Here is a 120222-nt window from a genome sequence, read left to right as displayed (position 1 = left end):
CAGGCAATGACTCGTTTGCTTCAGTCTTTTCCTTGTTTGACTGGTCTGAAGTGGAACATGAGGCCCTGACACAGCTGGTTCACAGCTGGATTAAACTGCAGCTCAGTGAAAGAGACGGACTCTGTTGATTCATGTTCAGCACCAGGTTTAATGTGGTGACACAAACTAATTCATTTAAAGGATCATTTAAAACAAGCAGCAGGTCGGGATCAGGTTTGTGCCAGATCAAATTCTTATTGAAAAAAAACACACACACACACACACACTGAATGTAAAATACTGTTTTATCTGACACTGGACACAAACTGCACTTTGCTGTATTTTACCTGAAAAAATCTACATGAGACACTTGAGGCTCATTGAGCAAATCAGGTGAGTCCAGTCCAGTCCAGTCCAACTCTTACAGCAGGAACACATAACTTTAAGCTGAAAACTTTCAGAGGTTTGGGGGTTTGAAGTGATTTGGTTTGGAGCTCAGACTCCACCAGGTTTAGAAAAGTTAGTTTCTGCACCAACAGTTTTGACCTGATCCACCTCAGACTCAAACCAGAACCAAGTCCTGGTCCCAAACTAAAACAGGTTTTCAGTTAAACCTCAGTTTGTGTACTCACCCTTCCGGTCTGACGGGCCAATCATACCTCTCCTGCTCATAAACTCACCTGCAGGCTTCCCCCTCCCCGATGACAGATTTCTGCTCCAGCCAATCAGGACGCGAGCTGAGCCAACCTGAAGGTTCCTGCTCACCTGCACCAATCAGAGCGCGAACTGAGGCAAAAATCACCTTTTATGGGCAACACGAGCGACCTCGCGAGCGCAAATAAAATCGGGGAACCGGTTCGTGACGGCGCAGTTCGCGGGCACAGCCGGGTCAGAGGAACACTTGCAAGACTTCAGCTACAGATTCACCTGAGACTCACCTGCACAGGTAGGAAGCGATGCTGCCGGCTCGGTGGTTTGACGTAATCTGGTTTTATAAAACCAATCGGGACCCAGGTTTATTGACCAGACTCGGACATTGACGCGCCCATGGGTGACAGGTAGCTGGTGCGCGCGCTTTCTAGTGTTTTAATAAGGTCAGAGTTACACTTTATGTTGGAAACACTAAAACAAACAATCGGGTTTGACTTCATCTAGTTTTTCTGTCTGTAGGAAATATTCAGTTTTCCGGTGGGTCTGGGTTTTTCAGAGCCGGTTAAAGTCTCTCTGAGGATTAATCATAAACAGGGACCGATCCCTTAGATCAGATTGATTCTAATCTGACGTGGGCTCAGTTCGTCCAGTAAAAACGTTTCTGTAGAAAAGATGTTGAGGTAAAAATCAACGTTTCCCAGCTGCTGCTCCAAAGTCTAAACTCTGAGGAGACAAATGTAAAAACCAAAAAAGGGAATTGAACTAAAGCTCAGATCGGGCCAGGCAGCAGGAGGTTCCAGCTGGTAAACGTCACCTGCATCTGGAGAAGCTGCGTGAAGTTTAATATATAAGGAAAGTTTTAGTCAAGTCATAAAATACTGAAGTTACTTTAGAGAGAAACGTTTGTAAAACATGTGGATTCAGGTTTTTATGTTGGGGCTGAGTCTTGGTCTCTCACACACGTCAGGCTACAGTCAAAGTCTGATTACTGAGACCTGATGCTGAGTGTGTTTCCAAACACCTGTGGCATCCTGACAGGCTGTACAAAGTCTGGTTCTGGTTCAGGAAGGACTGCAAACAAATGGGACATGTGTCAGACACGTCTGACATTTTCTTTAAACATCCTTTAACTGATACATTCAAAGTGTTTCTGGGAAAAGACTTTAAACTCCTCAGTTTCCTGTTGGCACCAAAGTCAAATGTTGTTTTTAACTGGTGTAACAGGAAGTGAAAAGGTTTTGTAAAGTAAACAGTAACAGACCAACAGGATGTGGGGAGAGATGATGACAATGTCTGTTCCTTTCAGAAATGGAGGACGACGTCGCTGCCCTCGTTGTTGACAATGGCTCTGGCATGTGCAAAGCCGGTTTCGCCGGAGACGACGCCCCTCGTGCCGTCTTCCCCTCCATCGTCGGCCGCCCCAGACACCAGGTACGCTCGGTTCCGCCCACCTGATGGGATTTTAGGTGTGTGGCAGGTGAATGCAGTGTGTGACCGTGCAGGTGTGTTTGTGTGCAGGGCGTGATGGTCGGGATGGGACAGAAGGACAGCTATGTGGGAGACGAGGCCCAGAGCAAGAGAGGCATCCTGACCCTGAAGTACCCCATTGAGCACGGCATCGTCACCAACTGGGACGACATGGAGAAGGTGAAGACTAAGTGTCCTGGGCAGATCAATAGTCTATAAAATCAAATGATCTGTAAAAGAAACTTCACAGCTGAAAATGTGCCTGTTGTTAAAGGCTGGAACAGGAAATGAGCTGGTGGTGCTGCAGTTGAAATATTGTGGACTCAGAGTTGCACCTGTAGGATCAGGAGCTTTAATAACATCTCTCCACTCCTGCAGATCTGGCATCACACCTTCTACAACGAACTGCGTGTGGCCCCTGAGGAGCACCCAGTCCTGCTGACTGAGGCGCCCCTCAACCCCAAGGCCAACAGGGAGAAGATGACACAGGTGTGTCTGAGACTTGGATCCTGCTGATCATTCTGCTGCTGAGTCTTGTCCTGCAGCTTCTTAAAAGCCTTTTGCTGCTAGTTTCCTTGAACTACATCCATGTGTATATATTTAAAAAAGAGTTGGGGGGGGGGGGGTTAGTGTCAGGGTTTGACATTGGTTGTGACACCTCATCTTTCTGTTTGGTCCAGATCATGTTCGAGACCTTCAACTGTCCTGCCATGTACGTGGCCATCCAGGCTGTCCTGTCGCTGTACGCCTCTGGTCGTACCACAGGTGAGAGCTCAGACAAACGTCCATCAAAGCTGCAAGATCCTGAAACACTGAATTTAGGCCCAGTAGTTCTCTTGGAGCACCATCTAGTGGCAACAAGAGGAAGTGCAGCTCATCCTACTTGTGCTGTGAAGGCCTCAATGTGCAGCATGTGGGTCAGTACCAGAAAAGTGTTTCTTCTGTAACTCTGTGCTGGTTGTGTGTCGCAGGTATCGTGATGGACTCTGGAGACGGTGTGAGCCACACTGTGCCGATCTACGAGGGCTACGCTCTGCCTCACGCCATCCTCCGTTTGGACTTGGCTGGCAGAGATCTGACCGACTACCTGATGAAGATCCTCACTGAGAGAGGCTACAGCTTCACCACCACTGGTACAACAGTTTTACCCTAGAACCAACGGTTTGGGTCTGATTTTAGTCCTCAGCAGGACATGCAGCTCCAAGTGTCTGTTCAGGATATTTGCGTCTTGTTTTTTCTAACACACATTTCATGTGAACTCCAGCTGAGCGTGAGATCGTGCGTGACATCAAGGAGAAGCTCTGCTACGTGGCTCTGGACTTCGAGCAGGAAATGCACACGGCAGCATCCTCTTCCTCCTTGGAGAAGAGCTACGAGCTTCCTGATGGACAGGTCATCACCATCGGCAACGAGAGGTTCCGCTGCCCTGAGGCTCTGTTCCAGCCTTCGTTCCTCGGTACGTAATGCTGATCAGCACTGACTGTGGGTCTGTTTCTGGTTTTAAAGTTGAACTGAACTAAAATAACTCTGGTTCCATCTGTGTTCAGGAATGGAGTCGGCCGGCGTGCACGAGACGACCTACAACAGCATCATGAAGTGCGACGTGGACATCCGTAAGGACCTGTATTCCAACACCGTGCTGTCCGGCGGCACCACCATGTACCCTGGCATTGCTGACCGCATGCAGAAAGAGATCACAGCCCTGGCCCCACCCACCATGAAAATCAAGGTAGAGTCTCATTTCCTGCAGATCAGGGACTCAAATGGCTCAGTCAGCTGATCTGTCAAACATAAAACATTAAGGATCATTTCAGTTTATGCTGCTTCATCAGTTACTTCAACTTTACACTAAGTCTTCAGTATTTAGTTTGCAAACTAAACGAGAGCTTAGACTGGACCGTTCCACATTATAGACCAAGAACAGTCTGCAGGGTTTGATCTACAGGCTTTTGAAATAGTTTGTTCATGAAACTGGGCAAATATTTATAAAATGCTGTTTCAAATGCAGAAATATTCACTTAAGGATTTTGTCCTTGTTGAATATGAGCATTAAAGTTCTTTCTCTCCTCACCTCCAGATCATCGCTCCCCCAGAGAGGAAGTACTCTGTCTGGATCGGCGGCTCCATCCTGGCCTCCCTCTCCACCTTCCAGCAGATGTGGATCAGCAAGCAGGAATATGACGAGTCCGGCCCCGCCATCGTCCACCGCAAGTGTTTCTAAAGGCTCCAGGTCACCCCCCCCCCCGCGTTCCACCTGTTCCCTCTCTGGTCGACCTCGTATGAACAGACTTGGAGATGAGCTGAGCGACATTTTAACATTTCAGCGGGGCAGACGCTCTGAAGCCGCTTATGAACTTTGAAAACGTTTCTGAACATGTTGGTCTAACTGCTTCCAGTGCTGGTGATAACCTACAGTTTTATCACTGCACAGCTCCTTCTACTCTTTCTGCCTATTCATCAGTCCGATGCTGCACATCGCTCTCCTGTTCTGTATCGATGCTCTTCAGGAGCGTTTGTACTTGTCAATAAAATGCCAACGTTTGTTTACAGCTTCTCTCATGTGGTCATTTGTTGTTCAGGCTCAGATCTTACTCTGCCTCAGGAGGCAGGAGACTGGGATTTAATCTGTGCTGGTTAGAAACATGACTGATCATTTATTGCTCTTCCTGTGGAAGCTGGTGAATGTTCCTGCAGCTGAAGGATCAGACAGAAATTCACTTTCATTTCAGAAAATGTTGAGGCCCATTAACTTACAGCTGTACAAACCATCTGAGGTGTGTTGGGACATTATCAACTAGTCCTACTACACTGATCTGACCTGACAAGAACTTTGTGTTCAGAAAGGATTTTAAGTCTCATTTGTAGAAATGAGACACTACAGCTGTCCAGTCTATGGTGGCCCCCTGGGGCCAAAGCACACTGATATGACACTGCAAATCTGAAAGTTGAATCGCAGCCCTTGATGGAAAGGAGGAACAGTTTGACCAACCCCAGCTCATCACACCCCCTAGTGTCCTGGATGACACCAAGTCATCTTTGGAGTGTTCCTGTTTTTGCATGTGCTTTTCTGGGTTTGTGTTGCAATGTGTTTTGTCCAAAGGGGCCACTGTACCAATCCCCCAAATAATTACAGTCGTTGTTCCTGTGTTCAGACTTTCACACACAACCTCTGGTTAAACAACACAAATTACAGGTGACTGTAAACATTTTATTTATAAGTGTTTTTTTTTTGTGCAAAACTGTAAAAGTGAAGAAAAAACAAGACTAAACATTTATCATGTTGAACAAACCTGAACCAACAAAAACCAGTGACCCAAAGACTAAACAGTTTTAAATGTGGGGAGGAAAATTATAAAAGTAATAAAACATTCACTTGCTGTGACCAATGCAGAAAGAGATCACGGCCCTGGCCCCACCCACCATGAAAACCAAGGTACAGTCTCATTGAAATATATTTGTACAGAAATATTACCCTCAACTTTCCTTTATCTTTGTATTTAACAGACCAAAGACAAAGATCTTTGTTAAAACATCTGCACAGCTTTTTAGTCACGTTTCCCTTTAGATCAGCTGCTTTGTTCCGTAACTCATACATTTACTAAACAAGTAAAATATTACTATTCAATATCCTGTGACTACACAGACTACCACAGTAAATAATAAACTAAAGGACTAAGCACTTTCTTACATACATACATTCACTTCTTATATATTAACTTTTATTTTAAATTCTTAGACATTTTCTGGTGACTGGTAATAATCAGGTGCCCTTTTGTACTGAGGTCCTCGAACACAACTCATTTCCAGCAGACAAAATAATCACACAGGTCGTCTCCTCCACCTGCTCCTAAACATCACAAACTCATTTTGTAGGTTTAACCAGCTCACTTTCATTTTGTTTGTTTCCTCACTGATTTTACTGTTTGATAAATGTCACTGCTGGATTCTGGTTGGAGTGGGGGGGTGGGGGTGCGTTCTGCAACCTCCCCACTAGAGGGCAGTAAATCATAAATGTACCAATAAACGCAAATATCTGTCACAGAGTGAAAAGTCTTACTGGAAGGACTCTGGTGTGAGTAGTTTCTATTTCTACACACTGTAGTTAGTAGTTACAGCCTTAGTCAATTTGGATTTCAGGTCCAGCCTTGTGGCTGTAAAGTCTATAAAGGCTGCAGCTGTTCAGGCTCCCTGGTTTAAACCCCTTCACAGTAGTTTAAGTGTTGTCTGTAGTTTGTTCGTATAGAGAACTCAGAAACGCATAACAAATTACCAACAGCAGCAATGACAGTGCAAACAAAGAGTAGGTCCATTTCCTTCTCTTATAGTGGTACTCCTGCTGCAGCTTCCTGTGGCTGGTTTTCTCCTCTTCCAGGTTCTGTTTCAGGTCCTGGTTCATCTGTTCCCACATGTCCTTCTTTTCTTTATCCCAACCCTCTCGCTCTCTCTTCATCTCTCTCCTGTACTGGTCCAGCTTCCTCTCAGCACTTTCCCTCTGCTCTCGTTCTGCCTGGACTCTTTTCTCCGAGTCGTCCAGTTTTCTTCTCGAGTCCTGACGCAGAACTTCTTCTCGTTTTTTACAAGCCCTTCTCTCTTCGTCTAGCTCTTTCTTTCTCACCTCTCGCTCCTTGTTGAAGCTTTCGTCTGTGTCCTTCAGCTGTTTTTCTCTCAGTTTTTTCTCTTTTTCAAGCTCCGCTGTCTGTTCCCTGATTCTCTTGTTCAGAGTTTTCAAATCTTCCTCATATTTTCTCCTGAGCTCTTCCTCCGTCTTCCTCATCTCCTCCCTAATCTCCTCCTCTTTGTCCTCATACATGTCAGAGTCATAGCAGCTGCCGCCATTGGCCGCCACCAGGGCCTCAATCTGGGTCCGCAGCTCACGGACCTGTGTGCGGTTTGTGTGGTCTTTGTTGTTGAAGACCTGGAATCTTCCTCCACAGTCCTTTATGAGTTGTTTGACAAAGTCATCACAAGTTTCAATATATTTCTCAAATGTCAGGTTTTCCAGTTCGTCTCCTCTGGTGAAGACAATCATGGTGAAATCACACGACTTCCTGCCAAAATGCTTCTTGATCAGTTCCACTGAGTCTTTTTCTTCTTGTGTAAAGCTGCCGATCTGCAGCACCAGTAAGATCACATGAGTTCCAGGACTCAACAAGTTCATGCATTTTTTGATCTCCCGCTGATACTCGTCCTCAGACAGATTCGTGTCAAACAAGCCGGGGGTTGTGACCACGACGGCAGGACGTCCATCAATCTCTCCTGTTGCTTTCTCGCAAGATTTGATCGGTGGCTTTGGGAGGATTCGGGGTTTAAAGAGCTTTTTGCCTAAAATGGTGTTTCCTGTTGAACTTTTCCCACTGCCAGTCTTCCCGACCAGGACCATCCTGAGGGCTTCAGCACCACCTCCCATCTGACTCTTCTGTTTCACATCCTGCAGCTCAGCTGTGAGTTTTGTGACCATCTCCATCTGAGCCTTGGTGAACATGTCCTTTGTGAAGCATCTGGATCCTTCAGGTCTCATTGTGTCCACAGTGTCCAACAGCTCAGAGACCTGCTGCGTGTCCCTGATGTTGAGAACAACAGATCTTCCTCCACAGCTCTGACAGAGCTCCTGGATGTCTCTGTTCCCTCTGACAAACTTAACAACAGCTGGAGCTCTAGGATCTGACTCCACAGTGAACAGGATCAGGGTGAAGTCATTGACTCGAGAGCTGAACATGATCTGGATGGTCTTTAACTCTCTCTTGTCTTCATCAGTGAGGGGACCCACAGGTAGGACCAGGATGAAGACATGGACGCCCTCAGGATCACAGAGGGAGATACACCTGAGTGATTCCTCCATCACTGCCTCCTGAGGTTTTCCATCCAAGGCAGGCAGCTCCACCAGGGAAACCCAACGTCCACACACCTCTGCCTGCTTTTTAACACACTCTGAGGAGTTGGACACTGGATGAAGCTCTGTCTGACCTAAGATGGTTTTGGCTGCTGAGGTCTTCACTACTCCTCTTCTCCCATACAGAACCAGGTTTAAAGCTGGTTTGTTGGATTCAGACATGGGTCTCATGGTTAAACCTGGATCCTCATTCTCAAACACATCACAGCTCAGATGTTCTCCTCTGTTCTCCTTCACAATCTGACCCAGTCGTGTTAACAGCTCTGGAAGCTCAAGATCCTTCTGCCACAAAAATCTGTATCTGCACATTCTGATCAGGTCTTTTAATGGTGGATGCTGCCTGTACTTTTCCATGGACCCTGAACTCTCCTCTCTGGGTGCTGATATCAGAATCAATGACTGATCAAATGATCGGTCACTGAAGAGTTTCAGGACTCTGCAGAGTCTCAGTCTGAGTTCCTCAGTGAAGTCTTCGGGCTGTAGAACCAGCAGGAACACATGAGGTCCAGGATCAGAGAGTCTCACACAGTTTCCTACATGTTGTTTCAGTTTGTCTTGGGATATTTCAGGATGCAGCAGATCTGGGGTGTTGATGAGAACTACTTCTTTCTCCTCCACCTGTCCTCTGACTATCTGACAGGTGTCTGGTTCTTCCTCAGGGTTGAACTGAGTCTGTCCCAGTATGAGGTTCCCCACTGAGCTCCTGTCAGACCAGCTGTTCCCCAGTAGAACCAGCCTCAGCTCTGACACTGGAATGAAAACACTCAATTAGAACAATGAACCAACATTGAACTAGATCAGTCAAACAGGATTATGAAGAAACCTGGACCTGGAACTTCCCTGTACAACAAGACCAGCCACAGCTGCTACACCTGACCCTTTTTACAGTGACACATTCTCTTTATAGGACTACAGACTTTCTGCATTTTGTATTTTATGTCTCTGTCCAGTTGGTCCGAGGTTTTTCACCTGATCACATGACACCTTCATGCCTGTCATATTGGAAAGTGTTGAAGTGCACTCTAGGCAGCAATATGTCCAATATGGCGGCCAAAACAAAGTGTCATGTGACTTAGTGATGTGGGTGACAAACCTCAATAAAAAGCAGGACTGAGCAGAATAACATCTACACGTTTACAACTTTGTAAATCAGGTTTGTTCAATGTGGGATCAGTTTTTTACTGTTACTGCTGAATGGAGCTGCCTGCTAGCTAGCAGGGCTATCAGCAGTTAGCATCATCCCATTACACCTGAGGTCAGAGGTCAGACAGCTGCCTCAGGTGTGACGGACATTTGAAGGCATGTTGTGGCTGGACACCACATTCCTACATTAATAGATAAACCAGTTCACCTCAATGTTAATTCTGGTTTTAATTCTTTCAGCCTCTTGTTTTTAGTCGTAATTTTCTCAAACAGTCTTCGGTGCGGAAATGAAAGTTGCTAAAGGTCTCTAGCTGCTATAAACATAACACAGACCTCAGTTATTTGGTTACAGTCAGGTTATGATGGGATGGCACTTTAAATAGACAGCTCCATGCTAACATTAGCCACTATAGCTCAACGCTAACTTTAGCCACTATAGCTCAATAGTAACATTAGCCACTATAGCTCAATGCTAACTTTAGCTAAGGTACATGTGAATGAGCTGATCCTCCTCCCTTCACTCTCTCATGGGAAACTAAAGAAAATCTCCTCACTCATCAGGCAGAATGTGTTCATGTGTTCTGGAGAAAAGCCAGAACCAAAACCCAGTTCAGAAGAACAGGTCAGCAAACACACAAACAGTCAGAGAAGGACTCACTGTGTGGGGGCAGGAAGGGGCAGCTGCTGTTCTGTCTCAGGGGCTTCACTTTCCCTGTTCCTGAAAAAAACAAATCATAAAATGAACATTTTAAAGATGCACCATTAAACCAAAGTCATGTCAAACAGAGTCTGGACACGCTGGCTGTCAGTTTAAAGGAAGAGTTCGACATTTTTATTGAACTACACTGGTCAGAGAGAAAAAAGTTTTTGATGATTAATATGTAATGAGTGATTTGTATCAGTGACACACACAGTCCTGACGATCACTGTAAACCACATTTCCAAGTTAAAGCTTCAGCAGGATCTGTGTGTTTTACAGAGTCAGACTACTCCTAGTCCGGTAGAGCCGGTGTGGGTCCTTCCTTCACTTGTGAGGAATCAAGGAGACCAGATATTTCCACAGGGTGAGGACTCATCACTTAAACTGAAACTGGTGTGAACTGGAGGGATTCTTACAGCTGAGGCATACTGCATGTTTTCATACAACATTACTGAAACACAGCCAGCATTCAGTACTAGGGATGGGAATCAACCCAGTTCCAGTTTAGGACTGGTTTGATGCCGACGTGTTGTTCTGACACTCCATCAGGTCTTTGCAACTCCACAGGGTGAAACTTGAAACAATAAGGGGGACAGGGCGGACTGGGACCAGTGGTCCAGAGCCAGGCGTCATTTCATGAGTAAATACATTAGCAGTGACTCTTCATGTAAAACAATCAAAGACCTGCACCATGTTGACAAATGTTCCATGGAACAGGTGCGTGAATGTCACTGTTTCCACCTGAACAGCTCGTCTGTTACTGTCCACAACATCAGAACCACAGCAGCCCAGTGTTTGACTAAAGCAGACAGATGTTACTACACACAGCTCTGACACTGTGGGTGGACACGTCCCTGTTCTGTGTCGGGTCGTACTTTCTACTAACTGAAAACACAACAGTCCACAATGAAACTGATAAACTATTGTCAAAATACACACTTTCAAAGCTCTGTGAGGTCAGGTGGGCTGAAACAGCCAATGACAGGCTGTGTTTTAAATGTGGGTTTCTCTATATTAGTGGAATACTAGGGAATACTGTAAAATACTGTGAAATACTGCGTTCAGATTAGAGGTAAGAGCTGCACTGATGCTAAAAACTTTTCTGTAATAAAAATACATAAAACTGATCAGGAATCGATAAAGAATCGAACCAATAAGCAGAATCAATAATATTATTGGTATCAGTTTAATCAATTCCCATTGATTCCTGTGATTCCAACCACCTGCGGTCAGGCCTAAAGGGTCTCCACCTGGTGGTCCGGGTCTGCTATTACAGCACCTGGATCCGGTTCCTCTGGACATTAAGGAGCAAAACGGGTCTGGATCAGGAGGTTCTGTTTGTTCACGGTCCAACATGTTTAAAACCGGACCAAGGCCTGAAACACGGTCGACAACTTTGGGTCTGGGTGAACAGTCCCAGTATAAACTGGTTTGAAACTGGTTTAGGACTCTGCCGGTGTTTAACGACCTGTCTACACTCACGACCTTCAATCGATCCGATCAATATCGATCACCGATGTATTTATTGACACACAGTGACCGGGTTCACCTGTTTTTTTTTTGACTCACCTGATTCCTGCTGCGCCATCGCGGTGAAAGTGAAAGTGCAGAGAAAAGTCCCGAGTTTCCGTCCAGAACCTGTTCAGGTACTTTGGAGGATTTAAAGGTGACGGACTGACTGTGTCACTTCATGAGCGCAGGAGAAACAAATCAAACGGATGTTTATAAATCTTCAAAACCCTGAATAGACTTTGGACTTTTTGATCATCTTCTTCCGCTTCTTCTTCTTCTTCGTCCTCTATTTGCAGCAGACTGTGCTGCCCCCTGCTGGTCTCTGTGGTTTCAGCTCCTTATTGATTATCAGTGTGAGGCCTGTAGCTCAGGTGTGTCTGTTAATAAAGTCCTGACAGTCTCTTCCTGTCCACATTTTCCACTGGGTGTTTTCATGCACAGTGACCCAGTGTCAGTGCAGGAACCACCTCACTGTGTCTCCTGTTCATGTTCCAGCCTGACCTGTGTTTCAGTGTTCAGCCTCATCTTTGTCATGTCTTCATGTGTTGTTGCTGCTGTGTCCATATAAAGTCCACATCAGCTCTATCTGCCTCAGCACCATCATTATTTCCCATGTCAAGTCTGGCCTGGCTCTACTTCTTAAAGCTGCAGTGGGATGGAAACATGGAAATTGACTTTTTTAACATAGGCCCCTTTTTCCAACATGAACGTTTGGACCAAGCGGCCGATCAGACTGTTAAAGGTTTCAAGTTAAAGGACTCCTGATACAGTACAACGACCCCAGGTAGAATTAAAAGGTAAAAGTACTTTATATGAAGTATTTCAGGTTTCATCTCACCAGTCAGAGTCAGAATCATCTTTATTGACAAACAATGGATTTGACTCTGGTTCGTTAAGATCTGTGTACAAACATTAACATGAAGCTTCAACTTTAGAAATAGAAAAATCAACCAGAATCAGAAGTGAATCATTTTATATTATGATCCAACCATCACTGCACTGGCTGCTCATGTCAGATTTCCTGCTCAGACCAACAGACCAACTCCCTCTTCTTCCTGTATAATGTTATTCAGTCCAACAACATCACAAACTGCAGCCTCCAAAATGATCATCCCTTTACTGAAAGACTCTGGGATCAGTTTGGGCTTTGAACAATAAACTGCTCAAAGAAAATATGTGGATATAGAAACAGGAATTAAATGAACCCAGAGCAGGAAGTTCACGGAAATTGTATAATAATCTAAAAATATACAATAATTGGACTGTTTGTAGATTTACATATACACAGTGTTATATTGAATAAGTGATTATTAAAGATTGTGGATTTAAACTGATCACATCATTCATTTATATACATGTAGTTTGTTTAATGAACAGCTCAACATCACACACGCACACACACTGACTGGTTGTCTATTTACAGTAATAAATTAATTTTCTCCCTATGTCTGTCTAATGATTTTCTTTTAAACTTTAGAGACAGAGGGATCTCCAACCAACACCCAGACCCACCATGTGTCCTGCTCATGGCTGAGACCAGATCATCTCCAACAATAATAATAATAACAAAGTGCTTCTGTCAGAGGACTGGCCAACTGGTTAAGCTAAATGGGTCATAACTTTCTCTTGTTAAATTTACTGGGTTGAACTAGTTGAAGCTTCATCATACACTTGAGTTTCAGCAGATCTGGGGTGTTGATGAGAACTACTTCTTTCTCCTCCACCTGTCCTCTGACTCTCTGACAGGTGTCTGGTTCTTCCAGGGTTGGACTGAGTCTGTCCCAGTATGAGGTTCCCCACTGAGCTCCTGTCAGACCAGCTGTTCCCCAGTAGAACCAGCCTCAGCCTCAGACTGGAATGAAAACACAGTTTAATGTAGAACTGATCCAAGCTGAAGTCAATCAACACATTAACAACCAGTAGCTCAGTGTGTTTAAGGTGGACTGAGGAGAATCTGTCATCTATTATCAACCTGACATGGAACCAGTGAGCTGACAAACATGAAAATGAAATAAAACATGAGTTTGTACCTAAAACATGTTGTAATGTCAATGCAGACAAGAACATTTCTGACTCAGTTCAGTTTCACTTACTGTTTGGTGGATCGTCTTTAGAACTGCTGCTTTGAGCTGAATCTTCCACTGCAGAGACAGAGAAAATATGAACATCCATTCATTCCCATATGATCAGCCTCATATGTCAAATGTCCCATGACTGTTGGTGTCACCAACCTGCATTAACATTTCACAGCCTTTCCAAGTCTTATCTAGTCTGTCTGAACCAATATGATTCTCCTTGGATCAGTACCAACATGTGCAGAGCAACCTCAGCACCTGGGATGTCTCAGCTCAGTCAAAGTGACTTTAAGGGAATTTCATTCATTAAAACATCAAACTAACAAATGAACAACTGAGCTTCCAAATATTTAAAAGGAAGAAAATCTAAGAAGGTGAAGAACAGTTTTGATTAAGTTCTATGATATGATCATATTTTTACTGTAACAACCATCATACTTACAACGTTCTCCTCTGTTCTCCTTCACAATCTGACCCAGTCGTGTTAACAGCTCTGGAAGCTCAAGATCCTTCAGCCACAAAAATCTGTATCTGCACTTTCTGATCAGGTCTTTTAATGGTGGATGCTGCCTGTACTGTTCCATGGACCCTGGAATCTCCTCTCTGGGTGTTGATATCAGAACCAATGACTGATCAAATGATCGATCACTGAACAGTTCCAGGACTCTGCAGAGTCTCAGTCTGAGCTCCTCAGTGAAGTCTTCAGACTGTAGAACCAGCAGGAACACATGAGGTCCAGGATCAGAGAGTCTCACACAGTTTTCTACATGTTGTGTCAGTTTGTGTTGGGAGATGTGAGGATGCAGCAGATCTGGGGTGTTGATGAGAACTACTTCTTTCTCCTCCACCTGTCCTCTGACTCTCTGACAGGTGTCTGGTTCTTCCTCAGGGTTGAACTGAGTCTGTCCCAGTATGAGGTTCCCCACTGAGCTCCTGTCAGACCAGCTGTTCCCCAGTAGAACCAGCCTCAGCTCTGACACTGGAATGAAAACACAGTTTAATGTAGAACTGATCCAAGCTGAAGTCAATCAACACATTAACAACCAGTAGCTCAGTGTGTTTAAGGTGGACTGAGGAGAATCTGTCATCTATTATCAACCTGACATGGAACCAGTGAGCTGACAAACATGAAAATGAAATAAAACATGAGTTTGTACCTAAAACATGTTGTAATGTCAATGCAGACAAGAACATTTCTGATTCAGTTCAGTTTCACTTACTGCTTGGTGGCAGGATTTCATAACTTCTGCTGAGCCTCATGGGAGCTGGAGCTGCAGAGACAGAGAAAATGTGGACATCCATTCATTCCCATATGATCAGCCTCATATGTCAAATGTCCCATGACTGTTGGTGTCACCAACCTGCATTAACATTTCACAGCCTTTCCAAGTCTTATCTAGTCTGTCTGAACCAATATGATTCTCCTTGGATCAGTACCAACATGTGCAGAGCAACCTCAGCACCTGGGATGTCTCAGCTCAGTGAGGAAATACAACCAGAGAAGAAGAAAAACCTGCCTCCTCCACAGTAAAGCTGTGATTGTGTTTAGTTGATCAGTTACTGTGTTGGTAGATTGTGTGTGTGTGTTATAACCAGTGAGGTGGCAAATATGTGTAATAATGTGTAAGTCTGTGTGTGTCAACAACTGTAGAAATAATATGTGTCTGTAACTTACTGAGACTGGGCCCTGGGCCCTCCATCCTCCTTGAATGTGGTGGAATCATCACATAAGCTGCCATTGACCCTGCAGGGACAAAGAAAATGCAAATCTTTAATCTTTCATGTGTGTAATCAGTAATAAGGCTGATTTAAACATTGACCCTTCTAATAATTGACTTTTCCTGCTCCTCCTGAATGTCCCCTGTTCTGCTGCAGAGACAGAAAATGTGGACATTCAATCATCAGAATCAGTTTTATTGCCAGGTACAGCAGGTAGATTGTGTCTTTGTGTTATAACCAGTGAGGTGGCAAATATGTGTAAAAATGTGTAAGTCTGTGTGTATCAACAACTGTAGAAATAATATGTGTCTATAACTTACTGGGTCTGAGCACTTTGTCTTTATGTGATAGTTTTAGGAGCAAAACTGAAAAAGGAAACAGAATCAAACCTCCAGCAAAGTGAAGACGTCTGAATATCCTCCGAGGTCCAAGCAAACATTTGTCCTAAATCTCAGGTATAAAGACATTTGGAAAGCCCAGGCTGCAGGTCATATATAGTTAACCCTGACCCTAAATGTTCTTAACAACTACATGGACCGGGACATCACAACATGGCGACACACGAACCAGCGGTCGGTTATAAAAACAGAACAAATATCAAAATCAGCGGTAGATGATCAGTGATTTTCAGTTCATATGCAGTTAAACAGACAAGTAACAATATTGTTCTATCATCACTTTAATTATTAGGGTTTGATCTAGTTTTAGTCCAAACAGACAAACGTTACCTGCTGGATTTGTTGCTGCGTCAAAACGTTCAGAGTGAAACTTTTCCACAAAAAGAAGAAGAAGGAGGGTCCTGATTTTTCCTGATGTTCCTGTTTGTTCCAGGAGGAGTCTCCTGTATTTCACATCTGCATCTCTCGCTCTTCACATTCCTCCTTTTTGGTTTATGTCGCCTGGCAAACAGCTTCCGTTTCAGTATTTCAAGATTAAAACAGTAAAAAACTGTGAAAAAGGACGTTTTATTCCCCAAAACTCTCGAGCTGAAAAATCCTACAACACCCAGGATGCATTGCGCCCAGTGTACCCCGCCCATTGCAGGCTGATTTAATGCTAAACTTCCTGTTGACGAGACGAGCTTTGGACTCTCTGCTGATCATTGAGGAAGGTTTTAGTAGTGACGGTGAAACCGAAGCTCCATGAGCCGCTTTGAGACAAGTGGCCTGAAAACACAAACTGCTTCGAAGCCTTTGACACAGTCAGACAGCGACACCTGCTGGTTGTCTTTGAGAACTGCATCTGAGCGGATGTCCTGACTGAGCCTCGTTGCTTCAGGCTGTAATGGATCTTATATTGTGTCTTTGTCTGAGGCTTTAATCAAAGTTCTTTAGTCAAAGGTGTGTCATTGTGTTTGTCTTTGCATCATCCAGTATTTAAAGATGTTTGTCCAACAGGCAGCCTTGATGAGGCAAAGATGTGGAATAGTCTAACTGGATTGGTGTGTTTTGATGCTGGGGCTTATGCACCTTTGGTTTTTCTATTAGAAATGGGGGATTTCAGGGACTTTGGCATTTGTGTGGGTTCAAAGGTTTTTCTTTAGAAAAAGAATCATCTCTACAGTCTTGGCTTTAATCTGCTCCTCTTGGGGCTCACTACCTCTCCAGCTCTGGAGAAGACCTGCTCACATGGCACTGATGGAGCTGCCATGTGAAGGTAGATCTTGGCCATCCCAAAAACATGGGGGTACATAGCTGCAGGTGTAGCCCAGTAACCGAGCGGGTCTTCTCCTCCGGAGGGGTCGGACTCAGACGGGTATCTCTGGATTTCCACAGTTGCATCTGCTGTTGCACTGTGTGATTTTTGAGCGGCACCTAAAACAAAAAGCAAGTCAGTCGTTTGTTTTGCATAACGAAATGATCCTTATGTTAATAACACTAACCAACTCAGCTGTCCAGAAGATCCCACAGGTTGTCCTGAACTCCTGCCTCAGGCCCAGGTTCTTCCTCTGGTGCTGACTGATGAAGTGTATTACATTCATTCATTGTCTAGACCTGCTTATTATTTGAAGTTGATTCCATTCAAATATAATTTGTGTGTCCAGCTGTGGAAAAGACAATGATAATAGTCTCCACCAGCAGCAGCAGCAGCTACTGCTCCTGGATTAGGTCTCTGGGTGTTTGGACCACAGGTGTCGCAGCATCGAGGACGTGTTGCTGCCACATGTCAGCTCCTGAGCACAAATCAGGCTCTGGACCTTTTTGGGGGTAATCAGGTCAAAGTGCTCCCAGACATATGATCCAGACCTTTTTGGCTCTGGTTCTTCCTCCATGTCCCTTCATCACTCAGTCACTCACCTTTCACACACAACTTTCAGTCCCTCAACTCACTGTCTGACTCTCCTGTCTATTACAGACCTGCTGTTTCTATGTGTGTCTGCTGTGCCCACGACTGCCCCCCCCACCCAGTCAAGCAGTTCCATCATGAAGTTTGCCGATGACACCACAGGAACCCAAGTCCAGAACAACCTAAAAGAAATGTGGACACTCTGACTTTGCTTGTCAAGTCACGCTCCTCATGACCGTAATAAAACCCGACTTCCTCCGCAGGACAAAATCCAAAGTGCTAAAAAAGGAAAACGGTACACATCCAAGCAAAGGGGACGACAGCCAAGTCCAAGATGATTCCGGACTAGTCATGTCCAAGCTGAGCAGGAAAAAGAATCGTGAAGTCTGCAGACGACAACAGTGGTCGGGCTCATCACAGGAGGAGATGAGACTGCACACAGGGATGAGGTGGATAAACTGGCTTTATGGTGCAGTGACAACAACCTGGTCCTCAACACCACAGAACGACCTGATTGTCTGGACCTATCTGAGTCCTGTTCAGGAGGACATATACAAACAGTTCATTTCACTGGACCACATCAAGGAACTGTTGTTGACCACCAGACCACCTCTGGCTTCAGCTCTGCTAAGGTTAGAGCTGAATGAGGCTCAGAGGAAAGTCTGAATGAACATTTCTCTGACTGAAAGTAATAAACAGCTGATTCTCCCTCAGACTGTGACACTGGCTGGAACTTCTGACTGTTCCTGGAAGGAAATGTGTCTTCAGATATACTTATGAATATATGGTTTGGAATATATGGATTATGAATGTCATAAACCGTCTTGATCATTTCTGGGCACCAGATCCTTTGATCGTGGATCAACCAGTCAATTAATGAGCAATACAGGACATCAGTCTACAGTCTGAGTGAGAGTTCCTTGATTCAGTGACGTATTTACTGTGTGAAATAACATCAGTGATGCCGGTCACAGATGTCTTTTAAAGATTTATTCAACTGTTTACATGGCACATATTTAGCAATCAAAGCAGAAATATAGCAACTGCCAGACCTGAGACTCAAACCTGCAATTTTCAGGCTACTAGTCTGACTCCCTATCCATTAGGCCAAGACTTTTAGTCTTTAGTCTAACAGAGCTTAAAGCGTCAGTGGTGGGGATGCTGGTGAAGAGGGATGTAATATCAAAGGATACCATCGTTTCATCTCTATCCAGGTTTAGATGTCTGATTTGGAGGCAAGTTCCTCTGGATTCTGGACATGGTGGTCTGTGTGACCTACCAGTGCTGCTCAGATAGTGGCAAAGTGTTTGGCAATGATACATGTTACTGTGTTTATGCTGCTGACAAACAATATGGGGGACATGAAATATAATATAGCATAAGCAATAATAAAATCCTTAAAAAATCATGAATGTTGGTCAAAGCTGAACAGTTGACATATGACCACAGTTATGGTTGTAGTGTGTTAAATAGCAGTCCCTTGATGTGTGACATGAATTTGACGTCACTGCAGTGCACATTTCTGGAGTTAATGAATATTTTCCGCTGTGGTATTGACATTTATTGGCCGTCCCTAAGCTGTCACCTCAGCTCCGGCAGCTCATTTAAGGACATGTTATGTGTGGTGCCCAAAATATTTTGATAAAAATGCAGTTACAGTAGGTCGTCTGTGTGAGGGGAATCACGTCACAGTGGTTTGTGTGTTTCCATATTGTTTCTTTTAAGATTAATTGAAGCTGGAAGTTTGAATCTGTGAATATCGGACTGATTTTACCGAGCTTGAATTTCTTACTGCACCACCAGTCATCCTGAAGTGAGAGTGAAAAGAAAAAAGAGATCAGGCTCAATTCATGCCACTGTATTTCAAGAGGTGCCACACTGTTATTGTCATCCTCTTTGAAACCAAAGGGAAAATGCAAAGGCACATTTCACTGTCTAACATTAATGGAGCTCTGTTTACGGAGTCTATGTCCAGTCGTGGGCCTATTGCTGTTAAGGTGGCACTTTCACATCTAGACTGTCTCAGTCTGCAAAGGCATATTAATCTACAGCAGCTGTAATGTTGGTGAGCTTTGCTTTATTCTGGGACAGGTCGTGCTTGCTGGGCTGTTCTCTTCAACATTTAAACGACACTACACTGAAAGTGCTGCTGCAGAATTAGACAAGTGTAAATGATAGATTTCTTAACCAGTAGGTGGCGCTGAGTACCAAAGTATGGCAATGAGTGGGATGGTTAAATGTGATATGTTTATGTTTCTTCCTGAGTGTTTTCCTTATGAAAGTATTTCATCATCATTTATTATGATCTTCAAACGTTGTCTAGCATTTAGTTTCTGTTGACTTTGTGTTATACCTGTGTAAATGTCATATCCAAAAAAAATACTACTCAAGTAAAGTACAAATTCTCAAAAACTATACTAAAGTACAGTACTGCAGTAAATTTACTTCATTACTCTCCAGCTCTGACCTATATACTGTATGCATTCATCACAGTGGTATTTAACTTTACTGAGCAAACTCAGGCTTCAAATAAGACGTTTTTGTTGTGGTCTGCAAGTGTGGACAGTGAAGGACACACACAACTGGGGTTGTTTTGGCTGTGAAACAGCCTGTAAGCTCAGTAAATGTCACTGCTTCAGACTAGTGTTTTGTTTGTTCTGTTGTGTTAAACTGTACTTGATCTTCCTCTATTTGCGGCAGACTGTGCTGCCCCCTGCTGGTCTCTGTGGTTTCAGCTCCTTATTGATTATCAGTGTGAGGCCTGTAGCTCAGGTGTGTCTGTTAATAAAGTCCTGACAGTCTCTTCCTGTCCACATTTTCCACTGGGTGTTTTCATGCACAGTGACCCAGTGTCAGTGCAGGAACCACCTCACTGTGTCTCCTGTTCATGTTCCAGCCTGACCTGTGTTTCAGTGTTCAGCCTCATCTTTGTCATGTCTTCATGTGTTGTTGCTGCTGTGTCCATATAAAGTCCACATCAGCTCTATCTGCCTCAGCACAGTCATTATTTCCCATGTCAATTCTGGCCTGGCTCTACTTCTTAAAGCTGCAGTGGGATGGAAACATGGGAATGGACTTTTTTAACATAGGCCCCTTTTTCCAACATGAACGTTTGGACCAAGCGGCCGATCAGACTGTTAAAGGTTTCAAGTTAAAGGACTCCTGATACAGTACAACGACCCCAGGTAGAATTAAAAGGTAAAAATACTTTATATGAAGTATTTCAGGTTTCATCTCACCAGTCAGAGTCAGAATCATCTTTATTGACAAACAATGGATTTGACTCTGGTTCGTTAAGATCTGTGTACAAACATTAACATGAAGCTTCAACTTTAGAAATAGAAAAATAAACCAGAATCAGAAGTGAATCATTTTATATTATGATCCAACCATCACTGCACTGGCTGCTCATGTCAGCTGTTCCCCAGTCTGAGAGTCTTCAGCTCAGCTATTTCCTGTCAGATTTCTAGATCAGACCAACAGACCAACTCCCTCTTCTTCCTGTATAATGTTATTCAGTCCAACAACATCACAAACTGCAGCCTCCAAAATGATCATCCCTTTACTGAAAGACTCTGGGATCAGTTTGGGCTTTGAACAATAAACTGCTCAAAGAAAATATATGGATATAGAAACAGGAATGAAATGAACCCAGAGCAGGAAGTTCACAGAAATTGTATAATAATCTCAAAATATAAATATAATTGGACTGTGTAGATTTACATATACACAGTGTTATATTGGATTAGACCCACCATGTGTCCTGCTCATGGCTGAGATGAGATAATCTCCAATAATAATAATAATGTGTTGCTGTCAGAGGACACAATAATAACAGCCAACTGGTAAAGCTAAATGCTTTAATTAAACCTAACCTTTAATTAAAGGATCGACCTGATGTTAATGTTGATGTTGATGTTGATGTAATGATCTTCAGAAGAGAAGGAAAGCACCAGGACCAGATGGGGTTTCACCATCATGCCTCAGAACCTGTGCTGACCAGCTGGCTCCCATCTTCTCTCTGATCTTCAACAGATCACTGGAGCTGTGTGAAGTCCCTGCATGCTTCAAACGCTCCACCATCATTCCCATCCCCAAGAAGCCAAAAATCACGGGACTCAATGACTACAGACCAGTGGCTCTGACATCTGTGGTCATGAAGTCCTTTGAGAGACTGACATTGGCCCACCTGAAGAACGTCACTGGACCCTTACTGGACCCCCTACAGTTTGCCTACCGATCCAATCGGTCCGTGGATGATGCAGTCAATATGGGGCTGCACTACATCCTGCAACATCTGGACAAACCAGGGACTTATGTAAGGCTTCTGTTTGTGGACTTCAGCTCGGCATTCAACACCATCATCCCATCACTCCTCCAGAATAAACTCTCCCAGCTCTCCATTCCTGACTCTACCTGTCAGTGGATTATAAGCTTCCTGACGGATAGACAACAGCTAGTGAGGATGGGGAAATTTACTTCTGGCTCCCGCATCACCAGCACCGGCGCCCCCCAGGGGTGTGTTCTCTCCCCACTGCTCTTCTCCCTCTACACAAACGACTGCACCTCCCGTGACTCCTCTGTGAAACTCCTGAAGTTTGCAGATGACACCACTGTCATTGGTCTCATCCAGGATGGTGAAGAGTCTGCATACAGACAGGAGGTGGAGCAGCTGGCTTGCTGGTGCAGTCACAACAACTTGGAGCTAAACACGCTCAAAACAGTGGAGATGGTTGTGGACTTCAGGAGAAATGCCCCCACCCACCCCCCTCTCACCATCATGAACAGCACTGTGGCACTAGTGGAGTCATTCAGGTTCCTGGGCACCACCATCTCTCAGGACCTGAAGTGGAACTTCCATATCGATTCCATCATGAAGAAGGCCCAGCACTTCCTGCGCCAGCTGAAGAAGTTCAACCTTCCACAGACGCTGCTGACCCAGTTCTACTCAGCAGTCATCAAGTCTGTCCTGTGCTCCTCCATCACTGTCTGGTTTAGTTCCGCCTCTAAATCAGACATCCGAAGACTTCAGAGAACAGTTCGGACTGCTGAGGAGATCATTGGTGTTCCCCTACCCACCCTCCAAGACCTGTTCACCTCCAGAGTGAGAAAAAGAGCTCAGAAAATCACTCTGGATGCCACCCACCCGAGCCACCACCTCTTCCAGCTCTTACCCTCTGGACGGCGCTTCAGAGCTCCAAACATCAAGACAGCCTGGCACAAAGGAAGCTTCTTCCCTCAGGCCATCCAACTCTTAAACTCGTAGCTCTCCACCATTCCCTTCCACCACCTGCACTATGACACTGGCACCTTTTGCTCTTTGCACACCACCTAGTTCCCCTTACATTCTGTCTTCAGGTTATCTGTGCATTTTTCTTTAGTTTTTTTATAGCATTTGTTTCTGTAGCATTTATGTTTACTGTTTTTACCCCTTGTAGCATTTGTATCTATGTCTGTTTGCACTGGAGTACCCCCCCCCCCCCCCGTTCCTAAAGAAATTCCTTGTGTGTGTGTGCTCACACACTTGGCAATAAAGCTCATTCTGATTCTGATTCTGATTCTGATGAAGAGGCACCTCTAAACTGCACTAATGCAGCAGCAACTGGCATTTTTGTTCCAGATGTTGAGTAAAATAACACAAATGTGATGTTTTCTGTTGTTACAGGATCAGAATGCTGATTTTACAGATGTGTAATTGTCCAGTTTAATAATCAGAGCTCAACAGATGAGCAGCAGCTTTTTGATTCTGTTCAACCTTTATAAACCTCAGCACAGAAATATGGATAACATCCTGTACACTTCATAATAATGGATTAGTTTTATGATATATGATACTTTTATGATTATGATTTAGTTTAGTTTCAGGTCCAAAAAATAAAAAAATGAAAAGAAATACAAAAAACAGACCATTGATATTAAAAAGACTGAAAAATAAACATCAGAAAAAAGATTATGAGTAAAACTAATTATACATATTACTAATCATGAACATGATCACAGAGTATTAATTATAGAAAATCTAAAACATTTTCAGTCATGCATTACATTAGGGGTGACCGTTGACATACATAATGTGTCCTACAGGGACCATAATATCTCTATATGCTTCTACTGGTATAATTTTAACCACATGCTATTACACTGAGAGCGACTCTGCTTTGCTTCTAACCCACGCTTTTATTTTGAAAACACTAGGTCAGTGGTTCTGAAGGGCCACTGTCCTGCTTGTTTTGCAGCTGTCCCTGCCCTACCCACTGTTGATTACCTGGGTCAGGTGTGTGTTTCAGCCAATCAGAAGTGGGAATGGCAGCAATAGGTGGGAAACAAGCAGGGCAGCATCCTTCAAGGACTAAGTTAGGACCTCACTGGTCTAGACAATTTTATACCTGATTTTGGGCTCAATTTGCCCCCTCCAGTGATTGTGGGGGTCTGGCCCAACTCAAGGCTCATCATAGTCAATTATTTGTCCAACCAATCCTCAAATGCTTTTTTAATTAGGGAGGCTCTGATGAAATACTCACAAAAGCCCATTAGAGTGAGCAGCTCAGGAAACTTCACCAGCTATGAAATTTTACACTTCACAAACATTGCACGACATCACAACAGAGCCTGAACCTAATGGAGCACTGAAAGACAGGACTGTCTCTAAATTATTGTTCAAGACACACCACAATAGGGGCGAAAATCTAAAGGTGTAGGTAACGGCGTCACTTTTGATCATGTGAGTTTCTGTGGAAGTCTTCACAGAGGTCTGCTACAGATTTATTGGAAATGTTTGTCATTGGACACTTCAGTCCACTGATCATAGGAAACATGTTTCCTAGCTCCTCTGTCCTTGCTTCCTTTCCTTACGTGGGCTGGACGAAGACGCCGTGTCTTTACACACAAATCACATCATGAAATACAGCAAGAAGATTGTTCTTTCAGAAGTTCCTCCAACAAGTCACTAATTTCTTGCTCTTGGATTTTCTGCAGGTTTTCTTTTTCCTCCTCATTTTCCACCTTCTTCATTTGGTTTTCATGTTTTGTCAATAGCTCCTGGATTTTTTTCATGTTTTCTGTCTTTCTGTTCACACATTTCACCAACTCATAGATTTCTCCTCTGTGTTTCTCCCTCCATTGTTTTTCTTTGTGAGCTGAAAGTGCCTGTAACAGGTCAAACTTCTCATCTTTGTCTTTCACTAGTTTCTCATGTTCTTCCCTCTGAGCTGCTAATTCATTTCTCATTTTCTCTTTGAATCCATTGAACTCTTCAGCTTTCTGTCGGGCCTCCTCCTCATACGTCGTCTTTAAATTCTCTAGTTGTTTCTGATGATTCTTCTCCAACTCTTTTCTCTCTTTCTCCTCTTGTTCTCTTCTGATTTGATCTTCTTCTCTTTTCTTTTCATATTTCTCTCTTTCCTTCTCATATTCTTCCTGGAGCTCTTTAAGTCTTTCTCGTTCCTCCTGTCGTCTCTGTTCTTCTTCTTGGTATCGTCTGTCCCACCACTCTTTTCTTTCCATCTCCCAGTTCTCTCGTTCTTTTCTCATCTCTTCTCTGTTCTGCTCCAGTTTTCTGTCAATAGTTTCTTTTTCCTCTGATTCTGATTTGATCTTTTTTTTCAAAGCTTCAAGTTTCTGTTTCCACTCCTGTCGCTCTGTTTCTTCCTGCTGTTTCCTCTTCCTGTCTTCTTCTTCTCTCTTTTCCTTTTCTTTCTTTCTCTCCTCATGTTCCTTCTTGGTGTTTTCCTCCTTTTCTTTAAGTTGTTTTTCTCTCAGTTTTCTCTCCTTTTCAGTTTCCTCCCTCTGTTCTTCCATTCTTCTTTTCATTTCTCCCTCATGTTTTCTCTCTAGTTCCTCCCTCTCTCTCCTCATCTCTTCTTCCTTCTCCTTCAGGATTCTCTCCATTTCTTTCTTTATCGCTGCTTCAGCCTCTTGCAGCATCTCGTTGGTGTAGCAGCTGCCTCCATTTTCCTTCACCATGGTGTCGATCTTGTTGATCAGTTCACTGACTTGTGTCTGATTTTGTTGATCACGGTTATTAAACACATGGTATCTTCCTCCACAGTCTCTGATCAGTTTCTTAAGTGAATCATCACATCCTGTTTCTATATATTCTTCAATGGACAGTTTGTCATGTTCCAGGTCGTCTCCCCTGGTGAACAGAATGATGGTGAATTTTTCTGAATTCTTCCCAAAACCTTCCTTGATGAGTTTGAACGTCTCCTTCTCCTCTGGTGTGAGTCGGCCGATCTGTAACACCAGCAGGAAGACATGTGGACCTGGAGCCAGAAGACTGAAGCATTTCACCATCTCCTCATTAACTTCTTCATGGGACAAAGTGTTGTCAAACAGACCAGGAGTATCGACCACAACCACAGGACGACCGTTCACTTCACTTTCTGCTTTCTGACAATATCTGGTGACTGATTTTTGACTTAATTCAGATTCAAACTCTTCCCTTCCTAGAATAGTGTTTCCTGAAGAGCTCTTTCCAGTTCCAGTCTTCCCCATTAGAACAATCCTGAGACAGTCTGGACTCTGCTTCTCTTCTTTACTCTGCAGCTTGTTGATATATTTCTCCTGCTGTATGACTTTATCAATTTGGACCTGTGCAAATGTTCCCACTGTATAGCAGCCTGGTTTGTCCTTGTTCAGTCTCATTGTGTCCACAGTGTCCAACAGCTCAGAGACTTGCTGCTTGTCCCTGATGTTGAGAACAACAGATCTTCCTCCACAGCTCTGACAGAGCTCCTGGATGTCTCTGTTCTCTCTGACAAAGTTAACAACAGCTGGAGCTGTAGGATCTGACTCCACAGTGAACAGGATCATGGTGAAGTCATTGACTCGAGAGCTGAACGTGTTCTGGATGGTCTTTAACTCTCCCTTGTCTTCATCAGTGAGGGGATCCACAGGTAGGACCAGGATGAAGGCATGGACGCCCTCAGGATCACAGAGGGAGATACACCTGAGTGATTCCTCCATCACTGCCTCCTGAGGTTTTCCATCCAAGGCAGGCAGCTCCACCAGGGAAACCCAACGTCCACACACCTCTGCCTGCTTTTTAACACACTCTGAGGAGTTGGACACTGGATGAAGCTCTGTCTGACCTAAGATGGCTTTGGCTGCTGAGGTCTTCCCCACTCCAAATGGTCCAAACAGAACCAGGTTCATAGAGGGTTTAGACCAGTTCATCACTGTCATGGGATCAGTGGCTTCAGTTAAAGTTAGACACCGTCCTCTGTTGTCTGTCACTATATTTTCTATTTTTTGCATTAACTCTTGTAGGTCACTGTCTGAAAAATGCTTTTTGTCCAGTTTGACTCTGTGCAGCCTTTGTTTGCAGTCCTGGATGAGGTTTTTCACTGAGGAACTCTGTCCCTCTTCATTTTGCATCATGACGACCAGTGAGTGTTTCAAAGCATCTGGACCAAACAGACTCAGGATGAACTTCAGTGAGTTTCTGTTCTCCTCAGTGAAATCAGAAGGTTTCACCAACAGCAGCAGAACATTTGGACCAGGTGAACAAAGAGTCACACATCTCTTCACTTCTCTTCTCTGGTTCTCCTCAGTCAGACTGAAAACATCTGGAGCTTTCACCACAGTTACTGGTTTTCCTCTCCACTCTCCACAGGAAGCCACACTTTGTTTGTTTGGTTTGATTTTGTAGAACTTGGTTTTGCTCCCAATGATGAAGTTGCCAAGTTTTGCCTTTTTGTCTTCACTTTTTCCAAACATCACAATCCTGAGTTCAGCTGCTGTGAAATAATAAAAATAAGTCATTAGGACTAGAGTGAGGACATCATCACTCATCACATTTACTGTAATCCAACATTAAAGTAATGAAGATCACATCTTATCGTGTCAAAATCCACGAGTCTCTTAAATAGTTTGACTGTGATCATTGTTTCATCAAATTGACCAATCGCTTTTCTCGTAGATTAGTGTTATTTATTACTGTATCTACATTGTCTCGATGAAGTGATTTACTTACATTGATACGGGTTATATTCACTGGGGTCTTTGCCTTCTGTAAAAGACACAGTAATATCAGCATTCGGTTCCACGTTTGTGGTGTTTATGAAGTTCTGGTTAACATGTCACTTACCAAGAGCATCTGTAGGATCATGTTTAAAGCTGACTCCTTCCTCTTGTTTCGCTCTTTTCTGAACACCAGTCAAATCTGGTGATGCATCCTCGAACACATCACAGCTCAGATGTTCTCCACTGTTCTCCTTCACAATCTGACCCAGTCGTGTTAACAGCTCTGGAAGCTCAAGATCCTTCAGCCACAAAAATCTGTATCTGCACATTCTTATCAGGTCTTTTAATGGTGGATGCTGCCTGTACTTTTCCATGAACCCTGAACTCTCCTCTCTGGGTGTTGATATCAGAATCAATGAATGATCAAATGGGCGATCACTGAAGAGTTTCAGGACTCTGCAGAGTCTCAGTCTGAGTTCCTCAGTGAAGTCTTCAGGCTGTAGAACCAGCAGGAACACATGAGGTCCAGGATCAGAGAGTCTCACACAGTTTCCTACATGTTGTGCCAGTTTGTGTTGGGATATTTCAGGATGCAGCAGATCTGGGGTGTTGATGAGAACTACTTCTTTCTCCTCCACCTGTCCTCTGACACTCTGACAGGTGTCTGGTTCTTCCTCAGGGTTGGACTGAGTCTGTCCCAGTATGAGGTTCCCCACTGAGCTCCTGTCAGACCAGCTGTTCCCCAGTAGAACCAGCCTCAGCTCTGACACTGGAATGACAGTAATTAGTGGAAACAAAGCAAAGCTGAACCTTTGAAAAGACATATTTACTTTCTAATTCAGAACTAGAGAATTTATGAATTAAAGTTTTTAAACTCTACATATAATGACACACTGTTTTACAAAACTCACAGTGAGGTGGCAGGAATCCGAAGCTGCTGCTGCGTCTCAGAGGAAACTGATGATCTGTAAGGATGAAGAAAATATAATTAAACCAACTCATGTGGTTTTTATTAATGTTGTGAACAACAGAACATCAAATGAAATAAATCCAGTCAGAAGCTGTTTTACAGTATTTGTTGGAGCAGTTTTAAAGATGATGTTTGTTTCTCTGATTTAATAAAATCCTCCCTGATTATCCAGAAGAAAATGAGGTTTGAACATTTTGTTGGTCACTGTTTACATCAGGAGTCTCCAATCCTGGTCCTCGAGGTCCACTGTCCATCTTGTTTACCAACTGTCTCTGTCCTTGTAGCTTCTGATTGGCTGAACACACCTGATCCAGGTAATCAGCTGTGGGCAGGGATAGTTGGGAAACAAGCAGGACAGTGGACCAGGACCAGGATTGGAGACTCCTGGTTTACATGATGTCACTTGAATCTGTTCAAAACAGCTAAAGATGGAGACCTGGACTGAAGTCATTGATTTGAGACTTAACCTGGACTCCAGGTTTAGGACTGAACTATTTTATTTTGTTTAATTTCATTTGATCATTTAGCATCACCTTAAAGGAACTGTCTGATGAGCTGAACGTCAATCCCAAATGTGATTTGACTGAAAACTGTCACATGATCAAACCAAAATTCATTAAGGTGCATCAGTTCCACAAACTATTTAAACTGAACTTCTTAGCATTAGGATTGAAGATCAAGAAAATAAGATATGAACTTTATTAACCCCTGAAATTCAGGATAAATAAATTGAAACCAGCCATCATCTAACAAACAACTGGTCACTGCTGTTACTGTATAGCTCCAAATCACAACACAATCATTTCAAGGTACTTTACAAAACCCAACAATTCCCTTATGAGCAGCACTTGGTGACAGTGGAGAGGAAAAACTCCTTTTAACGGAAGAAAAAACCTCCAGCAGAACCGGGCTCAGTTTGTCATCTGTTCCAGTTTTATCCTGTTTGATTTGACTGTTTAGATGAGACTGTCCAATCAGGTGTGAGGACATTGTTCTTATACGATGTGTCCAACATGTGACCAGCCTGAGAAAACAGCCTGGTCTCCAAACTAATCCAGTCTCAGTGAACTCACCTGGTGCTGCAGCTGCCATGATGTCTCTCTGCTGGAAACACTGATTCACCTGGAGGGAAGAATCAGAGCAACTCAGCTTCTTTTACAGCGAAGCCTCTTATTGACTCACCACAGAATTCATTCATCAATAGGTGTGATGGTCTGTGGAAACCAGTGAGTCCTGACCTGTGTCTGTGCTTCTGCACCGTGTCCTCTGATCTCAGCAACTGTCCTGGATCATCTGAGCATCATCATCCCAATAAGAACAAGAAGAAACTCATCAGGACACAGTCACAGTCCAGTTAGGGTCCAGTTGGCTAAACCAGGTGAGAACCTGCATGTTAAAAATAAAAACATACAAAGAAAAGTTGATTATTCAGTTTAACCACAGACTGAAACAGCTTCAAGCTACAAACAGTAAATCTTCAGTTTCCTGCTTTATCAAAGTCCTGAACATTGAAGTGTCGCTGTGTTTCAGTCGGTGTCAGGTGTTGATTCATAACAACCTGTTTCACCTGACACTCACTCACCTGATGACCAGGGGTCGATGAGGACCAAACACAATCAATAATCGATTTTCAGTCGTTCCTGCTTCTTTAACTTCAGATCGTTTCTGTTGGTTTTACTGACGTTAACGCAACAAGTAAAGACAAGTGAGACAAATAGAGACAACACCTGTGTCAGCCTGGGGCAGGTGAAAGTGAAAGAATGCAGGGTGTGTTCACATGCTTCAAAATGTGTGGGAAAAACCAACATTAATGGAAAAATGATTTTCATTCATTGTTAAGAGCCTGTTTCAAATGTGCTGCAGGAGCTTTATATATTTATTCTATACAATGAAGAGTCTCACACACACTTTAGTGTTTGAAACTCAACATATTTGATCATGTTTACTGACTTTCATTGTTAGACTCCCCTGATGTGCAGATTAAATATAAGATGACACTTTGTTAGTCCCATAATGAGAAAATTCAACAATACAACAGCAGCATTACTGTATTTACACACGTATATACAATATATGATACAATAAAAATACAATTAAATATATAATAAAACAGAAAATCTATGATAAATCACAGGAACTAAACAGAAACAGGATTTGGAGCAAACTGCTCAAATTCAGTGCAGCATGCTGGATTAATGGTTAGCCTTTCTATGTGGAGTCTGCATGTTCTCCCTGTGCTTGTGTGGGTTTTCTCCAGGTACTCTGGTTTCCTCCCACAGTCCAAAAACATGTATGTCAGGTTGATTGGTGACTCTAAATTGCCCATAGGAGTGAGTGTGAGTGTGTGAGGTTGTTGGTCTCTATGTGGCCCTGTGATGGACTGGGGACCTGTCCAGGGTGGACCCCTGCCTTTCACCCAGAGAGAGCTGGGATAGGCTCCAGCAGATCCCTGTGTAAAGACTCACCAACCAGACTGGAAGCACCAACTGCAAAACAGTTTTTCTGTCCATGACAAATTTCATGTTGTGATTTTTGTTACTGTGAATGACTGAGTGTTTGAAATGAGCCTATAAAACTGCACAGTGAGCAAAGAGTCGAGCAGCAGCACAAAGTGCAGCTCCAGATGGATCAGCAGCTCTGAAACACCTGGACCCTCAGAGTCCACAGTCTGCTCCCAATCAGCACATCGAACACTTTCCTCTGAGGAAACAGGCTGAACGGCTGATTAGACGACTGAACACAGCTGTGACACACGTCTGCCTGAAACATCACTAAAATCCACTTTCTCTGCTCTTCTAGGAGCCACCAGTCTCTTTGTTGATTCACTGTGAAGGTCCCAGCACCTTCAGCCTCTTGTGTCTACACAGCACAGAGTTTGTGCACTGTGGCATTTTAAGGTTTGGGCCTGATGTTCTTCTCTGTCAACAGACAGAAATGTCACCAGCCATTTGACTGACAGGTCACGTGGCTACAAGACTTTCTGTTTCACTTATGATCTGAGTTTTAAATCAACACTGATACTGAAGCAACATGAGACAAACTAAACACAAACAGTTTGTGGAAAAATCCTGAAAACCTGAAAAAAATTATTTCACATATGTTATGAATATTAATCTGGAACCTTTAAGTCGTTTTGTCACTTTACATTTCTCTGTTTTTGTTTTTTCTCAAAATGTCTTGAAGCAGCTTCTGAGAACAGCACAGACCTTTATTTGATATATGAACTTTCTGTCCTGGGTCCATGTAATAAAACACAAACAATAAAAACTAAATATTCCACAGGAGCAACAGTTACAGTCTGTTCACGTTCACTGGATACCAGACTTCAATGTTTGTCATTTTGTTGTATATAAGTGTTGGAATATGAATGTATGGAGAGGACAGAGGAGCTCAGTGCATGATGGGAAGTCCTCAGGCAGTCTAGGCCTATAGCAGCATAACTAAAGGAAGGTTCAGGGTCACCTAAGCCTTAATTATAAGCTTTATTTATTTATTTGATCATCACCAAACAGGAAATCCACGGACATGTTCTCATTTAAAAACTAGCCCAGTACAAGTAGAAATAACTTGGACATGTTTGGAAGCAGACTGGCCAGTCCCACTGCATTCCACAGGACGCTCCTCGACCTTAATGAGTCCAACCAGTTGTTTCTTTGTTATGTAAATTACTGATGACTTTCAGGTAAATTCTATTTAAGTAAAAAGTAGCTTGTGTTTCAAATTTACTCAGAGTAAAACCTCCTTACTTACTTTTTACCAACAGGGGTTTTGCTTGTAGCTGCAGATCCACCTCACGCATGTGATGGATGTTTAAAGTCTGGATTCTTCACAGTGCAGGACTCAGTCAGGAAAACCAGTCCAGCCAGACTCAGTCTGTATCACATAAGGCAAACGTGTACAAGCTTTAGCAAATTTTCTGCAGGACAGGTGTGGAATGTGTAGACAAGTATGGAAATGTCTTGGAAATGGCTTAATGTTTCTATCTTCCTTTTTTTTGAACAATTGTTTTTTTCTTTAGTGTGTTTTAACAAACTTTGTCAAGTTATCTGGAGAGTCATAGGTTTATCATCACCTCAGTACAGAAAGCTGGAGTCACAGGTTTTTCTGGATACCTGGAGATCACAGGTTTGCTCTGACACCAAGTTCAGTCAGCAAAGACAGAAAACAGAGACTTGACTGTGTTTCTTAGATCAAGCTAATGCCTTTGGCTCTGTACCCCATAGCTCACTGTGGGAACTACTGGATTTAATTATTCACTGATTTTGTTCTTTAACTGGTTTTGGTCGAGTTTACTCACCAGCTGTGGCAGTTTGTTTGCAGGAGCCTGTTGCTACTAAAGATCAACAGGACAGAGTTTCTGTTAATGAGCTAAAAACAGACTCAGTGTCTGATCCTACTACAAACTGCACAATCTCTTGTTTTGTTGTCACCGGCAACTTTACTCCTGCACTACTTCTTCCTCTCTGGTGTTTAAAGGACCAGTAGGAGCCTTAAAACATCTGTATGAAGTGACTTTTAATGTTTCTGCTGGAAGGTCAAACAACTAAAAAGAGACTCAAAACCACCACAAAGAGTCTCTGTCACTCAGTGGGTCTGGATCCTATGAGTTTGGACTCTTGTCTCATTATGTGTCTGGGCCATAAATGCAGAAACAGGCAGACTCAGTGGTTTGGACTTTAGTAACAGTGAACAGGACTGACTATAGTCCAGGTAAACATGGACCAGGCAAAGACGAGCAGGAGGCAAAGTCAGGGACTTTAACAGACAGACAGCTAATCTGAACAAACAGAAAGTCCAGAATCAGAGATAGAGTCCAGATTGTCAATGGACTGGACGGCTGTCAGTCAGTCTTATCAGCCAATTAGAGACGTTCACGGTGACCTATCAGGTGTCGAGGTGGGTGGGACTAAAGGGAGGGGGTGAGAGCGGGAAGAGGAGCAGAAAATGGAGGGAAAACAGAGAAAACATGTCCGGAGTGACGTTTGGTAAAGTGTGTTATGTTGTTGTTGACTAGTTTTGTTCACGTCGACACGTTTATGGACATTTGTTGGACTGAGAGAGATTTTAGGAGCAGCACGAGCTCTTTTCTGGCGGGAATTCCCCCTAACGGACAGGGCGAGCTGTTGCTAGCTAACGTTAGCTCGGCGTGTTAGCAGCAGCTCCTGAGCGAGTATGGCCGCTGACTTTGATACGGAGACTTTATGGACGTTTACAGGTTAGAGAGGTGCTTTTACTGTCTGGGAATGTTTCAGTAGTCTGCTTCGGATGCTGCCGCAGTGAAGCTCAGGACTTCCCGCCGCCAGAGGAGTCTGCTGGATGTCCGGGCCCGTGTTTCTCCAGCACACCTGGGGGGGCAGAGATGCGCCGCCTCCTTTATTGACTTTTTGCTGTTTTTTGGAGACAAGTCGTGAAACGAGCGGTTTTCCACTTCCTGCTCTTGTCTACGTAGACAAGAGGCGAGTCCCTCCTCTGGCTCTGCCCAAACTCCGCTGTCCGCCATTACTGGACCCTGGCTCCGGCACCGAGAGGATGAACCCAGAGGAGACGAGCTGAGCCCAGAAGCTGCTCTGGTGTCGACTGTAACAACAGGAGTCTGTTCTCATTGACAGCGGTGAGTTTCTATATATTTTATTTCTGTTTCCTTATAACATGGACGTGTTGACGTTAGCCACGTTAGCTGCATAGTTAGCGCTAATGCTGCCCGGCTAACGTCCTCTGGCTCCTCACAGCCTCGTGTTTACTCTGAAACAGGAAACAGGTTGGCTGTTTGCTTTACAGGACAATTGAAAGGATCAGAGATAGTTTGTGTGCTAATTCTGTCTGGTTTACTTGGTGACAAACGTTAGTTGGTTTGCTTAAATAAATAACTACGTTACAACATAGCAGGATGCAGAATAACTTGTTATGAAGAAAACTTTTACAACATGTATATTTTTCTTGTGTATTTATGTTTTTTCTTATTTTGGTGTAAATAAAGAACATTACAGCCTGAAAACTTTCTGAATGAATCAATTGCAGATTAATCATGTATATATGCAGGTAAGATACAGTATATTATTTGATGTATTTGTACTTAGTTTGTGAGACAGCCCATCATGTTCATTCAACTTTATGTCATCCATGAATTTGTAAAACATAAGTTTTAAACATATAGTTTCCAAAGTATTGGTAATAACAGCCTGACAGACTTATTGATTTAATCCTCTTAGACACAAGGAGTCATAGTCAGCCTGATACATTTTGAAAGTCTTCTGTGACACATTCAAACACATGTTCCAGCCCCAGGTGCTCACCATGATGGTAGGTCTGGAAACTGTTGAGCTGTCCTGTGACCTGGTTAGGAAAAGGTAAGTTTATTACCCAGACAATAACATTAGTAACCAGCAGCCAAACACACCTGGTCTGTCTCTGTAGCAACAGTTCAACAGTGTCTGACTTGGCACAGAGGAAGAAACGCTGTGATACAGTATAAAACATATTTACATGCTCTGACTTTAATATCAGTATAACACGTGACATTGACAATGAAAGAGCAGTGTCAAATATTCATCATGTTACACACTTTGAAATATATTATGAACAGTCTGTTGTTACTTAGCTAGTTACAAATTAGAAAGAGCAGCACGTTTTTAAACTAATAACAGACATGACATTTACCTAAGTTACTACTGTTGCACATACCATTGACTAATAGCAGTAACAGGTAATGTAGCTACTTACATTAACTAGCACTTGTCCTCCAGTATCTCTATTTTTTATCTCTTTACAACTGACAGATTAATAAATCAAAATATATCATTAAAAGACGTAAGTAGCACAACCAAATTGGAAAATCATCCATCTTCTGTGCAATGGGTCAGTGACGTGACGCCTAGATTTTTATTTCCATAAGCAACTGATTTTATATTTTTGAAGAAAAACGGCTTACTATTGTTTAAAAAGGTTAATTTAACATCATTTTCATGATCCCTACTCATACTTGTATGAAAAACACAAAATTGGCAAACTATTGTAGGACTAAAGTGGTAAAATGTCATTTAGTAAAACTGTCCTCACTTAAAGTTAATGAAGACAACTGCTGGTAAAATGATAAAACATTATTAAAAATCATTCGGTTTTCTGTTTGGCATATTTTTTAAAGACTCAAGATAAGCCTGTAAAAGTTTTTGCATGATAGACCTTTTAAAAGCATTTTTAGTATCTAAGGAACATTGTTCCACAAAGATCTATTTCCTTAAATGTCATTTGGCCAAACAAAGATAAGAGGCCATTTTGAGCTCTCATCTCATGGGTTTAGTTCAGTGACATGTGATGACTTCACTCAGAAGACCCCTGAAGACCAATGGGGTTGGAGGAAAGTTTCAAATTTTCTCCTCAATTTTAGTTAATTTCACCTTTTCCAAGTGTGGTACCATGTGTCACAGATTTGGGTGTCATTCGCTCAAACCTCAAAAAAGTGTCATTTAAATAAAACGATAATCGAGATACGTTTGTTGTTCTATTTTCATAGAGGCAAATGACTAATGCTACACACAAAACAACACTGTGGTCTTGTTCCCCCTCCCATTCTTTCTTCTCTGTCTTCATTATTCCTACGTTAAAGTCACAGCTCCACCTGCTGGACAGGACGCAGATCTCCAACACTGACTGAAACACATTTAATTAAAGGAACAACCTGTTGTTTAAATCTAATGAGGTGTCACCTCTAAACTGCACTAATGCAGCAGCAGGAGGCATTTTATTCCAAATGTTGACAAAAAATAAAACAAATTTCTGTTTTATTTTTTGTATATTTACTATATTTTTTTTTTCTGTTTTAATTTCTGTTTCTGCAAATCAAAATGATTATATCTTCACTTATGATCAGATCAAAAACACACGATGCTGATTTTCCAGGTCAGACTGTTAAAACATACGTTTATACACATACAACATGTGACTCATATGGTGACAGTTATACATATTACTGCATATACAGCTACACTGTTAAGTTACATTAGTTTATATTTATGATGTTCGTGTAGTTTGGTCCCAAACACAGACCAACTTTGGAAAACTGGAGTCAGAGGAACAAACATTTACACACATGATCCTAATTTCAGATGGTTTTTATTTTTAAAAATCATGTTAAATGTGTTTGTGTAACTGTGATACTGATAATATGAAGAAGTCCAGAAAACACTGGTGTGAGATCATGAAGCAAAATAATTAATTACAGGTAAAAGTCCTGAGTAAAAACAATTTACTTTATATGAAGTATTTTAGTTTTTCAGGTTAAACTAGTTTCCACCTCATATTATTAAGATTTAATTTCTAGTTGTATCATATTTACACACTGATCATTTGTTATGTATGTGAAACTGAATATGTAACATAAGTGGTAACAATAACTGTCTGATAAACGTGATGAAGTAATAATATTATAGTATAATGTAGGAAAAATACTATGACAAGTATCTCAAATGTCTTCAGCTCATTCAAATGTTCTATCCCTGATGATGGTCAGTACCTGTGACCTGCAGAATCATCCACTTTGCTGCATCAACCAAGGACCTGTTTGGATATTTTAGTTCAAATATCGACACAAAACACAAAACCTGGCACCGTGAGAGTCCGACTCTGATAAAACTCCAACCTCAGGAGCAACATCCACATTTAAACTGGCACATTTAGTCAGGACACACCAGGGGGTGGAGCCAAAAGAAAGGACTGGTCCCTGTTCAACACAGGAACCAAAACCATCCTGAGTCTCAGCAGGTTCTACAACACATATTCATTAACTGAGGAATAACTAGGATCTAACAGACAAATGAGTCAATGATCAAATTACTGTTTGAATACAAAGTCTGGATGAAGCTGATCTCACAGGCTGAAGTTCCTGCTTGTCTTGTTGTAATAAACTGGACTTAGTCTTTTCTGTGTCGGTGACGTTGGCTGGTTTTAGCCGAGGCTGCTCAGTGTCAGTTCAGATGACAACTGGGGTTTGCTCATGAGATGGAACAGAACGATTCTTCTGTGATCAGAAGTTTCTCCCTCAGTTCATTCATCTCTTTCTCATGTTTCTTCTGCAGCTCATCCAGATGTTCTCTGTCAGCGTCTGGGTCTTTGTTCTCATGTTTCTGTTTCAGCTTATTCATCTCTTCCTCATGTTTCTTCTGCAGCTCATCTAGTTTTTCTTTTTCATTTTTTGTGTTTTCTTCCAAAAGTTTCTGTTTGAGTTCATTCAGTTGTTGTTCATGATTTTGTAATTTAGCCAGTTGATCTTTATCATTTGGTTGCTTTTTTCTTATCTCCTCCATCTCTTTTTTCTGTTTTTCCTTCATTTTCTTTATTTTCTTCCTGTTTTCCTTCTTCTGGGTCAGAAGCAGAACTACGAGGTTGGACATCTCTCCTTTGTGTTTGTCCTGCAGTTCGTCCATTTCTTGCTTCAGATTTTTTTCTTTGTGTGCTGACAGATCTGTTAACCTCTGATATTCCTCCTTCTTCTCCTTTATTTCGTTCTCATGCTGTTCTCTCAGGTTCTTCACTTCCTCTAAGTGTTTTTCAATCAAAGATGCAAAATCATTTTCCTTCCTCTCTCTGAATTCATTAAACTCTTCAGCCTGTTTTCTGGCCTCGTCTTCGTATCTTTTCTCCATTTCTTCCATTTGTTTTTTATATTTCTCCTCTAACTCTCTCCGCTCCTTCTCTTCCTCTTCCCTTTTCTTTCTTTCTTCTTCTCTTTTCTTTTCTGATTTTTCTTTTTCCTTGTTATATTGTTCCTGGAGCTTCCTGACAGTTTCTTGTTTCTCTTTATCTTCTTGTTTCCACTTGTCCCACAATTCCTTTCTTTCCTTCTTCCAGGCCTTTTGTTGTTTTATCATCTGTTTTTTAGTTTCCTCCAGTTTTCTGTCAATAGTTTCCTTTGATTCTGATTCTGATTTCATTTTTTCTTTCAAATCTTCAAGTTTCTGTTCCCACTCCTGTTGCTGAATTTCTTCCTGCTGTTTCCTCTTCCTGTCTTCTTCTTCTCTCTTTTCCTTTTCTTTCTTTCTCTCCTCATGTTCCTTCTTGATGTTTTCCTCCTTTTCTTTAAGTTGTTTTTCTCTGTTTTCTCTCCTTTTCAGTTTCCTCCCTCTGTTCTTCCATTCTTCTTTTAATTTCTTCCATTTCCTCCTCATGTTTTCTCTCTAGTTCCTCCCTCTCTCTCCTCATCTCTTCTTCCTTCTCCTTCAGGATTCTCTCCATTTCTTTCTTTATCGCTGCTTCAGCCTCTTGCAGCATCTCGTTGGTGTAGCAGCTGCCTCCATTTTCCTTCACCATGGTGTCGATCTTGTTGATCAGTTCACTGACTTGTGTCTGATTTTGTTGATCACGGTTATTAAACACATGGTATCTTCCTCCACAGTCTCTGATCAGTTTCTTAAAGGAATCGTCACATTTTTTCTTTATATATTCTTCAATGGACAGTTTGTCATGTTCCAGGTCGTCTCCTCTGGTGAACAGAATGATGGTGAATTTTTCTGAATTCTTCCCAAAAACATCCTTGATGAGTTTTAGCGTCTCCTTCTCCTCTGGTGTGAGTCGGCCGATCTGTAACACCAGCAGGAAGACATGTGGACCTGGAGCCAGAAGACTGATGCATTTCACCATCTCCTCATTAACTTCTTCATGAGACAAACCTGTGTCAAACAGACCAGGAGTATCGACCACAACCACAGGACGACCGTTCACTTCACTTTCTGCTTTCTGACAATATTTGGTGACTGATGTTTGACTGGATTCAGCTCTAAACTCCTTCCTTCCTAGAATAGTGTTTCCTGAAGAGCTCTTTCCACAGCCAGTCTTCCCTATCAGAACAATCCTGAGACAGTCTGGACTCTGCTTCTCTTCTTTACTCTGCAGCTTGTTGATATATTTCTCCAGCTGTATGACTTTATCAATTTGGACCTGCATGAATGTTCCCACTGTATAGCAGCCTGGTTTGTCCTTGTTCAGTCTCATTGTGTCCACAGTGTCCAACAGCTCAGAGACCTGCTGCTTGTCCCTGATGTTGAGAACAACAGATCTTCCTCCACAGCTCTGACAGAGCTCCTGGATGTCTCTGTTCTCTCTGACAAAGTTAACAACAGCTGGAGCTGTAGGATCTGACTCCACAGTGAACAGGATCATGGTGAAGTCATTGACTCGAGAGCTGAACGTGTTCTGGATGGTCTTTAACTCTCCCTTGTCTTCATCAGTGAGGGGACCCACAGGTAGGACCAGGATGAAGACATGGACACCCTCTGGATCACAGAGGGAGATACACCTGAGTGATTCCTCCATCACTGCCTCCTGAGGTTTTCCATCCAAGGCAGGCAGCTCCACCAAACTCTTTTTTCTGAGTGATGAAGTTTCCAAGGGCTGTTTTCTTGTCCTCACTTCCAAACAACACAATCCTCAGATGATGTGCTGCAAAATAAATAAAGATAATAAACAAAACATGACCAAATGACATTTTGATCAAGTAAACAAATGTAACAGAACATTGTTAGCACATATTAGCACATGAGAACAATCATCAGAGGTCGCTCATTCAATTCTTTTGCAATTCAACACTATAACCTGCGTCATTACGCAGCCTCCAAAATGAGACGTGACTTATGTCACTACATGTGTCTCTCTCGCCTCTGTAAAAGTTCTTTGTTCATTGCACCCCTCAGTTCGGGGTCCCCCTATTGGCCTGGCGCACTTCCGTTGTGTTCTCTCTTTTGCAGCGTTTCTGTTTTGCAGCGTTTCTCTCTTGCAGCGTTTCTGTTTTGCAGCGTTTCTGTTTTGCAGCGTTTCTGTTTTGCAGCGTTTCTGTTTTGCAGCGTTTCTCTTTTGCAGCGCGTTTGCCCTTCTCGGCCACCGTAAGGTCCACCATCCTGCTTGTTTACCAACTGTCTCTGCCCTTGTAGCTTCTGATTGGCTGAACACACCCGATCCAGGTAATCAGCTGTGGGCAGGGATAGTTGGGAAACAAGCAGGACAGTGGACCAGGACCAGGACCAGAGACTCCTGGTTTAAGTAATGTCACATGAATCTGTTCAAAACAGCTAAAGATGGAGACTTGGACTGAAGTCATTGATTTGAGACTTAACCTGGACTCCAGGTTTAGGACTGAACTATTTTATTTTGTTTAATTTCATTTGATCTTTTAGCATCACCTTAAAGGAACTGTCTGATGAGCTGAACGTCAATCCCAAATGTGATTTGACTGAAAACTGTCACATGATCAAACCAAAATTCATTAAGGTGCATCAGTTCCACAAAATATTTAAAGTGAATGTCTTAGCATTAAGATTGAAGATGAAGAAAATATGAGAGGAGATGAACTTTATTAATCCCTGAAATTCAGGATAAATAAATTCATTTAAATTAATTCAGGATTTAAATAAATAAATGCAAAGACCTGGATTGAAGCCAGCCATCATCTAATAAACAACTGGTCACTGCTGATACTGTATAGCTCCACATCACAACACAATCATCTCAAGATACTTTACAAAAACCCAACAAATCCCTTATGAGCAGCACTTGGTGACAGTAGAGAGGAAAAACTCCCTTTAATGGAAGAAATGTCCAGGAGAACCAGACTCAGTTTGGATGGTCATCTGTTCCAGTTTTATCCTGTTTGATTTGACTGTTTAGATGAGACTGTCCAATCAGGTGTAGGGACACTGTTCCTGTACTCACCTGGTGCTGCAGCCGCCATGATGTCTCTCTGCTGGAAACACTGATTCACCTGGAGGGAAGAATCAGAGCAACTCAGCTTCTTTTACAGCGAAGCCTCTTATTGACTCACCACAGAATTCATGCATCAATAGGTGTGATGGTCTGTGGAAACCAGTGAGTCCTGACCTGTGTCTGTGCTTCTGCACCGTGTCCTCTGATCTCAGCAACTGTCCTGGATCATCTGAGCATCATCATCCCAACAAGAACAAGAAGAAACTCATCAGGACACAGTCACAGTCCAGTTAAGGTCCAGTTGGCTAAACCAGGTGAGAAACAGAACTGTGGACTGAGTCTGACCCCTTTCTGAAGACACTAACACCTGTTCAGGAACCTGTAACAGTCCAGTCTCTATTTGACCGAGTGAGGACAAGCAGAACTGTCATGACATGTTACAGCAGAGTGTAGCTGACAGTTTAATGTATTAAATTATGTTTGTGTTTTGTCCAAAAGTTCAGCTTCAGTTACTGCTGGTTTCTTTTCCATAGTCCATTTGTCCTCCAGGGATATCACAGGTCAAAATTATATTTCCTTCCATGACTTTTATAGACCAACACAAAACACCATGACATGGTCAAAAACCACAGGCTTCCAGTGTGCACCTGTGCTCTGATTACCACATGAATACACACCATGAACACAGACACTGCCACCTATGGGTGCAAACATGCAAAACAGGAAATGAACAATTTGGCTGCTACACTAATATAACTATGATTAGACAGTACACTTAAACTCATCCTGACTCCTGTAGCCTAACCCATAGTCTGTAGTCAGTAATGTCTCCTGTCACACTGAACAAACTGCCTGAGATCAGCTCAGAGAAACTTGGACTCTTCTTCCTGCTGCTGAGCCTCAAAAATGGTTGAATCATTTCCAGAGAAATAAAAGAGGAAACGTACAAAGAAAAGTTGATTATTCAGTTTAAACCTCCAGCAAAGTGAAGACGTCTGAATATCCTCCGAGGTCCAAGCAAACATTTGTCCTAAATCTCAGGTATAAAGACATTTGGAAAGCCCAGGCTGCAGGTCATATATAGTTAACCCTGACCCTAAATGTTCTTAACAACTACATGGACCGGGACATCACAACATGGCGACACACGAACCAGCGGTCGGTTATAAAAACAGAACAAATATCAAAATCAGCGGTAGATGATCAGTGATTTTCAGTTCATATGCAGTTAAACAGACAAGTAACAATATTGTTCTATCATCACTTTAATTATTAGGGTTTGATCTAGTTTTAGTCCAAACAGACAAACGTTACCTGCTGGATTTGTTGCTGCGTCAAAACGTTCAAAGTGAAACTGTTCCACCTGACAAAGGTGTGTCCGTACCTGACAACATTCCTGTTTGTTCTAGGAGGAGTCTCCTGTATTTCACATCTGTATCTCTCGCTCTTCACATTCCTCCTTTTTCTCTTATTTCTTCTTCTTTTGGTTCATGGAGGCTGGGAAACAACTTCTGTTTAAAAATTTGAATGTTACAATTGAAGAAAACAGAGGAAAACGCATCTTATTCCAAAAAGCTAATAAATCCTACAACACCCAGGATGCATTGCGTCCGTTGCCTCCCGATGTCACGTCTAACGTCAACTCACGCTGCCTTTTCTGGACATGAAATAATAACTGGGCAGCCTGTGTTGGTCTAAGTAACTCTGAGTATGGTCGGACTGGGCTGGAGTCCTGAGGTGGACTGGGAATAAAAAGAAGAACTGGGGCTGTGGATTATTTGTTTTGGGAAGGTTCGAACAGATTAAGGCAAATATTTGGAGGATTTGTTGATATTTGTTTGTCTAAGGAGGAAAAAGTTTGGTCTGGAGGAAAATAATGAAAGAACAACAAGAGAGACAGGATGATGGAAATAAGGGAAGGTGTTCATATAGGATCCAGAATAAGGTGGGACAGTAAGGAGACCAGTAATATTTAGCAGGATTAGAATCAGGATTAGATCAGTAGTGCACTTCATATTATAGGAAAACAACCTCCTGGGTATTGTGACTGGTGTCAAGAAGCAGAATCCATAAAACTCATCATTATGACGTGCAGGAAATACTCCAGAGGAAGAGTCAATGTGGTCTCACGACTCCAGGAGTTCCACCTGGCAAAGATCAGATTAGAAAGTGTAGTGAACTTTGGGAGCAGTGAGAGATAAAGGAAAGTGTTAGAACATTTACCTGAACAGGAAAAACAGCTGCGTTTAAGTCGGACACTTTGGAGCATCTTCAAGAGACGAGACCAGGAAGTCAGAGGTGTCCACCCTAGTCCCTGATCCCTCAGTCACTATATAGTGCAGCCTTTCTGCAGTCTCCCTGCTCACATTAAAACATCAGCTCCTTGCTCGTCTCTGAGTTTGATGGTAACTGTCTGTTTGTGCTGAGTTCTAGTTCTAAATGGATTAAACTGAACCTCATAGACCTACAGTCAGACTGTTCCCACAGCTGCTTTGACCTGAGCAGCCAGTAATGGGTTGATCCATAAACTGAGCCCAGCAAAGCTTCCTGGTCTGTGTGGATTCATAGACTATTAGGCCTGGATATCAGATCATGTATGAACAGAGAAAATGCTGCAGTTATCTAATAAATAATAAATGATCTATTGAGGATGTGTAAACGTTGTCTGGACTTATAGAATATATGAGGAACATCAATGTGAGACTGGTTCTTTGGAATCTATCAAGAATTATTGGTGGGATCATTAACACAGAGACCCAGACACATATTCCAACACAAGTTTCCACAGTTATATAAGAAAAATCAACCAGAATAAGAAGTGAATCATTTTATATTATGATCCAACCATCACTGCACTGGCTGCTCATGTCAGATTTCCTGCTCAGACCAACAGACCAACTCCCTCTGCCCTGGTTGCTGCTGTACACAGACCTCCAGACCACAGTGTGACATCATTCCTGTCTAACCTGGGAAGCCTTCTGGATGCACTGGAGATCATGGATTGTCACCCCATCATCGTCTGTGGTGATTTCAGTGAGAACCTTTTATCCGGTGCGAGCAAACCAACACTGGGTCTGTTCAAGTCCAGGGGATTTGCACAAGTCATCACTGCTGCAACCACAGAGAAGAACACACTGCTGGACCTCATGTTCCTCTCACAGCCACACCAGTGTCTGCACTGTGGGGTCACGAAAACCTATGACAGTTATCCCAGTCCTGTTTACTGTGTGCTGTCCTCCAACAGGTCATGAAGAGCTCAGGTGAGTTTTACATTGACTGCTGCATTGGGCCTGAGATCAAGGCCTTTTGTTGCTGAGAGAAAAACCTCTGGACCCCATCTTTTTTATGGAGCACAACAACGTCTGTCTTGGTACAAAATCTTAGATTTCATCTTCTGTTTTGGTTCAGGTAAACATTTTAAAAGTCACAGATTAGATCCATTTGCTGAGCATCAGCTGTATTTTTAGGTAACAGTAGTGTTGTTTAACATATAGTTGGTTTATTTAGGAACTGGAATGACATTTGCTTTGGTTATTATACTGTTATTATTATTTGGTTATTATATTTGCTGATTCTATGTTTTCAGCTCATTGGATCATTTTATGGGTCATAATATTTTCTGGTAACTATATTTTTATGGTTTTATATTTGATGGACTTTGGCCTGTGCATTTATCAGGTGGGTCTGGGTCAGGGTTGGTCAATGCACAGGCCAAACCATTTGAAGCAGCAGCTGCCAACACAGAAATACATCAGAAAGTATGGGTTCTATATAGAACTGTTCTATATAGAACCCATACTTTCAACTCTTCAGCTCTTCTCTCTGACTCTGACACACTGGATCACTTTAGACCAACCACAGCATCGTGCTGCTACAGCTGCACTGTCACACAACAGCAGACCCATCACTGCTGGACATGTGGTTCTCCTGCCAGGGTCCAGGTCTCCTCAGAAGAGACCATAAGGTTCTGTTTGTTTTTCTATTACAAACTCACAAATCTGTGCTAATTCATGTTTTCATGTGGTGTCACTTCCAGTCTGAGGACAGGCCTGTTGCTTTGCTCTTTTATTCTACAGGTAAATCTATATTTCAATGACAGTGTTTTCCATGAGCTTCTTCCTCCAGGAGCTTATTCACTGTGGTCTGTCCACTTCACAGTGAAGACCCTGAGGACTGCACAGCTCTGCAAAACCTCCATGTTTGAAATGGCAGTGGACACAAAAGGCCTTTCTGCCTTGCAGCAGTGTTCAAGCTCATTAGATTATTGTGGAAGATTTGACTTGGAATTTTGATTTGAGTCCCGTCATACAACAGCCATCCATTATCAACTGCTTATCCTTCTAGGGTGGCAGGGGGCCTGGAACCAATCCCAGCATGCAGTGTGTGAGAGGTGGGGTCTACCCCGGACCGATCAGCGGTCTATCACAGGGACATGTGTTTGGACTGTGGAAGGAGAAAACCCAAGCCAACTGAAAGATCCAATAATATTAACTGGAGGCAATGGTTCTACAGCAACCTGGGATGTCAAAGGTCACAGAACAGTTTACATCTTCAGTAACCTGCTTTCCAACAATGGACAGATCACTATTGGACAAAATGAAGAACAGGAAACCAATTGAAAAGTTCCATATTCAAACAGTTTGTTTATTTGGTTTTCTATGACGTGTTTCTTTCCTTTTTCCTTATTTTCATTGAACCATTTCATTCATTTTGATTTCATGCTTTTCTTTAAACACATGAAAAATCAGATCATTCAGTTGTTGATGATTAAAATGAATGAAGGTAAATGAATGAGCCCAGAGGAGAGGACAGATTTAAAATAGTCATTAGAGTGGGGTATCAGCTGGAAGGGAAGTGAAAGGTTTCCACATGTGTGGACTTAGCTCTGGGCTCATCTAAACCCAAAGACATGGTCAGCAGTCAGGCTGTGTATGTATCTCCAGTGTGTCACACTGTGAAGTCAGAGCTCAGGGTATTCAGAGCAGTCTTCAGAATACCCACAACACCACTGTAGCTCAGATGAGCCACAGCTAATGGTTTGACTGGGAGACAAATGTTCCCATGCTGGTCTTATCACGACTGTCAGTCCAGGACTACTGAAGCTTGGAGCCCTGGACAAATGGGGATATTAGCCTGAGGCTGACCATCATGTGACAAGCCTTTGTAGGTCGGACTGACCAATATTGTAACATATCCATTAAAAGTGTCATGTCTGAGTCACTGATGTCCAGTAAAGGACATTGTGATAGACACAGACAAGAAGTTTGTCCCTAGTGAAAGATGTTAAACAGGTGACAGGGTCACTCTTCAATCATCCCCTCATCTTAACACACATGTTAAAGTTCACTATTCAGCAGATATGAGTTACACAGCTGCTGACACACTTTGACTAACACACTGTTTTGTGCACTTTGGCAAAGAGCATCAACTGCAGCAATAAAAACAGTGTGAAGTTACAAAATATCAATATTTCTAGTAATGAATGAAAAATATAATCAGGAATTTTTATGTTTCTTTTCTTTCATTTGTTCTTTGGTGAAATCTGATAAAAACACACTGACAACTGAACTCTGCATTTGATGTTATTGATCATTTGATTCAGGTTTTATTTATTTGTTTGAGGTCAAATGGGTCCAACCTTTTCATTAACGTTTGTTTTGCGAGGACCATTTTTATGCTCCTTCTGTCGTCTTCTTTGCTTGATAAGTAGAGACTGATTAGAAACTGCACATTCCACTTTTATTTTAAAAGGGTCAAATCCATAGCTTGTGTTTTTTTTATTATTTTGTACATTTATTTTATTTATCTTTTCATTTATTTTGTGCATAGTTTTAAATAAAAAGCTGCTGACAATTAAAGTCAATGTTTTAATTGTAAATTTCCTTTTTTAAATGTATATGCATCCTGTCCTGTTTTGTGAGTAGTTCTGATATATTTTCCAGGTTACTTGTATATGTCTTTTATGTGTGTAATATCAATAATCATGAATAAACATGATTCAAATACATTAAAACAAATATTTAGCTTTCATTGCTGAAAAAGCTGAAGGCTGAAATTCAATGCTGACTATATCTGGAAGCTAAAATGTAAAGCTGAAGTTGGAAGCTTAACTTGTTCAGCTAAAAAAGTATTGAACATTGCTGTAAAGGGCTGAAAAAGAAAGATGCTCTGCTGAAGAAATACATAGAAAAAAAGTGGCTTTAAATTGAAAGAAGTAAGTGTTCTACTAATATACAAGAAGAAAGTGCAGTGAAGAGACAGAAGAGAAGAGGCAGAACTGAAAACATTCAATGAGTTAAAGTGAGGAAGAGGGCAGAATGATAACATGATAACCAAAGCTGAGATATTTGATGGAAGATGTTCTTATAGAGAAAGAAGGAAGGATTGAAGAAAGGGAAGAAATTAAGGAATGAATGCAGTATGAATGAAGAATAAAGTGATGTGCACAGCTGGAAATCCTGGAAGGGAAAGAACGTGCTGGAAAAGCAAGTAATAAAATGCTTTTATTTTGAAAAGGCAGTGTGCTGCAGGAGACTCATGTGACCAGGAGTTAAGATCTGAACTTTAATTTTTAATATTTACTATACTTTGGAACACTGCAGTAACTTCCTGTAAATAACTGTAGACTTTTATAGTGAAAGTACAAACATTTCTGGCTTGGAGAAGACAGTAAGGTTGACATTTAAAACGGCCTCAGTTGGTGCTTAAGTCTGTATCTCAATAGATAAAGTCAATTTTAAGCTCATATTAGTGTTTGTTGGCTTTTATTTTGAAATAATGATATAAAAGGCTTTTACTTTGAAAGGACAAAGTGCTGACTCAAGTGATCTTAGATTACAATCTTAACTTTATTTTGAATATTGATTATACTTTACAAAGACGTAATATCTTCCAACAAATAACTGACTTTTATTGTGAAAAAGAGAAAGGTCACAAAGGTCAGGGTATGTGTATGTGTGTGGTTCTGTAACAACAGAATATTAGTTACAGCTCACATGTACAAATGGGACAAATAAACACGAGGAATAACCCAAATATAATCCCAATAATAACTAAACAACAAGCGACACTCATAGATTAGCTATGAGCTAGGGATCGACCATCCCTCCCAGAGTTAGCTTAGCGTTAGCTGCTAATCATATCCATGCTACAGAACAGGAAGTAACCACATTCAATGAGGCCAACGTGAACCATAATCACACCGTAATCAGTATTACAGCGACAAACCAACGCACCTGTCTCATGGACGACCACTAGGTACACACACAGGAAGCACCGAACTTAACATCCCACTGCTATTTATGCATCAAACCTCATTTAACCCTGAAATCCCTAGTGTTGAAATATTCCAGCATCACTTTTAACAATTCTAAAAAATGACCTGCAATTTTTTTCTCAAGACCACATTTACATAGTTAATGGGTCCTATTGTTTGTCCTCACAATGCTATTGGGTAGAAGAAAGTGTTTATAGGTCCGGTCATCTGGCCATGAACGGACCTATAAACACTTTCTTCTTTAGTATGATAAGTGCAGAGCATAATAGTCCAGCCTGACACTATGAATTTTGCATTTGAATTGAAATGATAATACTTTGACCCACCACCCTGTCTATTCTTTCTGTTTATCTACTACAATATAAGACCCAAGATTATCACTCATGATATTTACTGTTGTGGGGCTAAGTAAGCAATCAACCCTGCAAGTGAATGTTTAAATGTTCTGTGTATCTGTTCAGACAAAGTGAGTACAAATACAGAAATTCTGCTCCCAACTAGGCCCAACGTGACAACGTGTCCTTAAAAACCTACTAAAATGTAAAAAAATGAAAAACCTTTCATTTCTACATCAGAGGCCTCCTAAAACAATATCTGAGAGGTCAAAATGTTTATTGCTCATTTTTTCTTAATTTGGGCGCTACAGGGTTAAAACTACTCAACACCCGGCAGCGCCCCTAGTGGCCGTTCTGGGCCATGCAGTCCTGCCTTCAGCACAAACAAACATAATGATGAGGATGATCTAAAATAAATGCAAAACAAACAACAGGATGCATTACGATGTTAACTGAACTGACAAAATGGCACCCACCTCTCCCACAGGAGAATTGTACAAAAGGGGAGAGAGGAAGTGAGCGCCCAGAATTTATAGGAGGGTACCACAGAAGAAGAAATGAATGAGGAGGAGCTTTGAACCCAAACGTTATGATTATAACTAAGGGAATATATGACCCGGTTACATTTATATAGCAATTAATTAGTTAGCAAATTAATTAGTAATTGAAAGTGATTTACAGAAATAAAAGACACGTTAAAAATATATAAGCAAGAATCAAAATAAGAAACAGAAAATAGTAAAAACAAAACAGCCATATGTACGAGCAGTGGACATTAGGCTGTCAATAGACTGCCAATGTCATATACATTTTCTGAAAGGTCTCATCATCACCATGTCATGGTGGGGGGTGGGTCAACGCTACACGCTGTGTAAAGGGTGGAGTCTGTCCCAGTATGAGGTTCCCCACTGAGCTCCTGTCAGACCAGCTGTTCCCCAGTAGAACCAGCCTCAGACTGGAATGAAAACACAGTTTAATGTAGAACTGATCCAAGCTGAAGTCAATCAACACATTAACAACCAGTAGCTCAGTGTGTTTAAGGTGGACTGAGGAGAATCTGTCATCTATTATCAACCTGACATGGAACCAGTGAGCTGACAAACATGAAAATGAAATAAATCATGAGTTTGTACCTAAAACATGTTGTGATGTCAATGCAGACAAGAACATTTCTGACTCAGTTCAGTTTCACTTACAGTCTGGTGGATGATCTATAGAACTGCTGCTTTGAGCTAAATCTGATGCTGCAGAGACACAGAAAATGTGGACATCCATTCATTCCCATATGATCAGATTCAATGAAAAACAATGTGTGGACCAACTACAAAACACTGTGATTCTACATGCTGATGGAGATGAGATTATTTCTGACTCTTCACTTTCACTTACATTGCTCTTCAAGTCTCCTCATCTCCTCTTCCCCTGCAGAGACAGAAAATGTGGACGTCCATTCATTCCCAGGTCATTGTGTCATTTGCCAACTGAGCATTTTGTTTCATGCTACATGTTTTATATCAGAGTCTGATGCTCAGAAAATGAGAAAACGCTCAGAAATTAAAAAATTCTATTAACTAAATTAACGTTTATTGTCATTTGTGTGAAAAACAAGACCTGGTGTCCACTACAAGGGACGTGTTCTTACTCAGGAATAAAATACAGTTTGAAAAATATTTTTACTGACATGTTTCTTAATCTAAAATACTTCAGTTCTATTAAAAAAATGAAAATAATAAAACATTTAGTCTTATAGGTGTCAAGAGGATGTTTCCGTCTGTGCGTATCACCAACTCTAGAAATAATATCTGTCCTAAACTTATGGGCTGTGGATAAATCCATACCCATAAAAACACTGATCTGTTCCTGACCAGCTGAAATGAAAGCAGTGATTGACTGAACGTTTCTGCTGTCGGTCGCCTGCTGAAGAACATTTTCATTCCACTGTTGTCTGAGCTCGTCAGGAGCTGACAGACAGAAGCTGAACAGAGGTCACGTCAAAAACACCTTAGTGGGAACTGGATGGAATTAGGCTTCAGTCAGCAAACATCATCTACTGATTCTCTAGATCACTTGTCCTGTTCAGGGTCTATTCCAGTTTATACTGGGACAGTGGCTCACCTTCCCAGTTACTTACATTCAAACAGGTCTATTGGTGTCAGAGGGTCAGGAATAGGGCTGACACCTGGGAGAAAAACAACAGTGTATTAAAAACACACATGTAGATTTAATCCATGTTGAATATAATATAATAAAACTGCATCAACAACCAATAAGGAGGACTCAGCTTTTTAAGGGGGATTTAAGGGAATCTGTCAGATTTCACAGATTCAGTAAAAGTCAAAACTTATTAATTCACAACTGAGCTTCAAGATGATTCAATGAAAAACAATGTGTGGACCAACTACAAAACACTGTGATTCTACATGTTGATGGAGATGAGATTATTTCTGACTCTGTTCACTTTCACTTACGTTGACGTTGTTCTTCACGTTTCTTCTTCTCCTCCTCTTCCCCTGCAGAGACACAGAAAATGTGGACATCTATTAATTCCCATATGATCAGCCTGTTAGAGCTATTGTTGTGTTTAACTCTATATTTATGTCGTGACAGAATAATGAGCAGTTTAACTTTGATAGCAGAGTGACGTCAGATCACTTTGATGAATCAGTTGTTTTATCACCTTGAAAAACAGGTGGTGCGGCTGGGTCTTTGGTTTTTCTTACTCAGCAAACAAAATGTGAAACAGGACGCTGATACGGTTTTTGACCTCCACTCACCCCAACCGTTCGAGGCAAATGGCCGCCCAAACTGAGCCTGGTTCTGTTAAAGGGAGTTTTTCCTCTCCACTGTCATCAAGTGTTGCTCATAAGGGATTTGATGGGGTTTTTTGCCTTGAGATGATTTGTATTGTGATTTGGTGCTATACAAATAAATTGAATTGAATTCAATTATTATGAAAAGGCATGTTTGGACGACTGTCGTGAATGAGAAAGGAAAACTTCTGCATCAGATCCTCAGATGCTTGAGGATCCTCAAGATAGCATCTCCAATATGTCCAAAAAAATCTAAACAATCAAATGTTCAAGAACCCTTTTAGGATGGGTGGTAAACGGACCACTCACTTCATCCTCAGCTGTGGATAAATTTGGTAGGCTTGTGGCATCAGTAAATTGTATCTCACTTGAGAAACTGGAAATCTTTCTTGTAAGCCCAGAGAAACAGTACGAAGAAAAACCCTAAATGTCAGTTGAAGACTGCAAATTCATGCAGCTTGTATTTGGTGCTTCGTAATAGAGATGTTAGTATGCCAAATACAAATTAGCTGAGTAGTGAGCACATTACCTTGCTAAGAAATAAAAAAAAATGCTGCCTATGCAGAAGAGTACAGCGTGTCCTGGGTTGTTCATCGGGGCCTCCTCCCAGTGGGGCATCCTGAACAGATGCCCGAGCCACCTCAGCTGGCTCCTCTTGATGTGGAGGAGCAGCGGCTCTACTCTGAGCTCCTTCTGGGTGACCGAGGTCCTCACCCTATCTCTAAGGGAAAGGTAGCGAGAGACGGCATCCATCCCACTTTGAATGGTGCAGCTCTCATCTCTAGAAATTTGGCCGAGTTTATTAGCCGACCTAAAGCCTGACAATCCAGGGTGGGGACCGGGATGCAGAGACTCAGTCTAAAACGCCTCTCTGCAGTTTCCTTAGAGCCGCCGCCCCCTTCAAACCACATAGAGACTGTGTCTGCCCCTCGAACATATAAATCAAATAAATCAGAAGTTAACAGAAGAGGAGTTATTCATAAAAACCTAATAAAAATTAAGACCACTCCTCTTATTGAACAGAAAAACAGAACTGTCAAATGTGGATTATTAAATATCAGGTCTCTTTCATCTAAATCTCTGTTAGTAAATGATTTGATAACTGATCACCAAATTGACCTACTTTATCTTACTGAAACCTGGTTACAGCAGGATGAATATGTCAGTCTGAATGAATCAACCCCCCTCAGTCATAAAAATTATCATGTTCCTCGAAGCACAGGTCGAGGTGGAGGAGTAGCTGCAATCTTCCACTCAAACTTATTATTAAACTTTCATCCTCAGAACAGTTATAACTCATTTGAGAGCCTCACTCTTAGTCTCTCACATCCAAACTGGAAAACACAAAAACCAGTTCTACTTGTCATTTTGTACCGTCCACCTGTCCCTTACTCAGAGTTTTTAACTGAATTCCCTGACTTCCTGTCTGATTTAGTGCTTAGATCAGATAAAGTCATTATAGTGGGAGATTTTAACATTCATATTTCTCCTATATTGGCTTCTCTTCATTGGCTCCCTGTAAAATACAGAATAGAATTTAAAATCCTTCTTCTCACATACAAATCCCTTCATGATCAAGCTCCTTCATACCTTAAAGACCTCATAGTACCATATTATCCCAATAGACCACTTCGCTCTCAGAGTGCAGGTCTACTTGTGGTTCCCAGAGTTCTCAAAAGCAGACTGGGAGGCAGAGCCTTTAGCTATCAAGCTCCTCTCCTGTGGAACCAGCTCCCAGTCTGGGTTCAGGAGGCAGACACTCTCTGTACTTTTAAGGCTAGACTTAAAACCTTCCTCTTTGACAAAGCATATATTTAGGGCTGGCTTCAGGCAACCCTGAACCATCCCTTAGTTAGTTATGCTGCTATAGGCCTAGACTGACCGAGGACCATCGGTGCACTGAGCTCCCCTACCCTACCCTACTGGTCCCTCCAACCTGCAGTATCTATTTGTTGTTTATTGTTGCTGTTCTTTTCTCTCTGCTCTATCCACTCACCCCAACCGGTCGAGGCAGATGGCCGCCCAAACTGAGCCCGGTTCTGCTGGAGGTTTTTTTTTCCGTTAAAGGGAGTTTTTTCCTCTCCACTGTCACCAAGTGCTGCTCATAAGGGATTTGTTGGGTTTTTTTGTTTTTTGTAAAGTGCCTTGAGATGATTTGTACTGTGATTTGGTGCTATACAAATAAAACTGAATTGAATTGAATTGAATATATCTATATATAGGAAAGTATCAAATGAGAGGCCTGAGCACAGGAGAGTATCAAAAGATTTTAGGAAGACAGGTGTGATTAATGTTCTGCATGTAAGACCATGTATGGAAGAAGATGAGACATTCCTAGAAGAGCCCTAGAGACTGTTATTTTATATGGTAAGGAGTGTCTGTTATCACTGTATGTACGTAAGAAATAAATAAAGAATTGGAAATGGAGGATGGGGGAATCTGGTCATGCCCCAGAGGAAGTTGGGTGGGTTGTGGTTCCCCCAGCATTTTTAAAATAGGAATTAAGAGAAGGCAATACAGCAATATATCCAAAAAAGGGAAATTAATAGTGGTAAACAGGCATAACTTTGAGATGAAAAGAGGTGGGTCAAGGGGTGTGAATCAACCCCCATACCACAGGTATGAAAGCAGGGAGCTTGAGGAACACTGTCAGTTTACTCTAGGGTTCTCTGCACACTCTGCACACATTTTATTTTTCATTCTTTGAACCTTACTGTTGTCCTGTAGCTGTGGTAACAATTGAACTTCCCCACTGTGGGATCAATAAAGAATTATCTTATCTCACCTTGTCTGTACTGTGTTTTTATAAATAAACACCTGTGCACTTGGATTCCTAATTGGATCTCTCTCCTGTTTGTGATCCTACTGAAGAGGATATCCAGCTACACTTAGTGAGTCAGATGCAGTTATAGTTTAGTCAGACTGGCAACTTCCCAAAAGTGACATCCAGACATGACAGACCTTGTGTCTAGAGAGAGCAGTATCGAATGAAGGTTCACCTGTTCGGGGCTATCTTCTCACCAAGCTGTGTGAATTTTGCTCTGCAAACTGACAGTTAACACTATTATCTCAAATCTTTATGTCGATGACTGTCTTAAGTCTGTGGCAACAGAAGAGCAAAACTCTTAACCTTGTTAAGAATCTCAGTGCGTTGTGTGCTAAAGGAGGTTTCAAGCTGACAAAATGGCTTAGCAATAAGTAGAGGTCGACCGATATATCGACCGAGCCGATTAATCGGCCGTTTCAATTAATCGGCATCGGCCCATTTCGCTGCACATGAGGCCGATTTATATCCAGGCACATCTGCGACCAGCTAAGTGTTAGAGACGGAGCAACACACACACTGTAGCCCTGTTTACATCTTACACACACACGGCTTCAGCTAATGATGGCAGGGGAAAACCTAATCACATCGTAGCGTATTAGAATTGACGCTGACCGTCATGTGTTCAACTAATGAGAAAGTAGAAAAGTGAAATTCAGACGAATGTTCTCGCTAAAACACGCAGGATAACGTTCCTCAATAAACGTGTCTGTGCGTCCGACACACACAACACGATGCTCCCACCTCAAATACACTTTTAATGAGGAAAGTTAATGTGCACGTTTTAGCCTGAAGTTTGGTCTGAACTGTTTCTACTTTCACATGCAAATGACTTGTTGCTCATATTGTTTACACATATTCTGAGACTGTGGCCCTTTGAATTACAGCAGGGGTCTGTCAACAAACATCAGGATTGTGACAGGTACCCTGCAATAAATCAGTCCCCAATAAATGTTTAATTTAAGCAATTAAATCACTTTTTATTCCTTGTGAGATAAAGGGGGAAAATTAAAATCGGCCAAAAGAATCAATATCATATATCGGCCGCCCTGATTCTAAATATCAGCCAGAGAAAATTAACTAAATCATCTGCTCTAAAAGGATAACAGTGCCCATATGTACGAGCAGTGGGCATTAGGCTACGACCCCCCCGTCATCACCGTCACGGTGGGGGGTGGGTCAACGCTAGACGATGCGTAAAGGTGCCCCCCCCGAATCAGCATTCACACTAATGAATGAACATGCCAAGTTTGGTGGCTGTGCAATGAAAAAATTTCAGTTGGCCTCGCATCGGAGTAATGTATTTTCATTTCTGTTGGGGGCGCTGAAGAGCCATTCTTTTGAGGTCGTTTATGAAAAGTATAAAATATAACGTTTTCATACGATTCTGTTTTCTGGGCAACTTTTGGTGAGTTTTCACTCATGGTCAGGGGGTCAGACCAGCTGTTCCCCAGTAGAACCAGCCTCAGCCTCAGACTGGAATGAAAACACAGTTTAATGTAGAACTGATCCAAGCTGAAGTCAATCAACACATTAACAACCAGTAGCTCAGTGTGTTTAAGGTGGACTGAGGAGAATCTGTCATCTATTATCAACCTGACATGGAACCAGTGAGCTGACAAACATGAAAATGAAATAAAACATGACTTTGTACCTAAAACATGTTGTGATGTCAATGCTGACAAGAACATTTCTGACTCAGTTCAGTTTCACTTACAGCTTGAAGGCAGGAATTCATAACTGCTGCTGCCCCTCATGGGAGCTGGAGCTGGTTCTGCACGTCGCCCTGGACAGAAAATGTGAACATCCATTCATTCCCATATGATCAGCCTCATATGTCAAATGTCCCCTGACTGTTGGTGTCACCAACCTGCATTAACATTTCACAGCCTTTCCAAGTCTTATCTAGTCTGTCTGAACCAATATGATTCTCCTTGGATCAGTACCAACATGTGCAGAGCAACCTCAGCACCTGGGATGTCTCAGCTCAGTGTATTGAAAACACACATGTAGATTTAATCCATGTTGAATATAATATAATAAAACTGCATTAACAACCAATAAGGAGGACTCAGCTTTTTAAGGGGGATTTAAGGGAATCTGTCAGATTTCACAGATTCAGTAAAAGTCCAAACTTATTAATTCACAACTGAGCTTCAAGATGATTCAATGAAAAACAATGTGTGGACCAACTACAAAACACTGTGATTCTACATGTTGATGGAGATGAGATTATTTCTGACTCTGTTCACTTTCACTTACGTTGACGTCGTTCTTCACGTTTCTTCTTCTCCTCCTCTTCCCCTGCAGAGACAGAGAAAATGTGGACATCCATTCATTCCCATATGATCAGCCTCATAGGTCAAATGTCCCATGACTGTTGGTGTCACCAACCTGCATTAACATTTCACAGCCTTTCCAAGTCTTATCTAGTCTGTCTGAACCAATATGATTCTCCTTGGATCAGTACCAACATGTGCAGAGCAACCTCAGCACCTGGGATGTCTCAGCTCAGTGAGGAAATACAACCAGAGAAGAAGAAAAACCTGCCTCCTCCACAGTAAATAAAATCAAACCAGAGAAGAAGCAGTGTTTCCCATACATAAGCTCTACCTGGGCGGCCCACCCAGGCTGTTTCATTCAGGACCTAATTCAGGTCAGTCATCTGGACTTTATTTTAATGAATCCAGACAGTTCATGAAAACGTGGTACTAAACAAAGATTGTTCCTCATAAACTCTTCCTGCTTTATTTTCTCTTCAGTGAGGAACTGTCAAGTAACGTTCTCAGTCTGAAAACAGGGTCAAACCATAACATGATAGACCAGAGGTGGGCCCAGCCAAAATACTGCTCCACCCAGAACGCTGTTTCAATCACGCCTGTCAGTTTGTCAGTCAATTTAAACTAATGCATCCAGAGTGTAGGCGTGTGTGTGTGTGTGTGTGTGTGTGTGAGAGAGTGTGTGTGTGTGTGTGAGAGAGAGTGTGTGTGTGTGTGTGTGAGAGAGTGTGTGTGTGTGTGTGAGTGAGAGTGTGTGTGTGTGTGTGAGAGAGTGTGTGTGTGTGTGTGTGTGTGTGAGTGTGTGTGTGTGTGTGTGTGTGTGTGTGTGTGTGTGTGTGAGGGTGTGTGTGTGTGTGTGTGTGTGTGAGCACCACAAGTAAACTCTCAGCCTGTGTGTTGTGATTGTGTTTAGTTGGTAGATTGTGTGTTGGATAAGATCATCTTCAGACTGAAGAAGCTACTTGGATGAGTAGGAAAAAGTTCTGACCCAAAAACTAGAAGTCCAGCTGTCCTGACTTCTGAACCACCTCTGTCGTCCAGTCGTGGTCAAACAATGAGCCGTGTCCTTCATACGTTACTTTCCAGGCCCAGGCCTTTTCCAGTACCACTTCTTTCTTTCCTCTACACTACAAGGGGCGTGTTCTTACTCAGGAATAAAACACAGTTTGAAAAATATTTTTACTGACATGTTTCTTAATCTAAAATACTTCAGTTCTATTAAAAAAATGAAAATAATAAAACATTTAGTCTTATAGGTGTCAAGAGGATGTTTCCGTCTGTGCGTATCACCAACTCTAGAAATAATATCTGTCCTAAACTTATGGGCTGTGGATAAATCCATACCCATAAAAACACTGATCTGTTCCTGACCAGCTGAAATGAAAGCAGTGATTGACTGAACGTTTCTGCTGTCGGTCGCCTGCTGAAGAACATTTTCATTCCACTGTTGTCTGAGCTCGTCAGGAGCTGACAGACAGAAGCTGAACAGAGGTCACGTCAAAAACACCTTAGTGGGAACTGGATGGAATTAGGCTTCAGTCAGCAAACATCATCTACTGATTCTCTAGATCACTTGTCCTGTTCAGGGTCTATTCCAGTTTATACTGGGACAGTGGCTCACCTTCCCAGTTACTTACATTGAAACAGGTCTATTGATGTCAGATGGTGGCTTAGGTCATCATCACTGTCAGAGAGACAGCGAAAAACTGGAAGAAAGCAACAACAAATTATTAAAAACACACATGTAGATTTAATCCATGTTGAATATAATATAATAAAACTGCATTAACAACCAATAAGGAGGACTCAGCTTTTTAAGGGGGATTTAAGGGAATCTGTCAGATTTCACAGATTCAGTAAAAGTCAAAACTTATTAATTCACAACTGAGCTTCAAGATGATTCAATGAAAAACAATGTGTGGACCAACTACAAAACACTGTGATTCTACATGTTGATGGAGATGAGATTATTTCTGACTCTGTTCACTTTCACTTACATTGACGTTGTTCTTCACGTTTCTTCTTCTCCTCCTCTTCCCCTGCAGAGACAGAGAAAATGTGGACATCCATTCATTCCCATATGATCAGCCTCATATGTCAAATGTCCCATGACTGTTGGTGTCACCAACCTGCATTAACATTTCACAGCCTTTCCAAGTCTTATCTAGTCTGTCTGAACCAATATGATTCTCCTTGGATCAGTACCAACATGTGCAGAGCAACCTCAGCACCTGGGATGTCTCAGCTCAGTGAGGAAATACAACCAGAGAAGAAGAAAAACCTGCCTCCTCCACAGTAAATAAAATCAAACCAGAGAAGAAGCAGTGTTTCCCATACATAAGCTCTACCTGGGCGGCCCACCCAGGCTGTTTCATTCAGGACCTAATTCAGGTCAATCATCTGGACTTTATTTTAATGAATCCAGACAGTTCATGAAAACGTGGTACTAAACAAAGATTGTTCCTCATAAACTCTTCCTGCTTTATTTTCTCTTCAGTGAGGAACTGTCAAGTAACGTTCTCAGTCTGAAAACAGGGTCAAACCATAACATGATAGACCAGAGGTGGGCCCAGCCAAAATACTGCTCCACCCAGAACGCTGTTTCAATCACGCCTGTCAGTTTGTCAGTCAATTTAAACTAATGCATCCAGAGTGTAGGCGTGTGTGTGTGTGTGTGTGTGAGTGTGTGTGTGTGAGCACCACAGGTAAACTCTCAGCCTGTGTGTTGTGATTGTGTTTAGTTGGTAGATTGTGTGTTGGATAAGATCATCTTCAGACTGAAGAAGCTACTTGGATGAGTAGGAAAATGTTCTGACCCAAAAACTAGAAGTCCAGCTGTCCTGACTTCTGAACCACCTCTGTCGTCCAGTCGTGGTCAAACAATGAGCCGTGTCCTTCATACGTTACTTTCCAGGCCCAGGCCTTTTCCAGTACCACTTCTTTCTTTCCTCTACACTACAAGGGACGTGTTCTTACTCAGGAATAAAATACAGTTTGAAAAATATTTTTACTGACATGTTTCTTAATCTAAAATACTTCAGTTCTATTAAAAAATGAAAATAATAAAACATTTAGTCTTATAGGTGTCAAGAGGATGTTTCCGTCTGTGCGTATCACCAACTCTAGAAATAATATCTGTCCTAAACTTATGGGCTGTGGATAAATCCATACCCATAAAAACACTGATCTGTTCCTGACCAGCTGAAATGAAAGCAGTGATTGACTGAACGTTTCTGCTGTCGGTCGCCTGCTGAAGAACATTTTCATTCCACTGTTGTCTGAGCTCGTCAGGAGCTGACAGACAGAAGCTGAACAGAGGTCACGTCAAAAACACCTTAGTGGGAACTGGATGGAATTAGGCTTCAGTCAGCAAACATCATCTACTGATTCTCTAGATCACTTGTCCTGTTCAGGGTCTATTCCAGTTTATACTGGGACAGTGGCTCACCTTCCCAGTTACTTACATTGAGACAGGTCTATTGATGTTGGACGGAAAAACAGACTGCGGAGGCAGACAACTGGAAAAAAAACAGTGTATTAAAAACACACATGTAGATTTAATCCATGTTGAATATAATATAATAAAACTGCATCAACAACCAATAAGGAGGACTCAGCTTTTTAAGGGGGATTTAAGGGAATCTGTCAGATTTCACAGATTCAGTAAAAGTCAAAACTTATTAATTCACAACTGAGCTTCAAGATGATTCAATGAAAAACAATGTGTGGACCAACTACAAAACACTGTGATTCTACATGTTGATGGAGATGAGATTATTTCTGACTCTTTTCACTTTCACTTACATTCTTCTTCATGTCTCCTCATCCTCTCTTCCCCTGCAGAGACAGAGAAAATGTGGACATCCATTCATTCCCATATGATCAGCCTCATATGTCAAATGTCCCATGACTGTTGGTGTCACCAACCTGCATTAACATTTCACAGCCTTTCCAAGTCTTATCTAGTCTGTCTGAACCAATATGATTCTCCTTGGATCAGTACCAACATGTGCAGAGCAACCTCAGCACCTGGGATGTCTCAGCTCAGTGAGGAAATACAACCAGAGAAGAAGAAAAACCTGCCTCCTCCACAGTAAATAAAATCAAACCAGAGAAGAAGCAGTGTTTCCCATACATAAGCTCTACCTGGGCGGCCCACCCAGGCTGTTTCATTCAGGACCTAATTCAGGTCAATCATCTGGACTTTATTTTAATGAATCCAGACAGTTCATGAAAACGTGGTACTAAACAAAGATTGTTCCTCATAAACTCTTCCTGCTTTATTTTCTCTTCAGTGAGGAACTGTCAAGTAACGTTCTCAGTCTGAAAACAGGGTCAAACCATAACATGATAGACCAGAGGTGGGCCCAGCCAAAATACTGCTCCACCCAGAACGCTGTTTCAATCACGCCTGTCAGTTTGTCAGTCAATTTAAACTAATGCATCCAGAGTGTAGGGGTGTGTGTGTGTGTGTGTGTGTGTGAGTGTGTGTGTGTGTGTGTGTGTGTGTGTGTGTGTGTGTGTGAGCACCACAGGTAAACTCTCAGCCTGTGTGTTGTGATTGTGTTTAGTTGGTAGATTGTGTGTTGGATAAGATCATCTTCAGACTGAAGAAGCTACTTGGATGAGTAGGAAAATGTTCTGACCCAAAAACTAGAAGTCCAGCTGTCCTGACTTCTGAACCACCTCTGTCGTCCAGTCGTGGTCAAACAATGAGCCGTGTCCTTCATACGTTACTTTCCAGGCCCAGGCCTTTTCCAGTACCACTTCTTTCTTTCCTCTACACTACAAGGGACGTGTTCTTACTCAGGAATAAAATACAGTTTGAAAAATATTTTTACTGACATGTTTCTTAATCTAAAATACTTCAGTTCTATTAAAAAATGAAAATAATAAAACATTTAGTCTTATAGGTGTCAAGAGGATGTTTCCGTCTGTGCGTATCACCAACTCTAGAAATAATATCTGTCCTAAACTTATGGGCTGTGGATAAATCCATACCCATAAAAACACTGATCTGTTCCTGACCAGCTGAAATGAAAGCAGTGATTGACTGAACGTTTCTGCTGTCGGTCGCCTGCTGAAGAACATTTTCATTCCACTGTTGTCTGAGCTCGTCAGGAGCTGACAGACAGAAGCTGAACAGAGGTCACGTCAAAAACACCTTAGTGGGAACTGGATGGAATTAGGCTTCAGTCAGCAAACATCATCTACTGATTCTCTAGATCACTTGTCCTGTTCAGGGTCTATTCCAGTTTATACTGGGACAGTGGCTCACCTTCCCAGTTACTTACCTTGAAACAGGTGTATTGGTGTCAGATGGTGGCTTAGGTCATCATCACTGTCAGAGAGACAGCGAAAAACTGGAAGAAAGCAACAACAAATTATTAAAAACACACATGTAGATTTAATCCATGTTGAATATAATATAATAAAACTGCATTAACAACCAATAAGGAGGACTCAGCTTTTTAAGGGGGATTTAAGGGAATCTGTCAGATTTCACAGATTCAGTAAAAGTCAAAACTTATTAATTCACAACTGAGCTTCAAGATGATTCAATGAAAAACAATGTGTGGACCAACTACAAAACACTGTGATTCTACATGTTGATGGAGATGAGATTATTTCTGACTCTGTTCACTTTCACTTACATTGACGTTGTTCTTCACGTTTCTTCTTCTCCTCCTCTTCCCCTGCAGAGACAGAGAAAATGTGGACATCCATTCATTCCCATATGATCAGCCTCATATGTCAAATGTCCCATGACTGTTGGTGTCACCAACCTGCATTAACATTTCACAGCCTTTCCAAGTCTTATCTAGTCTGTCTGAACCAATATGATTCTCCTTGGATCAGTACCAACATGTGCAGAGCAACCTCAGCACCTGGGATGTCTCAGCTCAGTGAGGAAATACAACCAGAGAAGAAGAAAAACCTGCCTCCTCCACAGTAAATAAAATCAAACCAGAGAAGAAGCAGTGTTTCCCATACATAAGCTCTACCTGGGCGGCCCACCCAGGCTGTTTCATTCAGGACCTAATTCAGGTCAATCATCTGGACTTTATTTTAATGAATCCAGACAGTTCATGAAAACGTGGTACTAAACAAAGATTGTTCCTCATAAACTCTTCCTGCTTTATTTTCTCTTCAGTGAGGAACTGTCAAGTAACGTTCTCAGTCTGAAAACAGGGTCAAACCATAACATGATAGACCAGAGGTGGGCCCAGCCAAAATACTGCTCCACCCAGAACGCTGTTTCAATCACGCCTGTCAGTTTGTCAGTCAATTTAAACTAATGCATCCAGAGTGTAGGGGTGTGTGTGTGTGTGTGTGTGAGTGTGTGTGTGTGAGCACCACAGGTAAACTCTCAGCCTGTGTGTTGTGATTGTGTTTAGTTGGTAGATTGTGTGTTGGATAAGATCATCTTCAGACTGAAGAAGCTACTTGGATGAGTAGGAAAATGTTCTGACCCAAAAACTAGAAGTCCAGCTGTCCTGACTTCTGAACCACCTCTGTCGTCCAGTCGTGGTCAAACAATGAGCCGTGTCCTTCATACGTTACTTTCCAGGCCCAGGCCTTTTCCAGTACCACTTCTTTCTTTCCTCTACACTACAAGGGACGTGTTCTTACTCAGGAATAAAATACAGTTTGAAAAATATTTTTACTGACATGTTTCTTAATCTAAAATACTTCAGTTCTATTAAAAAAATGAAAATAATAAAACATTTAGTCTTATAGGTGTCAAGAGGATGTTTCCGTCTGTGCGTATCACCAACTCTAGAAATAATATCTGTCCTAAACTTATGGGCTGTGGATAAATCCATACCCATAAAAACACTGATCTGTTCCTGACCAGCTGAAATGAAAGCAGTGATTGACTGAACGTTTCTGCTGTCGGTCGCCTGCTGAAGAACATTTTCATTCCACTGTTGTCTGAGCTCGTCAGGAGCTGACAGACAGAAGCTGAACAGAGGTCACGTCAAAAACACCTTAGTGGGAACTGGATGGAATTAGGCTTCAGTCAGCAAACATCATCTACTGATTCTCTAGATCACTTGTCCTGTTCAGGGTCTATTCCAGTTTATACTGGGACAGTGGCTCACCTTCCCAGTTACTTACATTGAGACAGGTCTATTGATGTTGGACGGAAAAACAGACTGCGGAGGCAGACAACTGGAAAAAAAACAGTGTATTAAAAACACACATGTAGATTTAATCCATGTTGAATATAATATAATAAAACTGCATCAACAACCAATAAGGAGGACTCAGCTTTTTAAGGGGGATTTAAGGGAATCTGTCAGATTTCACAGATTCAGTAAAAGTCAAAACTTATTAATTCACAACTGAGCTTCAAGATGATTCAATGAAAAACAATGTGTGGACCAACTACAAAACACTGTGATTCTACATGTTGATGGAGATGAGATTATTTCTGACTCTTTTCACTTTCACTTACATTCTTCTTCATGTCTCCTCATCCTCTCTTCCCCTGCAGAGACAGAGAAAATGTGAACATCCATTCATTCCCATATGATCAGCCTCATATGTCAAATGTCCCATGACTGTTGGTGTCACCAACCTGCATTAACATTTCACAGCCTTTCCAAGTCTTATCTAGTCTGTCTGAACCAATATGATTCTCCTTGGATCAGTACCAACATGTGCAGAGCAACCTCAGCACCTGGGATGTCTCAGCTCAGTGAGGAAATACAACCAGAGAAGAAGAAAAACCTGCCTCCTCCACAGTAAATAAAATCAAACCAGAGAAGAAGCAGTGTTTCCCATACATAAGCTCTACCTGGGCGGCCCACCCAGGCTGTTTCATTCAGGACCTAATTCAGGTCAATCATCTGGACTTTATTTTAATGAATCCAGACAGTTCATGAAAACGTGGTACTAAACAAAGATTGTTCCTCATAAACTCTTCCTGCTTTATTTTCTCTTCAGTGAGGAACTGTCAAGTAACGTTCTCAGTCTGAAAACAGGGTCAAACCATAACATGATAGACCAGAGGTGGGCCCAGCCAAAATACTGCTCCACCCAGAACGCTGCTTCAATCACGCCTGCCAGTTTGTCAGTCAATTTAAACTAATGCATCCGGAGTGTAGGGGTGTGTGTGTGAGTGTGTGTGTGTGTGTGTGTGTGTGTGTGTGTGTGTGTGTGTGTGAGCACCACAAGTAAACTCTCAGCCTGTGTGTTGTGATTGTGTTTAGTTGGTAGATTGTGTGTTGGATAAGATCATCTTCAGACTGAAGAAGCTACTTGGATGAGTAGGAAAAAGTTCTGACCCAAAAACTAGAAGTCCAGCTGTCCTGACTTCTGAACCACCTCTGTCGTCCAGTCGTGGTCAAACAATGAGCCGTGTCCTTCATACGTTACTTTCCAGGCCCAGGCCTTTTCCAGTACCACTTCTTTCTTTCCTCTACACTACAAGGGACGTGTTCTTACTCAGGAATAAAATACAGTTTGAAAAATATTTTTACTGACATGTTTCTTAATCTAAAATACTTCAGTTCTATTAAAAAAATGAAAATAATAAAACATTTAGTCTTATAGGTGTCAAGAGGATGTTTCCGTCTGTGCGTATCACCAACTCTAGAAATAATATCTGTCCTAAACTTATGGGCTGTGGATAAATCCATACCCATAAAAACACTGATCTGTTCCTGACCAGCTGAAATGAAAGCAGTGATTGACTGAACGTTTCTGCTGTCGGTCGCCTGCTGAAGAACATTTTCATTCCACTGTTGTCTGAGCTCGTCAGGAGCTGACAGACAGAAGCTGAACAGAGGTCACGTCAAAAACACCTTAGTGGGAACTGGATGGAATTAGGCTTCAGTCAGCAAACATCATCTACTGATTCTCTAGATCACTTGTCCTGTTCAGGGTCTATTCCAGTTTATACTGGGACAGTGGCTCACCTTCCCAGTTACTTACCTTGAGACAGGTACATTGATGTCGAAAGGAAAGACACAGGGTAGTCATCTGGAAAAAAACAACAGCGTATTAAAAACACACATGTAGATTTAATCCATGTTGAATATAATATAATAAAACTGCATCAACAACCAATAAGGAGGACTCAGCTTTTTAAGGGGGATTTAAGGGAATCTGTCAGATTTCACAGATTCAGTAAAAGTCAAAACTTATTAATTCACAACTGAGCTTCAAGATGATTCAATGAAAAACAATGTGTGGACCAACTACAAAACACTGTGATTCTACATGTTGATGGAGATGAGATTATTTCTGACTCTGTTCACTTTCACTTACATTCTTCTTCATGTCTCCTCATCCTCTCTTCCCCTGCAGAGACAGAGAAAATGTGGACATCCATTCATTCCCATATGATCAGCCTCATATGTCAAATGTCCCATGACTGTTGGTGTCACCAACCTGCATTAACATTATGACTAATAACAACAGGACCAGAAGGTTCACTCTGTATCAATAATGACATTATAGATAAATGAAGTTAAAGCCCAATACACATAAATGACAACAGTGATGTCACTGATCGTATGTAAAGCCTTTGTCTTATTTAAGGACAGTGGTCAGATGGATCCATTTATCATCACAGTTATTATTTTGGCCTTTTTAAATCCTAGTGATGACACAAATCTCCCACATTGTCCTGTTCCAACGTTTGCAGACCCTCAGGTCTCAGTACTGTGGATTGGCCCTGTAGCATTAATGACAGTTTCAGCCTCTTGTGATAATTGTGGATAAGATCCTGTTTATTCTCATGGGATGAAGCCTCCACATCCAGTCAAGTCTGGTTGTGCATAAACTGCAGGTTTGTGGTCTTCTCATATGTTCTGACAACCTGCTTCATCCATGGAGCCGTGGGTTTGGACCAGACTTCCTCTGTCATTACAGCTCACACTCCCCAAAACATCAGATCCACCTCCAGGCTTCACAGTAGGGATGGTGGACTTTTCTTCCCAGTCTTTGTTGACGTCTCTCCAAACATTTATGTTTCTGACCTGTGACAGTCTCAGCCTGGGGGGCTGTTTGATGTTCTCTTTGCTTGGCTGTGTTTGTCTTTCAGGAAGTTGGAGTGAGAAGCCGTGATTGTGTATTGGAAGATTGGGGTGCTGCACACCTTGTTGTGGGCGGGGCTTGCTAGGTTTAAAAGGGAGTGCCAGTATGGACTGACAGAGAGAGGGGACGGCGGGACGGCGGGACGGCTGGCTTTTGTCTTGGGCTTTTTCAGATTGGCTGTTTCACTAAAAGGCTGTTTCACTGACAGACTGTTTCAGTCGTTCAGCTTCATCATAGTTTCCAAAAATGTCATCTGGTGATTTTAACCAACTGTTGGTCACAGTGACATGAGAACTCAAGGTGTGTGTGTGTGTGTGTGTGTGTGCGTGCGTGTGCGTGTGTGTGTGTGTGTGTGTGTGTGTGTGTGTGTGTTATCCAGACTAATGAGTCTGACTGGACTCACTGGATGATGATGATGATGATGATGATGATGGTCTGTCCATGTTGTCACTTTATCAGCTACAAACCAACTGATGAGATTAAGAATCTAAAAAGAGAAAAAACAGGTTTGTTAACTTGTTACACACTGATCCTCCCAACACACACACACACACACACACACACACACACATCAATACATTAATACTCATGACTGTTGGACACAGGTTTGTTTACTTCGCCCTAATATTAATACTAATAATATTCTACCATCATCAGTCTGATCTGATTGGTTAGAATGTGCTGCCACGTGGAAATGACTCTTCTTCTGTGGTTTTATTTCACACCATCTGATTTAAATGTTGGTCAAAGTGTCTGTGATTCTCTAAGAGGGGCAGGTTTTCTTCATGGCCTCTCTGTGTCTGAAGGGTCCTGCTGGGTCCAGACTTCTTCCTTTTCCCAGTGACTGAGGCCACTGTGGTCCTGGGAACACTCAGAGCTTTAGACCTGGTTTTATTCCTTGGTCCTGATCTCTGTCTCTGTTCACAGAATCTACAGAGAGTTCCTGGACTCCAGGTCCTGGTTCTGTCCCGACCTGCAGTGTGGACTGTGGGACCTTATATACACAGGTGTGTGTCTTTCTAAACTCTGTCCAGTCAGACCAGTTTGCTCCAGGTGGACTCCAGTCTGGTTCTGGACACATCTCAGGAGAATGAAAGCAAAGAGGAAGCAGCTGGAAACAGTTTGGAGCCTCAGTGAAGGATCTGAGGACTTTGGGAAGTTAGAGTCTATGGATTTTTCAAAATGTCTAAAAATATGTTGGACTTTGTCTTTATGTGATAGTTTTAGGAGCAAAACTGAAAAAGGAAACAGAATCAAACCTCCAGCAAAGTGAAGACGTCTGAATATCCTCCGAGGTCCAAGCAAACATTTGTCCTAAATCTCAGGTATAAAGACATTTGGAAAGCCCAGGCTGCAGGTCATATATAGTTAACCCTGACCCTAAATGTTCTTAACAACTACATGGACCGGGACATCACAACATGGCGACACACGAACCAGCGGTCGGTTATAAAAACAGAACAAATATCAAAATCAGCGGTAGATGATCAGTGATTTTCAGTTCATATGCAGTTAAACAGACAAGTAACAATATTGTTCTATCATCACTTTAATTATTAGGGTTTGATCTAGTTTTAGTCCAAACAGACAAACGTTACCTGCTGGATTTGTTGCTGCGTCAAAACGTAGAGAAAGTGAAACTGTTTCAAAAAGAAGAAGAAGGAGTCTCCTGTATTTCACATCTGTATCTCTCGCTCTTTACATTCGTCCTTTTTTTCTTATTTCTTCTTCTTTTGGTTTATGGAGGCTGGGAAACAACTTCTGTTTCAAATTTTCAATATTACAACCGAAGAAAACAAAGAAACGCGTCTTATTCCAAAAAGCTGAAAAATCCTACAACACCCAGGATGCATTGCGAACAGTGTACCCCGCCCATTGTAGGTTGATTTAATGCTAAACTTCCTGTTGACGAGACGAGCTTTGGACTCTCTGCTGATCATTGAGGAAGGTTTTAGTAGTGACGGTGAAACCGAAGCTTCATGAGCCGCTTTGAGACAAGTGGCCTGAAAACACAAACTGCTTCGAAGCCTTTGACACAGTCAGACAGCGACACCTGCTGGTTGTCTTTGAGAACTGCATCTGAGCGGATGTCCTGACTGAGCCTCGTTGCTTCAGGCTGTAATGGATCTTATATTGTGTCTTTGTCTGAGGCTTTAATCAAAGTTCTTTAGTCAAAGGTGTGTCATTGTGTTTGTCTTTGCATCATCCAGTATTTAAAGATGTTTGTCCAACAGGCAGCCTTGATGAGGCAAAGATGTGGAATAGTCAAACTGGATTGGTGTGTTTTGAAGAAGCAGAATCCATAAAACTCATTATGACGTGCAGGAAATATTCCAGAGGAAGAGTCAATGTGGTCTCACGACTCCAGGAGTTCCACCTGGCAAAGATCAGATTAGAAAGTATAGTGAACTTTGGGAGCAGTGAGAGATAAAGGAAAGTGTTAGAACATTTACCTGAACAGGAAAAACAGCTGCGTTTAAGTCGGACACTTTGGAGCATCTTCAAGAGACGAGAACAGGAAGTCAGAGGTGTCCACCCTAGTCCCTGATCCCTCAGTCACTATATAGTGCAGCCTTTCTGCAGTCTCCCTGCTCACATTAAAACATCAGCTCCTTGCTCGTCTCTGAGTTTGATGGTAACTGTCTGTTTGTGCTGAGTTCTAGTTCTAAATGGATTAAACTGAACCTCATAGACCTACAGTCGGACTGTTCCCACAGGTGCTTTGAACTGAGCAGCCAGTAATGGGTTGATCCATAAACTGAGCCCAGCAAAGCTTCCTGGTCTGTGTGGATTCACAGACTATTAGGCCTGGATATCAGATCATGTATGAACAGAGAAAATGCTGCAGTTATCTAATAAATAATAAATGATCTATTGAGGATGTGTAAACATGTTGTCTGGACTTATAGAATATATGAGGAACCTCAATGTGAGACTGGTTCTTTGGAATCTATCAAGAATATAGTTTGTTAGATTTAAGCAGATGTGTAGCTGTTTGGTTCAGTTTGAAAAGGGGACAACATGTTGGACTGAATAACATTATACAGGAAGAAGAGGGACTTGGTCTGTTGGTCTGATCTAGAAATCTGACAGGAAATAGCTGAGCTGAAGACTCTCAGACTGGGGAACAGCTCAGTCCCTGTTATTCTGCCTTCAAGTTCCTGTCTGAGGACCTGAGGCTGTGCACGGACTGGGGGGTGGGGGGACTTGATCTGCAGCCAAATGGGAAACTGCCTGTTTGTTCACAAACACAAACCCTCAGGGTTAAAGTGCTGCAGTGAACCTGAACATCCACATTAGGTCCCACCATAGTGGTACTAATACTGGGCCAGTGACACCAGTCCAGACTGAAGACCCAGTAGGTTCTGTATGGTCAGTGACTGAGAGCAGTGTGACCTGGAAACTCACTGATGTGACTGTGAACATGTTGTAGTGACAGGAACATGTTAATGCAACAAACCTGCAGTTTCCAGCTCAGGTACAGAAAAACCACTGAGGACCTGAGGATCAGATCTGGACCCTGCACTGACTGGAGGACGTGTTTCCATCTGCAAGAACTGGTATCACCTCCTGCCCTTATACTATCAGTTATATGGCCGACTGTCATACACAGTAACTTCTACTTCAATCATTCAGGATTTGGTTCTTGGTCTGGTTTGGGTCCAGTTTCCTCCCCAGGTGTGATAGTTTGACTGTGGCATCGATACTAAAGATCAACAGGCCAGAGTTTCTGTTAATGCACTAAAACAGACTCAGAGTCTGATTCTACTACAAACTGCACAATCTCTTGTTTTCTTCTTCTTCTTCTTCTTCTTCTTCTTTCATTGGCAGGTCACAACCGGTTTTTGGAGGTGCAGACCTCCACCTGCTGGACCAGAGTGTGTGTCCTTCAGGGTGAGTCCTTCAGGTTCCAGTCTATGTATGAGATGTACTATATGTATGATAATGCAGTACTATGGGAGAAAAGAGAGAGAAACAAACAAACTACACTCTATGTATTAACCCTGGGTCCTTGAGGTCCCCCATAATGGCCTCGCTGTAACAAAGGTCTGTACCGATCCAGGAAAAGATGAACAGTAATGTAGTGTTTTTGGTGAAGACAGGTGAGGACTGGAAAAGGTCCTGATTTGGAGGAAGTAAATAATAACAGCAAGCTGCTGAACCACCTGACGGTATAATCCAGGATTTGTCTCTTTTTCCAATCGGTCTGTTGCTTGAGTCAAAGCTACAGCCATAACTGGATTAAACTAAGACCAGTGAAGCTCTGGTGAAGACCAGTTTCAGCCCAACTTCGACCCTGTTCCTGTGGTTCACTGAACCAGGTAAGTCCAGTCTGATCCAAGTCCATCCTGTCATTTGGTGTCCAAGGAGCATTTTATTTCTAAGCTGATATAAGAGGAAGATTGAAATGTGCTCTGACGTTAGCGTTGGTTAGCTAACAGCTCGTTTCCTGTCTCTTCTTCTAAAAAACTGTTGGATCATCTCTGAGAGCGTTTGTGTTTTATTAAGGTTGTTTTGCTGTAAATCCCAGTGAGCCACAGTCAGAAGAAGAACCTGGAACACATGTGCTAAGATCTGCAGCAGCATATTTGCATATGTCAGACACACAGTTGTTCCTGATGTGTCTGTTTTGGGACATGAACTATAATCTTGGTCTGTTGCTGCTGGGGGGGAAGATGATCTCATGGAGACAGACAGATGTGAACACAGTGCACTACATGAGACAGGAAACAGTCCTGAACATGAGCAACAAAACTCTGACATGTTTCATGATGATGATGAAGCTGAGCAGCAGAGAGATGATGAAGAACAGGAAGCTGACATGCCCAAAGGAGGTTCTGCTCTAGACTCGTCTTCAGCCGCCTGATGTCACAGAGGAAATATGATCTACTCTGTTGGCCCTGCAGAAGGAACCAACCCAGATGGAACCTGGCCTGGCTCACGTAGCTGTCAGCAGAGTGACCTCTCTCAGTGGACTGCACCTACTGGACATGGAAGACAGCAAAATATACGCTGACACAGAAACCACTGCAGCCCTGGAGACCATGAGACAAGCCGACACGGACGACACGACGCCTCTTCTTCAGATCACACAACCACTGAACAGACCTGACACTCTGACCATTGTCCACCATGATACAGAAGAGTCGCCTTCTCATGTCAGTGACATCAGGAGCCACCATGAGCTGTGTCTGGCAGGTGGTTGGTGTCTAACTGAAACTCACCTCCAAGGCTCCTTTGTTGCAGAGAGTCTCCATTTAGAGGGTTACAACATGTTCAAACGTAACAGACGTGTGTCCTACACAAATTTCCCACAGCTGATCGACATCATGTGACCGACCTTGAGTCTGTGGCTTTGAAGGCTGAAACCCCAGTTCCTGCCCTGGTTGCTGCTGTACACAGACCTCCAGACCACAGTGTGACATCATTCCTGTCTAACCTGGGAAGCCTTCTGGATGCACTGGAGATCATGGATTGTCACCCCATCATCGTCTGTGGTGATTTCAGTGAGAACCTTTTATCCGGTGCGAGCAAACCAACACTGGCTCTGTTCAAGTCCAGGGGATTTGCACAAGTCATCACTGCTGCAACCACAGAGAAGAACACACTGCTGGACCTCATGTTCCTCTCACAGCCACACCAGTGTCTGCACTGTGGGGTCACGAAAACCTATGACAGTTATCCCAGTCCTGTTTACTGTGTGCTGTCCTCCAACAGGTCATGAAGAGCTCAGGTGAGTTTTACATTGACTGCTGCATTGGGCCTGAGATCAAGGCTTTTTGTTGCTGAGAGAAAAACCTCTGGACCCCATCTTTTTTATGGAGCACAACAACGTCTGTCTTGGTACAAAATCTTAGATTTCATCTTCTGTTTTGGTTCAGGTAAACGTTTTAAAAGTCACAGATTAGATCCATTTGCTGAGCATCAGCTGTATTTTTAGGTAACAGTAGTGTTGTTTAACATATAGTTGGTTTATTTAGGAACTGGAATGACATTTGCTTTGGTTATTATACTGTTATTATTATTTGCTTATTATATTTGCTGATTCTATGTTTTCAGCTCATTGGATCATTTTATGGGTCATAATATTTTCTGGTAACTATATTTTTATGGTTTTATATTTGATGGACTTTGGCCTGTGCATTTATCAGGTGGGTCTGGGTCAGGGTTGGTCAATGCACAGGCCAAACCATTTGAAGCAGCAGCTGCCAAAACAGAAATACATCAGAAAGTATGGGTTCTATATAGAACTGTTCTATATAGAACCCATACTTTCAACTCTTCAGCTCTTCTCTCTGACTCTGACACACTGGATCACTTTAGACCAACCACAGCATCGTGCTGCTACAGCTGCACTGTCACACAACAGCAGACCCATCACTGCTGGACATGTGGTTCTCCTGCCAGGGTCCAGGTCTCCTCAGAAGAGACCATAAGGTTCTGTTTGTTTTTCTATTACAAACTCACAAATCTGTGCTAATTCATGTTTCCATGTGGTGTCACTTCCAGTCTGAGGACAGGCCTGTTGCTTTGCTCTTTTATTCTACAGGTAAATCTATATTTCAATGACAGTGTTTTCCATGAGCTTCTTCCTCCAGGAGCTTATTCACTGTGGTCTGTCCACTTCACAGTGAAGACCCTGAGGACTGCACAGCTCTGCAAAACCTCCATGTTTGAAATGGCAGTGGACACAAAAGGCCTTTCTGCCTTGCAGCAGTGTTCAAGCTCATTAGATTATTGTGGAAGATTTGACTTGGAATTTTGATTTGAGTCCCGTCATACAACAGCCATCCATTATCAACTGCTTATCCTTCTAGGGTGGCAGGGGGCCTGGAACCAATCCCAGCATGCAGTGTGTGAGAGGTGGGGTCTACCCCGGACCGATCAGCGGTCTATCACAGGGACATGTGTTTGGACTGTGGAAGGAGAAAACCCAAGCCAACTGAAAGACCCAATAATATTAACTGGAGGCAATGGTTCTACAGCAACCTGGGATGTCAAAGGTCACAGAACAGTTTACATCTTCAGTAACCTGCTTTCCAACAATGGACAGATCACTATTGGACAAAATGAAGAACAGGAAACCAATTGAAAAGTTCCATATTCAAACAGTTTGTTTATTTGGTTTTCTATGACGTGTTTCTTTCCTTTTTCCTTATTTTCATTGAACCATTTCATTCATTTTGATTTCATGCTTTTCTTTAAACACATGAAAAATCAGATCATTCAGTTGTTGATGATTAAAATGAATGAAGGTAAATGAATGAACCCAGAGGAGAGGACAGATTTAAAATAGTCATTAGAGTGGGGTATCAGCTGGAAGGGAAGTGAAAGGTTTCCACATGTGTGGAATTAGCTCTGGGCTCATCTAAACCCAAAGACATGGTCAGCAGTCAGGCTGTGTATGTATCTCCAGTGTGTCACACTGTGAAGTCAGAGCTCAGGGTATTCAGAGCAGTCTTCAGAATACCCACAACACCACTGTAGCTCAGATGAGCCACAGCTAATGGTTTGACTGGGAGACAAATGTTCCCATGCTGGTCTTATCACGACTGTCAGTCCAGGACTACTGAAGCTTGGAGCCCTGGACAAATGGGGATATTAGCCTGAGGCTGACCATCATGTGACAAGCCTTTGCAGGTCGGACTGACCAATATTGTAACATATCCATTAAAAGTGTCATGTCTGAGTCACTGATGTCCAGTAAAGGACATTGTGATAGACACAGACAAGAAGTTTGTCCCTAGTGAAAGATGTTAAACAGGTGACAGGGTCACTCTTCAATCATCCCCTCATCTTAACACACATGTTAAAGTTCACTATTCAGCAGATATGAGTTACACAGCTGCTGACACACTTTGACTAACACACTGTTTTGTGCACTTTGGCAAAGAGCATCAACTGCAGCAATAAAAACAGTGTGAAGTTACAAAATATCAATATTTCTAATAATGAATGAAAAATATAATCAGGAATTTTTATGTTTCTTTTCTTTCATTTGTTCTTTGGTGAAATCTTATGTGTCTGATAAAAACACACTGACAATTGAACTCTGCATTTGATGTTATTGATCATTTGATTCAGGTTTTATTTATTTGTTTGAGGTCAAATCGGTCCAACCTTTTCATTAACGTTTGTTTTGCGAGGACCATTTTTATGCTCCTTCTGTCGTCTTCTTTGCTTGATAAGTAGAGACTGATTAGAAACTGCACATTCCACTTTTATTTTAAAGGGGTCAAATCCATAGCTTGTGTTTCTTTATTATTTTGTACATTTATTTTATATATCTTTTCATTTATTTTGTGCATAGTTTTAAATAAAAAGCTGCTGACAATTAAAGTCAATGTTTTAATTGTAAATTTCCTTTTTTAAATGTATATGCATCCTGTCCTGTTTTGTGAGTAGTTCTGATATATTTTCCAGGTTACTTGTATATGTCTTTTATGTGTGTAATATCAATAATCATGAATAAACATGATTCAAATACATGAAAACAAATATTTAGCTTTCATTGCTGAAAAAGCTGAAGGCTGAAATTCAATGCTGACTATATCTGGAAGCTAAAATGTAAAGCTGAAGTTGGAAGCTTAACTTGTTCAGCTAAAAAAGTATTGAACATTGCTGTGAAGGGCTGAAAAGGAAAGATGCTCTGCTGAAGAAATACATAGAAAAAAAGTGGCTTTAAATTGAAAGAAGTAAGTGTTCTACTAATATACAAGAAGAAAGTGCAGTGAAGAGACAGAAGAGAAGAGGCAGAACTGAAAACATTCAATGAGTTAAAGTGAGGAAGAGGGCAGAATGATAACATGATAACCAAAGCTGAGATATTTGATGGAAGATGTTCTTATAGAGAAAGAAGGAAGGATTGAAGAAAGGGAAGAAATTAAGGAATGAATGCAGTATGAATGAAGAATAAAGTGATGTGCACAGCTGGAAATCCTGGAAGGGAAAGAATGTGCTGGAAAAGAGCATATATTAGCATTTCTTTTCTTTTATTTTGAAAAGGCAGTGTGCTGCAGGAGACTCATGTGACCAGGAGTTAAGATCTGAACTTTAATTTTTAATATTTATTATACTTTGGAACACTGCAGTAACTTCTTGTAAATAACTGTAGACTTTTATAGTGAAAGTACAAACATTTCTGGCTTGGAGACGACAGTAAGGTTGACATTTAAAATGGCCTCAGTTGGTGCTTAAGTCTGTATCTCAATAGACAAAGTCAATTTTAAGCTCATATTAGTGTTTGTTGGCTTTTATTTTGAAAAGGCAGTGTGCTGCAGGAGACTCATGTGACCAGGAGTTAAAATCTGAACTTTAATTTTTAATATTTATTATACTTTGGAACACTGCAGTAACTTCCTGTAAATAACTGTAGACTTTTATAGTGAAAGTACAAACATTTCTGACTTGGAGAAGACAGTAAGGTTGACATTTAAAACGGCCTCAGTTGGTGCTTAAGTCTGTATCTCAATAGACAAAGTCAATTTTAAGCTCATATTAGTGTTTGTTGGCTTTTATTTTGAAATAATGATATAAAAGGCTTTTACTTTTGTTGGTGAAATAACTTTTACACATTTACTAACTTCATTTATAATTGTTTGGAAATAAAATCTTACTAATTTCACTGGGAAATAAATTTATATATTTACTTCTTTCATTTATTATATCATTACTCTTATAAACGTTTATATATTGTTACAAAGAGTTGTAAGACCAAATTGTGAGGATCAAGGGTTACAAACCTTGCCCCGCTGTGTGAAGAAGCAATCAGATGTGAAGGAGTCTAACACATACACATACACTTATGATCACACATATACCCACATGTACACTTACACATACACACACACACAGGTACTTATACATATACTTACCCACATGAATAGTTTAGGAGAATGACTAGCTAAATACTATATTTACATGTGTGTTGTGCAATGCCATAGCATGCATGGAAATCAAATGTAAACAACTTGATGATGGGTTAGCCCTCTAACTTTGTAATCACTAACATATGTGTGGTGTCCAGGGAAAGATCACAGGGAAAGATAACAGGGAGAGAAAGGACAAAGGGAAAGAAGGGACACAGGAATAGTTTCTGCAGAGTGTATGCATGATGCTACAGATTAGGCCGGCCTGCAGGAAGAGAGGCCCCATATGATACATTGTTGCTGAAGGGAAGCAAAGGGAAGATGTCAGGCTGAGAGAGGCCCTGGATGATACACTGTCACAGAGGGAAAGGCAAGGTGTACTTAGGGATGAGAGAATCACAGACTTCAAGGATGAGTTACCATAAAAGGGGGGCTTATGTAAAAGGGATACAGAGGTACTAGGTACTGTGTCACAGAATGTTTTGTAGGATGAGGAGCAGCCCTGGACAAGAAGATAAGAAGAGGAGGATGGCAAAGTGCTGAGGGGTTGGGACCAACCCAGGGCACCAACAAGGGAAGGTGAAAGTCTAAACCAAAGCCCTCCCCACCTGTAGTCAACCAATAAGATGTGATTTTTGGCAACCATATAATGTCATGTTTGTCCTTTGTTCATCATCTTTCTTCCTGTGAAGTTGGTTACAGCTAACTGCTTGCAGACTGTGATTTTCTGATCAGGAAGTGGGTCCTTGTACAAGCTTTGGAATTTCAATTAAATACTTTTGAGATCAATTAAACTCTCCTCCACTAATTCAGATAAACGAACATGCTGACACTTTGAAAGGACAAAGTGCTGACTCACGTGATCTTAGATGACAATCTTAACTTTATTTTGAATATTGATTATACTTCACAAAGACGTAATATCTTCCTACAAATAACTAGACTTTTATTGTGACAGTCGTGGCCTAATGTCCACTGTTCTTCTAAATGCCAGTGTAATTTTAATTATATAATAATTATAATTCTGATTCTGTTTTCTGGGCAACTTTTGGTGAGTTTTCACTCATGTTCAGTGGGTCAGATTTGAGGTGTTGATGAGAACTACTACTTTCTCCTCCACCTGTCCTCTGACTCTCTGACAGGTGTCTGGTTCTTCCTCAGGGTTGGACTGAGTCTGTCCCAGTATGAGGTTCCCCACTGAGCTCCTGTCAGACCAGCTGTTCCCCAGTAGAACCAGCGTCAGCTCTCAGACACTAGAATGAAAACACAGTTTAATGTAGAACTGATCCAAGCTGAAGTCAATCAACACATTAACAACCAGTAGCTCAGTGTGTTTAAGGTGGACTGAGGAGAATCTGTCATCTATTATCAACCTGACATGGAACCAGTGAGCTGACAAACATGAAAATGAAATAAAACATGAGTTTGTACCTAAAACATGTTGTGATGTCAATGCAGACAAGAACATTTCTGACTCAGTTCAGTTTCACTTACTGTGTGGTGGAGTGATTTCATAACTGCTGCTTTGAGGTGAATCTGATGCTGAAGAGACACAGAAAACGTGAACATCCATTCATTCCCATATGATCAGCCTCATATGTCAAATGTCCCATGACTGTTGGTGTCACCAACCTGCATTAACATTTCACAGCCTTTCCAAGTCTTATCTAGTCTGTCTGAACCAATATGATTCTCCTTGGATCAATACCAACATGTGCAGAGCAACCTCAGCACCTGGGATGTCTCAGCTCAGTGTATTGAAAACACCCATGTAGATTTAATCCATGTTGAATATAATATAATAAAACTGCATCAACAACCAATAAGGAGGACTCAGCTTTTTAAGGGGGATTTAAGGGAATCTGTCAGATTTCACAGATTCAGTAAAAGTCCAAACTTATTAATTCACAACTGAGCTTCAAGATGATTCAATGAAAAACAATGTGTGGACCAACTACAAAACACTGTGATTCTACATGTTGATGGAGATGAGATTATTTCTGACTCTGTTCACTTTCACTTACATTGATCTTCACGTCTCCTCATCCTCTCTTCCCCTGCAGAGACAGAAAATGTGAACATCCATTCATTCCCATATGATCAGCCTCATACAGTTGTGTGAAAAAGTGTTGACCCTCTTCCTAATTTCTTATTTTTTTGCATGTTTGTCACTTTAATGTTTCAGATCATCAAACCAATTTAAATATTAGTCAAAGATAACACAAGTAAACACATCATGTAGTTTTTAAATGAAGGTTTTTATTATTAAGGGAAACCAAAATCCAAAACTACATGGCCCTGTGTGAAAAAGTGTTTGCCCCTAAACCTAATAACTGGTTGGGCCGCCCTGAGCAGCAACAACTGCAATCAAGCGTTTGTGATAACTTGCAGTGAGTCTGTTCCAGCTGTGGAGGAACTTTGCCCACTCATCTTTGCAGAGTTGTTGTAATTCAGCCACATTGGAGGGTTTTCGAGCATGAACCACCTTTTTAAGGTCATGCCACAGCATCTCAATTGGATTCAGGTCAGGACTTTGACTAGGCCACTCCAAAGACTACATTTTGTTTTTCTTCAGCCATTCAGAGGTGGACCTGCTGGTGTGTTCTGGATCATTGTCCTGCTGAAGAACCCAAGCTTGCTTCAGCTTGAGGTCACGAACAGATGGCCGGACATTCTCCTTCAGGACTTTTTGGTAGACGGCAGAATTCATGGTTCCACTTATCACAGCAAGTCTTCCAGGTCCTGAAGCAGCAAAACAGCCCCAGACCATCACACTACCACCACCATATTTTACTGTTGGTATGATGATCTTTTTCTGAAATGCGGTGTTACTTTGACACCAGACGTAATGGGACACACACCTTCCAAAAAGTTCAACTTTTGTCTCGTCAGTCCACAGAGTATTTTCCCAAAAGTCTTGGGGATCATCAAGATGTTTTCTGGCAAAACTGAGACGAGGCTTTATGTTCTTTTTGTTCAGCAGTGGTTTTCGTCTTGGAACTCTGCCATGCAGACCATTTTTGCCCAGTCTCTTTCTTATGGTGGACTCATGAACAGTGACCTTAACTGAGGCAGGTGAGGCCTGCAGTTCTTTGGATGTTGTTGTGGGGTGTTTTGTGACCTCTTGGATGAGTCGTCACTCTGCTCTTGGGGTAATTTTGGTCAGCCTGCCACTCCTGGGAAGGTTCTCCACTGTTCCATATTTTCGCCATTTGTAGATAATGGCTCTCACTGTGGTTCCCTGCAGTCCCAAAGCTTTAGAAATGGCTTTATAAGCTTTTCCAGACTGACAGATCTCAATTACTTTCTTTCTCATTTGTTTTTGAATTTCTTTGGCTCTCATCATGATGTCCAGCTTTTGAGGATCTTTTGGTCTATGTCACTTTGTCAGGCAGGTCCTATTTAAGTGATTTCTTGATTGTGAACAGGTGTGTCAATAATCAGGCCTGGGTGTGGCTAACTGACTTGAACTCAGGTGTGATAAACCACAGTTAAGTTTTAACAGGGGGGCAAACACTTTTTCACACAGGGCCATGTAGTTTGGGATTTTGTTTTCCCTTAATAATAAAAACCTTCATTTAAAAACTGCATGATGTGTTTTCTTGTGTTATCTTTGACTAATATTTAAATTGGTTTGATGATCTGAAACATTAAAGTGACAAACATGCAAAAAAATAAGAAATTAGGAAGAGGGTCAACACTTTTTCACACCACTGTAGATGAAATTATTTCTGACTCAGTTCACTTTCACTTACGTTGATGTTCATGTCTCCTCCTCTTCTCCTCTTTCCCTGCAGAGAGACAGAGAAAATGTGAACATCCATTCATTCCCATATGATCAGCCTCATATGTCAAATGTCCCATAACTGTTGGTGTCACCAACCTGCATTAACATTTCACAGCCTTTCCAAGTCTTATCTAGTCTGTCTGAACCAATATGATTCTCCTTGGATCAGTACCAACATGTGCAGAGCAACCTCAGCACCTGGGATGTCTCAGCTCAGTCAAAGTGACTTTAAGGGAATCTCATTCATTAAAACATCAAACTAACAAATGAACAACTTCTTATTCTCCTTTGGGCTGCTCCCTTCAGGGGTCTCCACAGCCAATCATCTGCCTCCATTTAACCCTATCCTCTGTATCCTCCTCACCCACACCAACTATCTTCATGTCCTCCTTCACTACATCCAAGAACCTCCTCTTTGGTCTTCCTCTAGGCCTCCTTCCTGGCAGCTCTAACCTCAGCATCCTTTTACCAATGTATTCACTGTCCCTCCTCTGAACATGTCCAAACCATCTCAATCTGGCTTCCCTGGCTTTTTCTCCAAAACATCTAACATGAGCCGTCCCTCTGATGTCCTCATTCCTGATCCTGTCCATCCTCGTCACTCCCAGAGAGAACCTCAACATCTTCAGCTCTGCTACCTCCAGCTCTGCCTCCTGTCTTTGTCTCAGTGCCACTGTCTCTAAACCAGACAACATCGCTGGTCTCACCACTGTCTTGTCCACCTTTCCTTTCATTCTTGCTGACACTCTTTTGTCACACATCACACCTGACACTTTCATCCACCCGTTCCAACCTGCTTGCACACGTCTCTTCACTTCTTTTCCACACTCTCTGTTGCTCTGGACTGTTGACCCTAGGTACTTAAAATCCTCCACCTTCTTCACCTCTACTCCCTGTAACCTCACCGTTCTACTTGAGTCCCTCTCATTTACACACATGTACTCTGTTTTACTGCGGCTAACCTTCATTCCTCTCCTTTCCAGAGCAAACCTCCACCTTTCTAGATTTTCTTCCACCTGCTCCCTGCTCTAACTACAGATGACAATGTCATCTGCAAACATCATCATCCACGGAGATTCCTGTCTAACCTCATCTGTCAGCCTGTCCATCACCACAGCAAACAAGAAGGGGCTCACAGCCGATCCTTGGTGCAGTCTCACCTCCACCTTGAACTCCTCTGTCACCCCTACAGCACACCTCACTACTGTCTTACAGCTCTCATACATGTCCTGCACCACTCAAACATACTTCTCTGTCACTCCAGACTTCCTCATACAAAACCACAGCTCCTCTCTCGGCAACCTGTCATACGCTTTTTCCAAATCTACAAAGACACAATGCAGCTCCTTCTGGCCTTCTCTGTACTTCTCCATCAGCATTCTCAAAGCAAATATTGCATCTGTGGTTCTCTTTCTTGGCATGAAACCATACTGCTGCTCAAAAATGCTCACTTCTGACCTCAGCCTAGCCTCCACTACTCTTTCCCATAACTTCATTGTGTGACTCATCGGCTTTATTCCTCTGTAGTTTCCACAACTCTGCACGTCTCCCTTGTTCTTAAAGATGGGCACCAGTACACTTCTCCTCCATTCCTCAGGCATCCTCTCACTCTCCAAGATCTTGTTAAGTAGCCCAGTCAGAAACTCTACTGCCACCTCTCCAAAACACTTCCATACCTCCACAGGTATGTCATCCGGACCAACTGCCTTTCCACTCTTCATCCTCTTCAACGCCTTCCTCACTTCATCCTTACTGATCTTTGCTACTTCCTGCTCCACAACAGTCACCTCTTCTACTCTGTGCTCTCTAACATTTTCCTCATTCATCAACTCTTCAAAGTATTCCTTCCATCTTTCCATCACACTTGTGGCACCTGTCAACACATTTCCATCCCTGTCCTTGATCACCCTATACTGCTGCACATCCTTCCCATCTCTGTCTCTCTGCCTCACCAACCTGTACAAATCCACCTCTCCCTCCTTAGAGTCCAACCTATCATACAAATCCTCATATGCCCTTTGTTTGGCCTTTGCCACCTCTACCTTCACCTTATGCTGCATCTCCCTGTACTCCTGTCTGTTCTCTTCTGTCCTCTCAGTGTCCCACTTCTTCTTAGCTAAACTTTTCCTCTTAACACACTCCTGAACTTCCTCATTCCACCACCAAGTCTCCTTATCTGCTTTCCTCTTTCCAGATGAAACACCAAGTACCCTCCTACCTGTCTCCCTGATCACTTTAGCTGTAGCTGTCCAGTCATCTGGAAGAACCTCCTGACCTCCCAGAGCCTGTTTCAGTTCCTCCCTGAAAGCCACACAACACTCTTCCTTTTTCAACTTCCACCACTTGGTCCTCTGCTCTGCCCTTGTCCTCTTCATCTTCCTCACCACCAGAGTCATCCTACACACCACCATCCTATGCTGTCTGGCTACACTCTCCCCAGCCACTACTTTGCAGTCACTGATCTCTTTCAGGTTGGAACGTCTGCACAAGATGTAATCAACTTGTGTGCTCCTGCCTCCACTCTTATATGTCACCCTATGCTCCTCCCTTTTCTGGAAAATTGTGTTGACTACAGCCATTTCCATCCTTTTTACAAAGTCTACCACCATCTGTCCTTCTGCATTCCTGTCCTACATACCAAACTTACCCATCACTTCCTCGTCACCTCTGTTTCCCTCACCAACATGTTTGTTGAAGTCTGCTCCAATCACCACTCTCTCACCACTAGGGAGACCCTGGATCACCTCATCCATCTCCCTCCAGAATTTCTCCTTCTCTTCTAACTCACATCCTACCTGTGGGGCAGAACCACTGACAACACTCAACTTCACACCTTCCACTTCCAGCTTCAGACTCATCAAACTATCTGACACTCTCTTCACCTCCAGAACATTCCTAGCAAAATCCTCCTTCAGGATAACTCCTACTCCATTCCTCTTTCCATCCACACCATGATAAAACAGCTTGAACCCTGCTCCTAATCTATAGGCCTTGCTACCTTTCCACCTGGTCTCCTGAACATACGAGATATCCACCTTTCTTCTCTCCATCATATCAGCCAACTCTCTAGTTTTCCCTGACAAAGTCCCTACATTCAAAGTCCCTACTCTAAGTCCTACACTCCTGCCCTTCCTCTTCCCTCTTTGCCTACGAACACACCTTCCTCCTCTCCTTCTTCGACCAACAGTAGTCCAATTTCCACTGGCTCCCTGTAAGTCAACAGCACCAGTGGCGGTCGCTGTTAACCCGGGCCACGACCGATCCGGTATGGAAGTAATTTTTATGATTCATGTGTTTGATTTGGCTGAAATTTTATGTCGGATGCCCTTCCTGACACAACCCTCTGCATTTACCCGGACTTGGGACTAGCACATGAAGACACTGGATTGTGCCCCCCTGTGGTTGCATTTAACAAATGAACAACTGAGCTTCCAAATATTTAAAAGGAAGAAAATCGAAGTTTGTGTGGACCAACTACAAAACACTGTGATTCTACATGTTGATGGAGATGAGATTATTTCTGACTCAGTTCACTTTCACTTACGTTGCCGTTGTTCTTCACGTCTCCTCATCTCCTCTTTCCCTGCAGAGACAGAAAATGTGGACATCCATTCATTCCCATATGATCAGCCTCATACAGTTGTGTGAAAAAGTGTTGACCCTCTTCCTAATTTCTTATTTTTTTGCATGTTTGTCACTTTAATGTTTCAGATCATCAAACTAATTTAAATATTAGTCAAAGATAACACAAGTAAACACATCATGCAGTTTTTAAATGAAGGTTTTTATTATTAAGGGAAACCAAAACCCAAAACTACATGGCCCTGTGTGAAAAAGTGTTTGTCCCTAAACCTAATAACTGGTTGGGCCGCCCTGAGCAGCAACAACTGCAGTCAAGTGTTTGTGATAACTTGTAATGAGTCTGTTCCAGCTGTGGAGGAACTTTGGCCACTCATCTTTGCAGAATTGTTGTAATTCAGCCACATTGGAGGGTTTTCGAGCATGAACCGCCTTTTTAAGGTCATGCCACAGCATCTCAATTGGATTCAGTTCAGGACTTTGACTAGGCCACTCCAAAGACTACATTTTGTTTTTCTTCAGCCATTCAGAGGTGGACCTGCTGGTGTGTTTTGGATCATTGTCCTGCTGAAGAACCCAAGCTTGCTTCAGCTTGAGGTCACGAACAGATGGCCGGACATTCTCCTTCAGGACTTTTTGGTAGACGGCAGAATTCATGGTTCCACTTATCACAGCAAGTCTTCCAGGTCCTGAAGCAGCAAAACAGCCCCAGACCATCACACTACCACCACCATATTTTACTGTTGGTATGATGATCTTTTTCTGAAATGCGGTGTTACTTTGACACCAGACGTAATGGGACACACACCTTCCAAAAAGTTCAACTTTTGTCTCGTCAGTCCACAGAGTATTTTCCCAAAAGTCTTGGGGATCATCAAGATGTTTTCTGGCAAAACTGAGACGAGGCTTTATGTTCTTTTTGTTCAGCAGCGGTTTTCATCTTGGAACTCTGCCATGCAGACCATTTTTGCCCAGTCTCTTTCTTATGGTGGACTCATGAACAGTGACCTTAACTGAGGCAGGTGAGGCCTGCAGTTCTTTGGATGTTGTTGTGGGGTCTTTTGTGACCTCTTGGATGAGTCGTCACTCTGCTCTTGGGGTAATTTTGGTCAGCCTGCCACTCCTGGGAAGGTTCTCCACTGTTCCATGTTTTTGCCATTTGTAGATAATGGCTCTCACTGTGGTTCCCTGCAGTCCCAAAGCTTTAGAAATGGCTTTATAAGCTTTTCCAGACTGACAGATCTCAATTACTTTCTTTCTCATTTGTTTTTGAATTTCTTTGGCTCTCATCATGATGTCCAGCTTTTGAGGATCTTTTGGTCTACGTCACTTTGTCAGGCAGGTCCTATTTAAGTGATTTCTTGATTGTGAACAGGTGTGTCAATAATCAGGCCTGGGTGTGGCTAAAGAACTTGAACTCAGGTGTGATAAACCACAGTTAAGTTTTAACAGGGGGGCAAACACTTTTTCACACAGGGCCATGTAGTTTTGGATTTTGTTTTCCCTTAATAATAAAAACCTTCATTTAAAAACTGCATGATGTGTTTTCTTGTGTTATCTTTGACTAATATTTAAATTTGTTTGATGATCTGAAACATTAAAGTGACAAACATGCAAAAAAATAAGAAATTAGGAAGAGGGTCAACACTTTTTCACACCACTGTAGATGAGATTATTTCTGACTCTGTTCACTTTCACTTACGTTGATGTTCATGTCTCCTCATCCTCTCTTCCCCTGCAGAGACACAGAAAATGTGGACATCCATTCATTCCCATATGATCAGCCTCATATGTCAAATGTCCCATGACTGTTGGTGTCACCAACCTGCATTAACATTTCACAGCCTTTCCAAGTCTTATCTAGTCTGTCTGAACCAATATGATTCTCCTTGGATCAGTACCAACATGTGCAGAGCAACCTCAGCACCTGGGATGTCTCAGCTCAGTGAGGAAATACAACCAGAGAAGAAGAAAAACCTGCCTCCTCCACAGTAAAGCTGTGATTGTGTTTAGTTGATCAGTTACTGTGTTGGTAGATTATGTGTGTGTTATAACCAGTGAGGTGGCAAATATGTGTAATAATATATAAGTCTGTGTATCAACAACTGTAGAAATAACATGTGTCTGTGATTTACTGGGTCTGAGGACTTTGGGAAGTTAGAGTCTATTGATTTTTCAAAATGTCTAAAAACATGTTGGACTTTGTCTTTATGTGATAGTTTTAGGAGCAAAACTGAAAAAGGAAACAGAATCAAACCTCCAGCAAAGTGAAGACGTCTGAATATCCTCCGAGGTCCAAGCAAACATTTGTCCTAAATCTCAGGTATAAAGACATTTGGAAAGCCCAGGCTGCAGGTCATATATAGTTAACCCTGACCCTAAATGTTCTTAACAACTACATGGACCGGGACATCACAACATGGCGACACACGAACCAGCGGTCGGTTATAAAAACAGAACAAATATCAAAATCAGCGGTAGATGATCAGTGATTTTCAGTTCATATGCAGTTAAACAGACAAGTAACAATATTGTTCTATCATCACTTTAATTATTAGGGTTTGATCTAGTTTTAGTCCAAACAGACAAACGTTACCTGCTGGATTTGTTGCTGCGTCAAAACGTAGAGAAAGTGAAACTGTTCCACCTGACAAAGGTGTGTCCGTACCTGACAACCTGTTTGTTCCAGGAGGAGTCTCCTGTATTTCACATCTGCATCTCTCGCTCTTCACATTCCTCCTTTTTGGTTTATGTCGCCTGGCAAACAGCTTCCGTTTCAGTATTTCAAGACTAAAACAGTAAAAAACTGTGGAAAAGGACGTTTTATTCCCCAAAACTCTCGAGCTGAAAAATCCTACAACACCCAGGATGCATTGCGCCCATTGTACCCCGCCCATTGTAGGTTGATTTAATGCTAAACTTCCTGTTGACGAGACGAGCTTTGGACTCTCTGCTGATCATTGAGGAAGGTTTTAGTAGTGACGGTGAAACCGAAGCTTCATGAGCCGCTTTGAGACAAGTGGCCTGAAAACACAAACTGCTTCGAAGCCTTTGACACAGTCAGACAGCGACACCTGCTGGTTGTCTTTGAGAACTGCATCTGAGCGGATGTCCTGACTGAGCCTCGTTGCTTCAGGCTGTAATGGATCTTGAAGAATTCTGATTCTGTAGTGTGTTTAAAATATTTCAGTGTGACTGTGAAAATAAAGTTTGTTTTTTTTTTTTCATTTCTGTTGGTTGAAGCTTTGATCACAACAGGTGTTTGATGTGACATGAGACACACAGACCAGGCTTTGTGTTCGGCTCTGTAGGATTCCAGTTAATATTCATGTTGTAAGTAGGTAAAGATTCATTTGATTCATTCTTTTTAAATCAAATGTTACTTCACTGAACAAACTTTGTCTAAAATGCCTCATGGGTTGGATGATAAAACAGTGAAAGTTGAGGAGCAGGTCAGTTAGACGACCTGAGAGGTTTGTTCACCAGGTTCAGCCTGACAAACAACAACTGAGATTGTAGATTTAACTCATGATTCACTGGAGCTCTGTGTGCACTGACATGCAGTTCCTAACACTGCCACACAGTGTCACCATAGGGTCACCATAGGGTTGTCTTAGTACTTACAACACATCAGGTGACCCAGTCCAGCCCTGTACGTTAATCCATCACCAGCCAGTGTGGCTCCATTTCTTTGAACAACCATTTGCAGCTTCAACCAGCTGGTGCACACAATCTGATCATAGCAACAAGAATAAAATACTGACACATGACATACCATCAACATGAGCCTGTCATATCCCAGCATGCACTGCGTCAGGAGCAGCTTCAGCGCTTTACAGTAAAACCTTTCCAAGGAAGTGGTCAGTTTTAGACCTGAAGTAATTAGCAGTTTGTATATTTTCACTTTGTGTCATTAGTGACAATTCAGACCCTAAAAGCCAAAGATCCTGAACCTTAAACACTTTCCCTTCAACACCATCTCATGTTGGATAAACACTTTGAATAGAATATGATAAACCTTCCAACCAACTTCAAACCCAGTGTTTTGGTTTAGGTGGAAAATGTTTTAAAGAGCCCAGCACAGTATGTGATTTCAGTGGTACAAAGAAGAACATGATGCAGCTGCTATAGCTGCAAATAATTAGACTTAGAGCTAAATGTTGGTACAGGAAGTGCCTTCTACACAGGTGAACTCCCCTTGTTCTCTTTGTTCGACGGAGCGAATGACAAACAGAAAACATGTCTCTTTATTTATTTACATGTTTATTCAGTCTAACGCTTTTAAATAAACAGGCCAAGCAACAAACGCTCTAAAAACTCTCTAAAAACTGTTCTCTAGACGTTTCCCCTTTTCAAAGCACCAAGCAAACAGCCAACCTGTTTCCTGTTTCAGAGTAAACACAAGGCTGTGAGTAGCAGCATTAGCGCTAACTATGCAGCTAACGTCAACATGTCCATCCATCCATCTTCTATACCCGCTTTTCCTGGTTCAGGGTCACGGGGATCTGCTGGAGCCTATCCCAGCTCTCTCTCGGGTGGAAGGCAGGGGTACACCCTGGACAGGTCACCAGTCTGTCGCAGGGCCACATATAGACACACAAAGACAGACAACCTCACACACTCACACTCACTCCTACGGGCAATTTTAGAGTCACCAATCAACCTAACATGCATGTTTTTTGGACTGTGGGAGGAAACCGGAGTACCCGGAGTAAACCCACGCAAGCACAGGGAGAACATGCAAACTCCACACAGAAAGGCCAGGATGCGAACCCACGACCTTCTTGCTGTGAGGCAACAGTGCTAACCACTCAGCCACCATGCTGCCCCGTCAACATGTCCATGTTATGAAAATAAAATGTATTTAAAATATAGAAACTCACCACTGAAAGATTGTAGGACTGATCGTGGACTGTTGGTCTGGGTCCAGGTGTTGTGCCAAAGTTTATCCCCGACCGGAATAGTATCCGTATCGTATCAATCGTATCAACTATGGATCTTTTTGTCCACGATGTTTTCTAATGTGTCTTGTAGTTTGTTTGTCTTTCTGTCCAAGTGATTCCAGCCCTGTCAGCGTTGTGTCAGGCTGTAGTGTATTTGACGTGTTTGTGGAGTTTCTCCAATGCTCTGAGATTGTAGGGTCCCTGTTTGGAAGCTACATCCAAACACGCTGTGATCTGATCTTCTCTTAGTAGAATATACTGAATCAAACAGCCTGTACGTTGGACAGCTACAGTTAAATAGAGGTCGACAGGAAATGTAAACAAGCCTACAATAAGCTCATCACATTGTCAACAACAATTGTTTGTATAACCGACTTTTAACTGCAAACTAAATGTGGGTCTAGTTTTGGATACTGTTATGAATGACTCAGAATGATCACAACCATCATGTTATTGCATAGTATGATGTTACAGGGGGATACACATTATCTCAGATGCAGTTTCTCACCTGACATAAATTGTGTCCCTTTTCGTTACACAGATGTTTTCACCATCCTCATGTGTTTAAAGTTGTGTTCATGCTTAATGACATGTGTCATCTAAAGGTTGAGTCATGGCAACTGGACTTGCAGTTTTAAGACCGAAACGTTTCACCACCCATCCAGGTGGCTTCATCAGTCAGAGAAAGCTGGACTGGAACCTCCTGTTTATCTCCCAGGTTGGTTACAGTCCACCCCTAGACCCATAGGCTCATTAGCTGAACTGAAGGGAGCAGAAGAAGAGTGTGTGTCTGTGTCTGTGTGTACTGACTGTGTCAGGTTGAAAGGAGACAGGAGATTGTGAAATTCATTGGCCAGATGGACACCAGACATGAATATTAAAATCTCCACAAATGGGCAAGTTGCCATAAAGCAAACCAGAGAACTCCAAAATAAAATCCTCATTAAATTTAGGTGAATGATAAACAACAGCACAGTACAGTGTCATGAACTTGGTCGTGGTCAGGAGCAAACTTCAACCAAAAACACAGGAGTGAAGGGAAAGGGGCTTTATTGAACAAAAAACAAGATTAAACAAGAACTAACACACAAGGCAGGAGTACACCAGGACATGAAACCTGAACATGAAGACAAGACAGGGACTCAAGGGCAACAAGGCATGAGGGTCTGGGTCACACACTTAGGGAGACACACCAGACCAAACAAGAAAACATGAACATGAAAATCAGGGAAAACAAGGCATGAAAACACAAGGGCATAAAACATGGAACGGGACAAAGACACTTGAACAGAGGGGACAAAGCATGAACAAGGTAACAAGACAAAAAACCTGAATCCAAAAGGAAGCTAGACGAACATGCAAGACATGGTGAGGACATGCACAGAGAAAACCAGAACAACTTAACTTGGAGAAACAAAAGGGCAATCCAGGACAAAACAGCTGAGTAGGATGTGGCAGAGAGAAGCAGGCAAACAAGGCGTGGACATAGGTATCACAATAGACAAGGTAGGACAACAGACATGGTACAACAGACAACCTGGCAAAGACACAGTGACTGAACCAAGGTATTTGAAGTGAAGGACAAAACAAGGCACAGGTGAAGACAATAACTAATTAGGTCAAAGTAAAGTGAACAGAAATGAAACAAAACTAGATCCTGCCATGATCCTTTTCAAAATAAAATAAACAGGAAGTCCAAAACTGCGGATCATGACATACAGGACACACAAATTGAGCCTCAAACAGTTGCAGCTATGAGGAAGTGAGCAGCAGCTAAATTTCTGCTTGAATATAGAAGCCAGATCCCCATTGGGACCAGACACTCATGGGGGCCCAGCAAAGAATAGCCTGGAGGGAGGAGAAAGAGCTGTTGTCCCCTGGTTTTAACCAGGTCTCTGTGAGGTCTCCAATTCATTTCTGCATCTCCAGTGCAGAGGAGAGGAGAAACAGGAGACCAGGAAAGGGAAGGGAAGCAGGAGTCTGGCAACAAGATGACCGAAGGAAAACACAGCAGACTATAGTCATACACAGGGAACAGTCAGGTCACAGTACAGTTCAGCAACTAGGAGAAGTGGAGAGCTGGTATGAGAACTGTCTCAACCTGATGCCCAATCAGAACCAGGTGTGATTGATCACCACAGGAGAACACATGACACACATGGAGGGAAAGAGACAAGAGGAAGGAGAAAACCAGGGAACCAAAGCAGATACAGGCATCAATCAGTGATGAAACATAAAGTTACCTAGAACTTAACTGGAGTGGACACAGGAAATAAAAGTTCCAAACCAGAAGCCAGAACATAAACATATTTGAAACTGAAAGAAGAGTCTCATTAAATGTTGTTACATTAAAGATGTGGAACAATGTGTTGGTTTATTCTCCTAATTACAGAAATAACCACAGAAACTCTCCATCATGGAAATAATAAAATCGGTGCAACAGAAGAAGATACATCATCTTTTTATTTGACATGTTCTTTTCTTCTCAGATTCTGTCATCTACATTACCCATGATGCACCTCTACACCAGACTGTTGGGTGGGAGATAGTGGTGTGCCCCCATTAGTTATGTATCCTGTAACTTTAAGCTCTGAAGCTTTGTTGTCATGTAGTTAAACTTATGACATTAAATTCAGTTTCTTCAGGTCACTGTTCTCCCTCAGACATTTCAGAGGTTTAAGTGTCTCAGATTGACAAGAACAGTTTACGGGGCCCAATATGCAGACAGAATCTTTTATTAAAACAGTTGAAATACTCAGGGGAAGACAGTTCTTAGAAAGCCTTGATCAAGGAGTCAGGGAGAAGGCGATCCAAGGCAAGTTCATTTATATAGCACAATTCATACACAGAGTAATTCAGAGTGCTTTACAGAAATAAAAGACAAGTTAAAAGTACAGAGGCAAGAAGCAAAAACAGTAAAATATTGAAAAAATAGAATAAAAAATGTACTCAGAATGAAATTAAAGAACAATGAGGGCAGATAAAACACTATCAGTTCTCATATCCAGCGATCAAAAGAAAGGTTTTTAGTTTGGACTTAAACATTGCCAGAGATGAGGCCTGTCTAACATCATCAGGAGACTATTCCAGGTTTTAGCTGCATAAAACTGAAACGCTGCTTCTCCCTGTTTAGTCCTGACTCTGGGCACGAGCAGAAGGCCTGTCCCTGATGTTCTCAGAGTTCGAGATGGTTCATATGGCATCAACATGTCAGAGATGTACTGTGGTGCTGAGCCATGAAGAGATTTATACACAAGCAGTGCTGTTTTAACGTCTATTCTCTGAGAGGCAGGAAGCCAGTGCAGAGATCTGAGAACAGGAGTAATGTGGTTGTACTTCCTGGTTCTAGTCAGGACCCGAGCAGCAGTGTTCTGAATGTACTGTAGCTGCCTTACAGCTCGTTTTGAGAGACCCGTGAACAGGCCGTTACAGTAATCTAACCTGCTAGAGATAAAAGCATGGATGAGTCTTTCCAAGTCTGGTTTAGACATGATCCCTTTGATTCTGGCAATGTTTTTCATCCATCCATCCATGTTCTATACCCGCTTTTTCCTGAAAGTCAGGGTCACGGGGATCTGCTGGAGCCTATCCCAGCTCTCTCTCGAGTGAAAGGCAGGGTTACACCCTGGACAGGTCACCAGTCGGCAATGTTTTTGAGATGGTAAAATGCTGACGATGTTATCGATTTAATGAGGCTGTTAAAATTCAAGTCTGAGTCCATGATTACCCCTAGATTTCTAACTTGATTTTTAGATTTTAGAGAAAGAGACTCGAGGTGACTGCTGACACTTTCTCCTTGTTTCTGAGGCCCAAAGATGATTATTTCAGTCTTGTCACTGTTTATTTGGAGAGAGTTGTTTTGCATCCACACAGTGATCTGTTCAAGACAGCTGCACAGTGAATCGACTGATCCATATTCACCAACTCTGAGTGAAATGTAAATCTGAGTGTCATCTGCATAGCTATGGTAGGACACATTATTGCTGCACATTAATTGGCCTAAAGGAAACGTAAAGATTGAACAAAAGTCCCAAGATGGACCCCTGGGGGACCCCACATGTCAACACCATTTGGTCTGAGACACAGTTGGCAATTTCAACAAAGCACTTCCTGTCTTCAAGATAGGATTTAAACCATTTAAGCAGTACTAGAGATATTGTAAAGAGACTTTATGGACACCCAGTATATGAATTCAACAAATCTTCAACGTGAGAAAATTAAAACTGTTCAAAGCTAATCATCTCCATAAACAGTGTCCAGTGTTATCATTCATGTGTCTTTTCTGAACTGTAGGTCCAGCTGCGTCAAAGACGGGCCATTGCATTTTACACAACTCAGAGATGCCAACATACAGAGCATTGCAATAATCAAGCCTGGAACTGATTAAAACATAGATCTCGATCTCGAGGTCAGGATGACTTAGAAAAGGTTTAGCTTTGGCCAACAGTTGATAAAAACTCATCTTGACTACACTGTTGATCTGTTTGTCAAATGACTGTCAAAGAAAACCCCCAGATTTCTGACATTTGAACTGAACCTTAAGGACAAGGGGCAGAAAACTGAATATCTGGAGCTGCTTGGTTGTTGGGATTTTTACATCAAACCAGTCACATCATAAAAAGTTGCAGCGTGATTTGTCAAATTCTTTCATAAGTTTTTCTACCAAGTCACTGAGTTCTTGGTCGTGTGTCATCTGCAGATTTTCCTTTTCCTCATTTTTCACATTCTTCATTTCATCTTCATGTCTTTTGAATAAATCATTGATTTGTTTCAGATTTTCTTTCTTTTTGGTCACACATTTCACTAAGTCTCTAAGTTCTTCCCTCTGAGCTGCTAATTCATTAATGTATTTCTCTTTGAATCCATTGAACTCTTCAGCTTTCTGTCGGGCCTCCTCCTCATACGTCGTCTTTAAATTCTCTATTTTTTTCTTATAGTTCTCCTCTAAGTTTCGTTTCTCTTTCTCCTCTTGTTCTCTTCTGACTCGATCTTCTTTTTTTATTTTATTTTCATATTTCTCTCTTTCCTTCTCATATTCTTCCTGGAGCTTTTTAAGTCTTTCTCGTTCCTCCTGTCGTCTCTGTTCTTCTTCTTGGTATCGTCTGTCCCACCGCTCTTTTTGTTTCTTCTCCCAGTTCTCTCGTTCTTTTCTCATCTCTTCTCTGTTCTGCTCCAGTTTTCTGTCAATAGTTTCTTTTTCCTCTGATTCTGATTTGATCTTTTTTGTCAAAGCTTCAAGTTTCTGTTCCCACTCCTGTCGCTGAATTTCTTCCTGCTGTTTCCTCTTCCTGTCTTCTTCTTCTCTCTTTTCCTTTTCTTTCTTTCTCTCCTCATGTTCCTTCTTGATGTTTTCCTCCTTTTCTTTAAGTTGTTTTTCTCTCAGTTTTCTCTCCTTTTCAGTTTCCTCCCTCTGTTCTTCCATTCTTCTCTTCATTTCTTCCATTTCTTCCTCATGTTTTCTCTCTAGTTCCTCCCTCTCTCTCCTCATCTCTTCTTCCTTCTCCTTCAGGATTCTCTCCATTTCTTTCTTTATCGCTGCTTCAGCCTCTTGCAGCATCTCGTTGGTGTAGCAGCTGCCTCCATTTTCCTTCACCATGGTGTCGATCTTGTTGATCAGTTCACAGACTTGTGTCTGGTTTTGTTGATCATAGTTATTAAACACATGGTATCTTCCTCCACAGTCTCTGATCAGTTTCTTAAAGGAATCATCACATTTTTTCTCTATATATTCTTCAATGGACAGTTTGTCACGTTCCAGGTCATCTACCCTGGTGAACAGAATGATGGTGAATTTTTCTGAATTCTTTCCAAAACATTTCTTGACGAGTTTTAGCGTCTCCTTCTCCTCTGGTGTGAGTCGGCCGATCTGTAACACCAGCAGGAAGACATGTGGACCTGGAGCCAGAAGACTGATGCATTGAACCATCTCCTCATTAACTTCTTCATGGGACAAATCTGTGTCAAACAGACCAGGAGTATCGACCACAACCACAGGACGACCGTTCACTTCACTTTCTGCTTTCTGACAATATTTGGTGACTGATGTTTGACTGGATTCAGCTCTAAACTCCTTCCTTCCTAGAATAGTGTTTCCTGAAGAGCTCTTTCCACAGCCAGTCTTCCCCATCAGAACAATCCTGAGACAGTCTGGACTCTGCTTCTCTTCTTTACTCTGCAGCTTGTTGATATATTTCTCCTGCTGTATCACTTTATGAATCTGGGCCTGCATGAATGTTCCCACTGTATAGCAGCCTGGTTTGTCCTTGTTCTGTCTCATTGTGTCCACAGTGTCCAACAGCTCAGAGACCTGCTGCTTGTCTCTGATGTTGAGAACAACAGATCTTCCTCCACAGCTCTGACAGAGCTCCTGGATGTCTCTGTTCTCTCTGACAAAGTTAACAACAACTGGAGCTGTAGGATCTGACTCCACAGTGAACAGGATCATGGTGAAGTCATTGACTCGAGAGCTGAACGTGTACTGGATGATCTTTAACTCTCCCTTGTCTTCATCAGTGAGGGGATCCACAGGTAGGACCAGGATGAAGGCATGGATGCCCTCAGGATCACAGAGGGAGATACACCTGAGTGATTCCTCCATCACTGCCTCCTGAGGTTTTCCATCCAAGGCAGGCAGCTCCACCAGGGAAACCCAACGTCCACACACCTCTGCCTGCTTTTTAACACACTCTGAGGAGTTGGACACTGGATGACCTAAGATGGTTTTGGCTGCTGAGGTCTTTCCCACTCCAAATGGCCCAAACAGAACCAGGTTCAGAGAGGGTTTGGACCAGTTCATCACTGTCATGGGATCAGTGTCTTCAGTTAAAGTGAGACACCGTCCTCTGTTGTCTGTCACTATATTTTCTATTTTTTGCATTAACTCTTGTAGGTCACTGTCTGAAAAATGCTTTTTGTCCAGATTGACTCTGTGCAGCCTTTGTTTGCAGTCCTGGATGAGGTTTTTCACTGAGGAACTCTGTCCCTCTACATTTTGCGTCATGACGACCAGTGAGTGTTTCAAAGCATCTGGACCAAACAGACTCAGGATGAACTTCAGTGAGTTTCTGTTCTCCTCAGTGAAATCAGAAGGTTTCACCAACAGCAGCAGAACATTTGGACCAGGTGAACAAAGAGTCACACATCTCTTCACTTCTCTTCTCTGGTTCTCCTCAGTCAGACTGAAAACATCTGGAGTTTTCACCACAGTTACTGGTTTTCCTCTCCACTCTCCACAGGAAGCCACACTCTGTCTGGTTGGTGAAAGTTTTTGCTGATGATGAAAAACTTGGTCCCTGATGATGAAGTTGCCAAGTTTTGTCTTCTTGTCGTCACTTTTCCCCAACAGCACAATCCTGAGTGGAGGAGCTATAACACAACAGAGAGAAAGATGAAATGATCCAAAGGATCTGGATGTTTCAGTGATCACACATGGACAAACATCAGAGGCTCAAATCTCTGCACTTCACTCCCATGAGGAGATCTCTGCAGTCACCTGTGGCCTCAGGATCTGTCCTGCAATTCATAGGGTCAACATTTGGTTCAAAGGTCAAGGGTCATCCAGGGCTCACACTTAAATCTGCATTTGAAAACACAGTGATGAGTTTACTTACTGGGAGATGGAGGTTTAATCCCAGACATCATTGTTTGTGGACTGAGTAGTGAAAGTGCACGGAGCCCTGTGAAAAGATCACATGACCATCTCCATGTTAATGTTGTAATTGAACCAGTGAAGCTTTGGTTACCTTGTCTCTTCATCACCTTGTCAGATTTGTTTCTACACTTACCAACAGCTTTAACAGCATCTGTGATAGAAGTCTGTGTTTCTGGTTGTTTCACACTTTGATGATCAGATGGTGAAGTTTCTGCTGGGTCCTCGAACACATCACAGCTCAGATGTTCTCCTCTGTTCTCCTTCACAATCTGACCCAGTCGTGTTAACAGCTCTGGAAGTTCAAGATCCTTCTGCCACAAAAATCTGTTTCTGCACATTCTGATCAGGTCTTTTAATGGTGGATGCTGCCTGTACTTTTTCATGGACCCTGAACTCTCCTCTCTGGGTGCTGATATCAGAATCAATGAATGATCAAATGATTGATCACTGAACAGTTCAAGGACTCTGCAGAGTCTCAGCCTGAGTTCCTCAGTGAAGTCTTCAGGCTGTAGAACCAGCAGAAACACATGAGGTCCAGGATCAGAGAGTCTCACACAGTTTCCTACATGTTGTGTCAGTTTGTATTGGGAGATGTGAGGATGCAGCAGATCTGAGGTGTTGATGAGAACAATTTTTTTGTCCTCCAATGGTCCACCAATTCTCACACAGTCTTCAAGTGCTTTGTCGAACACAGTCTGTCCCAGTATGAGGTTCCCCACTGAGCTCCTGTCAGACCAGCTGTTCCCCAGTAGAACCAGCCTCAGCTCTGACACTGGAATGAAAACACTCAGTGTTGATTTAATCCAAAACAACAAACTGAAATTGATTTACAACCATCTTTCTAATGTGGACATGGAGAGAATGACTAGATTAAAATTGAACTGATGTTGAAAATCTTCAACTTCTAAAATGTAATTTAAATATTAGGTGATTAGTTTTATTATCATCAATAATTCCAGTTCATTTCAATCAGACATATTTCCCATAAATGTGTCTCTTGCAGTTTTATGGTCCCAGTAAAGATCATTCTGTGAAAGTCCTTGTTTCCTCAAATCTCTTGAACAGTCCAAAGTTAACACAATGTTCCAGGTTAAAATGATCCAGAATCATTGTAATTTTGTCCTTCTGCCCTTTATCTTTGTCGTTAGCAGGTAATTAAATCAATAAATTGCTGCTAATTCAGATCTTAACACATCACAATGTTTTGTGACCCAGTTCATTTTGACTCACTCTCAGGTGGCAGAAATTCAAAGCTGTTTCTGCGCTTCAGTGGTCGCACATCACCTGTGACTGTGGAGGAAACATGACAAATTGGTCATTAATTACATTTCAATGATTGTTGATAAGTTTTCAAGTTTTTTATAATAATAGGTTTTAATTTTACTTTAAAATTTACTTGTAATTGACTTTGTTCTTTGAGAGCAACTGTGAAAGCAAACAGTTTTGCTCTTGGATCAATAAAGTTTGAATCTTGAAAAATAATTTAAACTTTCATAACTTTCTTTCTTATTAAATGATGATTATTTTTGTGTCATTATAACCTTTCATTTCAAATTCTCTTTGTCAATGTCTTAAATATTATTTATTGAACAGCAGATCAGCCGTTGACTCGATGTGACGTCTGTTTCTTCATTATGTTGTAAACAAAAGTCTAAAAACTTTGTTCAGAGCTGTTCCAGAGACAGAGGAAGATGATTGACTGAACCATGAAACACAGTGAAGGTGCCAACCAGCAGGACTCAAAGACCCAACATGAGGAACCTGAATAATTCATGTCTCGTCTGTGATGAGTCTCAGTGGACTCACCTGGTGCTGCAGCTGCCATGATGTCTCTCTGCTGGAAACACTGATTCACCTGGAGGGAAGAATCAGAGCAACTCAGCTTCTTTTACAGCGAAGCCTCTTATTGACTCACCACAGAATTCATTCATCAATAGGTGTGATGGTCTGTGGAAACCAGTGAGTCCTGACCTGTGTCTGTGCTTCTGCACCGTGTCCTCTGATCTCAGCAACTGTCCTGGATCATCTGAGCATCATCATCCCAATAAGAACAAGAAGAAACTCATCAGGACACAGTCACAGTCCAGTTAGGGTTCAGTTGGCTAAACCAGGTGAGAACCTGCATGTTTAAAATAAAAACGTACAAAGAAAAGTTGATTATTCAGTTTAACGACAGACTGAAACAGCTTCAAGCTACAAACAGTAAATCTTCAGTTTCCTGCCTTATCAAAGTCCTGAACATTGAAGTGTCGCTGTGTTTCAGTCGGTGTCAGGTGTTGATTGATAAAAACCTGTTTCACCTGACACTCACTCACCTGATGATCAGGGGTCGATGAGGACGAAACACAATCAATAATCAATTTTCAGTCGTTCCTGATTCTTTAACTTCAGATCGTTTCTGTTGGTTTTACTGAAGTTAACGCAACAAGTAAAGACAAGTGAGACAAATAGAGACAACACCTGTGTCAGCCTGGGGCAGGTGAAAGTGAAAGAATGCAGGGTGCGTTCACATGCTTCAAAATATGTGGGAAAAACCAACACAAGTTATTTATTAATGGAAAAATGATTTTCATTCATTCAGTCAAGAGCCTGTTTCAAATGTGCTGCAGGAGCTTTATATATTTATTCTATACAATGAAGAGTCTCACACACACTTTAGTGTTTGAAACTCAACATATTTGATCATGTTCACTGACTTTCATTGTTAGACTCCCCTGATGTGCAGATTAAATATAAGATGACACTTTGTTAGTCCCATAATGAGAAAATTCAACAATACAACAGCAGCATTACTGTATTTACACACGTATATACAATATATGATACAATAAAAATACAATTAAATATATAATAAAACAGAAAATCTATGATAAATCACAGAAACAGGATTTGGAACAAACTGCTCAAATTCAGTGCAGCATAGTGGCTGAGTGGTTAGCACTGTTGCCTCACAGCAAGAAGGTTCCTGGTTTGAAACCCATCAGGGGCCTTTCTGTGTGGAGTCTGCATGTTCTCCCTGTGCTTGTGTGGGTTTTCTCCAGGTACTCTGGTTTCCTCCCACAGTCCAAAAACATGTATGTCAGGTTGATTGGTGACTCTAAATTGCCCATAGGAGTGAGTGTGAGTGTGTGAGGTTGTTTGTCTCTATGTGGCCCTGTGATGGACTGGGGACCTGTCCAGGGTGGACCCCTGCCTTTCACCCAGAGAGAGCTGGGATAGGCTCCAGCTGATCCCTGGGACCCTGGTTAGGAATAAGGGGGTACAGATGATGGATGCTCACATTCAGCTGTGTAAAGACTCACCAACCAGACTGGAAGACACAGCACAGAGTTTGTGGCATTTTAAGGTTTGGGCCTGATGTTCTGCATCACTGATGTTCTTCTCTGTCAACAGAGAAATGTCAACAGCCATTTGACTGACAGGTCACTTTTGGCTACAAGACTTCCTGTTTCACTTATGATCTGAGTTTTAAATCAACACAGAGACTGAAGCAACTTGAGACAAACTAAACACAAACAGTTTGTGGAAAAATCCTGAAAACCTGAAAACAATTATTTCACATATGTTATGAATATTAATCTGGAACCTGGAACCAGTCTAGGCCAGGGGTCTCCAACCCTGGTCCTCAAGCTCTACTGTCCTGCAGGTTTTCCAACTATCCCACAAAAAGTTATTGTTAGGATCAAAAGTCTAAATTGTTTATCATAGAATTTATTCACTGCTATAAGTAAATGTACATGTGATCTTGTTGTGTAATTGAACTTTTGACTGCTTTGAATGTTGACAGCTCAACACATGTCAGTTGTGCATATGTTGAAAGAATGTATGCGTTTAGGAAGTGAAACAGACCCGCTCTGGGTCAAGGAACTTGTGACACCAAGTGCCCCCTGTTTGAACTTCATGAATCTATAGGAACAAAAGCCAGTTTCCTTGTTTCTAAAGCGAACGTGATATATGTTAAAGGTCTTCTGTGCAACTATTGTGTAACCTTGTTTGCTATAAATAAAGAAGTCTGTGTGAAGCTCGGGGCTGCAGCCACAAACCCAAGAAGAGACGTCTTCTTGCAGCCACGAGCTGATCCCAGCCTGAAAAGATGCAACGTGTCTCTTGTTAAATGTTTGAGTAGAACCAACAGTTATCTCTTATTAATCCCTGCCCTTCCAGCTCCTGATTGGCTGAACACACCTGGTCCAGGTAATCAGCAGCAGGAGCCATAAACTGACCATAAGCTGGTCCAGCACCTGGTCTTCACTGCAGAATCATGACAGTTCTGCTGCCTCATTGCAAATATTTAGTTATTCATAATTTTATTTATTCTAATTTCGATATCAGCAGCCAAACCCAGTGAGTGGCAGTTTTAGTTGTGACATAAGAAGCTTCAGACAGAGCAGATGCCTGTTCTAGGATCAAATATTTACTAACTGAAAAACAGGATTTTAAAATACACATTTCAGGTTTGTATTGATGATCAGGGATGAGACAATAAATGACAAAGAAAATCTCAGGTTTTAGTTTAACCCGTTAGAGTCAAATGTGCTAGTTTGGCTAAATGATCAGTTTTACTGATTTGATCCAGTTCACTCACCTGCTGGACGTCTTCCCCGTGTCACTGCCCAGAAATGACTGAAGTGAAACCAAAGATGATTCAGTGATTTTATATTCAGTCACTGTGGGCAGAGCCAGGAGGCTGGATAAGGGATTTACTTTCACTTATCAACCAACCAGAACATTTATCACCTTTTCTCAAAATATCTGGCAAAGATCTTTTGTTTTTCAGACAGGGCTGCATGTCAAGTAGATGTTTATCCACAATCATCCATCTGTGGTCAGACTTTACTTTCTGTTTAACAGAAACTGGATTTGGAACAAACTGCTCTAATCCAGGTGTGTAAAACTTATAGAGACTCACCAACCAGACTGGAAGACACAGCACAGAGTTTGTGGCATTTTAAGGTTTGGGCCTGATGTTCTGCATCAGTGATGTTCTTCTCTGTCAACAGACAGAAATGTCAACAGCCATTTGACTGACAGGTCACGTTAGCTACAAGACTTTCTGTTTCACTTATGATCTGAGTTTTAAATCAACACAGAGACTGAAGCAACATCAGACATAAATGAAATAAATAAATTTACACATTATAGATTTTTCTGTTTCCGTTTATTATCAAAATGTCTTGATGTTCCAGCTTCTAATAAAATAAAAGAACTTGGTTTGATATATGGACTTTCTGTCATGGGCCCATCTAATAAAGCACAAACAATAAAACAAAATATTCAACAGTAGCAACAGTTTACAGCAGGGGTCTCTAACTCCAGTCCTCAAGGGCTACTGTCCTACTTCTTTTCCCTAGCCTAGCCATTCCTGATTACCTGGATCAGGTGTTGTTCAGCTAATCAGAAGCTGCAACATCATGAAGAAAACTGAAAGTCCTGTGGCCAATGTGTCTCAATCAAGTGACTGGACATTTCTTGGTACAGAGATCATCAGTGATACAGACCTCTGGTTTATATTCTGTTCATTAAGTGTACCGGCTCCAGACGCCAGAGGAGGGGAGCTCAGTGCACCGATGGTCCTCGGGCAGTTTAGGCCTATAGCAGCATAACTAAGGGATGGTTCAGGGTTATTTTGGCTGTTAATGTCATAAGAATTTATGTTTCAGTAATTTAGAATTTCTGTGTTTTTTTGTAACAGTGGAAGTTAAAATCTTCTCTTGCTGTAAAGAAAGTGTGGGCTCTGTGTAAATAATTAGGGCTGAGCTGTGACAGATCATGAGCTTGTTGACTGTTTCAACTCTGAGGCTTCAGCACATTAATCTTCCCAGTTAGTCCAGTTCAGTGTAAAAACACACTCAATTTCACCACAAATATTTATTCTGGTGTGTTGCACGCCAACATGTGAGCTATAACAATATCACCACTGTAGGAGCAGATACACTTCACAACAGAACACAAACTCATCACTGCTCAATATGTCGTAAGATACACAGCAGAGGTAGCTTTTATAATTTTGATGAGTTGAATAATCCTGGTGCTCCTAGTTTACTCATCTCCAGAGCACCTCCAGGTGAGACTGCTGCAACGAGATCTGGACAAACTGTAAAAACATCTCATCCTAACCATCTAACTAACAACTAACCAAAACATTTAACACGTCTTCTCAAACTATCTGGCAAAGCTTTTTGCACCTGTGATGGTAAAATGATTTTCAATGATTGATTATCCTTATTGCTTATGATTTTTATCAGTTCTCACTGTATTCTTGATTTTTACAGGTTTTACAGTACCAGTGGAAATTGGACTACTGTTGGTCGAAGAAGGAGAGGAGGAAGGCGTGTTTGTAGGCAAAGAGAGAAGAGTAAGGGCAGGAGTGTAGGAGTAGGACTTAGAGTAGGGACTTTGAATGTAGGGACTTTGTCAGGGAAAACTAGAGAGTTGGCTGATATGATGGAGAGAAGAAAGGTGGATATCTTGTGTGTTCAGGAGACCAGGTGGAAAGGTAGCAAGGCCTATAGATTAGGAGCAGGGTTCAAGCTGTTTTATCATGGTGTGGATGGAAAGAGGAATGGAGTAGGAGTTATCCTGAAGGAGGATTTTGCTAGGAATGTTCAGGAGGTGAAGAGAGTGTCAGATAGGGGGATGAGTCTGAAGCTGGAAGTTGAAGGTGTGAAGTTGAATGTTGTCAGTGGTTATGCCCCACAGGTAGGATGTGAGTTAGAAGAGAAGGAGAAATTCTGGAGGGAGATGGATGAGGTGATTCAGGGTATCCCTAGTGGGGAGAGAGTGGTGATTGGGGCAGACTTCAACGGACATGTTGGTGAGGTAAACAGAGGTGACGAGGAAGTGATGGGTAAGTTTGGTATGTAGGACAGGAATGCAGAAGGACAGATGGTGGTAGACTTCTCAAAAAGGATGGAAATGGATGTAGTGAACACATTTTTCCAGAAAAGGGAGGAGCATAGGGTGACATACAGTGGGTACGGAAAGTATTCAGACCCCTTTAAATTTTTCAATCTTTGTGTCATTGCTGCCATTTGCCAAAATCAAAAAAGTTCATTTTATTTCTCATTAATGTACACTCAGCACCCCATCTTGACAGAAAAAAACAGAAATGTAGAAATTTTTGCAAATTTATTAAAAAAGAAAAACTGAAATATCACATGGTCATAAGTATTCAGACCCTTTGCAGTGACACTCATATTTAACTCACATGCTGTCCATTTCTTCTGATCCTCCTTGAGATGGTTCTGCTCCTTCATTGGAGTCCAGCTGTGTTTAATTAAACTGATTGGACTTGATTAGGAAAGGCACACACCTGTCTATATAAGACCTTACTGCTCACAGTGCATGTCAGAGCAAATGAGAATCATGAGGTTGAAGGAACTGACAAGGAGCTCAGAGACAGAATTGTGGCAAGGCACAGATCTGGCCAAGGTTACAAAAGAATTTCTGCAGCACTCAAGGTTCCTAAGAGCACAGTGGCCTCCATAATCCTCAAATGTAAAAAGTTTGGGATGACCAGAACTCTTCCTAGACCTGGCCGTCCAGCCAAACTGAGCAATCATGGGAGAAGAGCCTTGGTGAGAGAGGTAAAGAAGAACCCAAAGATCACTGTGGCTGACCTCCAGAGATGCTGTAGGGAGATGGGAGAAAGTTCCATAAAGTCAACTATCACTGCAGCCCTCCACCAGTCTGGGCTTTATGGCAGAGTGGCCCAACGGAAGCCTCTCCTCAATGCAAGACACATGAAAGCCTGCATAGAGTTTGCCAAAAAACACATGAAGGACTCCCAGACTATGAGAAATAAGATTCTCTGGTCTGATGAGACCAAGATTGAACTTTTTGGCGTTAATTCTAAGCGGTATGTGTGGAGAAAACCAGGCACTGCTCATCACCTGTCCAATACAATCCCTACAGTGAAACATGGTGGTGGGAGCATCATGTTGTGGGGGTGTTTTTCAGCTGCAGGGACAGGACGATTGGTTGCAATTGAAGGAAAGATGAATGCTGCCAAGTACAGAGATATCCTGGAAGAAAACCTCTTCCAGAGTGCTCAGGACCTCAGACTGGGCTGAAGGTTCACCTTTCAACAGGACAATGACCCTAAGCACACAGCTAAAATAACAAAGGAGTGGCTTCGGAACAACTCTGTGACCGTTCTTGACTGGCCCAGCCAGAGCCCTGACCTAAAGCCAATTGAGCATCTCTGGAGAGACCTGAAAATGGCTGTCCACCAACGTTCACCATCCAACCTGACAGAACAGGAGAGGATCTGCAAGGAAGAATGGCAGAGGATCCCCAAATCCAGGTGTGAAAAACTTGTTGCATCATTCCCAAGAAGACTCATGGCTGTACTAGCTCAAAAGGTGCTTCTACTCAATACTGAGCACAGGGTCTGAATACTTATGACCATGTGATATTTCAGTTTTTCTTTTTTAATAAATTTGCAAAAATTTCTACATTTCTGTTTTTTTCTGTCAAGATGGGGTGCTGAGTGTACATTAATGAGAAATAAAATGAACTTTTTTGATTTTGGCAAATGGCTGCAATGACACAAAGAGTGAACAATTTAAAGGGGTCTGAATACTTTCCGTACCCACTGTATAAGAGTGGAGGCAGGAGAAACAAGTTGATTACATCTTGTGCAGACGTTCCAACCTGAAAGAGATCAGTGACTGCAAAGTAGTGGCTGGGGAGAGTGTAGCCAGACAGCATAGGATGGTGGTGTGTAGGATGACTCTGGTGGTGAGGAAGATGAAGAGGACAAGGGCATGGCAGAGGACCAAGTGATGGAAGTTGAAAAAGGAAGAGTGTTGTGTGGCTTTCAGGGAGGAGCTGAAACAGGCTCTGGGAGGTCAGGGGGTTCTTCCAGATGTGGAAGTGGAATGAGGAAGTTCAGGAGTGTGTTAAGAGGAAAAGGTTAGCTAAGAAGAAGTGGGACACTGAGAGGACAGAAGAGAACAGACAGGAGTACAGGGAGATGCAACGTAAGGTGAAGGTAGAGGTGACAAAGGCCAAACAAAGGGCATATGAGGATTTGTATGATAGGAAGTAGCAAAGATCAGTAAGGATGAAGTGAGGAATACGTTGAAAAGGATGAAGAGTGGAAAGGCAGTTGGTCCTGATGACATACCTGTGAAGGTATGGAAGTGTTTAGGAGAGGTGGCAGTAGAGTTTTTGACTGGGCTACTTAACAAGATCTTGGAGAGTGAGAGGATGCCAGAGGAATGGAGGAGAAGTGTACTGGTGCCCATCTTTAAGAACAAGGGAGACGTGCAGAGTTGTGGAAACTACAGAGGAATAAAGCTGATGAGTCACACAATGAAGTTATGGGAAAGAGTAGTGGAGGCTAGGCTGAGGTCAGAAGTGAGCATTTGTGAGCGCAGTACGGTTTCATGCCAAGAAAGAGAACCACAGATGCAATATTTGCTTTGAGAATGCTGATGGAGAAGTACAGAGAAGGCCAGAAGGAGCTGCATTGTGTCTTTGTAGATTTGGAAAAAGCGTATGACAGGGTGCCGAGAGAGGAGCTGTGGTTTTGTATGAGGAAGTCTGGAGTGGCAGAGAAGTATGTTCGAGTGGTGCAGGACATGTATGAGAGCTGTAAGACAGTGGTGAGGTGGGCTGTAGGGGTGACAGAGGAGTTCAAAGTGGAGGTGGGACTGCACCAAGGATCGGCTTTGAGCCCCTTCTTGTTTGCTGCGGTGATGGACAGGCTGACAGATGAGGTTAGACAGGAATCTCCGTGGACCATAATGTTTGCAGATGACATTGTCATCTGTAGTGAGAGCAGGGAGCAGGTGGAGGAAAATCTAGAGAGGTGGAGGTTTGCGCTGGAAAGGAGAGGAATGAAGGTTAGCCGCAGTAAAACAGAGTACATGTGTGTAAATGAGAGGGACTCAAGTAGAACGGTGAGGTTGCAGGGAGTAGAGGTGAAGAAGGTGGAGGATTTTAAGGACCTAGGGTCAACAGTCCAGAGCAACGGAGAGTGTGGAAAAGAAGTGAAGAGACGTGTGCAAGCAGGTTGGAACGGGTGGAGGAAAGTGTCAGATGTGATGTGTGACAAAAGAGTGTCAGCAAGAATGAAAGGAAAGGTGGACAAGACAGTGGTGAGACCAGCGATGTTGTCTGGTTTAGAGACAGTGGCACTGAGAAAAAGACAGGAGGCAGAGCTGGAGGTAGCAGAGCTGAAGATGTTGAGGTTCTCTCTGGGAGTGACGAGGATGGATAGGATCAGGAATGAGGACATCAGAGGGACGGCTCATGTTAGATGTTTTGGAGAAAAAGCCAGGGAAGCCAGATTGAGATGGTTTGGACATGTTCAGAGGAGGGACAGTGAATACATTGGTAAAAGGATGCTGAGGTTAGAGCTGCCAGGAAGGAGGCCTAGAGGAAGACCAAAGGAGGACATGAGGATAGTTGGTGTGGGTGAGGAGGATACAGAGGATAGGGTTAAATGGAGGCAGATGATTGGCTGTGGAGACCCCTGAAGGGAGCAGCCCAGAGGAGAAGAAGAAGAAGAGGAGCAGCTGTGGGTACTTTCATCATTGGTTTATTTCTTCTCACATGCATTGTAATTCCGATTGCAAAGTGTATGCTTATGTGGGCGTTTTCTAACTTTTCGGCTCAGTACGTGCGCATCGATCAACCACACATCTCTGTGCCTGAGGTGCATGAGTTCAACATGTGCGATTCTGATTCTGATTGGGAAGTTGCTTCCACTGTGTGAGTCTGTAGTGTGTCTGACATGTAAACAGTTAATGGTGATTTTGATTTAATTTTTTTTTCCCCTCTTTCTCCATATTAATACATTTTTATTATTATTCATTTTACATGTATTTGAGTATTATTCCCTCTGACTTTGTTTAGCTTTACACTCAGGGATGTCTGTGTTCCGCAAAAACAGCACTGCTATATTTCTATGACCTTTTGTGATGAGGTACATTGAAACGCTTTAGTATTTGTACTTCTGATGTTGTGGTCAGTCTATGGATCAATATACTGTATGATCCAGAGGAGGGAAATGTAATGGAAACGTGTTTCAATGATTGATTATTGTTACTGATTATTAATTATTCTTATTGATTATTGATTGTTATTGTTTCTTACTGTGTTCTTGGTTTTTCAGGTTCCACAGTTTTCATTTACAGGTTGATTCACTAAGGCTCATGTGTTTTTCATCATCATATCTGATGTTTATGTTCTTCCTGACCCAGTACAGTCTGACACTAAGGGACACAATGTTCTCAAGGATGTTGGTGAGGAGGATCTGGGAGAAAGGTTCCTTAGGACCCCATGTGTGAGGAAGGGACCAGTATAACAGAGCAGGCCCAGGATGGAGGGTTAATGGAGGGTCAATGAGAATATAGAGTTTTAGAATACAGCCTTATTAGGGAATCACTTTGTAGAACAACAGGGAAGAACAGACTCAATTATCTGATCATGTCAATGATTATTTGCATTTACTTTGCATGTCTGTATAAGTAGAGGCCTCAGCCTGATAGGAGCTGAGTGACTGGGGAACAACTGGGGAACAGCTGGGGAACACCTGAGGAACAACTGGGGAACAACTGGGGAACAGATGGGGAACAGCTGGGGAATAACTGGGGAACAGCTGGGGAACAACTGGGCAACAGCTGGGGAACAGCTGGGCAACAGCTGGGGAACACCTGGGGAACAACTGGGGAACAACTGGGGAACAACTGGGGAACAGCTGTGGAACAACTGGGGAACAGCTGGGGAACACTTGAGGAACAACTGGGGAACAACTGGGGAACAGCTGGGGAACACTTGAGGAACAACTGGGGAACAACTGGGGAACAACTGGGGAACAACTGGGGCACAACTGGGGCACAACTGGGGAAGACTCTGACTGACTGTGTTCTATTCTGTTCTGCTCCTTTCTTGTAAAAAATATATTCTGAAAAAGACAGTCTGTCTGCTCTCTCTTTATTGATCATCCAACAGGTTTTGCCACGACAAACCCCAGTCCAGAACAACCTTAAAGAAATGTGGGCACTCTTTGACTTTGCTTGTCAAGGCACGCTCCTCGGCCCAGCTAAAACATTTAAGACAGAGTATGAAAACCCCATCACTCGTGCCAGGGAGAAGGACACCACTCCAGGGGAAAAGGCTCTGGGTTCCCGGATGTTGGAGAATCCATAATAAAACCCTCCTTCCTCTGCAGGACAAAATCCAAAGTCCTAAATAAGGAAAACGGTACACATCCAAGCAAAGAGGACAACAGCCAAGTCCAAGATGAGTCCGGAGTAGTCATGCCCAAGCTGAGCAGAAAGAACGACCTGATTGTCTGGACCTATCTGAGTGCTGTTCAGGAGGACATATACAGACAGACAGTTCAATTTACTGGACCACTAGACTCTGGTTGGTGCAGCAGCAATAAATAGGAGAGGAGCTGCTGAGTTTTCCAGACTCCTGAAGTCTGACTGAGCTCACCTGGTGCTGCAGTCGACATATTGTCCCTGTTCTGGACCCATCAGAACCTGATTCAGCTGGAGACCAACAGCTGCTTCAACAGCCTGAAGAGAGGAAAATGGGAAACAGCCTGTTTGTTCACAAACACAAACCCTCAGGGTTAAAGTGCTGCAGTGAACCTGAACATCCACATTAGGTCCCACCACAGTGGTACTAATACTGGGCCAGTGAAGCCAGTCCAGACTGAAGACCCAGTAGGTTCTGTATGGTCAGTGACTGAGAGCAGTGTGACCTAGAAACTCACTGATGTGACTGTGAACATGTTGTAGTGACAGGAACATGTTAATGCAACAAACCTGCAGTTTCCAGCTCAGGTACAGAAAAACCACTGAGGACCTAAGGATCAGATCTGGACCCTGCACTGACTGGAGGACGTGTTTCCATCTGCAGGAACTGGTATCACCTCCTGCCCTTATACTATCAGTTATATGGCCGACTGTCATACACAGTAACTTCTACTTTAATCATTCAGGATTTGGTTCTTGGTCTGGTTTGGGTCCAGTTTCCTCCCCAGGTGTGATAGTTTGACTGTGGCATCGATACTAAAGATCAACAGGCCAGAGTTTCTGTTAATGCACTAAAACAGACTCAGAGTCTGATTCTACTACAAACTGCACAATCTCTTGTTTTCTTCTTCTTCTTCTTCTTCTTTCATTGGCAGGTCACAACCGGTTTTTGGAGGTGCAGACCTCCACCTGCTGGACCAGAGTGTGTCCTTTAGGGTGAGTCCTTCAGGTTCCAGTCTATGTATGAGATGTACTATATGTATGATAACGCAGCTCTATGGGAGAAAAGAGAGAGAAACAAACAAACTACACTCTATGTATTAACCCTGTGTCCTTGAGGTCCCCCATAATGGCCTCGCTGTAACAAAGGTCTGTACCGATCCAGGAAAAGATGAACAGTAATGTAGTGATTTTGGTGAAGACAGGTGAGGACTGGAACAGGTCCTGATTTGGAGGAAGTAAATAATAACAGCAAGCTGCTGAACCACCTGACGGTATAATCCAGGATTTGAGTCAAAGCTACAGCCATAACTGGATTAAACTGAATCAAATATCACACAATCAACATAAAGAAATCCAAACAAGAAGCGGAACAAGTTAGTGAGATGAGATTTTGTTGGTGTGAGAATCAAAAATAAGAAGAGGAAGCAGTGAAGACCAGTTTCGACCCTGTTCCTGTGGTTCACTGAACCAGGTAAGTCCAGTCTGATCCAAGTCCATCCTGTCATTTGGTGTCCAGGGAGCATTTTATTTCTAAGCTGATATAAGAGGAAGATTGAAATGTGCTCTGACGTTAGCGTTAGTTAGCTAACAGCTCGTTTCCTGTCTCTTCTTCTAAAAAACTGTTGGATCATCTCTGAGAGCGTTTGTGTTTTATTAAGGTTGTTTTGCTGTAAATCCCAGTGAGCCACAGTCAGAAGAAGAACCTGGAACACATGTGCTAAGATCTGCAGCAGCATATTTGCATATGTCAGACACACAGTTGTTCCTGATGTGTCTGTTTTGGGACATGAACTATAATCTTGGTCTGTTGCTGCTGGGGGGGAAGATGATCTCATGGAGACAGACAGATGTGAACACAGTGCACTACATGAGACAGGAAACAGTCCTGAACATGAGCAACAAAACTCTGACATGTTTCATGATGATGATGAAGCTGAGCAGCAGAGAGATGATGAAGAACAGGAAGCTGACATGCCCAATGGAGGTTCTGCTCTAGACTCATGTCTTTAGCCGCCTGATGTCACAGAGGAAATATGATCTACTCTGTTGGCCCTGCTGAAGGAACCAACCCAGATGGAACCTGGCCTGGCTCACGTAGCTGTCAGCAGAGTGACCTCTCTCAGTGGGCTGCACCTACTGGACATGGATGACAGTAAAATATATGCTGACACAGAAACCACTGCAGCCCTGGAGACCATGAGACAAGCCGACACGGACGACACGACGCCTCTTCTTCAGATCACACAACCACTGAACAGACCTGACACTCTGACCATTGTCCACCATGATACAGAAGAGTCGCCTTCTCATGTCAGTGACATCAGGAGCCATCATGAGCTGTGTCTGGCAGATGGTTGGTGTCTAACTGAAACTCACCTCCAAGGCTCCTTTGTTGCAGAGAGTCTCCATTTAGAGGGTTACAACATGTTCAAACGTAACAGACGTGTGTCCTACACAAATTTCCCACAACTGACCGACATCATGTGACCGACCTTGAGTCTGTGGCTTTGAAGGCTGAAACCCCAGTTCCTGTCCTGGTTGCTGCTGTACACAGACCTCCAGACCACAGTGTGACATCATTCCTGTCTAACCTGGGAAGCCTTCTGGATGCACTGGAGATCATGGATTGTCACCCCATCATCGTCTGTGGTGATTTCAGTGAGAACCTTTTATCCGGTGCGAGCAAACCAACACTGGGTCTGTTCAAGTCCAGGGGATTTGCACAAGTCATCACTGCTGCAACCACAGAGAAGAACACACTGCTGGACCTCATGTTCCTCTCACAGCCACACCAGTGTCTGCACTGTGGGGTCACGAAAACCTATTACAGTTATCCCAGTCCTGTTTACTGTGTGCTGTCCTCCAACAGGTCATGAAGAGCTCAGGTGAGTTTTACATTGACTGCTGCATTGGGCCTGAGATCAAGGCCTTTTGTTGCTGAGAGAAAAACCTCTGGACCCCATCTTTTTTATGGAGCACAACAACGTCTGTCTTGGTACAAAATCTTAGATTTCATCTTCTGTTTTGGTTCAGGTAAACGTTTTAAAAGTCACAGATTAGATCCATTTGCTGAGCATCAGCTGTATTTTTAGGTAACAGTAGTGTTGTTCAACATATAGTTGGTTTATTTAGGAACTGGAATGACATTTGCTTTGGTTATTATACTGTTATTATTATTTGCTTATTATATTTGCTGATTCTATGTTTTCAGCTCATTGGATCATTTTATGGGTCATAATATTTTCTGGTAACTATATTTTTATGGTTTTATATTTGATGGACTTTGGCCTGTGCATTTATCAGGGTGGGTCTGGGTCAGGGTTGGTCAATACACAGGCCAAACCATTTGAAGCAGCAGCTGCCAACACAGAAATACATCAGAAAGTATGGGTTCTATATAGAACCCATACTTTCAACTCTTCAGCTCTTCTCTCTGACTCTGACACACTGGATCACTTTAGACCAACCACAGCATCGTGCTGCTACAGCTGCACTGTCACACAACAGCAGACCCATCACTGCTGGACATGTGGTTCTCCTGCCAGGGTCCAGGTCTCCTCAGAAGAGACCATAAGGTTCTGTTTGTTTTTCTATTACAAACTCACAAATCTGTGCTAATTCATGTTTCCATGTGGTGTCACTTCCAGTCTGAGGACAGGCCTGTTGCTTTGCTCTTTTATTCTACAGGTAAATCTATATTTCAATGACAGTGTTTTCCATGAGCTTCTTCCTCCAGGAGCTTATTCACTGTGGTCTGTCCACTTCACAGTGAAGACCCTGAGGACTGCACAGCTCTGCAAAACCTCCATGTTTGAAATGGCAGTGGACACAAAAGGCCTTTCTGCCTTGCAGCAGTGTTCAAGCTCATTAGATTATTGTGGAAGATTTGACTTGGAATTTTGATTTGAGTCCCGTCATACAACAGCCATCCATTATCAACTGCTTATCCTTCTAGGGTGGCAGGGGGCCTGGAACCAATCCCAGCATGCAGTGTGTGAGAGGTGGGGTCTACCCCGGACCGATCAGCGGTCTATCACAGGGACATGTGTTTGGACTGTGGAAGGAGAAAACCCAAGCCAACTGAAAGATCCAATAATATTAACTGGAGGCAATGGTTCTACAGCAACCTGGGATGTCAAAGGTCACAGAACAGTTTACATCTTCAGTAACCTGCTTTCCAACAATGGACAGATCACTATTGGACAAAATGAAGAACAGGAAACCAATTGAAAAGTTCCATATTCAAACAGTTTGTTTATTTGGTTTTCTATGACGTGTTTCTTTCATTTTTCCTTATTTTCATTGAACCATTTCATCCATTTTGATTTCATGCTTTTCTTTAAACACATGAAAAATCAGATCATTCAGTTGTTGATGATTAAAATGAATGAAGGTAAATGAATGAACCCAGAGGAGAGGACAGATTTAAAATAGTCATTAGAGTGGGGTATCAGCTGGAAGGGAAGTGAAAGGTTTCCACATGTGTGGACTTAGCTCTGGGCTCATCTAAACCCAAAGACATGGTCAGCAGTCAGGCTGTGTATGTATCTCCAGTGTGTCACACTGTGAAGTCAGAGCTCAGGGTATTCAGAGCAGTCTTCAGAATACCCACAACACCACTGTAGCTCAGATGAGCCACAGCTAATGGTTTGACTGGGAGACAAATGTTCCCATGCTGGTCTTATCACGACTGTCAGTCCAGGACTACTGAAGCTTGGAGCCCTGGACAAATGGGGATATTAGCCTGAGGCTGACCATCATGTGACAAGCCTTTGCAGGTCGGACTGACCAATATTGTAACATATCCATTAAAAGTGTCATGTCTGAGTCACTGATGTCCAGTAAAGGACATTGTGATAGACACAGACAAGAAGTTTGTCCCTGGTGAAAGATGTTAAACAGGTGACAGGGTCACTCTTCAATCTTCCCCTCATCTTAACACACATGTTAAAGTTCACTATTCAGCAGATATGAGTTACACAGCTGCTGACACACTTTGACTAACACACTGTTTTGTGCACTTTGGCAAAGAGCATCAACTGCAGCAATAAAAACAGTGTGAAGTTACAAAATATCAATATTTCTAATAATGAATGAAAAATATAATCAGGAATTTTTATGTTTCTTTTCTTTCATTTGTTCTTTGGTGAAATCTTATGTGTCTGATAAAAACACACTGACAATTGAACTCTGCATTTGATGTTATTGATCATTTGATTCAGGTTTTATTTATTTGTTTGAGGTCAAATGGGTCCAACCTTTTCATTAACGTTTGTTTTGCAAGGACCATTTTTATGCTCCTTTTGTCGTCTTCTTTGCTTGATAAGTAGAGACTGATTAGAAACTGCACATTCCACTTTTATTTTAAAGGGGTCAAATCCATAGCTTGTGTTTTTTTTATTATTTTGTACATTTATTTTATATATCTTTTCATTTATTTTGTGCATAGTTTTAAATAAAAAGCTGCTGACAATTAAAGTCAATGTTTTAATTGTAAATTTCCTTTTTTAAATGTATATGCATCCTGTCCTGTTTTGTGAGTAGTTCTGATATATTTTCCAGGTTACTTGTATATGTCTTTTATGTGTGTAATATCAATAATCATTAATAAACATGATTCAAATACATGAAAACAAATATTTAGCTTTCATTGCTGAAAAAGCTGAAGGCTGAAATTCAATGCTGACTATATCTGGAAGCTAAAATGTAAAGCTGAAGTTGGAAGCTTAACTTGTTCAGCTAAAAAAGTATTGAACATTGCTGTGAAGGGCTGAAAAAGAAAGATGCTCTGCTGAAGAAATACATAGAAAAAAAGTGGCTTTAAATTGAAAGAAGTAAGTGTTCTTCTAATATACAAGAAGAAAGTGCAGTGAAGAGACAGAAGAGAAGAGGCAGAACTGAAAACATTCAATGAGTTAAAGTGAGGAAGAGGCCAGAATGATAACATGATAACCAAAGCTGAGATATTTGATGGAAGATGTTCTTATAGAGAAAGAAGGAAGGATTGAAGAAAGGGAAGAAATTAAGGAATGAATGCAGTATGAATGAAGAATAAAGTGATGTGCACAGCTGGAAATCCTGGAAGGGAAAGAATGTGCTGGTAAAGCAAGTAATAAAATGCTTTTATTTTGAAAAGGCAGTGTGCTGCAGGAGACTCGTGTGACCAGGAGTTAAGATCTGAACTTTAATTTTTAATATTTACTATACTTTGGAACACTGCAGTAACTTCCTGTAAATAACTGTAGACTTTTATAGTGAAAGTACAAACATTTCTGGCTTGGAGAAGACAGTAAGGTTGACATTTAAAACGGCCTCAGTTGGTGCTTAAGTCTGTATCTCAATAGATAAAGTCAATTTTAAGCTCATATTAGTGTTTGTTGGCTTTTATTTTGAAATAATGATATAAAAGGCTTTTACTTTGAAAGGACAAAGTGCTGACTCAAGTGATCTTAGATTACAATCTTAAATTTATTTTGAATATTGATTATACTTTACAAAGACGTAATATCTTCCTACAAATAACTGACTTTTATTGTGAAAAAGAGAAAGGTCACAAAGGTCAGGGTATGTGTATGTGTGTGGTTCTGTAACAACAGAATATTAGTTACAGCTCACATGTACAAATGGGACAAATAAACACGAGGAATAACCCAAATATAATCCCAATAATAACTAAACAACAAGCGACACTCATAGATTAGCTATGAGCTAGGGATCGACCATCCCTCCCACAGTTAGCTTAGCGTTAGCTGCTAATCATATCCATGCTCCAGAACAGGAAGTAACCACATTCAATGAGGCCAACGTGAACCATAATCACACCGTAATCAGTATTACAGCGACAAACCAACGCACCTGTCTCATGGACGACCACTAGGTACACACACAGGAAGCACCGAACTTAACATCCCACTGCTATTTATGTGTCAAACCTCATTTAACCCTGAAATCCCTAGTGTTGAAATATTTCAGCATCACTTTTAACAATTCTAAAAAATGACCTGCAATTTTTTTTCTCAAGACCACATTTACATAGTTAATGGCTCCTATTGTTTGTCCTCACAATGCTATTGGGTAGAAGAAAGTGTTTATAGGTCCGGTCATCTGGCCATGAACTCATGAACCCTACCTGGTCTCCTTTTTTTTTTTCAAGATTTTTCAAGATTCAAGTAAGTCAAGTTTTTTGTGTGTATTACAATGTCTGGGGGGGGGGGGGGTACGCGTGTGTTCCTTTTAGTATGATAAGTGCAGAGCATAATAGTCCAGCCAGACACTATTGTTTGAATGAAGTGGAATTTTGCATTTGAATTGAAATGATAATACTTTGACCCACCACCCTGTCTATTCTTTCTGTTTATCTACTACAATGTAAGACCCAAGATTATCACTCATGATATTTACTGTTGTGGGGCTAAGTAAGCAATCAACCCTGCAAGTGAATGTTTAAATATTCTGTATATCTGTTCAGACAAAGTGAGTACAAATACAGAAATTCTGCTCCCAACTAGGCCCAACGTGACAACGTGTCCTTAAAAACCTACTAAAATGTAAAAAAATGAAAAACCTTTCATTTCTACATCAGAGGCCTCCTAAAACAATATCTGAGAGGTCAAAATGTTTATTGCTCATTTTTTCTTAATTTGGGCGCTACAGGGTTAAAACTACTCAACACCCGGCAGCGCCCCTAGTGGCCGTTCTGGGCCTTGCAGTCCTGCCTTCAGCACAAACAAACATAATGATGAGGATGATCTAAAATAAATACAAAACAAACAACAGGATGCATTACGATGTTAACTGAACTGACAAAATGGCACCCACCTCTCCCACAGGAGAATTGTACAAAAGGGGAGAGAGGAAGTGAGCGCCCGGAATTTATAGGAGGGTACCACAGAAGAAGAAATTAATGAGGAGGAGCTTTGAACCCAAACGTTATGGTTATAACTAAGGGAATATATGACCCGGTTACATTTATATAGCAATTAATTAGTTAGCAAATTAATTAGTAATTGAAAGTGATTTACAGAAATAAAAGACACGTTAAAAATATATAAGCAAGAATCAAAATAAGAAACAGAAAATAGTAAAAACAAAACAGCCATATGTACGAGCAGTGGACATTAGGCCACGACTGCCAATGTCATATACATTTTCTGAAAGGTCTCATCATCACCATGTCATGGTGGGGGGTGGGTCAACGCTACACGCTGTGTAAAGGGTGGAGTCTGTCCCAGTATGAGGTTCCCCACTGAGCTCCTGTCAGACCAGCTGTTCCCCAGTAGAACCAGCCTCAGACTGGAATGAAAACACAGTTTAATGTAGAACTGATCCAAGCTGAAGTCAATCAACACATTAACAACCAGTAGCTCAGTGTGTTTAAGGTGGACTGAGGAGAATCTGTCATCTATTATCAACCTGACATGGAACCAGTGAGCTGACAAACATAAAAATGAAATAAAACATGAGTTTGTACCTAAAACATGTTGTGATGTCAATGCAGACAAGAACATTTCTGACTCAGTTCAGTTTCACTTACAGTCTGGTGGATGATCTATAGAACTGCTGCTGAGCCTCATGTGAGCTGGAGCTGCAGACACAGAAAATGTGGACATCCATTCATTCCCATATGATCAGCCTCATATGTCAAATGTCCCATGACTGTTGGTGTCACCAACCTGCATTAACATTTCACAGCCTTTCCAAGTCTTATCTAGTCTGTCTGAACCAATATGATTCTCCTCGGATCAGTACCAACATGTGCAGAGCAACCTCAGCACCTGGGATGTCTCAGCTCAGTCAAAGTGACTTTAAGGGAATCTCATTCATTAAAACATCAAACTAACAAATGAACAACTGAGCTTCCAAATATTTAAAAGGAAGAAAATCTAAGTTTGTGTGGACCAACTACAAAACACTGTGATTCTACATGTTGACATACAGTTGTGTGAGAAAGTGTTGACCCTCTTCCTAATTTCTTATTTTTTTGCAGGTTTGTCACTTTAATGTTTCAGATCATCAAACTAATTTAAATATTAGTCAAAGATAACACAAGTAAACACATCATACAGTTTTTAAATGAAGGTTTTCATTATTAAGGGAAAACAAAATCCAAAACTACATGGCCCTGTGTGAAAAAGTGTTTGCCCCCTAAACCTAATAACTGGTTGGGCCGCCCTGAGCAGCAACAACTGCAATCAAGCGTTTGTGATAACTTGCAGTGAGTCTGTTCCAGCTGTGGAGGAACTTTGCCCACTCATCTTTGCAGAATTGTTCTAATTCAGCCACATTGGAGGGTTTTCGAGCATGAACCGCCTTTTTAAGGTCATGCCACAGCATCTCAATTGGATTCAGGTCAGGACTTTGACTAGGCCACTCCAAAGTCTTCATTTTGTTTTTCTTCAGCCATTCAGAGGTGGACCTGCTGGTGTGTTTTGGATCATTGTCCTGCTGCAGAACCCAAGTTTGCTCCAGCTTGAGGTCACGAACAGATGGCCGGACATTCTCCTTCAGGACTTTTTGGTAGACGACAGAATTCATGGTTCCATTTATCACAGCAAGTCTTCCAAGTCCTGAAGCAACAAAACAGCCCCAGACCATCACTCTACCACCACCATATTTTACTGTTGGTATGATGATCTTTTTCTGAAATGCGGTGTTACTTTTACACCAGACGTAATGGGACACACACCTTCCAAAAAGTTCAACTTTTGTCTCGTCAGTCCACAGAGTATTTTCCTAAAGTCTTGGGGATCATCAAGATGTTTTCTGGCTAAACTGAGACGACCCTTTATGTTCTTTTTGCTCAGATGCGGTTTCATCTTGGAACTCTGCCATGCAGACCATTTTTGCTCAGTCTCTTTCTTATGGTGGAGTCATGAACATTTGAACATGAACAGAATTTCTTTGGCTCTCATCATGATGTCCAGCTTTTGAGGATCTTTTGGTCTACTTCACTTTGTCAGGCAGGTCCTATTTAAGTGATTTCTTTATTGTAAACAGGTGTGGCAGTAATCAGGCCTGGGTGTGGCTAAAGGACTTGAACTCAGGTGTGATAAACCACGGTTAAGTTTTAACAGGGGGGGCAAACACTTTTTCACAAAGGGCCATGTAGTTTTGAATTTTGTTTTCCCTTAATAATAAAAACCTTCATTTAAAAACTACATGATGTGTTTACTAGTGTTATCTTTGACTAAGATTTAAATTTGTTTGATGATCTGAAACATTAAAGTGACAAACATGCAAAAAAATAAGAAATTAGGAAGAGGGTCAACACTTTTTCACACGACTGTAGATGAGATTATTTCTGACTCTGTTCACTTTTACTCACATTCTTCTTCACGTTTCTTCTTCTCCTCCTCTTCCCCTGCAGAGACAGAGAAAATGTGGACATCCATTCATTCCCATATGATCAGCCTCATATGTCAAATGTCCCATGACTGTTGGTGTCACCAACCTGCATTAACATTTCACAGCCTTTCCAAGTCTTATCTAGTCTGTCTGAACCAATATGATTCTCCTTGGATCAGTACCAACATGTGCAGAGCAACCTCAGCACCTGGGATGTCTCAGCTCAGTGAGGAAATACAACCAGAGAAGAAGAAAAACCTGCCTCCTCCAGGGTAAATAAAATCAAACCAGAGAAGAAGCAGTGTTTCCCATACATAAGCTCTACCTGGGCGGCCCACCTAGGCTGTTTCATTCAGGACCTAATTCAGGTCAATCATCTGGACTTTATTTTAATGAATCCAGACAGTTCATGAAAACGTGGTACTAAACAAAGATTGTTCCTCATAAACTCTTCCTGCTTTATTTTCTCTTCAGTGAGGAACTGTCAAGTAACGTTCTCAGTCTGAAAACAGGGTCAAACCATAACATGATAGACCAGAGGTGGGCCCAGCCAAAATACTGCTCCACCCAGAACGCTGTTTCAATCACGCCTGTCAGTTTGTCAGTCAATTTAAACTAATGCATCCGGAGTGTAGGAGTGTGTGTGTGTGTGTGTGTGTGTGAGCACCACAGGTAAACTCTCAGCCTGTGTGTTGTGATTGTGTTTAGTTGGTAGATTGTGTGTTGGATAAGATCATCTTCAGACTGAAGAAGCTACTTGGATGAGTAGGAAAAAGTTCTGACCCAAACACTAGAAGTCCAGCTGTCATGACTTCTGAACCACCTCTGTCGTCCAGTCGTGGTCAAACAATGAGCCGTGTCCTTCATACGTTACTTTCCAGGCCCAGGCCTTTTCCAGTACCACTTCTTTCTTTCCTCTACACTACAAGGGACGTGTTCTTACTCAGGAATAAAATACAGTTTGAAAAATATTTTTACTGACATGTTTCTTAATCTAAAATACTTCAGTTCTATTAAAAAATGAAAATAATAAAACATTTAGTCTTATAGGTGTCAAGAGGATGTTTCCGTCTGTGCGTATCACCAACTCTAGAAATAATATCTGTCCTAAACTTATGGGCTGTGGATAAATCCATACCCATAAAAACACTGATCTGTTCCTGACCAGCTGAAATGAAAGCAGTGATTGACTGAACGTTTCTGCTGTCGGTC

At 42.0% G+C, this 120222-nt stretch overlaps 7 protein-coding genes across 12 annotated transcripts; 1 reads left to right on the top strand and 6 right to left on the bottom strand.

Moving 5' to 3' along the window:
- Window positions 1-771: 771 nt before the first annotated feature.
- On the top strand, window positions 772-4646 carry LOC113138689 (actin, cytoplasmic-like). Its single transcript, XM_026321330.1, has 9 exons — window positions 772-925; window positions 1937-2061; window positions 2149-2277; window positions 2476-2586; window positions 2778-2862; window positions 3069-3230; window positions 3362-3553; window positions 3645-3826; window positions 4175-4646. The coding sequence occupies exons 1-9, from the start codon at window positions 787-789 to the stop codon at window positions 4316-4318; spliced, it is 1269 nt and encodes a 422-aa protein (XP_026177115.1). The 5' UTR covers window positions 772-786; the 3' UTR covers window positions 4319-4646.
- A 701-nt stretch (window positions 4647-5347) lies between these two features.
- Window positions 5348-68591, bottom strand: LOC113139343 (uncharacterized). The gene is made up of 22 exons (XM_026322485.2): window positions 68215-68591; window positions 67020-67103; window positions 65846-65878; window positions 65510-65557; window positions 64029-64061; window positions 63689-63742; window positions 62221-62262; window positions 61861-61929; window positions 60371-60403; window positions 60031-60084; window positions 58564-58605; window positions 58204-58272; window positions 56550-56591; window positions 56005-56073; window positions 51122-51163; window positions 50785-50832; window positions 50043-50075; window positions 49850-49897; window positions 27510-28154; window positions 27396-27431; window positions 26096-27159; window positions 5348-7645 (listed from the first exon to the last, which is right to left on the bottom strand). Exons 2-22 carry the CDS (start codon window positions 67057-67059, stop codon window positions 6311-6313), a joined length of 3879 nt encoding a protein of 1292 aa, XP_026178270.1. The 5' UTR covers window positions 67060-67103; window positions 68215-68591; the 3' UTR covers window positions 5348-6310.
- Window positions 12689-42393, bottom strand: LOC113139347 (GTPase IMAP family member 5-like). Of its 6 annotated transcripts, XM_026322493.1 has the most exons (7): window positions 15865-16004; window positions 15457-15501; window positions 15093-15161; window positions 14638-14688; window positions 13860-14396; window positions 13436-13483; window positions 12689-13194 (listed from the first exon to the last, which is right to left on the bottom strand). In XM_026322493.1, the coding sequence occupies exons 3-7, from the start codon at window positions 15154-15156 to the stop codon at window positions 13190-13192; spliced, it is 705 nt and encodes a 234-aa protein (XP_026178278.1). In that variant the 5' UTR covers window positions 15157-15161; window positions 15457-15501; window positions 15865-16004; the 3' UTR covers window positions 12689-13189. The 6 variants fall into 6 exon arrangements, with proteins under 6 accessions (XP_026178278.1, XP_026178273.1, XP_026178274.1 ...); XM_026322488.1 differs by lacking the exon at window positions 15865-16004 and adding an exon at window positions 42018-42393 and having other exon boundaries at window positions 15093-15525; XM_026322489.2 differs by lacking the exon at window positions 15457-15501 and having other exon boundaries at window positions 15865-15922.
- On the bottom strand, window positions 24134-26081 carry LOC113139346 (immune-associated nucleotide-binding protein 9-like). Its single transcript, XM_026322487.2, has one exon. It carries the CDS (start codon window positions 26063-26065, stop codon window positions 24317-24319), a length of 1749 nt encoding a protein of 582 aa, XP_026178272.1. The 5' UTR covers window positions 26066-26081; the 3' UTR covers window positions 24134-24316.
- LOC113139322 (uncharacterized protein PFB0765w-like) lies at window positions 36449-49717 on the bottom strand. Its single transcript, XM_026322444.1, is given in 5 exon segments — window positions 36449-38438; window positions 38440-39772; window positions 41052-41100; window positions 49497-49608; window positions 49701-49717. Coding segments are annotated over 5 exon segments (2607 nt in total). The 3' UTR covers window positions 36449-37342.
- Window positions 64081-86987, bottom strand: LOC113139348 (vicilin-like seed storage protein At2g18540). The gene is made up of 6 exons (XM_026322494.1): window positions 86520-86987; window positions 85554-85586; window positions 83817-83855; window positions 80241-80276; window positions 78118-78542; window positions 64081-64303 (listed from the first exon to the last, which is right to left on the bottom strand). The coding sequence occupies exons 1-5, from the start codon at window positions 86746-86748 to the stop codon at window positions 78502-78504; spliced, it is 378 nt and encodes a 125-aa protein (XP_026178279.1). The 5' UTR covers window positions 86749-86987; the 3' UTR covers window positions 64081-64303; window positions 78118-78501.
- A 5590-nt stretch (window positions 86988-92577) lies between these two features.
- LOC113139344 (GTPase IMAP family member 8-like) lies at window positions 92578-99439 on the bottom strand. Its single transcript, XM_026322486.2, has 7 exons — window positions 98761-99439; window positions 98417-98564; window positions 98252-98300; window positions 97676-97735; window positions 96579-97217; window positions 96405-96470; window positions 92578-96159 (listed from the first exon to the last, which is right to left on the bottom strand). The coding sequence occupies exons 3-7, from the start codon at window positions 98268-98270 to the stop codon at window positions 93407-93409; spliced, it is 3537 nt and encodes a 1178-aa protein (XP_026178271.1). The 5' UTR covers window positions 98271-98300; window positions 98417-98564; window positions 98761-99439; the 3' UTR covers window positions 92578-93406.
- Window positions 99440-120222: the final 20783 nt, after the last annotated feature.

The sequence above is a fragment of the Mastacembelus armatus genome, chromosome 9, assembly GCF_900324485.2.
Source record: "Mastacembelus armatus chromosome 9, fMasArm1.2, whole genome shotgun sequence".
In the NCBI taxonomy this organism is placed as follows: Eukaryota; Metazoa; Chordata; class Actinopteri; order Synbranchiformes; family Mastacembelidae; genus Mastacembelus; species Mastacembelus armatus.
This window is presented reverse-complemented; position numbering and strand designations above follow the sequence as displayed.

Bases quoted from the DNA above. Each gene is read 5' to 3' on its own strand.
- LOC113138689 (XM_026321330.1), top strand. From the start codon at position 787: ATGGGCAACACGAGCGACCTCGCGAGCGCAAATAAAATCGGGGAACCG. The intron at 2,062-2,148 runs GTACGCTCGGTT...GTTTGTGTGCAG, and splicing joins TCGGCCGCCCCAGACACCAG to GGCGTGATGGTCGGGATGGG. The intron at 3,231-3,361 runs GTACAACAGTTT...TGTGAACTCCAG, and splicing joins CTACAGCTTCACCACCACTG to CTGAGCGTGAGATCGTGCGT.
- LOC113139347 (XM_026322488.1), bottom strand. From the start codon at position 15,156: ATGGCAGCTTATGTGATGATTCCACCACATTCAAGGAGGATGGAGGGC. The intron at 14,689-15,092 runs GTAAGTTACAGA...CTGTCTCTGCAG, and splicing joins GGGCCCAGGGCCCAGTCTCA to CTCCAGCTCCCATGAGGCTC. The intron at 14,397-14,637 runs GTAAGTGAAACT...TTTTCATTCCAG, and splicing joins TGAAATCCTGCCACCAAGCA to TGTCAGAGCTGAGGCTGGTT.
- LOC113139346 (XM_026322487.2), bottom strand. From the start codon at position 26,065: ATGAGACTGAACAAGGACAAACCAGGCTGCTATACAGTGGGAACATTT.
- LOC113139343 (XM_026322485.2), bottom strand. From the start codon at position 67,059: ATGGACAGACCATCATCATCATCATCATCATCATCATCCA. The intron at 60,404-61,860 runs GTAAGTAACTGG...CTGTCTCTGCAG, and splicing joins ACCAATACACCTGTTTCAAG to GGGAAGAGAGGATGAGGAGA. The intron at 49,898-50,042 runs GTAAGTGAAAGT...GTGTCTCTGCAG, and splicing joins GAGGAGACTTGAAGAGCAAT to CATCAGATTTAGCTCAAAGC.
- LOC113139348 (XM_026322494.1), bottom strand. From the start codon at position 86,748: ATGGGCGGGGTACAATGGGCGCAATGCATCCTGGGTGTTGTAGGATTT. The intron at 83,856-85,553 runs GTAAGTGAAAGT...CTGTCTCTGCAG, and splicing joins GAGGAGACATGAACATCAAC to GGAAAGAGGAGATGAGGAGA. The intron at 80,277-83,816 runs GTAAGTGAAAGT...GTCTCTCTGCAG, and splicing joins ACGTGAAGAACAACGGCAAC to GGAAAGAGGAGAAGAGGAGG.
- LOC113139344 (XM_026322486.2), bottom strand. The intron at 97,218-97,675 runs GTGAGTCAAAAT...TTTTCATTCCAG, and splicing joins TGAATTTCTGCCACCTGAGA to TGTCAGAGCTGAGGCTGGTT. The intron at 96,160-96,404 runs GTAAGTAAACTC...GTTGTGTTATAG, and splicing joins GATTAAACCTCCATCTCCCA to CTCCTCCACTCAGGATTGTG.